Source organism: Schistosoma haematobium, chromosome ZW (genome assembly GCF_000699445.3).
Source record: "Schistosoma haematobium chromosome ZW, whole genome shotgun sequence".
Taxonomy (NCBI): Eukaryota; Metazoa; Platyhelminthes; class Trematoda; order Strigeidida; family Schistosomatidae; genus Schistosoma; species Schistosoma haematobium.
Genome location: NC_067195.1, coordinates 45,720,724 through 45,864,902, shown reverse-complemented (window position 1 = coordinate 45,864,902; position 144,179 = coordinate 45,720,724). Strand labels below are relative to the sequence as shown.

Genomic DNA, 144,179 nt, shown 5'->3' with positions numbered 1-144,179 from the left:
GCTTGTCGAGTGTTTGGCAGGTGAAAAATATCTGTTTCTGTCATCAATTTTATCTTTTTACTTGTGTTAAACAAAACTCTGTTTTTCTGTTTCACATATCAGAATCCACCTATATGAAAATAGCTGAAATGACTTTTTCTTACGACATTACATTCTTCTAGTTAGCTTAGTTTCAAAGCTTAAAATGTTACATTCAAAAATTACATTTTTCATTGCGTCAGACGAAAGCCTTCAGTTACAGGTGGTTACAGTGAAAATTATCAAAAACGATATTTATAGTCTACGTCAAGTATAATTACTATCGAACTTGACTAAAACTATCACAGTGGTCGGTACATTGCTGTTATGGGATGTCGTTAAGAAAAACAAGACGCGATTCCAAATTCTGTAAATGAAGATGAACGCTACTGGATAACGTTCTACGCACATGCTTTGAATTGTAAGACGTTAAACTGAAATTACTTGTGAAGTTGTTACTGCGTTGTATAGTGTCACTAAGAATCCTCCACTGTTATTCGGAATAAAAAGACTAAAATAAATTTTATTTATGATTTGTGAAATAGTTCTACAATACTCACTTCTGCATTTTAAGTAGGTGATAACATTTTTTCTGGTAGTAATTCATTATATCAATCACTTCGTAGTGTACAACATATGTAAAACATAGTGTATCATTTAATTTCTGCTTACTCAATTTATCAGTACTTCAATCCAAAGATTACCACATATCTCCTCAGCATACCATCTTGTTGAAGGATTCAATAAGAAAACCAAGAAAGATTGTATTCTTATCAGTACTTATGAAAAACAACGACACCATCAATGATAAATATTTCAATTATCTTAACATCAATATTGGGACAGATGTATCTTAAACTGACGAGTCTTAGATACGACGAAGCTTGAGTCCTGGATCCAATTGTTTCTATTCTACATAAAATATGTGAAATAGTTTTAATATCTTGAATGCTCGCATGTCAAGTAAGACTGATCAAAAGTCAGCCAAATCTCTACAACAGGATAATCTGAACCATCACAAGTTAATGTTTAAACATATATTTTATGTTTTATTCTACTTCTTATGATTTTTTATCCTAATTCAAACATTCATCTCAACCTTAATATCTAACGTACATTAAAACTGTACTTATATAAACTACATTACTCTTCACAAATAATTACGTCTACTAAATAGGTTTCGCCAACTATGATGCTTTATAGATTGTAGAATCTTCTTGTGGAATCTCAACTCCTGCCAAAGATCACTTAAAGCACACAAAAACTGGGAAATCTACTAATCAAATCGATACTAACAGTATGTCCTATATTTAATAACCGTTGAATTGATATTCAAAGTCAAAAAATTCAGAAGGGCTTTTCGAAATATAAGGTAAGGCAAATAACTTGAGTGTTTCATATAAGGCTAAAACTATCTGGACTCTGAAGAAAGAGTAAGCCTGATTATCCAACATACTTCTGTTGTTTGTTCAAATAACTGCATTTAATTCTATTCCGTTCTCACACTATTAATATAAAATCTTTGGCTCTAAGAGCTTTCGCTACTATTATAATGTTATCAGTTTAGAGGTTGTGGGGATTGTTAAGTTTTCTATTGAGATCATGAACCGATTGATGTTAGACCACCATTGAAAACCTGGAGGCACTGGACGGCCGCCTCGTCCTATTGTGGGACTCCTCAGCAGTGCGCATCCACGATCCCGCTCGCAGGATTCGAACCCAGGGCCTTCAGTCTCGCGCGCGAACGCCTAATCTACTGGACCACTGAGCCGGCATCCTATGGTGTTAATGTCTAACCTCAACCAATCCACGAAGTTGCGCGACCATCTTCCATTGTACTGACGTAGACACCTGTTTCTACCCGACACAGATTAGCTCTACTGGTCACGGCTTCTAGAATTTTTCATCTTGCACTGTGATATGATAGAAGAAGTCAAAATTCGATTGGTTTACTCATTGTGAGTTTTGTTCAAGATTACTTCCGTTTTGATTCAATGTGATGACTATTCAGTGTAGTATTTGATTTGTTTTCTTGTATGATATTTTATTCTGTATAATATACGATATTCTTGTGTTCCATTGATATGTACCATGCTCAGTATTTGATTTGTCATAACTCTAAGTACTTTTTATACATGTTATTTCATCCTAATTGTTAATCACTGTGTGTGTGCAATTAATATATACATGAGTGTATTTTCGACTAGGGTTGTCGTCGTCATAGTGTTTTGGAGTTAATAAATCATTACTTATACCAGTCTTGTGTTCTTACTTTCGCATGGTGGGAACTGCCAAGGTCCCTCGTTTCGAGTATAAGTGTTAAGCGTTTCTGACACAACAATCAGCGACGACCAGATATAACAAGTAAGTATTTAAATGATAAGACATATTACACTGTATTCATTTGAAATAATTTTTACCATCTTAATAACTTAACTCCGCCTGTAGCTCTTCTAGAGTTACTGCCGGTTCAAAGCCCGGGCAAATGAGGAGAGTTGTGCATGGGGTTAGCGTCCCCATCCCGCAGAAAGCTAACTCGCTAAAAAAAAACACTTACCAGAAAAAATAATTCAAACCATTTTAACTCTGCCCTGGGAGTTAGAAGGTCTTTATTTAGAAGAATTATGACGCTTCATGGTGAAAGCCAAGTTCCTTCGGAAGCCACGATGCCAATGCCACTTCTAATAACCAGAGCAACAATTTTTACAGGTACACGGAATGTCCGAACAATGTACATGGAAGACAGCTGACAGATGCATTCCAAGTAAGGACAGGAGACAGACAAAGCTATCTACTCTCTCCCTCCCTCCCTCTTTCTTCTGATGGTCGACTGGATGATGAAGACTTCCACATCTGAGGGAAAACGCAGAATACAATAGATAGCTCAGGATCAACAAGACGATTTGGACTTCGCAGATGACCTAGTCCTCCTATCCCATACACACAAACGGATGCAGATAAAGACAGCCAGTGTAGCAGCAATCTGTCTCTGCATCAGTAGGCCTCAACATACACAAGGGGAAAACCAAGGTCCTCAAATTCGAAGCGGAGAACAGCAATCCAATCACTCTTGATGGCGAAACTCTGTAAGATGTCGAATCCTTCACATACCTGGGAAGCATCATCGATGAACAAGGAGGTTCAGACGCAGATGTAAATGCGAGGATTGGCAAAGCAAGGGTCGCATTCGTACAATTGGAGAATATATGCAACTCAAAACAACTTTCAACCAATATCAAAGTCACAATCCTCAATAAGAACGTCGAGACAGTTTTACTGCCCGGAGCTGAAACTTGAAGAACTACTACAACCACTATCAAGAAGGTGCAAGTATTTATAAATAGTTGTTTACGCAAGATGCTCAACATTCATTGGCCGGATACCATCAGCAACAGCCTTCTGTAGGAGAGAACAAACCAGTTTGCAGCTGAAGAGGATATTAGGAAAAGACGATGGGTGTGGATAGGACATACATTACGCAAATCATCAAACTGCATCATGAGGCAAGTCCTAATGTGGAATCCTGAGGGAAAGTGGAAAAGTGGAAGGCCGAAGAACACATAACGTCGGGAAATAGAATCAGACGTGAAAAAGATGAATAACAACTGCAAAGAGCGCGAAAGGATTGCTCAGGAGAGGGTTGGAGTGAGAATGCTGGTGAGTGGCCTATGCTCCTTCACGAGGAGTAACAGGCGTAAGTAATAAGTAAGTATCCTAATAACTTGATTGAAATCTTTACTTGGTCAATAATGTGCAGACTTACTTTTACTCAACTACACTTTTATATGTTAACTTTCATAATGATTTCGATTTTTAAATACTTTAAGTTGTATACAGCTAATGAGAACCTTATGAAATACAATGAATTTATTTAATCTTGTTCAAACCTCTTTTCACTGTAGTAAATAGAACTATGTGTATGAATGAAACCAAAGAATTTTTTGTCAATTAATGAAGTTATTGATTTCATTTGGTTATGGAGACTTCGGACATTTTAATCCTTAATGAACGACAAGAAAATGTAAAAAAAGAAACAGAGAATCATACAATCATCTAATCTTTCTTAGTTTAGTGGTAAAGTGAATCACTTCAAGATATCATTTTCTAATAAAACATTCAGTTTCAAACTTTTGTTTACTTTCCTGGTGGTTAATACAATAAAGATGAATGGTAGCTAGCAGTGAAATCCAAGACATGCGTTTCGTCCTATTTGAAACTCGTCAGCTGGATATAACTGCAAATAATACAAACAATACAAAAAAATGGGTTAATAGAGCATATTACAACTGATTATCAAAAACGTTTACAAGAGAAATTGATATCAAACATTGGAAACAAAGAAGTATTAATTGACCGTTCAAATTACGTGAATATAACACTATTGATGTTTAAAAATTGAAACTTTTGGACATGATTATGACTACATGGTTCCGTATATACTGTTAGACTTAAAGTTTCACGATTATAATTACATGTATATAGTCATTTCAGTAGAAATGTATTTACTATATATTCCATATGTTAGTTACTCAAAATTGTAATTTCAATTAATTGAACTTAATAAGAAGTCACTACATTTCTTAGTCACATGACGAACAGTAAGAATAATGATACTGGTTATAAATCATTTAATACTTATTATACATGTTGCCTCATTAAACTTAACACAATCATCATTATTCATACATTCACAATTAATCAATCAACCTGTAGTTTATAGAATAATTGAAATTGAAATAATAATTTACTATATTTTATTAACAAACTAATTTTTTCTTGGTATGCCAAGTAATCAATCCCTCAAATCGAATTCAATGAAATGTTAGACATGTAATAAAAATACCATTTAGTCACTATGACTACTTCAGACTTTATTTCTCTATCTGTGGTCCCAATATGATACTTTAAAAAAAAACAATGATGACACTTCATAGTCGAGTTACGTAGAAAAAATAAGACCACATACATCATTCTTATCATAATGTTCTAAGTGAATATAGTTTCTTACTTTCTGGGTGGCCTAATATTCTATTTATAGGTACTTTAGAATTAAAACCAGCAACAACATAAAATATAATTACAGCCTTTGTCACATTTTTTCCACTTACTTGGATGTAACTGTCAATTAGAACTTATCAAAAAAAGACGGATGTCAATTTTTTTATAAAATTAATGAGTTATTATTTCCAAACAATAAAGGAAATATATATTTGCGATTTAAATGAAGTTGACTATAGTTATAGTTGTATTGCATTGAATATTCGTTTTACTCAACATAGAACACGTTTGAGATATGTTTCCCCTTAGAAATAAAGTATTGATTCAAGACAGATTTGTGTTAGTGCCTAAACGAATGAGAGAGGGCGACGTAATTAAAAACAGTCAACTTTTTCATTGATTTTCAAAGTTAAATCCGCCTTGTATAGTTGATATCTGAATAAACCTCAGTATGGATTCGGAAAATTGTTAGTATTAGCAAATTTGCACCATTCGTGACGTAGTCATTATGTTAGAAAAGAAAAGGCGTGTATACTAGAAGGAAATTCACTTAGTTCTACTTTATGGCTGTAAAGCACTGCCTATGAAAGTCAAAAACAAAGGTGGTTAGAAGGCTTTTCATAGCAAATGCCTCTGGAACATTCCTAGTGGTTCATCAAACGATTAAGTGAGCGATTTTGGCTGAGGTTTGACTCACAGTACCACGCAAAAGTGAGGAACCGGTTGATGAGATTGTAAATCGTCATCGGATGAGATGGTCAGGCTATATGTAACATGTGCCTAACCACTGCTTAACGCGCCGACTCACGCTTGCTGATGTAAATGTATGTTAGAAGAAAACTATAAGTGACCAAACCAAGATACAACATCAGTCTGTAATGTCTGGTACTATTTCAAGCAAATATGCGTTATTCTAGCCTCTGAACAGACCGACTTATTCATTCTTTTCGTGCCATATTTTGGTTGTGGAGCTTTCATCGTTCTTCTGAACGACATCATCGGCACAAACTTCAGGTAAAAGTGAAGTGTTCGAATTTCTCCACATGAGGTTCACAGCTTGCCCTGTACACTTCGATGTTCAACATTTCACTTCTATCTGAAGTTTGCGCTGATGATGTCGTTCAGAAGAACGGTGAAAGCTCAACAACCAAACCATCCAGCTCAGAGAACAAAACTCCATCAAAATCATCCACCTGAGCTACAAATCTTCTCTACCATCTCACTCACCTTCCTCACTTTGCTTCGTTTTTCATTTTCCTAAAGATATTCTGCATTTTGCTTTCTCCATTCGTTTCTTTAGTTACCTGCCCGAATCAACGAATGTACGAAATATACATATTAAAACTCCATTCTACTGTTTGACTTATTTTATTCTGTTATTCTCCAACGTGAATTAAGTCAGTAATTATGTACGAAGGTAACCGAGATATATATTTCGATAACATTGTTTTACAATCAAACCGGAGTCAGATGAAGGGCCACAAAAGTCCATGAATTGACTGACTGTCGGTGTAAGCACACTGGTTAGTGCATATTACTTGGTTGGGAGTTGTGTACTCTAATCCTAATTAGTGAATTATCCGAGACTTTAAGTGTGATGGTTTAGAATCGCTCACACTGATACAGACGCATTCAATCTTTATTTTCTTCTCGATCCTGTGTTCCTTCATACATACGTTTTCATAGTGTCTTCCCGAATTATAAATTAACTGTTGGTTTGCGGTTGTAATTGTATAACCAACAAATAAAAATCTACAAACTATAATTTTAGTATCAAACATTAGATCAGTTCAAAAATGTAAGAAATTCAAATTTCTCGTCAGTCTATAAACGTTTAATTAACATAAACCTGACTTATATTTCATTAGTAAACCCCATTTGTCTCATAAAAATTACTTAGTCAAAACAGTAACGTGAGACTGGAATGAAAATTAATCACCAGTAAGCATATGATCAATAGTAGTACACAAAGTTGTGGAAACTTAAATCCCTTTAATTTGAACACGTAAAATCAAGCGGCACTAGACAGCTATACTGTCAACATAAGGGATCTAACACAGGATCTTCAGACCATTGAGTTAACATACATTAGGATTTACATTTCCAACTTAAAACAGTTCGCAAATTCCACTACCATCAATGATAACTATCCCTTGTTCAATATAATTGAACTATTCCAACCAAGACTTATCTACAGAAGAACAGTGAATTCATCTCGTATTTACATTTTCGATAACTTTAACTTTAGCAGTCATAGAAAACAGTCAAAAATCAGCACTGTTATATCAATCAAATACTCTACTTAACTTATCTCAAATCCTTCATACTAAACTAACAATAAACATAAAAGAGTAACCGGTAGTAAAAACAAAGAATATCGAAAAAACATACTGTAGCGTGAGAATTGCTCATTAACTTGTATTAATCATGTAAATCTGATCATATTCATTCTTTTCATTTTATCACTAAAAACAAAGTTTAGTTGTTAGATAACTAAACAGTTAGCTATTGACATATTATGATTACTAATTGACTGATTGTTAGTGTGTTTAGCTTCATTGTTGTTTTTTTCCTTAATTCATTCATATAGAATCTTGTAAATATATCATTCTAATGAATAATTGCCTAGAGAATAGTTTTAAATATCTAGAAAAATTCTTTTGATCTTAAATTTTTTTCAAAAAAAACTTATTTCACAGTTATATATAGATATTGACGTATATATTATGAAGTTCAAAAGAATTGCGGCATTTTCAATAAAGTTTTCTAAGAAATGGGTCAAAAGTTATCACTAGAATTGATACTATTATTCCCACAAATACCACCGTCCTATGTTGTAGCTGACTGACAAATACCACCACTAATAATAATAATTCCTATGATTGTAGCTATATGTAATTGACTGTATATAGTATAAATTTTTAAAATAAAATTACTTTAAAACTTATTTACTGACCATTAACGACTTAAAGTACAATTAATCATGTAAATAGATTCATGAAAATTATTCGACTATTGTGAATCATAATTGAATGAATTCAATATTTCATTATGTAAATATATTAATTGAATGGTATAGTATTTGTATCAAACGTTTACATAACATCTTTAAAAATATCTACTTATATTAGTAGTATATAAGATGTATGAAATAAATAAATAGAATTCTAGTTATTTTCAGTTTGTATGTAAACAAGAATTGAGGATTTTCCTTGAAAAAGCTTGGACCAGATTGCCAGGCGAAACGTTGGATTTACTTCAGATTCTTCAGCTGAGATTTTACAAAAACATTCTTCCTCTTTATTGAGGATTTTAGTTTAAAATTTAAATACAACAGGTCTCATATAAAATTATTTTACCTGATATATAATTCCTTATTGTATGTACAAAAATAGCATACCTTGTTCCAAAAACGGTCTTGTATTTAGATATTATTATTAACTGACAATATTATGTTTTATATGTCTAATATTTTTCGAATATACTAATACATGCACGGTTTAGATAACTACCAAAATGTATGAGAACATTATAACGTCTGTATCACATCACTTCTTTTATACATTCGAGACAAATCTATTAACTACTTGTATTCACAAACGATATCATATTTATGATTCCTGAAAATATCAACCATTATGTGCATTTATACAACTTATTTTAAATAAGGGCCTTGTAGGAAGTTGATAAGAGTTTAATAAATTTATTCACAAACGGACATAATGTGGTGAACTACAAAAAAACAGAAGACGATCAGCTCCCAGTTTCTTGCACACGTAGGACCTCACTCAAATCTTCCAACGAACACAACAATTTTTATTAATTCAACTTTATTGATAACTAGGCTTTGATTGAAATGCACGGCAAATAGGAACTCAAATAACATGTTATCTCAAAAAAGTATACTTTATTCGAGAAAGGATTACAATATTAATCTAAACCCTATTAAGAATATATTTGATTTTCGATTAGAACTCATTTCAAACAATTTTATTGGTAACCCATAAACAGACAAATCTGAGATTAGTAAGACTTGTTCAAATTTCAATCTACATATAGTTTGTAGTTGTTACCATATATATATTAAATCGGAAATATCTAATATATGTACGTAAAGATTATCAGTGAATTAGCTATAATGTGTAACAATTAGATAAATAATTTGAGACCCATATAACTAATCAGATGTGTAGAAACATGTTGGATTATATTTTATGCTTCATTATGCAATATGTCTTTTAAATATATTTTCATTGGTTATTTCGTTTGACTGCTCGGCAAAAAGCAGTGAATTCAGTGAAAATTCAGCATATTTAAAAAACACTGAATATCATAGAGCTTGATAGCCTTTAAGAGTCAAACAATATGAAAAATTTGCGGTTGCTTTGAAATTTGATCAGCATACTTATGGTTTTATATGCTGTTCAAGTGTCAGAGTATGTTGTCTGTTTCAGAAAAAGTATAAACCATCCCAATATATGTTCAAGAAATCATACCACTATTTCAAATATACATCGCGATATACTAAATAATGCGTTACGATGAATGAATGTTGGGTCATAGACCAAGACAATAAAAGACTGATATTTCATCCACATCACTTAGTGGTTAGTAAAGGATTACCATTCTAATATTCATTAATATAAGGATTTCAGTTATACAGGAAGACAGATGAAACCCAAATTTCTAAATAGTGGCGTTTTTAATAAAGGATGACACACTCATGATATAACCTCCGTCGAGATGGTAAATACACTTTCCTGATGAGTGTCAACTATCGTGCAACAAAGATAAAAGGCTTCTCGTCGATTCCATTTCACAACTTAACACCACACCGATGGCGGTAGCTTATAAAGACAGATTACATGTTTTCGATCATAATAATAATAATAATAATCCAAAATGTGACATGTTTCAATGATACAATCGACTTATAGCAACAATATTCAGAACTAATACTATTAATTTACCTTTAAAGACAAAGTTCTATTTACTAAGCTGTATAACAAAACTTCAAAGTCAACATCAGAAGTAAACAAACTGATTATATTTTACAGAGTGTAAACAAGAATTATAACCTTTTTCATTAAAAAAGACCCAAAATTAAGCATAGAAGTAAATTGATCTCTGTTCACAAAATTTATTCAATGTATTCACGGTTTTTTCCCCATAAAAGAGATTACACTGTAATCTTTTTTTAGAAAACAAACAACAGAACGTTTATGATTAGTTGAAACAATAGTCACATATACACGTGAAAATCAATCACAGATTAGAATTACAGTTTATGCAAATTAAATTTTTAAAAAAGGAAAGTAAACAACAATAACCACATAAAAAGATAATCACCACGAAAAGGTGAATTGCTGGTATACTTTTGTGTATCTGTGTGATTTGGGGTGGGAATACACGAGAAAATCACCATTATCCTGTGACCATTGATTCTCGACGTGGTGATTGAAGTGTAGTTAAACCATTAATTAATAAACGCATTTTACTTCTTTCTTTTTCAAGCAATTTCGACAAATGTCTAACAAATGTGAAAACACAAGAGGAGACATGTTCAAAGTTAAGTAAATCATGACTACATGTAGATATCCTGACAGTAATAGACTATCAGTGAGAAATCGTAACAAACGGCATATATATAAATCGCTATCTAGCAAGATATGGAGTTACAAGACAAAGTATACTACAACTGCTTTGAAATAACTGCTTAATTTACAGGATAAAAGCTGATACTATACTGTTTTTCTTTTAAAATAATTAATGAATATTTTATTAAGCATCAATTCCGAAACTGTAAGTTTTATAACACAAATTCTAAAACGAATGGTGTGATTATCCTTAAAAGGCATTACAATTTTAGACTACATATCCTTCAAAATAAAGGTGATGCACATTAAAGTTGAATTTTGGAGTCATGCCTTAAGAAAGAATTGAGTTTCAATAGTTTTCATGTAATTGGTATCCTACACCACAAACGTTAATAAAAGACAAGCTAAGATAAACTCAAGAAATGATTAGAAGTATATGTTATCCTTTAATAAATGATACAAAGACATGATAGCATGTTACCATGTAATGTTACCCCTCTTCTACGAAAACGCCTTAAAAGTATTTTTGAGATGAATTTACCGTTTTTGAGTTATGCCCAGTCTATTAATTACAGTTTCTCACATTCACAGCCACTTTTGGTTAGGTCCTGTACAAATGTTGTTTTCTATTTTGTGGTGCAATGTGATCTGTTTGGTTTGTATATAAACCCAGTATATTTGAAATACGCGATTCATATCGCCGGAGTTTAGATTGGTGTTCTGGACTAACTGACAGGGTTTTGCAGGAAGAAGGATCGATAAGGACTCTAAACTATTCGTACAGGTTTGTACGTTATTGGTGCGGTCGATAAGTCAATGTTCTCTAATTCGCAGTATCATTACGTTATGCATTAATAGGGTACAAGGCCACAAGTTATAACAATTTTGCGCATGTGACTGTATCGAATTTAGCTAGTGAAATTATAGGGATATTAAATGCTTAATCAATGCTTTTAATGAGCATACCTATTAAAATAACCTCTTTAAGACAGTTTAAATTGTTAACTTAAAGAGCATCTATTGAAATCAGTAGATCGTCAAATAACTTATCACTTGTATAACGACAAACCTATCAAAGTAATTTTTGCAGCTTTAGTTTCGTACCCAATGTTTCGTTCTTTTATTCCTAGTTGTACATGACTAAGATTACTTTTTCATAGCTCTAGAGATGAGCTCGGATACACGTATCACACATCAATACGATGTCCTAGTCGTTCTGAAAAAATTAATGATTCCTACCTGATGCCTCACACTGTTGTAATCTTTTTGATAAATGTACTCCTCAAATGATTTTTGAACTACATTATTTCACACAGTCACACTTTACATCTATGTACTTCCGATGATATAACACAGCTTTCTGTGTCAACCTGATCATACCTATAAACTATTACATGGTTCGTTTCCAAGTTATTGTTGTTCTCTGTTAGCCGTATAATTTAACTATGAATGTGTCACAATCTCTTTCAACATAACAACAACATTATAAGTACATACTCTGAGAGAGAAAAAAATTCATTAAAAAAATATATAAATAAAATAATCAATTTACTGAGATTCTTCACTTCCTAAATAATTGAATACTGGAGATATTTTAATCTTATAACAAGAGCATATTGTGTTTAATAGTTTATTTGATTCATTTGTAAATAAATAATTCGGTAAAATTAATTTAATTGCATTCAAATCCAGAGTTAATTGTAATTGAGCTAATTGTGACCAATCCGATATATTACGTTCACTTAATAGATAAAAAAACAAACAAAACAAACGAGAAAAAACAATCATTATTAATAATAATAAGTAATTTGATAAGATTGTGATAAAATGAAACACACTTATACACAAATAATCGTTATATAATTTAAGTTATCCATAATTACATCAAGTTAACCTAATCGATAGGATTTGATCAGTACCAAAGTACAAGATAAAAAAAAGAATATTGATTACTGCTTAGCGATTGAGTTATTGTGAATATTTCGTTCCTACAATATAGATCAATCAGGGCAAAAATATCTCAATATTCAACATCCTGAACATTAGTTGTCCAAAGATTGCAAATATGCTTTGTTGATGAATGATGACTAGCGTGAAATCTGTTTAATGCTTCCTGTTGACTGCTTCCAACCATCTAACACCCCAACATAGTACGAGCGATACTTAATCATTCAGACTAGTGACTACATTGCAAACTGATTACTAGGATTCGATCAGCACTACAGAACTCGACAAATAAACATTGATACAAAGGGGCACTAAATACATATGCGCGATACAAATCATTCGAACAATGTGAGGGCTGGAATACTGCCAGAGTGGCCAAACCGAAGTAGGTGGTTTTCTTAAAGGGCCACTCCCCGAGCCTTTGACCTGAAGGTTTAATCCAGTGGAACAACGTCAGGAGATACAGTCCCATGGTAGCCGGTGACCAACAATAGGTTAATATACAATTTCTTCCTTCAGGATCCCAGAACTCATGTGCACCATTGGTTTGGAGTCATGGTTTTCCAACTTCCTAGTTGCATCATCCATATCCACCAACCCGGTTAAAGCATCGGACATTCTTTTTTCGTCCTCTCAATTTCGTAAGCAACACCCTTGCCTCGAGAATGTATTGAGTAGGACTTCGCTGACAGTGGCTGTATACACGTAGTCATGTAAGAGCATTTTGAGAGGATAAGCTGAATCTCCCCACCCTCGGCCGTACCAGGGCATTTTGGTGCCTCAAAATACTTATAAATTACTAATCATGGTGAGGTTTTTGCATATAGCAGCTTTAAGCCGTAACTATTTTGTCTGTCTACAAAAAGCATATACACAATATACTTATTTGTAAGACTACTTTATAATCAACTATACTACCAATTCAACTCATATTTCCATTTAATAGTTGAGTTCATGAGTCAAGTAAATTTAGAAAACCATGGAAAACCTGGAAGCAATGGGCGACTGTTTCGTCCTAGAATGTGACTCTATAGCAGTGCGCATCCGTGATCCCTCTCGCGGAATTCGAACCGAGTATCTATCTGTCTCGCATGCGAACACTTGACCTGTAAACCACTGGGCCGCCATCCAACAGCGTTAATGTTTAACTTTAACCAATCCACATATTCGCGCCAGCGTCCACCATTGTCTCCAGTGAGTTGTTATCTCACAACAGACCCGGTTGAACTCCACTGATCAAAGCTTCTCACTAGAACTTCAGGAAATACCTCTTGAAGTTAGTCATTAGTGAGCACATGATGATTGTTATCAGAAGTGGGTTTTGTGAATATCGTAGTATTTTCACAGTTGAACTTACGTATTGAATGCACATATTTGTTTATTTTATAATGTTAATCACTTTTGAATTTCATTACCTTTAAATGACCTCGTAATTATTACTTCCCCACATATAAATACCTGCCGATCTTGACCCTGTTTATTCATATACTTTGTATCCTCATTATGATTTTGGTTACGTTACGAACAATTATCAAAACTTCACGAATCAAAATATTGTAAACTTTTGCTAATAATTGTATTTATATTAGTGATTGTAATTTAAGGTTGTATATAGCTGATGAAAAACTATGAAATAGGATGAATTCATTTTATTCTGTAAACTTTGTTGTTATTGCTTTGTTTAAATCAAAAAAAAAACTATTTGACCTACACTAAGACTACACTAAGACAATTATTATTGCAACAATATAATAATGTTTCATAGTTTAATCCCTTTTGGAGTAGGTGTTCTTCCGTATTTGTTAACAAATGTTTCATAAATATTATAATGTGAACGAATCAAAAGTTAATTTCATTTAAATGTTTAAAAAAGAAACGCACCCACATATAGAGTCTTTATTTACCATTGTCAATAATACCGATATACTATGACGGATATATCAAAGTAGAAATGATAAACAAAATATTTATTCTCAAAAAACAAAAACAAAAAAAAAAGTTCAACCACACAAAATCAAAGTTTTTAATTTTTAATCCATAAACCAGATATGATAATAGAAAATGAATAAAATGTCAAATAGGAAAAGTTTACAAATAATATTCAGTATAATTTTCAACAAAAAAAAAAGAAACTATAAGTGGTAACAATTGTGAAATTAATCCTAAAATAGACAAATCTATGATAAAAGTAGGGTAGTTTAGTTACCTCTTCATTAAATAGTATTCCTAACAATCTTAATAAAACATTTTAAAATAATTATTAATCATGATTACTTTATTTGGTTGTTAATGTGATCAATAGAGCATTATCTTTCATTATAGAAACAAATAAGAACTAATAATTAATTGACTACACATTCAAAAATAAGTCATAAATTCTTTTCGATGACCAGTGATTTATTTTGAAGATAATTCATTCTATATTAAAAATATTCTAATGTTGATGATTTCCCTCAAAGTCTAATTGTAGTGAATTAAGACTTGATGTGAGGATAACTAATTTATTGTTTAATGCAAAATTATAGAGTGCTTTTGTAAAATATGAAAAGCATACATTAAATACATCATTTGAACATTTTCCTTCAGTTGTCCTGAATATACTTCATGATTCTTTGAATTTTGTTGTTAATACAATTACTCACTGTTAACATTCCTGTTCTCTTTAATTCAATCTTCTCAACCTTCTACTACAAAGCATTCCACTTCTGACTTGTGTTACATACTACTTATCTCTGCATACACTACATTATGACCTGAAAATTCTTGTGCATGATCAAAACAGAATTTACCGCAACTGATCAACGATATGTTTTGAGTTGCAATATTTAAACTTCATATTGAAGTCAGCTAATTAAAACTGTAGTAGTTATCAGTAAAAATTTTAAAACACTTTAATAAATATTTACTTGCTAATCAAATATCATCACTAATTATGTAATACTGTACAAGTATTCGATGTAACAAACCATAATTGTCAATTGGAGCTATGTTGATAAGAATTATGATGCCACTTGAATGAATAATTTTTTGAAAATTCAAAACAAGTTGTAATGTAAGTATTCAAAATCATCTAAAGTCTTCATTTACCTACACCTATTAGTTAAATGTACATGATAGCTATCTTAGTATAGTTTAACATAGTATTCAACGGTGAACAGGAATGATAAACTAAATGTAATAAATTGAAAACCTGAACTGGTAGAATTCTATGATTTACAGTGCCTTATATGTTCGTGGAAATCCATGTGATTGACGCCTTTAAGACCGAGTTATACAAAGAAAGCGAGCGAGAAATGTATAAATGAATATAGAACTGTAAACCAGCTAATGAAAAGGGGGTACTGATAACAACAAAGATACAGAAAATTCTAATATTGCATATCAAAATATATATCAATAACAAAGTACCTATTTATATTGTTTTTACCAAGCTTAAGATGAATAAAAGGTGTAAACTGAAATTATATTTATTATGTCATCTGAAAGTGATTCGGAGCTCAAATTTGGAAAGATAAATAATGAGCAGAAGTGTATCAGTGTAAACGATTGTAAACCACCTCCCTCAAAGTCTCCAATATCTCACTTATTGAGGTTACCGCACAGACCTTCCAACCAGGTAATAAGTTCATTAGTGTGTTCACACCAGCAGTCAGTCAATTCATGGATTGATGTTGTGTCCTAGTTTGGTCACTTGTAACTTTCTTCAAACGTGTATTTACACCAGCAAGCGTGGACCGTCGTGGTAGATAATGGTTAGGCATACGTAATATATGGCCTAACCACCACAGCCGATGAGGATTTACAATCTCATCAACCGGTTCCCCATATTTGCGTAGTACTATGAATCAAATATCAACACTCCTCATTTAGTCGCTCTACGAACCGAAAACCATTTGAATTATGTATTCAGAAGGACATCCACATATAAAGAAGTATGCATTAATAACAATAAGAATGTTTAAGTATAATTCTATACTTTCGATTCATTGATCTACTACTTCAAATTTCTACTACGTTACATTGTCTAAATTTCTAAAAGTGGATTAATTATTTCAAAAATAAGGCACACCATATTTATTATTAGTAAAATCAAAATTAAAACAAAACTTACATTAAACGATCATGAATATTTTGAATAAGATATTGAATAATTTGATGAAAAATCTCTTGTATACTAATAGAACAAATTGGTTTTTTATCATTAGTCTCATTGGAAGAATTAGTTCGATAGGGTGATGATGACTGAATGGATTTCAATCCAATGAGTAAAATTAATTCAGAATAAATATGCGATAAATTAGCTAAAACTTCTTGTAATGAACTTTGTATGCCTGAAATAGAATAGGATTTTTTGGGCAAATAAAAAAGTAAACAAATAAACTGAATTTAAATAAAGCAAGAACAAATATTGGTGCAGAATAGTATGAATTCATAATATTTCGAGGTTTCTCGTCAGCTGCTTACAAACCAAAAATGTGATATAATTTTTACATTGAGATACAGTGAAAACAATTGACATAGATGAGTGTAAATAACTGGGTTACAATAATAACTATATATATATATATATATATATATATATATATATATATATATATATATATATATATATATATATATATATGCTAGAACAGGTCAGAGGTCAAAAGGAATTAATTCGGGTTGGGTGGTGTAATAATGGAAATGAATAATCATAAGATAGGTTACGCAATAATAATTAAATAGAATTTGAAAAGTTGAGATAATTTAAGAGGATCAGGTGGTGGAAATGTGTGAATAATAATGTGGTTTAAGAATTATGTAATAGGGGAGGAGTATAAATATTTTAAAATGAATGAAAAAAAGGGTTACCAGGGTAGTGATAAGTTTATTAAAGTCTCTTTTTGAATGCATAAGTCCGGTTTGAGTTTTTTTTATCATAATGGCTTCAGTAAAACGGAGGGTGGTCGTACTTCTTTGTCTATTGATAATCTTGAAAGCATGTGGAATGTCGATGGTGTGTCCGGTGTCAAGTAGATGTCGAGCGATTGCGCTGTTGAAAGCCTTAGTTCCTCGCAGCCTCAAGTTTTTTGGAACATGCTCAGAAATGCGGACATGCACTCTTCTCTAAGTTCTTCCAATGTATGTGCTTTGGCACGTACATGTGAATTGGTAGATGCAATTGGAGCTACTAAGAAAAGAGGGCTTGCCGATTTTGGTTTGTTGAAGTGAGCAGTTCGTTTGCCATACTGTCATAAGTTTTGCTGCTGGGTAGGTCACTTTCAACGCAGAGTTTATTCTGTGGTTAACTATTCCAGCAATCTCATCACCTTTGAAACGTAAGTGTAAGAAGCAGGTTTTCTTTTCAACTCCATCGTATTTTGTACGAGGATTGGTTTTTGCATATTTCTGGATAAATTTCAATGGGTATTCATTATCACGTAAAACATTAGTAATCAGATTAATTTCATCATCAAGGTATTCTTTTGAACAGATTTTTTGAGCGCGGTCAAAAAGGGTTCGTACAATACCCTTTTTGTAACTTATTGGGCAGAAACTGTGGTAATTGAGATATAGACCATCCCAGGAATTTTTGTGGTGAATATGTCTATGTAATTTACCATCAGATGTTCGTCGGATCCCAACATCAATGAAATGGAATTTGTCTTCAGCTTCTTGCTCCATAGTAAACTCTATGTCCTCGTGTGCTTTATTAAATAGATCGAGTAGCTTAGTGGTGTGTTCGTGATTGTTGCAGACGAGAAACATTTGCATGACACTAACTTTACAAGCCAATAATTTCGACACTTAGAACTCATTTAAATAATCTGAAATATTAATTTATACAATAAATTTTAGAGTTACATACTGTGCGCACAATAGCTCATAATAGTGGTAAGATACAAGGAGAGAATCAGACTGGTTTTGAAGCCACAAACCGAATGATGAAAAAATAAGAACTAAGAACAATGATATACGTTCATTACTAAAACAGCTATAGCAAAAAATTAAAAGACCTTACTATGTTGAAAGATAAAAGAAAATTAAGTTAAATTAATCAAAACATACCATTTATTATATATATATCGTCCTGTTTCTTAATACTTGTGTATCTTTCCGACGGTAAAAGATTTGATAAATATGATTGAAGCGGTAAACATAACCATTCACTACGTAATTTCACATATCTTGAACAAATATCCTTTCGACCTTCGTCCCATGCTTCATCTAAAGTAGCTTGTAATCGATCAACTGAAACATAACCTAATGACTTGTATAAATTTAACAGACGATAATTTGCATGACACGCAACCCATTCAATATTATTTAAAACTAAAAGTAATCCTCTAGCCTATATATAAATTGAAACAGAAAATGATAATAAAAAGAAAATATCAATATATATATTCTTTTTCAATCAGAACGAAAGCATAAAACTGAAGTAGATGTATAAGAGAAACTATTTACACTAATAACTTGAGAAAAGTTAACCTTCATGACAATGTATATCGTCAAATACGTTAGTCCAGACATGTCCATTTGATAGATTGAAAATGGGGTGAAACGTACATTACGGATTCCACTACTAGCCACATATCATCTACTTCATTTCAATTTTTAAGAAATAAATTATAAACATAATTTTACTTTGTTTACACTGAACAGGAAATTGTATCAAACTGAGTGATGCATCAGGTATACAGTTTTACCATCATATGTCAGTACGTCATCAAAACAGCTTCAAGATAAACAATATTCATATATACACATACACCCAAACTTATTGATAATGAAGCAAATCATTTATGTCTAAATTCAAACAAACTTTCCAACATCCTAGTAGGAAGTCATGACCGGTAGAGTTAGTCACAGAATACAATTATAGATTTGAAACATATCATAATCTCATAATGAGATAAGGAGCTATCCTATGCTACCATAAAAGCACACCGGAAGGAATTCTAAACTAGAATAAAGCAGCTGTCCAATCCTCCAAGGTTTTTAACGGCTTTTTAAGTGACTTCTGTCCATGATGAAGAAGGCATATATTCCTGGATTTACATTAAAAGTATGTGAACTGGCCTTGAGAACAAAAAACCAGTGCTACACTTTCACAAAACGATGAACGACTTGTAAAAAAGTTATTCGATTTAGAACAATGATGTATTAATAACAACTTCATATAATCATACCTGTGAAATAATGTTTTGTCCAGAACTTCGTAGATTATTTACACCTGAATCTATCCAACTTTGTTGATATTCATTAGATGATTCATCTTGATTATGGGCCCTTTGCACAGTATGTCTTAGTTTCAGCAATGAAAATGAATCATAGGTGTTAGATTGAAAAAAGAGTAAACATGTAGGAATAACCAACAATGAACAGTATACTTCACTAATTTTGAAAGTTTGGTTATTGAATTACGCATTAAAATACTGAGGATGTTTGATACTACTAAAAAACAAATAAGTAGTTCGAGCATCTACTTGAAAAAATATTTGGATGATTTGTGAAAATTTCCTATGTGAATTTGAAGGCATATAAAATTAAAAGTTCTCACGAAACGTGACATGGTAAAAACAGAAATTTGGGTAATTAATAAAACCAAAACTAACCATAGAACATATCCTATCCAAAAATATTAACAACTATTAGAGAATGGCAAATATCTTTGACTAATAATAACGTGAAAATATGACGGCTTGTAGCAAATTAAATCTACTCTCACAACACATTAATAATAAAAATAGCCTTGATAAAGTTTCCGTATTATGTATAATTTTTGTGTGAATCGTAAATAACACGTAGAACAAAAGGATAATAGTTTTAGGTTATTATTGTTATTATTAATAGCGGTAATAATAATATTTAAATGGGATAGAATTCCGTGGATTCTCATCCATAAGCTTCACACATTACAAAAAGTGAAAAGTAATAATCTAAGTCGAGTGGAAAAAAACAGTATCAAGAAACTGGATATTAATAACAGAGACTAATTCTACACCAAAACTATTCATCAATTTCACAAAAAATTGACATAACCTAATGAAGTGAATGAAATAAGACAAATTAATTAATATTACAACAATTATGACAATTTATCATCAATCAGACATAAATAATTCGTAAAATGGAACAGCATTAATAAAAAGTAACTGGTAAAGACTAAATAAAGAATGTAAAATGACAGTAACCGGTGTTTTGTTTTATCGTAATGAGTATGCACACATATGTGAATGTTGTGTTTCACACAAACAGAAATTGGTGTGAAAGTGGATAAAATGAAGAAGATTCTTTGACAGCAATCAACTTAAGAGACGAAACAAACCACAATAACAAGAGAAATAAAAATTAGACAAGAAAATATAAGAAACAGATAAATGGTTGGATTGGAGAGTGTGTAATATTACAAAGAATTAATACATAGAATATAAATTATTCACTAACTGATTTATAGAAAAAAGAAAATGATTAGTATGTAGAGAAATTGCTCAATTCAAGATTTATCTCTCTAGGGAGGCATTTATTTTTACCGTTAACAGCCTTTTTTAATGACGATAATATAGAAAATAAAACGATTTCAGACAAACACTATAAATATTTCATTCTAGAAATGTCAGTTGTAAGCATTTGTACTCAACAGTAAGTCAGGTACTTTTTTCAACAAATAAGTCTTCTAAGTCAAGAGCTTTAATGCGACATAAGAAAAAAACGCTAATCAGTCGGATGTTGGTCCATTCGCTATAATTCTTTCGTTCTTATACGACTAATTCCCAATGGTTAAAATTTTAAACGGTTGTTTATCCTATATGTAGGTAAATATATACCTTATAACATATTTAATAATAATTTACGGTCTACTTCTGATACAAGAACTCCTTCAAGTGATAAAAATAACATTTTGTGAGAAGTATTCAATAAGCAATTATGTGGGTTACAAAATTGATAGGGTCTGTTGACAAGCATTTATGGATGCAGAAAAAACAGTTACTCGTCACTAAGGGGTTGTGGAGATTGTTGGGTTTCATTAAAATCGTGAATCGATCTAGGTTAGACCACCAGTGAAAACCTGGAAGCACTGGATGATCACCGCGTCTTACTATGCACTACGAGATTCCTAAGCAGGCACATCTATAACTCCATCAGGGTACGGACTCAAGACCTTCGATCTCGCGCGCGAACGCCTAACTTTTAGACCTTTAGAGATAGGAATTTGAACTTTCATCGGTTATCCTCTAAAAAATCAATATTAAGCACAGTTTGTGGTCGATCAGTTTTAACCTAATAGTAAATATCAGAAAATCAAATAACATCCTGAGACCAAGAGTGATGACCCCCTACGCTCATAACATTAACTTTCTGATTACACCGACATTTGTTTGGTGAAGTGGCCATTTACATTATAGGATAATTATCATCTGCAAAATAAGGTTGACTAAAAATCAGTAATTATTGCTAAACTCAATAAGTTTTAGTCTCATTCTCTAGTAACCATAAAAGATTTTTAATTATTCGAGGATTTACACGGTCTCATGAGTACCCATCGCTCGCCTACATCTTTTGATTGAGTACATTTATCGATAAACATTTTATTTCCTTTCATTTTAAACATTGGAAACTCGTTATTCGATTGATTTGAATTCTCCGTTGCATTTTTATTATAGCAGAAAATGGATGAAACCGAAACTGAATATGTTAACAGACTTTTAACAAATCGAACTGATGAATGGATTAAAACTGTATACTTAATTATATATGAGTGTTCTATCATCTTATTGTTAGTGATGCGAAATTAAACTATTTCATAATTCTTTAATGTATATAACAAGATGCAATGATATAGATTCAATCATATGATAAATTTCATACACTCATGATCAGTTATTCACAACCATTTCACTCTCAGAAAACCCATTAGGTTTAATTATCAGAAAAAGAGATAGAGAGACTGACTGCATAAAATCGGAAATTAAGTAACAAGTTATCAAAATTACGTTCCAAGTATGAAAAGAAAATCTTTGTACTGCGGAAAACAATCAATGATGGACACTGTTGAGTAAGTGTTGCAATTTCGTTTGATAATAATTATCTACTTAAATACAGATTGGTTAGTTTAAGAAATTAATGAAATTAAATCTGATATTTTGTTAGGTTTAGCCATGGTGGTCGTTATCAATTTATTTATTTGACTTAATCATTAATGATCACCAAATGTCCATCAATAGTGAATAAAGATTTGCTAGCCACTGATTTATCACTAACATCCACACTTCTAATGCTGTAATGAAAATGTTATAGAGAATTTAAATCAATCGACTAATTACTTTTCAATATTTAAAATGAAAGGAAATAAAATGTTGATCGGTAAATGAACTCAATGAAATGATGCAGGTGAGTTATGGGTGATCACGAGATCACGTTATTGACGTGAATCCTCGAAATCAAAAGTAAAAATCACTACCCAGGACAATTGATTTTCCATGTAATAAAGTGATGTACATGTATACAAAATATTATCACAAAATAAACATGACAGATGGTCATAGGAAATTGGGAGAAATCTATTTGTAAGTTATTCGTATCCTCTAGTCAATTAAGATTTGATTGTTAGGCCTAATTCGTGGGTATCACACTAAAAAAAGTAATGAATTAAATAACTGTTTATTAGTGAATGGGATCATGTTATTTTGCTTCTCTGAAAGTAATCATCCATTGAAATGTGATTTTGAAAGCTAATGGTAAGCTAAAGAAAGTCAATTGTTAATTTGATTCCGACCAACACTCATTTGTTTTCCTAACTTCTTGTATTGAGTAATTGCTTGTTCTCTACCAAAGTACACAGCGATGTCAGTTCTGTCTAAGTTTATCAGTAAACATCACCGGGAAATCCTAATCTCGAACAAACGATGAGCTACCTGAATGCTCCTGACCTTTCAGCGATCTTCAGTATGATGTCACTTCCTGAATTAGTCGTATCCTTCGATGGAATGTTACTTAAAGAAAAATCATTGCATAACGGGGATAAGCACTAGGTACAAATCAGAAGGAACAGTTCAACACTTCATTCTCAAAGATCACCATACTTAGAACATTTCAGATGATTTGGAAAGTACTCTTGTTTGTTGTTCTCTCACTTCATCCAATGTTTCTCTACGAAATAAAGTGATATACGAACGGTATAATCTGTTGAATTGCGAACAAAATTAGTAGTTAGTAACAATTGTATGACCAAATAAGCCTTCTACCTAGCTGCAAATGAATCCTTGTACATTACGTTCTTAGTGACGTTAACGGTTGGTTAGAATACGAATTCTATATTTCAATAGTTCAATTAAGCAAATTCTACAATCGACTTATCCTTCTTGCTTTGAAATTTGCGACCAACCTCAAAACTACTTAGTATGCGATTATGAACTATGTGAATGAGAACCTAGATGACACCCATGTTCATTAATAAGACGATCACTTCAGACAGTTGTAGATATGAAATAAACTACCAAACAGATTGTTGTTTATATCTTACCCAAAACCATACACCTATTTTCATAACAAAAACACGACCTGTATTCGCAATAAATATGAATGGTAAAAATATGATTTTTATGGTTTTATACTACAATCTAGCAATATAAATCTGCAAGTGGATTTTCACGTATAAACTATTGCATCGAATATGAACACCAACGAAATAAACGGCCCTCTTCATTGTAGAATAATCAGTAATAATGATAATAATAATAATAATAATAATAATAATAATAATAATAATAATAAGGGGATACAAATATATTACAAACTAAATGATAACTAGCTCTGCTATAACAACAATGAAATTCGGAAACAATCGAAAACCTGAGATAAACCGACTTGTTATATTGTCTAAGTTAGAAAGCTGTAAACCATAAGTTTCAATTATGTAGGCAGTGGAATTGATGTCAGCAAGGAATGAGAATGCTCATCATTATACAGAATCGTGAATTGACAACTGGTTGATGTAACAATTATATTAATGGACTTAATACAGTATATCCGGTAAAATTTATTATAGTTCTTCCAAATGTATAACAGATAAAACTACCTGTAAAGCATTATCAAGAGCTTTAGCCTTGGAGAAAACGGTTGAAGAAATTTCTGACGATCCAGAAAAACATATACTTAACCTATCTGACATGTAGTTGAATATGACTCAATGTGAAGCTTTGTCGCTTGGTATGTAACTCACACGTCTGCCGACATAATCCACAGAGATGCTCAAATAAAAAAATATACCACAACGATCCGGTGTGAAACATCTAAATGAAGGCAAATTTTGTTAGTCAATCAATAATGATTAACGTTGCTGACTAATTTCACAGAGCACCATCCCTTTGATCTAAAATCATAACAAGACACCCAAATGGAACAGAACGAATATCGTCGTTTGAGTACTATTTAAATTTGTGAAGAGAACCAACTGCCTGGAATTAACTGTAGTTCTAGAATGCTGGATTCCGATTTGCTATCAATAGCTGTCGTTTTACTTATGTACACTTTTAAAAACGAATTCGTAATGCACATGAGCATTTCACACCAAATGAGCAAACACCAAGCTTCTTATAAAGTTTAAATTAAGATTGTTTTGAGTTTTTCATAGTAATTTTAAAAATCAACAAATCAAACATTCAAAAATACAGAGAACTCTTAGACTAAAAATACAATACAGTTGGTAAAAAGTATAACTCCCTTTCATGTTAACTTACTCAATTTGATCAGCTAAACGTTGTGACACTGCGATGAAACTAATCATTCCTATTCCGGACCACTCTGGAAAACGTTCTTGAAGTTCATCAGAGTCAAAAAGCTAAATGAAACAAAATATTAGTTAACAAATAAACAGTTAATGAATTTAATAAATTAAGCAAAATTAGAAGAACTTAAGTCATATCATTCCAGTAATGATTTTAAAACACTATTCAGTGAATTCCTGTCCTGGATGAAATCATGAAAAATTTAACTAGTGAAGACAATCTATCACCATACTATTGAGAAAAATACATGACAAAAAGTAATCAGTCATGCTATCCTATACATCGATGTCAATACATTCAAACACAGAGTCATGTCTGATGAAGGAATCAACTAACCTGTGAATCCAAATAGAAGATATGAGTCTAACAAGTGCAAAAGAACCCTATATAGCAGTTCAATTTAAGCTAATCAACATGTGACTTTTTTTTTCATTGATACTTCAATATGATCAAAACACCATATTCAATCATATCATAATGAAAGATAAATAGATATTTGGATTCAGTCAAAATTATGACGAACTTGAAATAAAATCGAATCATTCAACTGATCAAATGGCAAACACGAAACATAATTGTTGTAATATATATCACTTACATATAATGCCTTTTTATTTACATACAAATTCAAGACAGCTTATTAATATATAATTAAAATTTTATTCTAATTACCATAGGTAAACCTAATAGATATAATCTACAGAGAGTTTAATATCAGTAATGAAAACTTATAAAAACTTTTGTGGTTTGATTAATTTAAATAGATGTGTTTGCTTGTGAAAACCCATAAATTCAATATTATGAAGAGTAAGTGTTTAGAGTTATCTAATTGTTAATAATCATGGCTGAATTTTGATCAGTTTTTATTGGTATATATGTGCATTATATGAGGATTGCTTTGATATATCCATTTTGTTATAAGTTATATAAAATAGATAGATTATAGCTAGAGTAGTGGAATCCAAGAGGCATGTTTTGTCCTATTTGTAAATTGTTAGTTGAATTAATTAAATGAATACAAAAGAATAAATTGGAATTCTTCCACTTGGATCTATGATAATCTTTATACAAATAAATCAGAAAATTGTAAGTTTGAATTCAAAAACAGAGAGCAACAAATTAACTAATTATAATCTAGATTTATGAAAAATATTACTATTCATAATGGAACAAATACTGTAGTTTAACGTTTAGTAGTTATTTGTACTTACTGGTTTTTCTATTGATGTTCTCGGAAATACTTGATCTTCACAAAGGATGAATGAGTCGGCAATAATATCTTCATACAATAAAGGCTTTAAAGAAAGAGAAAAATATTTTAGAATATATAGTGTAGAACATAGTCAATTAGCACTAGGTAATACAAAGCAGTCGGAAAGAAACTTTACAAGAAATCAGTCGCAGCTCAAATAGCTCTATTGTAACGTGTCACACTTCAAAGATGGGTGTCGTAGGTTCGAATTCCACGAGGAAGATTAATTCCTTCAAAGTTATAAGTATGAATTACTGACAATTATGGTTTCCTGCCTACTAACTACACCCAGTTATAATCAATACACAGTGAGTGTGACGGTAAGTCACATAGACTAATGAATACATCGCAACTTCATAGACACAATCACTAGCAAGGACTAGGCACACGCGACACTGATCATACTATTCATTAATCAATCAATATAATTGATCATGATTATTATTTTACTCTAGTTAAGAAATAATGCTACAAATAGAACCATAATTATTTGTAGGTCTACAAATATGAAGCTAATTTCACATCGTTTTTAAAATGTAATATCCAAATGGACGTAATACAGTTTACTTTGTTCAAATGGCCAACATTTAAATCAGTATGACAGACAGTGCACGACCTAACATAAAGTATCTTTATTGGTCTAAGTTATTATACCTTACGTTAGCACATTAAAGAAATTAACGAGATACGAAGCAGAACAGAGAAACCTAGTAATAAATCCGACAGAAAGTCAAACATAAGAAATATGATTTAAAATGAATGAAAGACGTTGAAGAAGGAAACTGAGACGATGCTTCACTTCAGATTTGAAATTAAAAAAATCAAGAACATTGTAGTACTAAGATTAGGTTTTGGATATTGTCATTCAGCTTCGCACGTTTTAGACTATGAAGATATCAGCAAACAAATCTCAACCTAACAATATAGCAGCATCTCAGTTAAACAGTCGATAACTTTATTGACTGACATTACATCTTTATTTTATCTAACCCTAGATATCATCTAGTCTAATATTAATCAAACTAAACACTACACATCAAGCTCAAGCCCACAAATAATTTTTTTAATGAATATATTTGCATCAATCTAACAGATAACTCAAAATGAAATTCACAACATTTTATAAACCAAAAGGCTAAAAGCAATCCACTATGTACTCGATTTTGAATAGTTGAAGGTAATCACCCGAGACAGGGTTGGATGGAGAATGCTGGTGAGCGGCCTATGCTCCTTCACAAGGAGTAACAGGAGTAAGTAGTAGGTAAGTAAGTGAAGGTAATCAGCAGGAAGACTTGCACTGAGCATTTTTGCTAGTTGGCACTCGTCAGTATTATTTACCAACAATCTTGCAAAAAATGATGTCTCCACCCCATCCATCTGTCATGAGATTTAAATTTACATTAGTAGCTAAGTTGTAATTTGATCGATAGAATTCAATTATATGTTAAAAACATGAGAGTATAATATTATTCACCACCGTTCCAATAATCATAATCAATGTTAACATATACTCAATTAAAATGCACTAATGGTTTAATTAATTTTTTATGACAAAATAAAATATAAAAACTAATACATACAAGTTTAGTAATTCCACCATCAGTATCAGTTAAATCCACATCCCATCTTTCTTTAATTTGTAATGTTTCAATAGCTAAAATTTACCATTTTTAAAGAATTAATAAATAATTGAGATCATGAAACGATCAATGTTAGACTATCATCGAAAACCTGGAAACACTGGACAGCCGTTTCGTCCCAGTATGGAACTCCTCAACGGTGTTCATTCAACGATTCCGTACTTGAGATTCGAATACCCAGGACCTTTGGTCTCACGCACGAACCCCTAAACCACTGAGTCAGGATCCGAAAGTTTTAATGTCCAACTTCAATCAACCCACGATATTGCACTACCAACTTAATAATCATAATAAATTATACAAAAAATGACAAACCAAGCAACAAAAAAAGATTAGTTTACGTTTTAAGTAACGACAAAAAAATCAATCCAATTAGCAGATTAGTTTCAATAAACTATTATTAGACAATTACTTAAATATTACAGAATAAATGTTAACTTATTTTTCTGATATAAACTAATAATGATCTGCTTAATGTACATTGATTTCTTTAATTCCATTCGGCTGACATAATAGATTTTTATCCCTTGAAAAAATATGATTTTAAATTATAACTGTTCTCCTATTATAAATGTTTATCGTGATTTGAACGGAATAAATACGTGCCAAGTAAGTAGAAAACAATGAGAGAAACTCATTGAGTCATTTAATTGGTGAAAAAGGTTTTTTTTCTATGATATCGTTTACTCAAACTATACAACCAAGTTTACTGTAAATTTATTTTATACATAATTGTAATAAAAATAGGAAATGAACTTTTGATACTAATGTTAGTAACATAACAACTTTCTATAGACTACTACTGAAGTGAATGAGAACTCAGGTGGTTGAAACTTATTGTTTCATGCAAAATTACAGTATCATGGTAAAATATGGAAACCATACATTAAATCCATTATTTGTACATCTTCGTTCAGTTGTCGTTTACATGCCTCATGATTGTTCCGATTCTGTTGTTATCTTGATTGCTCTGTTCTCTTCAATTCAATCTTCTGCTGCCATGCATTCCACATCCAATTGTGGCTACATACTACTTATATCTATCAGCATACAAGACACTACTTGTAAAATAATTATCAATATTAATGTTTACACTATTGAGAACGTTATTCTACTTAAATAAAAAGTTAAATGTTAGATTTTTTGTTATTTATTCAAATGACTAGTTTGTTTTTGACTAAGATAGTAATATATGATCACTAAATTAAAATATTCACAACTTACTAAGTTGAGCACGAAGAAATATTCCACGAACAGCAAGTTTACGTAGATCATAAGCAAGTTTAGCAAATATATCACAGATTTCAGATGACATCTCTGACAATGGCAGGGAACTACAACATTGTCTAATAATATGTAGAAGAAAAAAATGGGAGAAATAAGTGTATAAACTAAATAACTAACAAACCTAACCTTGGAATTAGTCACTAACAAGTACGTGATCATTACAAGTATAGAAAACTTGTGAAGTGTTCAGCTTCATAGTTCACAGCATGGATTGGTCTTAGCTAAACAATCATTAAAAACCACGAAGCAATGAACAACTGTCTCCTCCTATTATGCGACCCTTCAACAGCTCGCACCCTCAAATACACTAAGGATCGAATTTTTAGATTAGTAAATCGGTATCCAGTGGTTTATATTTTCGAGAAAGCTTGCATTAGGATAGAGAAATTATACAGTGCTTCTAGATTTTCAATAGTTGTCTAAGGCCAGATCACGATGTAGACTATAACATAAATCCTTGAAAAGAAACACACGATGGTTATTATCAGATAGCTCTAAAATATAAAGTGATAGTTCAAGAAATTTCTTGTGTCTGAACACAGATAACTCAGTAATAGCAAACATATGTAAAGTCAAAATGAAGTTCATTATTTTATTTTGTAGATGTAACAAAGGCGATTTCCCCTGTTAATATACACTAACAGAAATTACATTATAATAAAGGAATTAAAAGAACGATGATCCACAGGTGCTTGGTTCTGAGATTTTACTCTCTTAGAAGATTCAGCATTTTTACTTAATATTACACTACAATCGGATATTTTACCTATCATGCTAATAGAAGTATGGGCAATGATGACAAATAAGAGGTGATCTATATCTCGATGTTTCCGAGTACTTATAGTTTTAAGTAATTTAACGCCATACATATAACAATCAGCCAGGATTCAGTGCAAGTCTTTGTTTTGTTTTCAAACTAAATCGTGTATCAGCAACTATGAAATCACGAGGAAGTGGTAACGTACCACTACATAATGTGTGCATCCCCTATATTGGTGAGATGAGGTTATGTGAATAACAACATATAAGTCCGACACGACATTTTCAAAGACAAAGCAAACATTTAAGCTATGGGATCCCAGAGTTTTGATAAGTGAATCCCATTGTTTAATTACATGAAAAATCTGAACATTGAAAACTGAGACAAGGAGTTTGGAATTCGGTTTCAGAAGACCAAGGATGAAATATCGTCATCCCTAATTGTTAGCATTGATTTGATATATGGGAAAAGACTAAGCTGGAAAGTAAGGTGTTGAGAGCAGGGAACCAGGCAAAAATTTTAAAAATGAAGAATTGTTTGCAAAATAGAGTAGCCTAGGTAAGCTTCTCTATCTCTGCACTGTGGAGGAATGTTTCTTATTGAGGAATTTAAAGTTTTGCATTGTTATCAACGATCTCATCAACCTGCAAGTATGACTGAGAAGTTGAAGAGACAATGGACTGAGACCGGTTACGCAAGATTATTTACTGAGTGATTACGTTTGAGATCCGGGATCAGCACTTTTAAGCTGCATAAAAAAAACTAAATAGCTGTAAGATGAGAGGAGTTATAATTTTAAGAGTGACCTTTTCGAACTGTCTCCTTCCATCTGTGGGAAGGCGGAACAGTTATATGTTAGTTATCTGTAGTAAACGTGCTGCTACCATAGTATTAATTAAACCTGACATCTAACGTTTATCAGTTTTTATACTACATTCACCAACCCTCCCCTACATCTGGGATAATAAGATCATAAGAAACAAGTGCTCAAATCAATATCCTCCGTTTAGGTTATCAGCATAAGTGTGCGAAACCACAGTATCAAAATAGCAGCCACGTTAAGAAAGTTCACGATTAAACCCACGCACTGGGTTTCGAAACTGGAACCACATACAGAATAGCCTAAACTCAAGACTGTTGATTTTATGTCTGGGATATCATCGTTTTTATTAAAGAAGTAAAAGCTGAAGATCTCATATAAGATAGGTAGGGAAGGATAATGACTAAATATTGTCATTAAACAATATACAGGACCAATAATTCATGTAACCATTATATCTATTTCGATTTCCCACGGAAGAAAATAATGTCCATCGCTAAAGTCACACTGTGAGAATAAGCGGAGTTACGAAAAGAAACATGTGAGAAAATGGAACTACAGTTTGGTAATAAAATACAATACAAGGAATAATTAAAGTTCTTTGTTTAAATCAATTTTCTCACAGACACCTAAAATTACACACAAAAATATTGATCACAACGGATTATTATACAAAAAATTAAATTATAAAGCATAACAATATGAAACCAATCATTAAAGTCAGAACCAAGGTGGAACCTAGAACATGCGTGCATTGGTTTAAGTTGCCACACCATATCAGCACAATGAGAGGAAGTTATCCAGACAAATACCAGTATAGTTGAAATGACAGTATTAGTATAAGTAGTATGAAAAATTAGGAATACATTATGTGATTAGAGAAGGAAGAATGAATCGGTGGAATGAAAAGTATATGTATTTTAAAACAAAAGGTGAATGCATTGACGTCATTATGATCGATCCTGATTATTATCATTGAATATCTCCAATCATTGGTTAGGGTTAGTTGCGAGGACCCTCACCAATCATTTTACAATTTCACATCTTTGTCACACAAAGCACTTTATATACTGCTAAGGCGATTACAAGAATAGTCAAATTTCAAAAACGATAACCGCCCACGTACTTTTGTTAATTCAATTTTACGCATAACATATGACCTTCTGATTGGTCGTTATGGCTTTTAGTTCGCTAAATTCGTCTGCTTGAAGGTCATATTTTGTTACTATATATTTACGGAGTTATACCAGTTCGTTTTGAACTGTTTGTTTTACCTCAAATATCAAATTTCCTTACAATTCAACTACTCCTTATGCTAGTCGCCACGTACTGATGTGCTGTGTGTAAATTGCCATTGTCGATTACACGGAGAACCGATTATGCTAGAACAGCTCAATCATTTTCCTCAAATCCATAAATATTGTAAGCTCACACTAAACCCCAATAAAGGAATACAACGTGAGCATCCGATATATAAATCATAAATAACCTTCATATCACATATCTACTGTATTAATGTGGTCAACTTAGTACTAGTTTTAAAATTGTGTGGTCCAAAATCAGTTGCACTAATCTGAATATGATTACGACACTCATCGTACACTTATTCAGTCATGAATTGTAAACACAAGATAAATTAGAACAGCATTTATAAGTTTGCTCTAACCAGGTAATTCGAACTAAGATCAATATCAGTATTGTGAATAAAGTCTGTTTAAATGTGCTTAGACATAGCCAATCACGAAGTGTTGGGTGTAGGTAAGGTAAAGTACAATTTTTAACGTCAAAGGAACACACTATTAATAAAAGATTTAATGACTGATCATAATAAAATTCGAAATAAATATTGATTAGAACAGTTGTTTCAAATCCATGAAATGATCTAACAATTTGAAACTTTCCCATAGAATGATAAAGAAAATAGTAAAACGTTAAGAGAACAATTGACTGTTTTACTTGAATCCTCCCATTGATGTTTAGGACTGCAATAGATCAGTCTCTTATTGGCATATGTACATACAGTAAGGATTGCCTCGGTATTGCCTTAATTTACAAGCATTATAAGCAAAGATGGATAGTGGCTAGTAGTGGAACTCAGGATGCGCGTGTCGTCCTATTTGGGACTCGAACCCTGAATTCCACTGCTAGCCACTATCCATCTTTTCTTATAATGCTTGTTAAGAGAATAGTTGATTTTTGCATAGTTCCAAGACAGAAGTATAATAACAACCAAAATGTAAACAAAGATGGTGGTGGCTAACAGTGGAATTCACGACGCGCATTTCGTCCCGTTTGGGACTAAGTCAGCTGGTTGTAACCCACATACCAGAGTTGATGTCCGTTTCGGGGCTCAAACCCAGTACCGTTCGCTTCAAACGCCATCGCATTATCCATTTAACCACTAAGTCCAGAAAGCCACAAGCTTGTGCAGTGAGGTGAAGTTTAATTCATTTTTGTATTAGTATATATATATATATATATATATATATATATATATATATATATACATCCTGCTTATAATGCTTGTGACTTAAGGCAATATCGAGTCGATCCACACAGGATGCACATATTCCAATAAGAGATTGATCATTTGCAGCCCTAAAGATCAATGGGAAGATCCAAACAACCAATACAAAAATGATTTCAAAAAGCCTAGAGACAACACACCAGTTATGAGAACTGTTGTAGCTATACTTACATACAGTCAAGAGTTAAAGCCATTTTTTAAATTATCAGTTAGGGTTATAATTGATTCGTGGTATTCTGTTAAATAATGAGCTCATGTATGCTTCCATTCCGTTTTAAGATTATGTGTCCTTCTGTAACACCTACACAATCTGAACATTATAACAATAATTTTAACCAGTTATTAATGCCATAAGTAGAATAATTAAACACATTTATAGAAAACTGACTTACCTATATTCTTTTATACACTCTAATAAATGATCAGTTAATGAAGTTTCATTAGATGTAGTGCTGAAAGCTTCAAGAACAATATCACGCATGTGATTGGACACAGAGTGTACAAGTTCTAAATTAATTTGCTGAAATATTTAAAACAAAAACCAGTGGAAGATTTAAAAAGGAAAGATGATAAAATATTTAGGCATATATTTTACAAGTAGTTACGTTGGACCCAATCATGATGCATAAATAATAAAACGTGAGTATTTTCAACTGATCAACCACTTAGTCATTTGTAATCAACGTGAAGACTAAGAAAAACGTACATAAGTCCAAGTTCTCATGCAATAATACACTAAAACAAAATCAATTGCATTAAATAGCAAAAAAATAATAATCGAAGTAGTAATGATAATGAGAAAGAGTAAAAATTAAGCATATGATTCAAGAAGAAGAAATAAGAAGTTGTGTACGGAGAAATATTAAAACTTGCTATCTAAATTAACTGACCCTGTCCTAACCACTTCAGTATGAGCAGCTGGATAGTATTAATAGCTACCCCATATATAAAGTGTAGCTCTAAGTCATGTACATGAATCTGTAATTGTTAAATGAGCTATATTAAGGAAGTACATATTGAAGATATAGAGTACATATTCAATTAATCAAAACTGTATAAATAGTTGTGACAATTTATTGTTAGTTTTTGAGTAGTATAGACGTCTCAACCATCTAACTCCATATAAAAGATCAACTTTAAAATTACTAAGAAACTGACGAATAATATAATCATAAATCCATAAAAAGCGATAGATTCGATTTTCGGAAAAAAGACCCTCATTTTACATCAATACTATCAGAAATAATGATGATACGAGAGGTATTTCTCCTGTAATCCTCCAAAAGAGATACACAATATTACCAATATATATATATATATATATAATAAAATTCAATAAATTACCAGCCATGCCGCTTTAGGATCGTTTGTTGACGACGTCTGACCAAGTTTATCATAAAATTTCTGTGTATAGAAAAAGAAACAAACTGATAGATATTTGCCTCAATCTAATGCTATGATAATAATAATATAACTTACCAAATACATGTTTATGTATCAGTCTCCTGTGAGTCTTCTGAGGTTAATAATATTAATCCATCTACTCCCTACTCAAACTAAAATAGAATGAGTGGCTTTCAAATCTATGATGTAATGGTCAAAAATCCAGTGCTCTCTACTAATCACCACATTAACAGAATTATATGTACATATAATACTCATGATTTTAGTGAATGCATACTGTTTATTATATAGAAGAGGATCAATACTCATGGTAAAATATATTAAACAAATTTAATTTAATAGTATTCTAAATCCTAATCTTTTTGATTATGTTAAACAAATGAATAAATGGGGAATATGATGATTACATAAGAGATTTAACTCTAATAATTCATTTTTTACAAACATAAAACTTTCAAAAATTGGAACTAATTATAAATTACATTGGCTAATTATTAATAATAATAACAATGACTACTTTCTATGTTCATTTCACATTTTTTTATATATAACGGTTAAATAAAAGTATGAAACACTTTTAAATTAACACTTTCAAAACCAACTTGATTGTTATAATTTAACTGCCCCGAAATATAAGCTGTACCCAAACGCCAAAATTGAATAACATGTGTAGTAAGTAAACGACATACTGCTTTTACCATACCAACCATTGGTGGAACACCATAAAAATCTAAATTATAATCAAAAGTGAATTTGACGTTTATTCGTTTAATAATATTAGTGCTTATATATGGTTGATATCGTAGTAAAAAATTTTCAGTATAGAAATTATATGAATAATGAAATATAAATTACATAATAAGTGATAAATATGACAAATGGTTACCTTTTCATCTTAAAAGAAAACTCAACTATATTTGAATAACTGACATTGGTAAATAAAAATTTTAATAGTTGAATTCATGAGTCGAAGTGGCTTATATTAAGTCACGAAACATCAAAAACACAGTTTTTTACTTAATGAGATATCACAAATAGTAGATTTATTATTAACTTTCTACCCAATGCTCAATTTATTTGAAACTATCAAGCCTGACGTTGGCATTCATACTGACTAAATAGGTTAAGTAAGAGAACAAAATTCAATTTTTGATAGATTGCTATTACTGATATGCTACCACATAAATACATAATATATCTGTACATCACAGTTTATAAATTATTCGATAATTTGTTATCGTTATTTATTAATGTATTTTTTCTAATAACCATAAGGACTATCCATTAACATATAGAAAGTAAGCAATTTTTTAGTTTATGTACACAACAAAGTTATTCTGTTTCAAGTTACAAAAATTTCATACCCCCAAAACTTGATGAAGTAGTAATAACAACTACACATGGACCAATATTCACCAATGTTTTTAACTAAAATCTAAAATTTACTAACCTTAAAGGGTGAGATTGGTAAAAAAAAATGCTTCAACTGTACGAAATGATACAATCGACATCTGTCACAGATCTCATACTATGCCACAATTCTTCTCGAATATACCACAAGAATGAGTTGACATTGGAATGTGAAATGGATTAAACTTTGTCGATTTATGTAGTTAATTTGGAATTTAGAAGGTATTGTGGTGTGCATTATTTAGGAGGGCAGATATAATTAGTACGTAGTAAGAATAGGAAGCAAAATGCTTATCAGTAGAAAATTGAAGCAAACAGAATACGGAGGTAAACAGAAAGCAATCGCAATAACAACAATTGGAAGAATGATGAACAGTGTAAGGGACAACTCAAAGATGTGCACACAATGTACGGCCTTTATATTTTACAAAGGCACTGTGTGGTTTTTCATAGAACAATAAATTCGTTTACCACACCCAAGTCTTTGTTTATTATAGTATTAATGTCAAGATTACTTGTCAATAAATCGCGTGAAGATATTAATGTCTAAACATTAGGATTCCCTATTTATTTAATGAAAAAATATTCAAGACTAGTATTTGAACGAAGAATATTCTTTTCGATAAATTCTCATCAGGTTCTACAATTATATATCCAAATTAATAATCCGAAAAAATGACCAGGTTAAGGGCAAAGTACATCGTTTAGAGCATGTGAATTTAGGATTGTGATAAACAAAATACAATAAAATTGTTAATGTTAATATGACTTATATAGAATGTTAACTTGAATCTGCGTATATATTAAGTGAAATTTTAAGATCCATGATCAGAATAAATATGGGTCAAATAGGGTGAGAGAGAAATAATGGTGCAATTACAATTCGATCAAATAAGTAAGACGTAATACGGAGGGATGAATGCGAAGTGAATGAATCATGTATAGGGGAGATTAATGATGTTTAACCAATAATACGAATAATAATAATAATAATAATAATAATAATAATAATAATAATAATACAAGGATTTATGAATAAAGATAACAGGGACGATTACAATTGACTACGAAAGGTCATAGTCAAATTAGTTCATTCAATACTTAAGATTACGATTGATTAATTGGCCTTGATGTTGGCCAGGGGATCGTTAAAAAGGAATATAAAGAGAAAAAGTACATGGACTGGGCTGTATACGAATTTCCTGAGCTTTGTACCTCTTCAGTACAAACGAAATTTGATCAAAAACCTTAGTTACCGTATTCGCAATATATGTTCTGCTGATATAGTCGAACAACAGCTTACCACCTTGCATAATAATCTCAGGGAGAACGGCTACCCTAGAAAGTTTATAATTAAATATATGGTCACGAAGGCGAAAGTAGGCGAAATACAAACAGTGAAGAAGGAATCCCTGTTCATGCGTCTACAATCCAGAGGGGATGCGGCTAGCGAAATACTAACTCAGAGATTAAGTAGGACAATACAAAAGTCTTTTAACGCCAGAGAACTAAGATTAGTATTTTCTACGCGCCCAATGGTTACACCGAAGCCAAAAGATGAATTACCTAGAATGACCACCTCATTTTGTATTTATCAGTTCAACTGCTCCTGTGGAGCGAGTTATATTGGTCGAAGTTCTAGGAATTTACATTTTCGTGCTCGTGAACACCTTCCAGCGTGGCTAAATAAAGGTTTGATGAAGAAGGTGAACAGCTCAATATTGACCCATTTAGTACAAACCGGTCATAGTGCCAGTATAAACCAATCTTTTTCAATTATTTATAAGTAATTTTTTGCCGAAGTTGGTCAGACTGAAAGTCCTTCAAACGGCTGAAGCAATAGCCATCCGGATGAAGAAACCGGAGCTTTGCGTACAGAAGAAATATATTCAACCACTCCTCCTCCCCTGGCCAACATCAAGGCCAATTAATCAATCGTAATCTTAAGTATTGAATGAACTAATTTGACTATGACCTTTCGTAGTCAATTGTAATCGTCCCTGTTATCTTTATTCATAAATCCTTGTATTATTATTATTATTATTATTATTATTATTATTATTATTCGTATTATTGGTTAAACATCATTAATCTCCCCTATACATGATTCATTCACTTCGCATTCATCCCTCCGTATTACGTCTTACTTATTTGATCGAATTGTAATTGCACCATTATTTCTCTCTCACCCTATTTGACCCATATTTATTCTGATCATGGATCTTAAAATTTCACTTAATATATACGCAGATTCAAGTTAACATTCTATATAAGTCATATTAACATTAACAATTTTATTGTATTTTGTTTATCACAATCCTAAATTCACATGCTCTAAACGATGTACTTTGCCCTTAACCTGGTCATTTTTTCGGATTATTAATTTGGATATATAATTGTAGAACCTGATGAGAATTTATCGAAAAGAATATTCTTCGTTCAAATACTAGTCTTTTAACATGACGGGGATCTTTAAACGAAAAAATATTCGATGAAATCCCTTAACAGATAGCAAAGAAACTAAAATAATGTGAGAAATTTGAACTGGTACAGAAGCTGATTAAACACCATCTACATATTGAACGATATACTTCTTTATTTTGATAAACATCACGAACCGGTCAAAGTTAAACAACCAGTGAAAACCTGAAAGTACTTGACGCCCGTTCTGTCATCGTATGGGGCTTCTTAGCAGTCAGTGTGCACAACCGCGCACCGGAAATCGGAGCCAGGACCTCTGATCTCACATGAGGACGCTTAACCTCTAGAACACTGAACCTAACTTAGATCGGTTATCGATCTTCATAAGAGTTGAACTATCTCCACATCCCCGTACTGATACTTCATTCGTTATTGACAATTCTGTAAAACACAAACCCAGTGTATTCACAGTGTTAAAAGATGAGATTGTATAAATTATAATATTAGTAAAACGTCCACAAAAATAAAAGAGAATGTTGATATTCATAGTTATAATTAAATTATTCCGATTAACAACATGACGCGGTTAACAGCTTACTAACCTTCAGCAAATAAGATGAATGAATCAGGATTCATTATAGACGATTTATTATCCACGGAGAGAAGATTACCAATGATATTAGAACCATCAAACTGTTTATTTTTCATTGAATTACCATCGACCATATCTTGATGAGATATACGTTGGTAATTACGTAGTTGATCGATCAGCCAATCTTTGAAATATGTCAAACATAACCAACCAGGATCATAATCCACTTCTAATTGTGTTAGATACCTATAAAACGGTATTGACAATATACCCACAATATGTTTTTGAATAACATACTTTTACTAAAGTAGATGAATACTTTGTACGATTAGAAAGCAATTATCAATCCAAAATGAATTCGGTTGAAAGGCTATTGAAAATCAAGGAGCAATGTACAGCTATGTCGTTCTAGTTCGGCACTCCGTATTACAGTGTACTTCCAAACCTAACGGAGAACGAAGCAAAGACATTTACTCTTTCCGTAAAACATGATAACTTCAGAGCATCGAGTTAGAATTAAGTAGTCTATTTCTACAACTTATAATATAGTACAATGACTCACATCCAATGGCATCAGTAACTTAATACTTTAGACTTGTTTGACTCCACATGTAATTTTCCCAGCAGAACGAAGGGAAACCCATCTAGTCATCAATAAGCATATGATCATAGTTAGTAGTAAAATACGGACTGAATTTAGAATTAGCATTAAAAAAATCGTGTAGGTTAAAGATCCCAAGATGACTAGTTCGACCCAGTGTGTGTGATCCCCACTTCATCTTACTCAGAAGCTCCAAAACAGAACAAAACTATCTAGTGCTTCCTAACTTTCAACGTTTCTTTAATTTATATAAATTTCTTATTATGTAGGCCACTCCCAGAACTATAATAAAAATTATCAAACATTTTTTTCTCGAATATAATTTATCAAGACAGCAAATGCATTGACTGTATCACTCAGTAATCAAGACAATTAGAAATTGGTAGCTCTTAGTCAATATAAGGCATCAAAACAGCAGATTTTATACAAACACAATAATATCAGTAAAGTAGACAACTTAAGTTTTCGCCAATATTACTGATGAATAAACGACCTATAAGGATACCCGGCTATCAAATATCTTTTGCAATAATAAAACTTTCTCACTCTACCATCTTTTCTACATATTCTTACAATATTCCTTTAGATTACTGAAAATATGATTAGGACCTACTCTTTCGTTTTATCGCTCTTTCTTGTACATAGAATTTACACATATATACACAAACAGAATATGTAGTAGAGTAAGAATTATAACTAACGATAGGCATTGAATAAGAATGACAGTGATGTCTGTAACGCCTAAACTGACGCAAATATACCATACTTCATATACCAAACAGAGAATCAGATATATTCACTAAATCATAATCAGTACTAAACAGGAAAGAGTAGATCACTAGTAACAAGAAATTCAATAGATTTTCCCAATTAATGTTGTACAGTTTTGTAGATAAAAACGAAGTTTTTAAAGGACAGGTTTTATAAAGGAATGTAAACAATGAATAATCTTGACAACTGCAGCAATAGGAAGTTATGAATTATAGCCCTGTCTAATATTGCGTGAAAAAGCACTAATAACACTAAGCTCTTATTAGTCCTCGATTCGGTAGCTCCTCTCCTTGCCCTGCCCGTTAAGTCCAGAACACCGTAATCAGCCTCCACTATACGAATATTATATTTTTGAACAATACCTAGTTTACATACAAGCATACCAGACTGCATCACACCATAAAATGAAAAATAACAATTATACACGATCAAGCCAAAAGTGACTTTGAGTAGGGGAGACTATGAATAACAAACTGGAAACCGATTAATAGTATATCAAACAACAGTAGTCAATTGGTCGGACGAAAACTTATGATAAGAAGGATATAAACATATAATCTAGTTACATCATAATTACACAATAAGAATATACATATATTAATAGTACATAAATTAATCCTGAAAGTTACCATTCTTTTAGTCTTCGTCAGATATAACAGAAATAAAGTGTTAATGAGAGCGAAAACCTTTTAAACGGTAAAATGTGGCTTATAATCCATCAAGAATGTAAAAATCTGACTAGACATAAATCTATGAAGATCTTGAACTGTGAAAAACTAATATCAATGACTAATTCTCAATTTCGCCAGGCCTCAAACAACCCCATGATTTTAACAGGTGAAGTCATGAGTAGATCTAAGCCAGACCACCATTGAAAACCTGGAAGCACTCGATGGCCGCTTTGTCCCAGTATGGGACTCCTCAGCAATGTGCATCCACGATCCCGTACTCGAGATTCGAACGCCGATAACCTTCGGTCTTGTGCACAAATGCTTAACCTCTAAACAACTGAGTCGGGATCCAAAAGTATAAATGTCTAACTTCAATCGACCCATGAATTTGCGCAACTCTTCATCCATTGTCTGAGGTGGATAACTGTCTCAAACCCGACACGGATTGAACTCCACTGGTCACTCCTTCCCATGATCGTTTGTTCTAATCCATCACAAACTATGTGAAATAAAACTGAATCCATAACAACATATGTATCTACAGTCAATGCCAATAACTATAAATAAATGTGTTTTTAATTCAATTGATAGGGTGTAGGCTTATATTCCATGCCTCAAGTTCATGGCATGCTTTCACAAAATAGAAAATAGAGTGGAAATCAGGTATGATCAACTGACTATACAAAGGTTCAGTAGTGGCTAATGAGCCTCGAAAATGACTGAAACAGAACCACATCTTTGGAAGATGATATCTGTTTTGTGAAATGGATGCCTTTTTTGCGGTTAAGTCAGGAAGCACTAGCGTCAAAAATCAATCCAAGAAAATTTAGTGATTTTAAGAAAAACGAATGGTTCTCATAACAAAGTCAAAAATCGTAGCATATGCTCTCAAATACTATTTAAACTAAAATGTGATTTTTTTTGAAAAACTAATTTTAACCGGGAAATAAGCTGAGTGCACAACAGCACTTGGAATGTGATAAGATTGCTAAAGTAGTGTTTATTACGAAAGTTTTTGATGGAGCTTTGTTTTCTGAGCTCAGAGAACAAAACTCCATCAAAATCATTCACCTTAGCTACAACTCTTCTCTACCATTATGAAAGTTTAAAATTTTTACTGTTTTAAAGCCGCTTCTAATTCAAGGTAAGCATTGACAGACAAAAATAACCACTATATAGGATCAGAAGTAGATCGCCTGGATGTAGGAAAGAACAGTTGTTATAAGCGATACTAAAGTCAGTACATAAATCAGAGAGTAGGTAAGCAATGAATCACCTTCCTCCATAACTGTTAGGTTTGAAGCTTCACGAGTTCACTTAAACTGCGAACGAGAACAAGACTCAGTGACCAAAGACCAGTAATCTAGCTATTGATGCGTCCCAGCCCAGCTATCTAGAAGGAGAAGTCCGGGCTTGGTATGGAAAATATATTCTGCAAACAGCCAGAAAACGAACAAGCACTCAAACACAATTTAAAACGTATATATACAAATATATATAATCGATATTGTCATAGTAAAATGTTTTTAAACATGACTCATTAAGTTCATCAATCGACAGGCATTCAAATATTTAATCGATAAGTTCGTCAATTGACTTCCATTCAAATGTTTAAACATTTAATCGATATGACAAAATTACAAATATGAATTTTGGGGATATACCGTCCCCAACAGTAACTATGACAAGGACCACGACAGCTAATTAAGAAATGTGCTTTAGGCCCGCTTGTTTCAGGGGGTTTTGAAAGTTGTCAACAAATTTATGTAAAGAACTATCTTTTGTAGCGAAAATTAGCTTAGAACAATGAAGAACTGAAAAACTTCATAATTTGGGCTAATCAAGACTCAACTATTCTGATTTTTTTAAACAAAATGTCCTTTTTCTAATTTGCATGATCTTGCAGTAAAAAATACATAAAAATAAACCGTATGTTGGCGAAATAAAATAAAATTGACCAGGTAACTAAAGGGTTATTAACCATAAGGATACAAATTATTTTGCAAACTTTGTTACCAAAGTAGTAACTCTACTAATCATACTTTAAAAACCCTCTATGTGACAAATCAAATTAATTTGACCATGTTCTACTGTTTTATTTAATTATTTTATTCATTTGAAACACATAAATGCTGATGCTAATGGGTACAAAAATAAATAAGCGTTATTCAAATAAAAACATGAAATCTTGAAGGAGTATATGGAGAGGGAATATGATAGGAATAAATAGAAAGGTAAGTGAATGAGATTAGTTTATAGTAAGAGAAACAGTTCGTTTGAAAAAGTACAGAAAGGAAGAATCTTTCCAGTTAAGGGAATTGATTTCACGTTTGTTAACAATGTAAAAAACACTGGTATCTGTTTTGAGCTGTCTTTGATAACTTCTCAAGCGATTGAACTGCATAATCTATAGGACACCAACCAAGGAGTCATAATGAACTGATAGATGTTCTACATAGAAATATTTCTTTCATAAAGTAATCAAGTATATAATGATTATTATTAATAAAGACAACGTTCTCGATCCTATTTGTGAGTTATATCATAATTGTACTGAATTCCTCGAATAAATTTAATTTCATTAAAACAAAACACAACAATTCAACTTACCCAATTTTATGTCTTGCATCATCACAATCAATTGGCATAGAAATCAGTTGATTACGAAGCATAACAGAAAAATTAGCAACTACAGTTTCCACATCACTATAAACTAGAAAAATAAGAGGGAACTTTTTAGGGGCGAATTATAATATCCGTTTTTTCTGTGGAGAAAAAACACTTTAAACGTAGCTACAATAATTTAAGATCTCACCAAAAATGAAGACAATTGTTTAGCTACAACTTGATGAAATTGTGAGGAGTAAACAAATTGATGTTGTACAGGATTCCTCTTTTTATATAAATGGTACGCTTTGTTCCTCTATTTATTACCAGGTTTCCCATGGTGGTCTAGCTTCAATTGACTCATGATCTCAACTAATGAAATTACTACAATCTCCACAAAACCCCTTCGGACACGAATTAATATATGCTCACTAGTGACTGGCTTCAAGATGTATATCCTGGAGTTCTAGTGAGAAACAGTGACCAGTGGAGTTCAACCGGGTCAGTTGTGAGATAGTAACTCCTTGATGACAATGGTGGATGTGTCGCTCAATTTCGTGGATTATTTGACGTTAGACATTAACACCGTTGGATGCCGGCCAGATCAGTGGTCTAGTGGTTAAGCGCTCGCGCGCGAGACTGATAGGTCCTGAGTTCGAATCCCGCGAGGCGATGTCGTGGATGTGCACTGCTGAGGAGTCCCACAATAAGACGAGACGACCGTCCAGTGCCTCCAGGTTTTCCATGGTGGTCTAGCTTCAATTGACTCATGATCTCAACTACTGAAATTATTAGTTACAGTTAAAACAATGAATTTATATGCTTCAAAATAGGTAAGTAGTGTTTGGGGTGGTTACAACATACTTCTTTCAGTAAATCTAAATTTCAGTTTTTACAAGCTGAAGTGCAGCAGTAAGAAGACTATTTTTTGTTGTTGATTTGTTAACCTTTTAAATAAGCTAACGTGTTATACTACTCTTGAGAACAATGTGAAGTCACATATACGCGCAACAGATGCTCCTTAGCTCAAAATTTCTTGGTCCTTTCATTAAATCGCCTGAGAAAAACTATGTTTTGAATTAACTAGGACTAAAAGAGAGGATATGATAGTAGTACTGATTTACTATCCAGAGTGGTAATCACATTTGTTTTTGTGTACTTTAATATTTTTCCTTTGTTATGACTTACCCTTAACCTGTCTAGTTGACCTTTTAATTTTCATATATAAATGTTCTTAACAAGTATATGTGTGATCAGATTGTTCGAAATGTATTGCGCAAATATATCACATAATTCTGATAAACTACGTCTTCCCATTGCATTATCGAAATTTATCAAGGGGACTAATTGTTTTAAATTTATGAAAATTTTGTTTTTCATTTCAAAAAATCGAAGCTAGGAGTTTCTCACCATGTAGTCAGTGTTTAACGAACGAAACAATAGTTAAATTACATGTTATATTACTTAGTTTAAACATTGTTGTGAATCCAATTATCTCCATAGTTAAAAACAAAAACTGATATTAGACACTTATTGAACAAGTGCTTAACGTTTAGATCACTGAGTCAGTATCCAACAGTGTATATATGTTTAAATCCGATCAGTTTGAAAAAATTAACGACCAACTTCTATTACATCCGGTAGATAACTATTTCAATAATTACTAAATATACTACTTAATAGTATATTGAATAGTAACAATAAAATGATCACATATTTCAACTTTGTACATCCAATATGCCAACTGTAGAAAAAGTACAGTCAACAGAATGTTTAAGTAATTATATGCTGATATAAATAAAAAAACAATCTGTGATAAGCACTTAAAAACTAACTAGTCAACCCATAGTGAGGTAAACGTGTCATCATACTTCTATACAACAATACTGGAAAAATCTTGTACAAACCCACTGCAGAAAATTTCACATTGTAATCATTTCCTATATTTATATAAATATTACACTGAATTGAATGGTATTATTTTTAGGAAAGAAATTCGACCATAGATTCAAACTTACTACGACGTAGAACTTCAGTATCTGAACTGGAGAATAATGATTTTGCACGTAAGTAATCATTTAATACCAAATTGTAATCACCCTGCAATGACACAAACCACATGGAATGGAGGGAAAAAAGGAAAGAGATAATACGATAATCAAATTAAATTTTCAGCTAGGGGTTGTGGAGATTGTTGAATTTCATTGAAATCATGAATCGACTAATGTTAGACCACCATTGGAAACCTGGAAGCACTGGACAGCCGACTCGTCCTAGTATAAAACTCAACAATGCGTACTCACGATCCCGCGCGCGGGATTCGAACCCAAGACCTTCAATGTCACACGCGAATGCTTAAAATCTAGACGACTGAGTCGTCATCCAGCGGTGTTAATGTGGTCTAATATTGGTCGGTTCAAGATTTCAATGAAATTAAAATTTTTCCATCAAGAAGCTTTAAGGAAATTACTGTAAAGTTAAAAAAATTTAACATTGTGGAAATTGAGCTGATTAACTGCCAAAGCCCCTTCCATCCAAAAATTTCTTATGTAACTGTTTTAAAAAGAGTCAGTACATTTGACTTTGTGGATACTGTTCAATGAGGATTCTAGTGAAAATAGATGACCGAATGTTTAGTAATGATACTACTGTGATAGACTTTTTTGCTTTGGATGTTATTCTACATAAACTACTTTTTAAATACTTAGACCAAAACACTCCTTCGAATAAAGAGCAATCAATTATTAGTGAACAAAGTGCTTAACTTTCTATCACTAGACTCCAGGTTCAAAAACTACCTTACCCTACGTTAGTTTCAGCACCAAGTATCGTCATACTAAGTGTGGATCAAAAGCAATTGTGAATCAACGTCTTTCTAACCAATTATAATAGAGTACTAAGAACAGAATTTCTACGAAGATTACCATCATTTATTTGAGAAAATAATGTATATAATATCTTACTTTGGATATATTTGTTCGAATAGCATGTGGTAGATTGAACAGGAACTGATAACGTTGCAAAACAGATATAGCATTTTTAATTGAATCACCCCTATCTCTACGTTTTAAAATATCTTCAAATAAACGATGACCAAGTGTACGGGTATCTGAAAAAATTCAAGGATATAAAAGTTATGGTTAAAATCTGTCGAGTAATTGTTTTCATTCAATTTAGTCGTTTCATTATCAAAAGTAAAGCCAAAAAATTTTAGCGTAACAAAACAAAAACCACAGTATACTAAGATTTCCATTCTGCATTCCAGTAATATGTGAGATAATATTAATATCTTCCTAGTTTAGACTAAAATAAAGTTTGCGAGTAAGTGGTTGTGGAGGTTATTGAATTTCATTGAAATCATGAATCGATCTGACTTAGACCACCATTGAGAACTTGGAAGCACTGGACGGTCGACCCGTCCTAAAACGGTAGTCCTTATTAGTGTGGATCCACGCTACCCCACGCTGGTATCGAACTCAAGACCTTTGGTCTCGTGTGAGGACGCTTAACCTCTAGACCACTGAGTCGAGATTAAACGGTGTTAACGTCTAACTTCAACCAACCCACGACACTCATGACCATCCCATACTAGGATCAAACGGCTATCCAGTGCTTCCAGGTTTTCGATAGCGGTCTGACTTAGATCATTTCATGATCTCAATAAAATGAGAGTTAAATCTTCAACCAAATAACCAACGAATCGCTTAACTGAACGAGTTGTTAAAACCCACCTGCAACGATTAACAAATGCATTTTACAAATTAAATCAGTGATTTGGACACTGTACAATTGCTTTACTCACTGTTCAACGCCGATATGATGTATCTAAGCATGTGTAACTTTATTTAATCTAATAACTAACTGAGGGGAGAGGAGAGTAACCCTAAACTATCAAGCTAACAAAAAACATTTTATTCTAAATGTCGACATCTATCACAGGCAAATCAAGATTTATAAAAAAAAATTAAAGTTTGTTTCATATACATAGTTCCCTTTATTATTTTAAAGAGAGAAAGAACAAAGATTGGTGCAGAATAATATGAATTCATTTTATTTCGTCAGGTTCTCATCAGCTGCTTACAACCTAAAATATTTGAAAATCAGAACAGAAAGGAGAGCCTACGTTCGATTCAAAGAACATATTCCGAAGAGTTTAAGATCAAACGGACTAAAGGCATTCAGCAGTGCCATCGCAAGACATCTTGACACAGCACACGAAGTCGATACACTGAAGTCCTTCAAGGTGATTAACAATCAAACTCAAACCTTTTGAAATTTGCCGAAGCGATAGCAATCAAACGTCTAAAACCAGATCCATGTATACAAAAAGAAATAGTAATAAATCCTTATTTGCTCTGGCAACATTACCCCCCCCCCTTATTTATTTATTACGTCATTCACTATTCCAACTCTCTGAATTTTAAAATTACATCATTCATAACTAACTGATTTCAATTCATATCTTTCTTTATTACCATTATTCCATTTTCAGTTGCTTCATTACATAACCATCTAATGTATTTTCTTAATTCCATGAGTTCTAATCATTATTTCAATGTTCTGGAAACTTCCCTCCCAAAATTTATTTATTCGAAACAATAATTTATGACCTCATTAACTCTGTCGGAATCTTCGCTACATCATGATACATATATTCATCCTTAATCAACCTCTTATGTATAGAATAGTATTTCCCGTAAGTATCATCATTTCATTCTGTTTGTGTGTGGGCTGTGATACTGCCCAGGTGCCCAAACCGAAGCAGGTGAATTTCTTAGGGGGCCACACCCCGAGCCTTCAACCTAAAGGTCTGATCCACAAGACAGTGGAGCAACGTAAGGAGATGCAGTACCATGGTAGTCGGTAACCAACAATTGGTTCATACACTATTTGTTCCCTCAGGATACTGGATCCCACATGCACTACTGGTTTGGAATCCGGTTAAAGCGCTGGACAGTCGCCTTTCGTCCTCTCATTTTCGTAAACAACACCCCCACCACGAGAAACCAGTGAGTAGGACTTCCCTGGCAGAGGATGTATACGCGTGGCCGTGTGAGAGCATTTCGAGAGGGAGGGCGAACCCACCCCACTCTCGGCCATACCAGGGTATTTGGGGGCACCTTCGTGATGTTAGTCTGTTTGTAAAAGGTCAGATCTACAACGCGTCGGTGAGAGCAGTTTTGCTCTATGCTTGTGAAACCTGGCCTCTCCGAGTTGAGGATGTTAGACGACTCTCTGTGTTTGATCATCGTTGTCTCCGAAGGATTGCTAACATCCAGTGGCAACACCATATTAGTAATGCAGAGGTTCGACATCGTGTGTTCGGGCGCAGAGACGATAATCCAATTGGTGTCACCATCTTGAAACACCGACTTCTGTAGATTGGACATGTTCTACAAATGTCGTCCCAGAGAATTCCACGTCGTGCATTATTTGCCGACGCTGGGGCTGGTTGGAAAAAGTGGAGAGGTGGTCAGTGTATGACATGGTGTCGTGGTATGAAAGAAAGCTGTAAAGGACTGGCTTCCGTTGGCCCTTCACGACTCCCTGGCTGTGGTCCGAGAGATGGTGCAGAGACGTTATCAGATGTGGCTCACAATAGAAGCCAATGGCGATCCTGCTGTAACCTTCTTTTACTTTCTTCATAAAACGTGATTGTATCTTCCTTAACTGAAAGATTTCTTCTGGTTCTACCTTTCCGTTTACCCTATTATTATTACTATTACACTACCTTACACTAATCTGTAGTCGTTATTGTTCTTTTTTTTCTTACACGCTCCTTACCTTCTTTTTTCTCTTCACATTCTGATTGTTTTGTGTGGCGCATATATATTTGGTGCCCTCTTGTACCAATATTTGTGTTCAAATAAATAAATAAATTTTATGTATAAGTATGTCAATAACTGTAATAACTCTGATTTTCAAATATTTTAGGTTGTAAGCAGATTAAAGTTTGATAAAAATCATTGCACCATGTAAAAAACAACGAGAGATGTAAGTAGAAGATAACATAATTAAATCATTATATCTACTCATATCATGTTTAGGCTTTAACAACAATGTATAATATTACAGCAACCTATTCTAAGTTATTCATCATATGAATATTCTAGCAAATAATAATCGTTAATGAAAATGAATCCTTACAAATAACGAAAAAGAAAGCACTTCAAATGTACAGTTATCATAAAATACATGGATGCTTAATTGAGTTGTTATCATGTGTAAACACTGAGATATTTCTTACAAATTAACTCAACATATAACCACATTACTTTTAAATACTATTCTAATATAATTTTTATTAACGTAATACATACAGTAATAAAATAGTTTTAAGAAAAATGAATAATCTCTACCGTAAAGAATTGATTCCAAACGTAAATCATTGCTGTCATTTGTTTCAATTGATTTTTTCTCGTTGTCCAATCTACGACGTAAACCTGTATAACAAGTATAAAATGAACATAAAATGATAAATATATATTCCACGAAATATTTTTTAAAAAAAACACTTATTTTATCACAAATTTAGTGTTTTGATAATTAACAATGGTGTTACTGAGAGCTCATACATACAAACTAACCAAAGATGTTCACACTACAAAAATCTGCACATAAGAAAAAACTAAGTGTCCGTAACCGATGAGATTCATGAAACTGACAACCTGTCATGCCGATTTCGTATAGACAAAGAATAATATGATATATCAGGGTATAACTGACCTTCTTTACGAAAATACACAGACTTTCATACCATAGTTATATTCACTAATAATACATAGATGTTTTCAGCTTACCATCCATTCCATCCAGACACCGGAAAATTAAAACTAGATTTGTTCTAATAACATTGACAGGCTCGCCTGGACCTTCCTGACCCATACTTTGGCGAAAATTTTTCACCGTAACCAATAAATCATTAAAACTAAAATGAAGAAAATTGTTTACATTTCAGAACCACTTGAAAGAATATAATAAATTCATAAAATATATATTCCTGTTGAGTCAATTATTCACCTTCGAAAGAAATTTTCAAAATGAAAATTCCCTCACAAAAATTTTATCTTGAACTAGAAATAATCACAAGCAAAATCACTGCAGACTTTCACATCATTGTGAGAACGGATTTGAATTATCTTGTTCACAATCTTGTCTGAATTTTGATCATTCATCGTTGGTAGGTGTGCATACTGTATGAATTACAGATTGATTAAGCTACTTCTACAAGGAATCGAGCTGATGAGTCCTGAATGGGATCCCAGTGCTAGTTACAAATTCACCACTTCCATAAAAACATTACACGTGATACATATCTCTAATTATATCATCTCGGGTACTTTATTTCTATGAAATTTCTCATTCACAACACCTTGAAACACAGGTAGCATAGGTATTATTGCTATTAAGCATTTGATAAATACAAATGATATGAAATAGAAATCAGTGGAGATATAGATGGTACTATTTTATGTTGATAAATTTCACAAACTCCGGTAACAATGCTTTCATTATTACACTAGAAAGGTTACTCTTACGAAACACATAGGGTAATCAATGTTTCTAATCATATAATTTCATAAAATGTGTGGACTAAATTATTGAAACTTGTAACAAATAGCCTTATAAGTGTATAATGATCATAAAAGGTATAAACAAGCAGCAAAAACCGAATTTCAGTGTACGAAATTTACAAATCTTTCAAATTTTTCATTGAAATCATGAACCAATCTAAGTTCGACTGCCATTTGAAACCTGGAAGCACCGGACAGCCGTTTCACCCTAGTACGGGACTCTTCAGCAGTGCGCATCTACGACCCCGCATGCAGGACTTGAACCCAGGACCTCGGGTCTCGCGCGAAAACGCCTAACCTCCAGACCACTGAATCAGCATCCAAAGGTGTTTACTTCTAACTTCAACCAATCTACGACATTGCGCACACATTTTCCATTTTCTTCAGTGGATATCTAACTCCCACCCGACACGGTTTGGCTCCACTGGTCACGACTTCTCACCAAAACTCCAGAAATTCCCTGTTGAAGCTAGTCATTAGCAAGCAAATGACATTTGCCAGTAAAAAGCTGAAGAGGTTGTTGAGTATTATTGAAATCACGAACCGATTTAAGTTAAAACCACAATTGGAAACCCGAAAGCACTGGACAGACGTCTCGTGTTAGTATGGGACTCAGCAAAGTTCTAAATACCTCTATTAAACTGAAGAAAAAAGGCGAAATAATTACAACCCTACGGATTATCATCAGCTAAGATTTACTTGATATGAGCATCTAGATAAATAGTGAGTACGATTTATGAATCCATTTACTCATACCAAAACAGACGCTAATTTTAATCAACCAGAATCCTTTTAGTATAATTGTCAACAGTCTCTTTTGATGCAAATCATTTTCCCTCAAATGCCCTGGTACGGCCGAGAGTGGGGAGAGTCCGCTCTCCCTCCTGAAATGCTCTCACATGACCACGCGTATATAGCTACTGCCAGGGAAGTCCTATTCACTGCCTTCTCGTGGCGGGGGTGTTGTTTACGGAATTGAGAGGACGAAAAGCAAATGTCCGGCGTTTTAACCGGGCTGATGGACACGGAGAGTCCACCTAGATGAGTTGGAAAACTCTGATTCCAAACCAATGGTGCATATGGGCTCCAGTATCCTGAAGGAACAAATGGCGTATGAACCGATCGTTGGTCACCGGCTACCATGGTACTGCATCTCCTTACGATGCTCCACTGCCTTGTGGATCAGACCTGTAAGTCGAAAGCTCCGGGTGTGGCCCTCTAAGAAAATCACCTGCTTCGGTTTGGGCACCCGGGCAGTATCACAGCCCTCATACAAACCAAATGAGATTTGTATGGCGTATATGTGTTTGGTGCCCCCTTGTACCAGTATTTATGTGTTAAAATAAATAAATAAATCATTAACTAATAAGACTTTTATCGAAATATGCAGGAAGAGGGTAACATGTGAGTTTTGTACTAAACGAAATCTCTTAACTGGATATAATTTCGCTAGTGTTGTTGGAAGTAGTCAAAATATTAGCATTTAATATGCTTCGTGAAATATAAGAACATTACATTTTAGGCTACAGAATTAGAATAGTCAAAAATTGTATAACTGGCAATAGATTATCTAATACTTGGTCTATTTTGGTGATTCGTTAAACAATTGAGTATGAACTAATAAGTTTTACAAATCTTCTTTTTTGTTTTTGTAAGCTTACTTAGAATTTTTATAGAATTTCAGTAGAAACATAACTGGATTAAAATCTTTATCGGCCAAATGTACTGAACCTGACCCTATAATGTGTAAATGTAAAAATAAAATGTTAAATTAGTAGAACAAAGTAAATGAAAGCAACTGCAAGTTTCAAATTTAGAAAATATCAGCTAATGAAATGAGAAAAACCTATAAAACACTAAAATCTTCGTTTAGTCACTAATTCACTATTGACTCATCAAGGAGTAAATATAAAAGTATTGGGGATGCTAGATCCCCAGAATTCACTTGATAAATGTTTCACTTTTTAATTTTATTTTTTGAATTTGGATTTCTTGTTTTCGCGCCAAAAGCGCCCATTTTTACCTTCACAACGTATTTCCCACTTAAGAGGATCTTAAATGCCATTGGTTCGTTGTATCTTTTAATATGCTATTTTGTAACATTTCCCAAGGACATTTTTTATGCTGTATATATACGCTTAAGTTGTGCTCGCTGTTGTTCGTGCTTCTGTCTGCTTGTGGAGTACATTTTCTTCGTCTGAACCTAGACTTCTCTCTCTAGTTGGTGGGGCTGGGACGCTTCGGAATAGTTAGCTTATTTGGTCATTGTGTCGCTGAATCGTTCCTTTCGCAGATTTAGGTGAACTCGTAATATCTTCAAACATAGCAATAAGCAGAATACACTGAGAGCATGTTACTACTTTAATCCAGTCAGTCAGTAATGATCGAAAAAGAATGACATACCCTACATTCAACCACTTGATCGCAGGTTCGAACTCCATTTCACCTACCTTTATTTTTTTCAGCTGGGTAGTAAGCAATAGTTCTCAAATTAATAATACAATTCAATGTTTAGTACATGAATCCTCACTTCACAAATGAGTTACACCACTAGGTATTATTAAATCTTAAATCCATTAGAAAGTTAAACACAAAGATATGTATATTTATGGTAGGATTGTGTTGCGTAGGCTGCATGTACATAAACCCAGGTAACATTACACACTGATGGTAATGATTTTTCCTGAATTAAAAAGCTTTATGTCTGACATCATAAAAATCACTCTAGTGACATTTTCATTACACTTAAGATATACAACTAAAACACATGATAATCATTAAAAAGCATTACTCTAGACATGATTTGGGACACTAGTAGTGTTCATCAACTGTGAATTACTGGAATGATGAGTACATAAAATGCGTTGTTTCTTAAACAACTATTTTATTCATTTCATTTTAAAACACATCAGGAGTCGCAGGATTTCGTAAATGTACAACACAAATTATTTGAAATGACTTTTAGGACCGGAAAGTATAAAATGAATTCAAATTAATCAATCAAATTCAAGTTTGTGAATCTGGTACAATTTATGAATAAAATGGTAAGCAGATTCCCACTTATACTATAAGGCTAAACATGTGATTATATAAACTAACGAAGATAAAGCTTTGAACTGTCAATCACCTGCCAAAATGCAATAACAGAATATAAATTGAAGATAATGGATCTGATGGTGGAAGTGTACTGACATCAAACAAATAACTTAGTATAACAAATCTCGTTCGATATATCTTTTTATCTTGTTACAGTAATGTATAAACAGGTGCGCCGTAGTTATAAAAAGTATACTAATTGACCATCAGATGGTGATTACGAAATTTATCATACGTACTCTCTTCAACATATCATTCTGTTTATTCTATCTGAAATCATTCTTTCAACCGTAATTATGATACTGAACCATAAATCACTCTAATTTACATTTAGATATATATCTTTTCAGTCTAAATACGCAGCATATGATCATTGCTTAATCAGAAAAAAACCTGTTTAGTTATTTATTACTGCCCAGGAAATGTTATTTTACAACTGCAACCAGTGGTTGAAGAACTTGGATGGCATGACTTCGAATAAACCACAGTACAACAGTTACAGTCTTTATCGTCCTCTAGATTTTTAGCACCAGTACTGGTTTATAAACATCTTTTCTCTTTGTCTTTCCACACCATACTATCAATTCTTATTCTTTCTCATTGTCATCGATTCATTCACAACTTATCTTGTTAATTTCACCTTGTCGTGCTTATGTGGTATGACAACTTGGGCCAACGCATATTTCTCCCAGGCTTTAATTTGATTATGACTGAATCCTATTAAAGAAATTAAGGAACTAATTATGCGTATGTTACTAAGAAATTTCTTACGTGGGTATATTTCTCTCAAGGCAGAGTCTGACAGTGGCATACTAATTCGACTCAACTCTGACATTGGAAGGCCAGTGGAATGATCGAGCTCTGCTCCAGGAACACATCCAACAGCTACAGTAGATCCGGATGATCCTGCAGAAGTACTACCACTAGTAGGAGCAACACGTCTATCATCTTCTGGCCAATAAGTTACAACAGTTTGTGGACCTTAACAGTAAAGGTTGTGGAATTTTAAAAAAGAAAATAGGATAACAGGAGTTTCAAAAAGTGAGTAGATCAATTAACAAAATCAGCTCATAAGAATAGTGAAAATAGTATCTGACAAAAAATATCTATGACCAAGAATAGACACTATGGAGAATCCTAAACACGGTAAATACGAAAATTGATGAAGAGAAGAGTTACAGCTTTGAAAGAGGTGAAAAAAGCTCCTTATCTTTCGAAAATGTACTTTAATAAATGTAAGATAAACTAACGATATCTATGGCATTTAACTTACACAAAAAACTCCAAAGATATAAATGTATATATTATTGGTACGCTACGATCACTCACCAGTCTAGTGCGATATTAAATAAATCCTTAAAGAATACGATACGTATCTACTATCTATAGGTTTGCGTAGACAACAACTACTACAATTAATACGTAACATTTTTCAATTTACTTAATCTAAATAGTTAACTCAAATATACCATTGATTAAAGTTCTGATAATATATGCGGTATTTCAGTCTTCAACTTATTTCATCACAGATACTCCAAACCAGGCACAATAACATAACAGATCAATGTCACGATTTCACATAACACAGGGCATATTGACACAAATAATCCCCAAATGACTAATTTTGTGAATTGCATGTGATAATATGGAATTAATGATGACTTATCTCAAACCTCGTATTCGTAAGCACTAAATAATTTTAATTTTATTTCTGCTTTTCTTTTCTCATTTCTCAAGCCATTCATGAAATTTATGCTGATTTAATATTCTTATACGAGCACAGGTTTATGCACCCAGTTATAAGCCAAACGCTCTATGAGAATAATAGTAATAACACCTGATTGTTCACAACAAAATAAATGGAGTTGAAAGTTTCAACACTGGTTGAAAATCGAGGGGTCTAACTACTCAGCCGAGTGTAGAGGCACTATATTATTGTTGAGAACTCAAGTCTTACTTCTAATATTATGGAATAAAGAAACCACAACAATACAATAAATGGGAAAAATTGAGATTTGGGCTTAGGTGACAATGTTTAATGTCGAAAAGGGCTATAGCGCAAGCTGAATTAATATTACAGCCTCTAAAACTATTGTAAACAGTAAAGCACGATCATAACTAACTAAACCAACTTACTGACTACGCGGAGGATATTTTGGCGATAAATTACTGCAGCAGTTCCAAAACCCCCACTATCGGTAACCACAACGATTTCAAGTTCACCTTCTCCCAGTGGTGTAATGGCAGTAAGTTTCTTGGGTGAGAACCATTGAGCACTTCTTCCAACATCTATCCCACCAATGAATACATGTAGAAGATCACTTGCAGTGTTCCCCAAGTTTTCTCCTCTAATAGTCAGTTTTGTCCCAGGGGTTCCTTGGTTTGGAGAAATCCCATTAACTTGTGGAGCAGGACCACTAGGTTTCCCCATTACGGAAAATTAGGAATAGTTAAAAACGTCCTCCTGGGAAATAGTAATAGTGTAAAAACGAAGACTCATTCACTTGTGAAACAAATGTAAACTATGATATATTGCCATAATCTATTCGATTTACAATTGGTAATGAATAATAACAGCTTTAATGGAATACCTCAGCATTCACGCACAGCTTTATATAATGAACTATGAATTAAACCTCTTTCGTGGAGCCAAGTCTATTAATGAGAAGTCTAAACCTCAGTATGCAGCACATGCTAGCGCCGTTCACTAGAGTGTAGGAAGGATAGGAAACATCACACAATCAGTAACTAATGAATATACGAGGAAAGGGAACAGAGTACCGGCGCAACGAATTATATTCTTAAGATTGAATAACGTGGTCGGAAGGTAAAGGTTTTTACAAAATACAGTTTTATGGGCGCCTCGAAAGTTCAGTTTATTAAGAGTTTGATATCCTTTCTCCAACGCATTCACCCTTTGTCGCCCTGCAGGTAAAAGAACAAGTTCAATGTTAATAATATCATGTGCAATAGTTTTATTACTGTTACAAGTGTGTGAACTAGACTTTGCGTCTATGACCTACTGATTGACATTCGAGTGTTAAGATCGATGGATCGCAGTTCCAATGTTCAAAATGAATAGGCTAGCGATAACAAAGGCGATATCTAACAGACAAACTGTGACTGGAACTCAGGTAAGTAATTACAGAAGCTTGACACCAAAAACGCCATTACCAGTCAGTATTCAAATCAATAACAGCTTTCCCTAAAAACTGAAATATATGGGAACTGCCGTCGATGTAAGATGCCTTGTCTTTTTCAACCTTCTTAACTAAGCTGTTCAAGACCAGTGTGAGCTGGTAAACTTACCAGTAAATTGAACATAAGAGCTTCCTCAAGTGCTTCAAGGGATATTCAGAAGACCATTATAAAGCATTATCTATGGGTCGGTGTAAATTATTTGACAATTAAGATGTAATTTTCGATTGTATTGCACTATCTAGCATACAGTATCTAAAGTTAACACCTTCGAATTATAGAAATTTGTAACTGCATCAACTTTTTCGTGTCACTTACTGCTGATCTTTCCTGAAATCAGATAGCGTTTATAAATGTAAATGATGTTAGGTAAGACAAACTAACAGACAGTACATCGAAAATATGGAAGGATTCAATAACTTGGATCAAAAGCTAAACAAACGTAAATGACGTAAGTGTGGAACAGCAGTAGCGATGGGTGATGGTTGTGGAAAGTACTGACGATATATTCAGACGACTGCTGGGTCAGAAGTCTAAATTGATCTAGATTCTCTCTAATACCCCTTTGGGAGTTAATACAACATATTCGACCCCTAGATATGCTCTGCCTTATTACATCGACCAAGACCCTGGGTTAACTTCCAATGATGTTGTTACTAAAGATCAACAGCGAACGAACATTAGACATGTGACCGATTCGGACCAGTCTGAGGGATAATGTGATCTCAAATTTTATATACTTCATAATCAGTCAGTCAGTAACAACGGAGAACTTCGTACCAACGTACATCAGTTCGAGTTGCCTTACCACATTAACACAGCGATGCAGTTGTCGATTCAAATCCCGTAGTGGTAGAGGTAGTAAGAGTATAAGCAGTAATCGGAAACATTAGGGTTTGAAGATGTTAATCAAGGAGTACAATCTACTGAAATAAACTTGGGAAGAGAAAAGAAGAGACAAGGAGAATTCAGAAGATTAGAATTTGGGAGAACACAAAGAGTGGATGCACCTGCGTCATTGCAAACGATTTTGAGCCATGTCATTCAAGGTCTCTAACCATCGGTTGCTATCGTCTCGCGGACCCCAACTAGGTAGTCTACACCTACCAATATGGCTCAGTCCACTTGTCAGTGACTTCATAGATTTGTGTCACATTTTGGTTTGGCCGCTCCTAGCTTTCTTCCAACCTATTCCTATACCAGAAAAAATCGCACGTCGGGGCAGTCGGTGGTTGGGCACACGTAACACGTCTCCAAGTCATCTCAACTGATGAAGTTTCATTGCTTCATCAATTGATTTGCCATCCTTACCTAGTACCCGTTTCCTAACAACTACATTACTTACTCGATGGTCCCAGGATATACGAGCAATGTTTCGAAGACGCATAAGATCGATTACTAGTAACTTACAAATATCCTCTACTCTTACCGGCCATGTTTCACTTCCATAAAGTAGGACGGTACGAATTGCTGCGCAGTAAACACGTCCTTTGGTTGGTAGACGGATATCTCGCCTACGCCGAAAAATGACGCAAGTTGGCAAAATCTAGTCCAGCCTTCTGTATTCATGCTGAGATTTCGTCACACACCAGACCACAAGGGCTGATGAGACTCCCAAGATAAGTGAAGCGGTCGACACACTCAATTACTTCACTCCCTATCATTAGTCCGGGTGACGATGCAACCCAATCCTGAAGCAACATTCTACATTTCGAGGGGGAGAATCGCATCCCGAACATGCCTGCATTGTTGCCTAGAGTGGTCAGAAGACTGCATTTTGTCAGCGTCTTCACCAAATAGAACTGTCATCGGCATATTCTAAGTCAACAAGTGAATCTCCTGGTAGAAGTTCAACCCTTGGAAATTTAAATGAGGAAAGTGTTATCTCTAAAAGTACATCAATGGCAAAGTTAAACAAGAATAGAGTGAGTGGGCAGCCCTGACGAACACCACTCGAGGTAATCAATCCTGATGACAGTTCGCCATAAGCTCTCACTCGACCAGTTGTGTTTGAGTAGAGAGCCTTTACAAGGTTAATGTACTTCTTTGGTACTCCTTTCAGTAACAAACATTGCCATAGAACCTCACGATCAACAGAGTCGAATGCTGCCTTAAGGTCGAGAAGTACTACGATTGTGGGGTGCCTGAATGTGTGTCTGTGTTCTAGAATCTGACGTAGTGTGAATATCTGGTCTATACAACCACGTCCAGGTCGAAAACCAGCCTGGTTTTCTCTAGTCTGCTCTTCACGAGCTTTAGTTAGGCGTCGAAGTATTATTGAAGCTAATATTTTTGACACTATATTAGTCAAACTGATTCCTCTATGATTGTCACAAGAGGACTTTTATCCTTTCTTATAGACTGGCACAATCAGTGATTGAGACCAGTCAGATGAGATTACGTCCAGTTCACAAATTCTACCTAAGACCTCAGTCAATCTCATTGCTAATACTGGACCACCATCATTAAAAATCTCAGGAGTGAACCTGTCAGGGCCTGCTGCTCTCCCTCGCTTCAGATTTCCTATGGCTTTTTCAACTTCGTAAAGAGTTGGAGGACCTACAATAACTTGCCATTCAGGTTGACTGGAGATCGTTGGAAACCGAAGTGTGGCTGAAGACCAGTTGAACTGATCCCCAAAGTGTTCTGCCCATCGATCCAATCTCCTGGATTGAGAATGTATAATATGTCCATCTTTCTCTGAGATTGTTTCGCTAACAGTCGGTTTCCTAATACCGGTTTCCTTAACAAGTCTGAACAATTGTCTGCTATTACCTATTGCCGCTGCCTTTTCCATCTCTCTTGCTTTCGCTACCCACCACTGTTCGCGATCATTGCGTAGGCTTCTTGTCAGCTTGCGCTTAAGCTGACTCCGCTCTTCGTTATGTTCGGATTCAGATGGAATGAGTTTTCGAGCATCTATCAGTGCGATAGATGCTGCTGAGATCCAGTGTTGCTCCCTAACCTTATGGTTTACCGTACTAGCAGATATCACTGCTGTTTCCACAGCTTTTCGGATATCATTCCATGCTGCCTCAGGGTGGGCAACACCTACATGGTTGCCTAACTGTTTTCCTAGTTGTTCCTGAAATATACTCTTAGTTTGACTGTCGTTAAACAGGACCCCAAGAGGTTTCCTTGCAGCGTCTTTCCTACGTCCAGTAAGACGCAGACAAATACGCGCTCGCACTAGAGTATGATCTGAATCTAAGCATGTGCTCCAGAATGAGCGACAGTCTTCTATCGAGCCCCTCCATCGGTGGCTGATAGCGATGTGATCTATTTGGGTCCAACGTTGGGACGAATTAGGGGGTCTCCATGTTAAAAATGTTTTTCCTTATGCTTAACGTTAGTATTTGCAAGGAACAGGCGGTTATCTGAGCATAGCTGCAACAGACGGTCGCCATTATATGGGCCACGACTCCATAAGATCCACACAGGTGTCTTTCCTCTCGTTTACTTTACTTACTTGAGCATTGGAGTCACCAGACACTATTATTACATCAGAGCGTCTAACATTCTGGAGGAGGTTGGAAAGCTTTCTGTAAAATTCATCTTTTACTTCGTCTGAGCTGCAGTCAGTGGGAGAGTAGGCAGAGACGACGAAGAGGCAACGACGAGTGTCCCTAGCTTTTCGGATCCTTACTGTTCCGTTTAGTAGATTTATTTCTAGTCTCAAGTGTTCGGTATTTTTCACAATAAACCCTAGCAACATGTCACCCAGAGGGAAGACGAAAACCCTATAATCTACACCCAAGTCTCAGTGCATGGCACTTCGCCAAATCGTACCTATACATAACCATCAAAGCATTAAATGCAGTATGACGGGCTATAAAGGCAGATTTCATACTTACAAGACGATTAGACTATTCAGAAAACCAAAACATTCAAGGAACCGATGATGGAATTTATGAGAATATTGACGGATACCACCTCAATACTGTGGAGATACACTACAGCCGATATTAACGGTCGTACTACCAGTCCGTCATTCAGCTGTCTCTTAACAGCTGTCAAGGTGCAGTCAAACAACGACAGCTCAAATTTGCATAATATTTGCTTCACTCACATAAAGAATGGAAATCTGTAATTTACATTCCAACGTAGAATTAAGAAACCCACAGACTCATCCTTTTATTTATTATTTATTTAAACGTCAGCATTGGCACCAAATACATGTGCGCCACACAAATCATTCGATCAGTGTGAGAGCTGGAATACCGCCAGGGTGGCCAAACCAGCGCAGGTGATTTTCTTAGGGGCCACTCCCCGAGCCTTTGACCTGAAGGTCTGATCCACAAGGAAGTGGAGCGACGTTAGAAGATTCAGTCACATGGTACCCGGTGACTAACAATAGGCTCATACGCCTTTTGTTCCCCAAGGATCATGGAGCCCATATGAACCATTGGTTTGGAAACAGGTTTTTCCAACTCCCCTAGATGGATCCTCCATATCCACCAACCCGGTCAAAGCGCCGGACATTTGCTTTTCGTCTTCTCAATTTTTTGAACAACACCCTTGCCTCGAGAAGGCAGTAAGACTTTCCTGGCAGTAGCTATATACGCGTGGCCATGTGAAAGCATTTCGAGAGAGGGCGGACTCTTCCCAACCTCGGCTGTACCGAAATATTTAAAGGCTATTACTATTACAGTCAAAGTAGACGGTATAACAAATAAACCTAAGAGCAAGTAGCCATTAAACAAGGATGTTTGGAGTGTGCAACCCTAAATATAAATTGTGGGAAGGAGAATCAATATCGATTTACGGAGAACTCGTAAGGTCAACTTTCAACATATTTTCGTCACACTAATTTATTCAGTGGTATTCTGTTTATAAACTTTCGTTGCCTTCTTCATTATGTGTAACAACTACCCAGTTTATAGGATTCTGCATGCTTTATTCATTGCATTGGCACATGACTTATTACTGGGAATATAACTGAGCCCTTCTGACGTCTTCACTAGTCCACTTTCCATAAAAGACCTCTCTCTTACATCTCTCGGCAGCGCATCGCTTAAGCGTTGTGTACTAATTGCCCAGTCCAACTATTTTGCTCAGATCCCATTCAGTATTAGAATAATCTCCCATACAACTGTATGATTTCAATTCACAACAAATATATAACATTGTAAAATACAACACCACCTCAGGATGACCAGGAGAATCTAGAAAGCTAAAAGATAGGACTAAGAAGTATATTATGAATAGTGGTAAAATATCAAAGAAATAAAAATGTATAGGGTTGAGCCACACTATTGAACCTTAAACTGTAAATTAATGTTATATCACGGATATGGAGATCTGAACTCGACACGGCTGGTGATAATAGCCAGTTGATATATAAGATTCCATGAGGCTCTTGAGACCCTTTCGAAAGATTCGTTATTATCTGACTGATACTCTAAGCATAACACCCGTATTATTCATTATATAATTTCAAAACGAGAGAACATTGATTTCAAAGACAAATGTCTTCGAATGTAAAAAAAATGTGCTTCTTTTAGTTTTAAGATAAAAAATCACGTTCAACATTAGACACTAACGCTCCATTCGATTCAAGTAATAAACCTGAGTTACCATACTTGATGATCTTTTCATTTAAGTGTAAAGTTGATCGTAGTTCGCTGCTTCTCTCAGTTTTCCCAACTTTACGAAGATTTAAAAACTCAACTTCAATGAAAAAAACGTTGGATCGAACGTCTTTGGAAGCAGAACACATAATGAATACTATAGATGAATTCGGTAGAAAAAATGCACTGAATATGTAGGAAATACACAACTAGAATTACTGCTAAAGTAAACTAGAAGTGCTACAAGTGAAAATCCAGGCAGGAAGATAGATTAGATTAGCTCGTACCAGCTAAGTTGAGGAGTCCGCGGTACTGTTCAGATGGTTCAAATGGTTGTGGACGGAATAGAAGAAGCTTTCGCTTAACAGGCTTCCGTTTCTAGTAGCAGGGGATCACCAAATCCTCCGGGCAGGAACCTAGGTATGTTAACAATAAAACAGGAAAAGAAATTAATAAATCATAGTGCGATACTATCCTTAGTCCTTAAGAATAGATTAAGTTGCCTCTTAAAAGACTCCTGGGAAGTCGCTTGAACTAGCTCGGCCGGCAGCGAATTCCAGCGTTTGACAACTCTTAAGGAGTAGAAGTTGTGTCTACAGTCCGTTCTGCTGTGTTGTGTCTCCAGTTTTTGGGTGTTACCTCTTAGGTTAGTGTTGGAACTAAGCTTAAGTAGGTGTTTGAGAGGATGTCAAGAAGTGTTAAGGATACTATAAGCCATCATAAGGTCACCTCTAAGACGTCTATACTCTAATGGGTAAAGGTTAAGTGAATGGAGGCGCTCTTCGTAAGGTTTAAATTTGAGTCCTCGAACTGATTTCGTGGCTCGCCGTTGGATACGCTCCAGGGTGTCCTTATCCTTTTGGAGTGAGAGGGGAAATACTATGTTTCCGTACTCTAAATGGTGACGGATAAAACTATTGAAGATTATATGGAAATTTCTTCCGCCAAACTGGCCAAAAATGCGCTTCAATGTTACCAGTGCAAGGTTTGCTCGGAAGGCATTTTTGTCACAGTTAGCGTAAGACTTTAAATCGTAGGGCACCAAGACTCCTAAATCTTTTTCGACTTGGGATACTACTAGAGAGGAGTTACCTAAGTTATAACTGTAGTCTGCGACATATCGTAGATGGACTACTTTGCACTTTGAAGTGTTAAAGGTAAGTCCGTTATCGTCTGCCCAACTTTGAAGTCGAGTCAGATCCTCCTGAAGTGCCTGTATATCGTCTTGGTTGCGTATTTCTCTCCAAAGTTTCACGTCGTCGGCAAAAAGTACTAAGTCTGACGTTACCTGTTGAGGAAGATCATTTATATAAATCAAGAAGAGAAGAGGTCCTAGTACTGAGCTCTGTGGGACCTCACTAGGACATTCCATAGCCTGAGATAAAGTGAAATTAACCCTGACCTTAAAATGTCGATTTTTTAGGTATGAAGTGAGCCAATCGATTAGAGGTGGTCTGATACCCAATCGTTTGAGCTTATTGATAAGACATGTATGGTTAACCTCATCAAAGGCTATTGAGAAATCTAGGTAGATTATATCAATCTTCCCCTTGTGATCAAGGATGCTTGTCCATCTGTCCACCGCAGTCAGCAGGTTGTAGTTTTCCTCGACTTAGCGTGTGCGAGAATATCACGCTAAGCGGCGTTGTCAGGATAATCTCCGAGAGTTGAATAAGTTCACCGATTTATTTGCTTATAATACCATCTTCATGTTGGATAATGGTTAAAGTGTGTAATTTTCAACCTCTAAAACTACATCTAGTCATTTATAATGTTTTTGACCGCCTTCGACATTATTGAACTCAAGGCTCGACAACCATCTCTTCTTCTGAATACTACTTTCTATGTTATATTAGGAGCCCACATGTCTTCAGCGAGTGTCTCAGCACCTACATACCCTCATAGATAATCGCTGACACCATGTCATATCATCGATGAAGCTAAGTTGTTCCTGTGATAGACAGACAGCAGACGACTGGACGCTGCACAGTTTGTCGGACATCGTCAGTGCCACAATAATTCGATGCAGATTGATCAGAGATACACTATGAACTGGCCAACAGGACAGTGTCCTCTGTGTTCCTCCCTAATTAACTACAAATTTGGTAAGATTTTATTTGTTCACAAACCCAAGGTACTTGATTATCACAAGATTAGGTATTTGTGGTAACACTTTCTGGTCCATGAATTGATTCAGATACTGTGAATTCATCCAATGTTCCTGCACTTCTCTGATGGAAATATCTCCTACTTTAATACGTTTAAAGGTTGTGTTTTTTCTACAAGTTCGGATACTCATCTTTTCTGTGAAGAGAATCTACGTGTTTAGGCCCAATTTTCAGGTTGAAACGTGAGTTAAGTGCGAACCTCCATCATTTTTGCTTGCATATCGACCTGAAAAACTTAAGGGACAATGAGAACATCTTTCAGTGATATTTAGTCGCTTTACTTCATGAACTGCGGAATATGTCGGAAATAACGAGGCCTAACGAGTCAGAGTCATGGAAATTAGTCAACCTATGGGATAGTCTCCCTTGTGATCATTCCAAAATGGGTTAAATAATGTCCTTCTCCACATATGTGAGGTCGAATTCTGACCAAAGATTACTTATTACAGTGTACGTTAATTTTGAATATTTTCTTCATCGCCACCAAAATTTTTTAATCTTCTGCTTACAGTCTTCTAAACCTTCAAATTTCCGAACATAATTCGAATTCATTATCTCCAAGTGCAGACTCAGAAGACCGAAAACCTTCAACCTTCATTTTTTTGTGACAGTTGTTATAAGATCTATCATGATAAAAAAGCTCAAATCGGAAAATACTATCCAATGATTGATTTTACAGTACAATGTACCTACTCGCTACAGAATCGTTTTAAAACGCTGGAGCACCTCTGCCAACCGTACGACTAACGACTTATATTTGGTCTTAATTTACCGACACGATTTATTGACAATAGCAACGAAATATTCCTGAGTGGAATTAGCAGGTACATTCAAATGTCGAAAGCATGATAAATATGGCAATAAAATATGTTATTAAGATTAAAACCACCAGTATGTTTTTAAGTCTTAGAATGACCAGTTCTCTTGACAGAAAACACTTAGAGTTTACCCGGCAGCAACATTTTATTTTCAAGTGGATACTTCATCGTCAGTGTCTTTTTATATTCTGCTGACCCATAATGGGTGTTAACAAACTGTTTTCGATGTCCGTTCAGGTAAAAAGCTATTATTCTATGGATGGTGTTCGGAAAATAAAATCATCGATGACCAGTACATTAGCTCGTAGTGAATCCACCCCCTTCAAGTGCTTAGATGATTTCAAGTAAGAATATGGATATGTGACCGGTTTTCGACGCCAAGAGTAAGTTCATGGAAAATCTTGTTTAGTTCTTACTGATCAGTCTGTTCCCTCATGCTGTCTACTCAGAGTTAAATCAACAGTATGTGTGAGTTGCGACAATCAAGTAACCCTCGATTTATAGACGTAATAGACATGATGTCGTTTTATTAAGTCACCGATTCGACAGTGCAATAAAATATTTTTCAAACTCGACGAATGTATATGCAATCAAGACTAATCATCCATCACTGCGAGGTGTCTACTGAGAACATACATGATAAAATCGAGTACTGAAAATAGTAGAGATCCCAGTATCGGGAACACTTTGCACTGTTTTTGCAGTAATAGTCAATTAAACTAATTAGCAAATTGTCAAGATATTATACGTCATTTCGAAAGTCTGTTATATTTAAGTTGACGCAAGAGCTGCTGTGCTAATTTTACTTACTCGGACGTACCTTAGAGTATTATAAAGTTACCAGAGTATCATTGACTTGGTACACACCGACAGAAATAAATCGAAAGCAGTAATTTGACAACACGATACTATTTTTATCACCAAAAATTATGGAAGATACAAGACATGTAAAGTAACTGCGGTTTAGTGTAGTGGGTTACATAGAAACGTTACACCCCTAATGTCAGATACGACCAAATCATGGAGTATCCATCACGGAAAAACACGAAAAACACGAAACCGACTGTTCGTCACAGGTTAGAAACTTCCTTGCCAAGCACGGAACTCAATTCTACCTCAACCCATAACACAATTTATTCCACCCAAAGTTAATAATCAGAAGCACAAGATATTAAGTCAGCAAAATGCTAAAAGCCTATGAGACTATACGTGGATCAGCAATAACTGTCGCTTCCAACAAACAACAAATTTAGTTCTGTCTCCAAAAGATACATGAAGTCACAGAATTTGAACGCGTATGCTCAAATGATATTGACACAATACGACAGCTTTCAAAATGTAATGCTGATTAAAACGGAATGGCTATCATCAACTGAAAGCAATCAAACAGGAGTGATTCAAATAAATAAAAAATTACGGATGTGACTGATTAACTCGTTGTGGATAAAAAATTAAGCATCCCTTTTACTTGCTTAAACCTAAAGACGCCACAGGTATCCGAAGTGTGACAACGCCTTCGCACGTAACACCTTTTTATTCGAAGGATACCAACCGAGTTAAACCCAAAGCCGGAAATGAAACCGTTCGAATATATGTTTAAAAAGCTATGGATATGTCGAGAAGCGTTTGATCTAGGCTGGCAGCTGAAAGGGATGCGTATCATGGCGTACCCACTCGTGATCTGGTACGGATGCGTGACCAAGAGCCCTCAATTACGATTTGCACAGTAAAGGTCAACAAGAATATCAAAGATGTACAGGGCTATTTATTCTAAGGATTTATTTACGGGATATAATCAGCAACAGTCTACTGTGGGAGAGAACAAACCATTTTCCAGCTGAAGAGAAAACTAAGGAAAGAAATGTAAGTGGATAGAACATACATTACGAAAATCACCGAAATGCATCATGAGGCAAACGCCAACCTGCAATCCTGAATGGAAACGTAAAAAAAAAGACTAAAGAGCACATTGTGTTTGGAAACAGACATTCAAAGGATGAATAGCAACTGAAAACAACTGGAAAAGATTATCCAGAGCATAGTTAAATAGAGAATACTGGTTGACGACCTATGCTCCTCCACGAGGGGTAAGAGACATAACCATGATAATTTACTCTCAAATAATAGTCTGTCATGTGGGGCATGCTAGTTTACAGGTAAGATCAAATTGTTACAGAAGATACGGTCTTCACTGTGGTGGGTTATTCAGTTAGTTTGATACTTTATGAGGTATATTGATCATAAAAGTATGGGGCATAATACTTCCCACATATGGATGCAAATAATATTAGCAAGATCCGTATTGTCAATGTGACAGTTAGCACGCTTTATGAAGGTTGCGTTTGAACGTGTGACTGGTTGTCTGGAGTAAATCCATGTAGACTTGAGAGCTTCTATAAACCGTGACTTTATATCCCTCTAGAACATCTGAAGCGTTAATGATGACGCTGGATGAAGTCACCCGCTCCATATGTGTTATCGGTGGCATATCTTGAGAGACCTGTGATATGGTAGAAAGAAAAGTCAATTTTTGACCGATTTACTCATTATGAGTTTTGTTCAATATTACTTCCGTTTTGATTTAATGTAATGATTACTCAATGTAGTATTTGTTTTCTTTTCTCGTATGATATTTTATTCTGTATAATATGCGATATTCTTGTGTCCTATTGACGTGAACTATGCTCAGTATGCGATTTGTTATAACTCTAGGTACCTTTTATAAATTTGATTTCATCCTAATTGTGAATCAATGTGTGTGTACAATCAATATATACATGAGTGTATTTTCGACTAGGGTTGTCGTCGTCACAGTGTTTTGAGGTTGATAAAACTTCACTGATACCAGTCTTTGTGTTCTTACTTTCGCGTCGTGGGAATCGCGGAGGTCCCTCGTTCTGAGTATAAGCGTTAAGCGTTTCCGACACAACAATCAGCAAAGACCTGATATAACAGGCAGCATTCAACTGAAAAGTTATAACAGACTGAAAAAAGGGTAAGGAAAAGAGAGGATGAGAAGCAAAGCAGACAATTTTCGTGCTTATTGAAATTGAGTCATTTGCAGTGAAATAGTAAAGGTATGACTACTTAGTTTAATTCTTTATTACTTTCTATTATTACTACTTTTTAAGCAAGAGTATTCTAGTAGGTTAAAGAAGGTAAACGTAAATACAGTATGAAATGACAAAGAACTGCACAAATGGAGTTAGTTCAAAAAAAACTGAAGGTATAGGATTGTATGATGTTTTAAAATATAGTACTGAAAACGGTATTGCGATACACAAATGGCTATCTCCCATTTTGTCGAAGCCAATACAACTCATTTTTAATTTTATTAATTTTATATGGTCATGAGCAGGCTTCGTTCTTAACAAATTGTCTAGTTTTGCCTGTAGTTAGATTACTCGGTAGGAAGTGAAACCAATCCAAAGTTCTAAACACGATTTAAAAAGGGATTTTGCACAATAAATTGGCATTCATACCATTGGTTCGTGACGTCCCACGTGACCATAAGGAGCCGTAATTTAACAAAATGTTTTGCATCACAGACACAGGTGGACTGAAGTCATCTCCCCACCATCATGTTTGCTGGTCAGTAACGCCACTCTCCCTCCTTTTGTGATGTCGAGCTCTCTTACGTTTGGGATGTGCATGAATATTGCTTCAATCTGAGCTCCTTGTTGAAATACACTGTCTCTATTAGTTCCATGTCACAAGTAAATCAGATGGTTAAAGCTTCTGTATTGTAAGTTCGATATCCATTTAGTATATGACATTGGTATTAAGATAACATGATAAAAGTTAAAAACATATGTCAGATTATATGTAGTTTGGAGATGGTAGGGACAGATAGAAAATTAAGGAATACGGAAGAGTTTGGAATTGTAAAGTTTTCGGAGTGAGAACACATAACATTGAGCGACTCACAGGAATTTGGAAAGTCATGAGCTTCTTATGATCGGCCATAGTTGACCACCATCCATGAGATTAGTGGGTTATCTGCCTGCTTGTAATAGAAAAAAATGACATGGTACTTAGGAAGAATAATACAATTTTAATCATTAGAGAGACTCGGATTCTGAAAGTGAGGAGTAGGGACATAGGGGCATAATTAGTAATGAATGAATAATGAGAGAGGGTAAACCATGTGTTCTATCATTTGGTCATATTCATATAATTGATAATAGGGGTCTGGTATATTAATGATCGGTATGGATATTAGGCAGTTCATGATAGAGTGCCTTATTAGTGGGCGGAAGTTCAGGAAATAGTTGATGTAGCTTTGCAGTGTCAAGTAATGATGTTATTAGTCCTCTGAACTTAGTGATTGTGTCACAGTTATGGTTAAGTATTGAAAACCTATTTCAAAATAAACTACATCGTACTGTGGATAACCTGGAACACAATGGTTTTCGGTGTTTTACTGTAAGCAGTGTATATGCGTCGTTTCTGAGTATGTAGACTGGGTCATGGATCATGGTTGAGCATGAGGTTAGAAATGTGGGTTCATACATTGTTTTGTATGGAAGTAATAGGTTGTTCCCTAGACGACGATACCATAAAGGTTCTAAGTAGAGGTGCTTACATCTATCTGTGTGGTTTAAAGTGGAGTCACATCCTAGCAGTCGGCATGTGAAGCGTCTTCGGATATCTTCTACTCTTGCATTGTATGTGGTATTCATGTTTGAGGAGATAAAAGAGCAATATTCACCGGAAGGTTGTATAGATATTCTGTAAAGAGTAAGCTTAGCCTCCTTTGTGAAGGAATTTTTCATTATGAAACCAATTACCGTCTAGATTTAGAAATAATGAGACATTTTCTTCAAATTTTTGGCTTCCTGTGTAATTAATACCTAGATCATGCATTGATCTGAGTGGTTGAACTCCACTTAAATTTGGTAAGGTTGTAAATCACATAGATGTTTTCCAAAATTTATGATCAAACATTTGTTGAGGTTAAATGGTAATTGCCATTTTTCGCTCCATGTAGTTAGGTTATTAAGGTCACTTTGAATCTGGGATATACTTTCGCTTTGAGCTCCAGGCTTAAAGCTGTATACCAATTTGAGATCTTCAGCGTATAAGTATGATCTCTCAAATTTTATGGTGTTGCATATATCGTTTATATACATAAGTGGACCTAATACACTTCCCCAGATGACTCCATTAGTTATTGATCTAGGTGATGAGAGATAGTCATTGTATTTTACCACTTGTCTACGTTCGGTTAAGAACGAAGCAAACCATAAGTATTGTGGCCTGTTGATTCTGAAGGAATTTAGTTTGACGAGAAGCCTTTTGTGTGGGACCTTATCAGAGGCTTTCTTAAGGTCTAAGATTAGGACTGATACAAAGAGTCCGTTGTTCCGTTTTAGGGTTATATGATTCAGGCAGTCTAACAGGCATGTATCACATGATCTGAACCTAAGAAACCCATGCTGGGAGGTCGAGATGAGATTATCAGTAAGTAGATGTTGAACTACCGTCGCCTTAAATACTTTTTTATATTATTGGTTATGTATCAAAGGATGTCATCTCTTTTCCTACATCTATGTCTATCACTTCTTAAATAGTGGTATCCGAATAACTCTGGAGATATGTCGAAGTCGTGCACTAACTAAATTTCCATCACAGCTACAATGAGTGATCTTAATTTGTCCACCAATGCTCCGAGTTCACAGAATTTATTTCTTAGACTACGAACATTTGCATATAAAACTCTTAGGGCGAACGACCTATCCACACAGGTTTTGGTAGCATCCGTTTCCACGACCTGACTATTCGAAAACGCATCAGACGGAAAATATCCACAACATTTTGTCGACGGGTTTTTAGTTCAACTAGTGCCGTCTTGCTTTTCTTTCATCTTCTAGAGACATATCAGGTCTTACTCGAGTGTCAGTATTGTCGTGACTACGAATGCAACCTAACAAAAGATCAAGTTGCTTCTCCGACTCTAGGACTACTTTTAAATGTCTATATGGTCATGGTTCAACAGTGTCGTCGATCCCCTTACATGTTCTTATCAATCTTTGGCCTGAATCTCCTTAAAGTTATCTGGCAAGATGCTATGGATAAGTCCTCCGAGTTTTTCAAAATCATTCGTGCCTAATTTTGGGATCAGGGTCGTTTGATTCTGGAAAATTATTAACGACAATATTCAATGAGATTAAGTTTTTCCCGGTCATGCTAGGGTTGAGTTCTATCTTACTATCAGACTTTGGTAGTGTATTTTGTGACTCAGAGTGGGAGTTCACCAATGACTTGCCAACCAATTGCGTGCCGCTTATAGCTTTTTCGTCACATAGGACAGACACACCTGAACTAATAGGGAGGGTGACGTTTTTATTCAGGTCTTAAGTTTCTACCGCAGAAGCAATACTACCCATATCAATATCAAGTGGCACTTCGCTCGTTAGTTTCAACTGAGATTTTTTCCGTCAATCACAATCAGGTGTTTAACGCTTAACAGCACGTACTACACCGGCTGTTGGTACCCATGTTAGCAGTGCAACCACCATCATTCCTTTTACAGACCAAAGCTAGGAGATTTGTGGCCTCCTGGATCAGTAACGCCTTATTCTTACAGCTAAACATACAAAGCCAATGCGAGTAAGGTCTCGGGCATCTTTTGTATGCGGTAGAACTTAAACAGGTATACATCTTATGGAACCACTTTCTACACTCATCATACTGCATTCCTTCCTCCAAAAAGAATAAATAATTTGGCCGTTTACATTTATAAGTACCGCCAACCATTATAATGAGATTAAGAAGGCTTAAGACACAATATGATCGCAATATGAATACAAGTGTCAGAATCATCGAGAAAGAAATTACCATAAGACAAGTTTCAGCAAAATTTCAAACTTTAACCGAAATACTTCAAGTTAAAGTAGGCCAAGAATTCCTTTGATGTAGTAAGTACAAAAAGCAAAGATAATCACTGCCCATTATGAAGCACGCGCGGCTAGATTTATTGTTGTTTTTGCACACTAACATTCAGTTTCGGGTCAGAAAGAAAAGGAGAATAGGTGGCCTGTGTTAGTCCTCACAATAATGATTTCTCAGCTGGTCCAATTTTCTTCTGAAAGAGTCGACAGATGGAGCTTAAACCACTTGTTAAGGTAATTAGTTCCATTCGTTGATGACTCGATGGGAAAGTCGATAGTCCGTTGACAAGTAATTTGTTCCGGTCTTGCGAACACTTTTAGTATCCTCGTAAATTCTGTTTTAGAAGACAAGAAAAATGAGGGCATATCATGCGCAAATTTGTCACAAAGTAATTCGAAAGCTGCTATTATATCACTTTTGGATCCTTTATATGATGATAGCAATAGGTTTAGTTTAGCCTGTCGATTATCATACAATAGCATCGATATTCCGGAAATCAGCTCAGTTACTGTTCTCTGGACTTTTTCCAAAAGTTCACCGTCATTTTTAAGCAATGGCTAGCCGCTTATATGCAGTAGCCAAGTTTAGGACGCACAATTACTGTATACAAAGTCATAGAAGTTTTGGGTTTCGATATGGCTAAAGGCCCTACGTATTGACGATAGGATTCCAAAACCCTTGGCGGCTATTGCACTGCAGTGTGTGGCAGTTCTCAAGCCTTGGCTAACGATGACTCCTAAGTCATTGTGTGTCTGGAAAACAATGGTCCAATGTTATTCACTGTGTATGCACCTGTACCTTGACGACCAATGTGCATCATAATGCACTTGGAAGTATTCATCGGCAACTGCCAAGTTTGTAACCATTCAGATAATTTCTCCAGGTCATTTTAATGCTTTGAGCCATCACCTTTACTCTTAATTGCTCTCCATATACTGACATCGTCAGTGTATATCAAGGCCGATGGTGATAGGAGACGAGGAAGCTCATTTACGTACAAGAGGAATAACACTAATCCCTGAACTGTACTTTGAGGCAATCCGCTACGCACAATTTCCCAGCTAGACAACCAAGAGTTCACGAGTACTCTTTGTTGTCGCCCAACTGGGAAGTCCTTCATCCACATTAATAAACTGCTTCCAACCCCGCATTTATTAACTTATATAACAGTTGGTTGAGGGGAACTTTGTCAGAAGCCTTGCTGAAGTCAATATGGGCTATATTTACGGGTAAATTTTGGTCTTTAACAGCGCATCAGCCTACACGAGCCACTGATAAGTTAGTGAGACATGAATAACTTATTTCAAAGCCAAGTTACTTTTCCGAAAGGATCCGGTTTTTATCGACATAAGAAAACAGCTCCTTCTGAGTAATTTTTCCCAAAATTTTAACAAACGCGCTAATTAGGCTAATGGGCCGTTAGTTCTTAGGTTTATGTTTCGTATCTGTTTTGAAGACAGGACTTATTATGGCATTCTTCCAGTCTTTTGGTAGTCGACTCGGGGTTACGAATAAATTAAAACATGCTTAAGGGGGTCTCAACAAAATTTTCTAGTTTGTTTAGTAACCTAGGGTGAGTTTTATTGGGTTTCGTGTCTCATCAGTACCCAGCAACCTAAATGTTTATCAAATTCTCCTCTTGCGGAGAACGGTGTGAACCTCCCAACTGAACCACGGAGAGTTTCTCGGATCCCTTGGCGTAGTCTAAGGGGTGTGGGGTGTAGTAACGTTTTAGTACAAATTTCGAAATACATTCCGAGCTGTTTCAATTGGAGACTCTGGCTCTATTGCCGAATCCACTGACCGCATCAACTGGTACCTGCGCGAAAGAATATTCTGACAGTTCAGTTCTCAGGTTTTCCCACCTTGTGACCAAGCATTGAGACCGCCTAGCACAACCTCATTTATCTCACAGCTTGGATTGCTGCATAACGAACCAGTCAACAGCTCTTGTACCTTGCATTTCAAGCGGCAACTAAATAATTCACATGTCCCACTCTCATAGCATATTCCTAAAGAATAGAGCTACTCCCCCTCTTTTGCGCTTCTGGATTCTGTCGGCTCTTACTAACGTGAAACCTCTAAAATCAAGCTCCACACTGTCTATAGGTTGTGTCAACCAAGTTTCTGTGACTAGCATTACATCCGGCTTAGTAGACTCAATCTGTACACCTAGTTCTGATCGCCTATTGAGGAAGCTTCGGGCATTTGTGTAACATATCCGAAGCACATTCAAATGGCAATCATAGTGACTCCCGTACCATTCTCTATCGAAACTTTACAACTCGAAAATTTAAAATTTTTAGGTCATTTTCGCCAGCATCTGACCTAAGTTTTAGTTCTTTTTACACGGCCTGCGAGCGGCAAGTCCTTACGGACAAAAACTTCCGACCCCTTTAGTTAATGTCCATTCTGATGCGTTATCAAAATATAGAAGATAAACTGATCTAGACTGACTAGCGATTGCAGGGGATGTTGGGTACGGCGTTCCCTCTCGTAATCTGGTACGGACGCATGACCGAGCGCCTTCAGCTAGGTGAGTCCATTAAAACTAATGTGGTCAGCATCCAATGTCGAAAACTTACAGAGCTATTTATTTTTGGAATTTATTTACCGCTAAAGTAGTGTGCGCATGCTGTGGAAATAAGTATCATTCACAGAAGTCCTATTACCTTGTGTACTTCTTTCAAACAGGTCTCAAAATTGTCCCGACTGGTAAACGGTCGCGATAACATAATGTCATTGGAGATTAGACTTATATCATGCATCATTGCGATGGTATCACTTTCGTTACTTAAGGGGTGGAAGTTTTCAGACGTAGTGTAGCTGAACTCAAATCTTAAGATGTCTCGATCCGACCGCTTCTGCAAGACCTTACTCACTGTCGAGAAGACGCATCAACCATTTTACGACAGTCTGACCGCATCGACGACTTGGGATTGTACGAAAATGTGAGGTCGGCAACTCGTTGGAGAAACAGTCAGACACCATCGCGCTTAGACTGCGTATTCACAAACGAAGAATTTCTAGTTGACAACCTCTCAATCTTGGCTCCCCTGGGAAAAAGCGATCATGCCGTCATAGCCTTCAGTTTTGTCAGCAAAACTAAGCTAAGATACCCCACCAATAACTTGCGTTGGAATTTTAAACGGTTGAATGTGCCAGCTCTACGCGACTATCTACAACAGGTGGCTTGGGATGTTCACCCTCAACTCGATGTGGATGGTCATTGGGACTTCTTACTGCACACGCTCTTATGTGCTACAGACCATTCAGTTCCTCAAACGGTTCCCAAAAGCTGCAAGCCACCTACAGTAATCAAGAACCGTACCCTTCGCCTGCTAAGCCGCAAAAGGCACTGCTGGGCGGAATACAAACGAACTAATAACGATGGAGCGTATAGGCAATATAAACATATCAGGAACATATGCACGAAGGCTATAAGAGAATATAGGTTTCAGTACCAGACAAAGCTTATGGACAAACTTGCCTTCAATCCTAGAAGCTTATTACGTTATGCAGCTCCTCTTCATCAAGCCAAAACTGGAGTTTCCCAACTGGTAGGTCTTAACGGCCCGACAAACAACGAATGCGACGCCGCTAACCTTCTGGCTGAACATTACTCCCAGACATTTCAACCGACTGACATTAACTTTACTGATGACAGTTTCGTTCGCAATTCCACAGAACTTTCTGAAGTGAACCTAAGCGCTGACTTAGTGTTCCGGAAACTTCAGCACTTAAGATTAGACACTTCTCCTGGCCCGGACATGGTCCATTCCGCCATACTGCGGAAGCAGCCTCAACCTTGGCAACGCCGCTTAGCGTGATGTTCTCGCACTCGCTAAGTCGAGGAAAACTACCGGAAAATTGGAGGCTGGCTCACATCACACCAATTTTCAAAGGAGGTCGACGCAGAGAACCTTCAAGTTACCGACTGGTGGCTCTTCTCTTCATACCTTCAAAACTCATGGAGTCCCTGATATGCGATGGTATAAATGACTATTTACTGTCCTTAAATTTCTTCTCACCCCAACAGCGAGGTTTCAGGAAGGGTTACCCTTGTATTACCAACCTGCTGACTGCGGTGGACAGATGGACAAGCACCCTTGATCACAAGGGGAAGATTGATATAATCTACCTAGATTTCTCAATAGCCTTTGATGAGGTTAACCATACATGTCTTATCAATAAGCTCAAACGATTGGGTATCAGACCACCTCTAATCGATTGGCTCACTTCATACCTAAAAAATCGACATTTTAAGGTCAGGGTTAATTTCACTTTATCTCAGGCTATGGAATGTCCTAGTGAGGTCCCACAGAGCTCAGTACTAGGACCTCTTCTCTTCTTGATTTATATAAATGATCTTCCTCAACAGGTAACGTCAGACTTAGTACTTTTTGCCGACGACGTGAAACTTTGGAGAGAAATACGCAACCAAGACGATATACAGGCACTTCAGGAGGATCTGACTCGACTTCAAAGTTGGGCAGACGATAACGGACTTACCTTTAACACTTCAAAGTGCAAAGTAGTCCATCTACGATATGTCGCAGACTACAGTTATAACTTAGGTAACTCCTCTCTAGTAGTATCCCAAGTCGAAAAAGATTTAGGAGTCTTGGTGCCCTACGATTTAAAGTCTTACGCTAACTGTGACAAAAATGCCTTCCGAGCAAACCTTGCACTGGTAACATTGAAGCGCATTTTTGGCCAGTTTGGCGGAAGAAATTTCCATATAATCTTCAATAGTTTTATCCGTCACCATTTAGAGTACGGAAACATAGTATTTCCCCTCTCACTCCAAAAGGATAAGGACACCCTGGAGCGTATCCAACGGCGAGCCACGAAATCAGTTCGAGGACTCAAATTTAAACCTTACGAAGAGCGCCTCCATTCACTTAACCTTTACCCATTAGAGTATAGACGTCTTAGAGGTGACCTTATGATGGCTTATAGTATCCTTAACACTTCTTGGCATCCTCTCAAACACCTACTTAAGCTTAGTTCCAACACTAACCTAAGAGGTAACACCCAAAAACTGGAGACACAACACAGCAGAACGGACTGTAGACACAACTTCTACTCCTTAAGAGTTGTCAAATGCTGGAATTCGCTGCCGGCCGAGCTAGTTCAAGCGACTTCCCAGGAGTCTTTTAAGAGGCAACTTAATCTATTCTTAAGGACTAAGGATAGTATCGCACTATGATTTATTAATTTCTTTTCCTGTTTTATTGTTAACATACCTAGGTTCCTGCCCGGAGGATTTGGTGATCCCCTGCTACTAGAAACGGAAGCCTGTTAAGCGAAAGCTTCTTCTATTGCGTCCACAACCATTCCAACCATTTGAACCATTTCAAATGCTTAGTAACCTCCGTCAATGGACGATACGACTGAAGCGCTACCTTCCTTATTCGTTGGCGTTGACCTTGTACGCACTCATGATTTTTGCCTGCTTGATTTTTGCTTAATTTTTAGGAAAGCCCTCATGATTTATATAATTTCAGCTATGAAATTTGTGATATAGTGAAAATTATTTTTCAGGTCGAAACAATCGGTTGCTTAAGCAATCAATACAGGGGAAAAGAGATAAAGAGGGAATACTGAAGAAAAGCGCCAAAGGTCTCCTTTTTTATCTGCCTTGTTAAAATAACATGAAACTCCAACTCTTTGTCACTCTATTTTTGAAATGTCGCAGAATTGTACACTTCTCGCTTAATCGCACTCCAAATTGCCTACCTTCCTCCTAGCTCCAACTGTCTCCTATGTTCGCATTTATTCCCACTACAAAACACGACGACTACTACCGACTACATTCAAAAACGACATATAGGTAAAGACACTCGTCGGCAAGCAGTAACATTGGAAGTCAAGTTAAATACTTAAGTACACTTTAATAATAACGCCTTCACTACAATTGTAGTGTTAATATTCCTAATCAAAATAATCTTGTGAATTCTGAAATTTAATAAACGCAAAGATTCACAACAATGTCTAACAGTTATAGTTCGTTAAGCAACTCTCGATCTGAAGTATAAATTACGGTTACGTTCGTTAATACTGAACACTACCTGTAGAATAGTAGCGGAAAGTTATAACCATTGAGTAGTACATACATGTTCTTTTTTTTCTCTGAGATACTTTTACAGTTTGTCCCATGTCATGAAAACACCCTTGCGTCCCAATGTCATGCAGTTTAGCAATTTCTTTTTCGGTGACGGATGATGATAAGAACTGCAATGTTAGTGCGTCTAATGATTAGAAAAGGGGAAACATATAGTTCTTAAAGCTTATTCTTACCATGCGCTGACTTTTTGACTCTTATGTGATACGTCTGAACTAATGAAGCGCGTGTTGTGAAAGCCTGTTTGATTTCATATGCGATTATGAATTATGATACCTTCTTAATTAATAATCCATTACCTGTAACTTCTACAGATCTTCGTGAATGACAGTGGAAATTTGCACTTACGATGAAAATACGTAACGAGCATGTGTCTGTTATTAATCTTCTTGTAAACCATGATGTTATTGCTTGCCAATGAATGTCCCTAACCATATGTCGTTTTTGAATGTAGTCGGTAGTAGTCGTCGTGTTTTGTAGTGGGAATAAATGCGAACATAGGAGACAGTTGGAGCTAGGAGGAAGGTAGGCAATTTGGAGTGCGATTAAGCGAGAAGTGTACAATTCTGCGACATTTCAAAAATAGAGTGACAAAGAGTTGGAGTTTCATGTTATTTTAACAAGGCAGGTGAAAAAGGAGACTTTTGGGTTCGTTTCTCATTTTACTGACAGAATTTTCTTGTTTTCCCTTTTTGATTGCTTCGGTTAATATGGAAAATTAGTAGTTTTACCCATGAGCTGTTTTCCTCATTGTCATTATTCTCCTACAGCTACTTCAGTCATTTCAAAGTACGAAGTTTTGGCTTCGTTCGTATTTGTCTTATTGCTCGCACTCATCAAACAGGTAGTTTTTTTGTCTCTGAATCCATAGTTTAACTACATATTCCACTTGTTAAAAGTCTGTGGTTGTACGACTTTTGTTTCTTTGTTTTCATAAAAATTCTCATGTTTAGCATTCTCATATGGATGACACATGCAGTATTGTTATTGAGGATTTGGCAAATACACATAACGTGAAACCGGAATCAGTGGAAACATGGTTAGCACCATTTGGTGTTGTTAAATGTAAGTGTTAGAATGTGGCAGAATCTTAAACTTCTTTAGGTTTATTTCGAGTTCTAAATTTCAGTTCCTACTTATTTTAGATGATTTTCTATTTGACTCCACCCTTGTGGTGACCAAAGGGAATGTATTAAATATCAAACGGCCAAACACACGAATAATGGTAAAAATTATTTTTGAAATAAGACTTTCATTTACTGAAAGTATAGGCAAAACATTATGCAGTATTTCACTATTGATTATAAGTTGTTTCATGACTTCAGTGCTCGATTTATTCAAACACTTTAATCCTTTGTCACTCACTGAACTTGGTACGAAATAGAAGTGAAGTGACTTTAGCTACAGAAGCATTAAAACTAAGGGCGAATGGCCAACTTTTTAATAGTAGTTTAAAACTTCTTACTATCACGTAAAAATAATCATACACTTGGTATTTGTAGTAAATGATGATTGTATCCTCAATGGTGACTGGCTTCAAGGTAGACATTTTGTATTTTTAGTAAAATGTTGTAACCTATAGAATCAACCAAACAGGGATTATATATAGGTAACTGTTTTGAAACTTTTCTACTTCCATTTGTTTCCTTTTATAATCAGACCTGCCTTGTTCATTCTTGGATACAAGATTTTAACGTTTGTTATGCCATTAAACTAACTGGCTCCTTACACGAAGTACCTATTTGTACATTTCGCTTTTAAATAAGTTTTAAATTAACTGAAACTTTTAATGTAGGGAATTTTAAGAATACTAGTTTATTACTTTTCATCCCGATAGATAGGTACAGTAATTTACCTTACGTTTTCACTACCCATGTTTTTGCAGTTGTATGCTAGCTTCTTGCTACATTTTTCACGAAAGCAAAATAAACTAACACCAACTAAACTTTATCTCCTATTAACCTGTACTCTTGTTTGTTTGTCGATTGCGTGTGTAGCTTTTTTTCCTTTCACAATATTGTAATTGAACTTTGTATGACTCGTTTTTTGGTGTATCCTATTGTACTAGAATTTATATATACTACAAATTCTCGTTTCAAATGTCTACTTATCCAAGTAATACACGACTAGGATATTTTAAGAAAACTTCAGATTGAGCAAACTTAACTGTTGACGGATCTACTTTCGGTTAAAGAAAGTTCTCAAGAAATATTTACGTGGTAAATAATTATTTCCATGTTGAAATACCATTATTGGCTACTATTATAGTTATGAATAAATTGTAATTTTCTTGACATTTCTGTCTAACTTTCAACAACCTTGATTTTATAGTCTTTTAGGTAGGAGTGAATGTTTAAGTTTTCGGTATAACTATACCGTACCGACAAACGAATAAAATTTCGGTTCTTGTGTTTTGAGCGAAATTCGAAAAACGAAGAATAGCTTAGACTCCATTAACAGCTAACTAAAATCTGCCAAACTTTTTACAAAAATGCCTGAAAATGATAAACGTGAGAAGAAAAAAAGTAGGGAGACACTTGAGTGTCTTTATAAAAGTGGTTTATTTTGCTTGAAAAATAGTGAAAAACAAATGGAATTAAGATGTATGCAGCATTTTATGATTTATGAGCTTTTTGAGGTAAATCATAGGTTCTTGATGCTTGAAATCAAAGAACCAACTGCATAAGTATTCTTATGCAGATTGCTATAAAGCACTTCCGTCTTAACACTAACTCATAACCCCAAATATTTTTGGTTTTCTGAACCAAATTGTTCATTTATGCCATCTAAACTCTTATAGTCTAATGGTTTAATGAAAGTTTTCAAGATCATGTGTGGAGTTACTGAATGTTGGTGACAAGTATAATTATACACAGTTGCTTTGTGAGTATTCGGCATTGATCATTAGTAGGTAGAAATCTTGTCCTTCAGCCAGTGAGTTACAGGTCAAAACCTTGCACCACTTCATTTTGGATAAATGTTTATTATCAATGTGTGACTAAAAACCGGTCACAGATATATACTCGTTAAACGAGTTGCTATAAATTTAGTTTTCAGTGGGTGTATTTATATCTTTTTAGCTATATCTATTTACCGACGTGTGATCTTCGTGGAGTTCGAAAGTCCTTCAGCGGCGGAAAATGTCATAACTAGTGAAAATGGGAAGATGTTTCAGAATAGTTATGTGTCCATACGAAGTCCGCAACCATGGGACTTGATGGTTGCTGGAGATCTTGTTACTAAATACGAGGTGCCAACTTCATCTGAAGCCAATAAAGAAGCTGAAGTGGAAGTAAAAGACGAAAATGCATCTAATGGCAATGTTCATACGGAGGTTGAGGAGTGAGTTTATTTTCACTAGTCTATCGTTTATAAGCGTCTCTGTCATTTGGAGCGATAGTTCTCTTACTTATTATCCTTTGACGAGAAATTGCAATTCTGTATTCTGTTGGAGTTGTGACACCGTGCATTCAGCGCTTTTACTTGCAAAAATCAAGTTAAGTATCGATCACCAGGACGCAGCTTCATGTTGATTTTGTCAATGGGGCATTATTGCCCAAATACTTTATGTTGTGGTAGAAAGTCTATCTCATGGCTGTTTAGATAGGGAACCAGGGGCTTACTGGTTAGGGCATTCGACTTTAGGCTACTAAGTCCCTCACACTTAAGTTCTGGTTGATACCCAGGTGAATAAGATAACTGTCATAAAATGAATTGTCGCTGTTTTGGAGAAGTATTTGGATATATCTCCCAAAAAACATACCTAAAGTTTCTAAAGGTTTTCTGCTGATGACCTCCCCCTATAATTATTTCTGAGTAAGTTTGATTAGTGTTTTCTATCTTGAGCAGTAGTGTTGCTAATAAATCATACTTTCTTGATTGAAGCACTATTACTATGGATTGTGTTCATTACTGTAAGTCGACATCTCACTCTGTGATGTGTGGTAGTGGAAGTATAACTGATTGTTGAGTGTGGGCAAACAACCACAGCCTACAGACTTAAATATGTGCTTTTCCTTCTTATCATTAATTTCTACTCTGGGCTCACTGTGTGCGATTACTTATAGTTGTATTGAATTAAGTATTCTCTAGTGTTAATCTGATTCTCTATTTTGGGTCGCGAATCCTGGTTCTGATATAAAGTGATTAGTCTTATTAACGTATTATCGTAATATACATGTGAGAGGAAAAAAATTATTGTAAACCACCAGTTACATTACTCTGCCATCTTTATTGATACTCCCTTGTATGTTGTTGACATAAAACCTTGAGCTTAGGTTTTATGCTAATCAAATATCTCAATGGGTCTGATCGAAACGCGCAGTACAGTCTGTTAAGTCACCAAGTATTGATACCATTCGTAAAAGTTGTTAGATTTTCATAATAGCATCTTCACAGTGTTGTACATCAGTAATTGTAGACTGTTGGTAACACGGCACAGAATCAATCACAATAACTTGAGCGAATTCAACACATCTTTAAAATGTGGAACATTTTATTGCTCATAAATTTAAATGACTAGTTGTTCATATCTATACAATTTGACTTTCTTTCCTTTATTATTGTACTTATTCCATAATTGTGATAATGATGATATTTTAGGGTAAAAAAATTAATCACACATATAAAATATTTGGATAAAGATGAACTCTGGACGTTGTATAATGCATTACAAGATATGCGAAATGAAAGGGGAGCGAAGACTAAAGTTAAAACTCGTAAGTTTCATATTTCTGCAGAGTACAGCTGATCTTTTGAGCCATCTATCTCCCATAAAATTACTAGGAAGTTTAATTTTTAATTTACTTATTATTTATTTAACCATAATTGAATTTTGTTAATAAGTTGAGACTTGACTCAGTAGTACGAATAACTGAGTTGTAGTTGAAAGGAACACTAGGTGTTTTTAGTAGCCACTAATCAGTGCTTGTAATTCGGTCACCATTCCAGTGTGACTGAATTGTTATTTTAAGATAGGCATAGAACTTAAGTGTTATTCTTAGCTAAGAGACTAACTTCACAATCGATTAGGTGTTGAAAGAGAAAGCCAATGAGTATATATATAGGCTTCTAAATTTAACATTATTATTATTATTATTATTATTATTATTATTATTATTATTATTAGCAGCTTTACTCAATATTATATTTTTGGTGCAATATAGAATTCTCAGCGCAAAGTATTTCAACATGTTTCCGTTTCTTTCTTCTTTGTCGGTCCTGGCGATAAATATTGAGTGATCGCCAGTTAGATGTTAGCAGTCCAGTAAATGAACATCTGAATAATGTACATTCTTTTCGTTGTATATTGCCAGCAACCACATTGTCTCTTATTGAGTTTTTTGTAACTTTGACAACGAAAGGTTGTACACTTTTCAGAAACGCAATTGAATAGGTTATGCGATTAATAAACATAATGATATATTAAAACAAACAAAAATAGATAACTTGTTGAGATATCTAGATGGCAGGAACAGGTAGCCCAGATGCTCAAACAGGCCGCCCTTTATAGACAGAGCTGGAGTTATTAATTTTACCACACTGATTTGTGTTCTAATGGGGGGACTTCACAAGAGCACCTTATTTGGTTGACGCGATCTACCATAGCGAGTAATGTCATAATTTATACATCAATCACTATAATTATTTCTGATAGAAAGATAAAGCATAATTATTTTTTTGATTTTTCACCTATGAATCAAATAGACATTATGTCTAATATTTTTTAAAATACTTTTTTCTCACTAACAAACCCTTCAAGTTCCTACTGGTCGACCTTGGCTTGATTCAATAGGCAAAACTCTATTCACTGAAAGAACTGAAACATTGCACAAATTAGAATTAGAAGATAGTAAAATAAATCGTCGTCGTTTTATTCAATGTGACAAACTATACACTGAAGCCAGTAACGAATGTGAAAAAGCATGGTTCAATATAATTGACCAAGAAATTAATACGTGTAATGCTCCTATACTTCCGGAGGGTAAGTATGTTCTTTTTGTTGTAAACAATAACTTAAAATTTGAAAAACATTCGACCATTTTTTACTAGAAAATATTTTCTCACTCACTTCAAATTAAGTTATGTTAGCAAGCAATCAAATTTTTATGTTCTGCTACTGGTAAATATGATCCGGCTCGCGAACTCAACTCGTTACTCAAGTGAGAACATTCAGAGTGAAACGTAAGTATTTTTTGGCAAACAACAGAGAAAACACTACAAATTCATATATATATCGTAAATATTCAAGCCATACTATCCTACCAATATGTTGTCTCATTGCTTGGAAAAGGACACCGCGCTTTGCGCAATCATGTAGGCTTATCACCTGGCCGGTGTTTTACTGTGCCACTGTATTACAAATCATAAAAAAATAATTTTGTCTTATTCGAGATTTGTCAGCTAAACTTGTTTTTATAGACTTTTCTGTTTTTAGAATGGCTCTTGGTGTTTGCATAGCTACACTACAGATTGTCGAAATCCTGGTTAATGTGCACCAGTTGGAATTTAATTTAACGACTAACTGTCTTCTTTTAAGATATATGTTATGTTCCCTGTCTTCGCCAATAATTTGACTAGTGAAATTTCTGACTAGCTATACCCACTGACGATTAATAAATCCATAGAAAATTCATCCGTTCTCAAAACAACCAATCAGAAAGACTAATCAAGTGACTTGTGTACCTTGTATTATTCAAACTCAAAAACTCATATGATTTTATACATATAACACTCAAAACTGCAACACACGATAGATAAAAGTCTCAATACGCACATACATAGGAATTTGTGATACAAAGTTAAAGGACAGGTATATATATATATATATATATATATATATATATATATATATATATATATATATATATGGTTCACATGGAATCCTGAAGGCCAAAGGAGGAGAGGAAGACCAAAGAACACATTACGCCGAGAAATGGAGACAGACATGAGAAGAATGAACAACAATTGGATCGGATTAGAAAGGAAGGCCCAGGACAGAGTGGGATGGAGAATGCTGGTCAGCGGCCTATGCTCCGTTGGGAGTAACAGGCTTAACACAACACACAGGATATCGTATCGGCATACCCTTTTTCCATAACGGATTTTAATTAAAGTTCTTATTCATCAACGTTAATGAGGATAATAACACTAATTGTGCTGATGAGTATACAACCAACTAACAGACTCGTTCACACGAAGTAAAGATATAGAAACAATAATGAGAAATGACGATGCAGTTGAACGACCTAACTTCTGAAGGCTTTCAGAAATATTTCGAACAGTGAAAACGGAGTTGAGACACATGTATCACCACAAATAGAGGAGTTCCATAATATGGTTAAACGGCCGTCCACTGTTTCTAGGTTTCAATTGTAGTTTAGTTAAAATTAGTTCATGATTTAAACTATGAAATACATTTGTTGTAACCTCAGTTATTATTGAACAGAATAGTATGGAAAATTAATGAGTACGTTTTGACGTTAGTCAGAAATAATTTCATGTATAATTTCTGATAACCAGAAGTAGAGAGTTATCTGCCCGCTACCTACGCACAAAAAATGACGGGATTTTGATTCCTCGTCTATCACATTAATAGGTATTTAAAGAATTTTTATGACGCCAGATAAAATAACGTTCATCCAAAATAATGTACAGCATTTTTAAGTACATATTGAATAACTTGCTTTACGAAATGTGTCATTCTGCCAAGTTTGCGATTCATGATACAGAAAGCAAACATCTATAGACAACAAGAAAAAAACTTAGAACTACTGATTGTAACCCTTGATATGACTGTAAAGGCTATAATTTGGTAATCGAAACAGATTCTCACTGGTAATATACAAATAAGCTACACATATGATTTCTACTTCCAGAATCTTTCATCTCACTGAACCAGCGAAAATCAGAAAATAAAAGTCTAAACTGCGACTTCATAATTAGATAAAACATTACTCTTTATACATTTGTGAACAATATAAAAACCCAGTAAGTGTAACTGTGTGGTTCATGTAAATTGATTCAACAACAGTGTAAATTGGCCAATAAAGTTGTTCCGACCACATCAGCATAAATCAAAATCCGCAGTAGGTAAATATCTATTCAATCGATCAGTCATTTAAAATCTTGATTTCTATCTACTACAGCCGCTTCCTATTAACTACAAATAAACGTAACGTGATTTATGCTTACTTTACCATCTTCAAAACTGATTTTGATGTAAACGATAAACAGGAAATGTTAACATGAAGGACAGAAAAACATTACTTAATTACACCCGTTACTTTTCGTAGAGGAGCATAGGCCGCCCACCATCATTCTCTATCCAACTCTGCCCTGGGCTGTCCTTTTCAGTTCTTTCCACTTGATATTCATTCTCTTCATATCTGCTTCCAATTCTCAGCGCAATGTGTTCTTTGGCGTTCCTCTTTTTCGTTTCCCTTCAGGATTCCAAGTTAGCGCTTGCTTCGTGATGCAGTTTGATGATTTTCTCAATGTGTGTCCTATCCACTTCCGACATCGTTTCATAATTTCCTCCTCAGATGGAAGTTGGTTTGTTCTCTCCCACAGTAGACTGTTGCTGATGATATCCGGTCAACGGACATTCACCATCTTACGATATTTAGAATTACTCCTACCTTTTTGATAATGGTTGTGGTAATTCTCGAAGTTTCAGCTCCCTACAGTAGAACTGTATTGACGTTCGTATTGAAGATTCTGACTTTGATATTGGTTGACAGTTGTCTTGAGTACCATATGTTCTCCAACTGTAGGAATGCGGCCGTTGCTTTTCCAATCCTTGCCTTGACGCCTGCATCAAGTCCTCCTTGTTCGTCGATGATGCTGCCAAAGTACGTAAAACTTTCCACCTGTTCCAGAGTTTCTCCATCAGATATGATTTGGTTGGTGTTCTCTGTGCTGTATTCGAGGATATGAAGTGTGGCAATTTGGACCGATGTATGTATGTTCGTGGTCCTACGTTGTAACTGACTGACTGATTCGAGGATATTGCTTCTTCACTTGTGTATGTTGAGGCCTACTGATGCAGAGGCTGCTGCTACACTAGTTGTCTTCATCTGCATCTGTTCATGTGTATGGGATAGAAGGGCCAGGTCATCTTCGAAGTCCAAATCATCTGGTTGATTCCGAGCTCTTCATTGTATTTCATGCTTTCCCTCAGATGTGGAAGTCTTCATAATCCAGTCAACCACCAGGAGAAAGTGAAAGGAGGAAAATAATCAGTCTTGTCTGACTCCGGTCCTTAGCTGTCCTCCATGCACGACTTTGCACTGTAATCGATGGTGTGAATTCCGTATGATATTGACGATTTCCTCAGGTACACCATAGCGTCGAAGAAGTTTCCATGAAGCCCTCCTATCTACACCGTCAAGTGCATCCTCATAATCAGTGAAGTTGATGTATAGTGATGAATTCCATTCAGTTGACTGTTCAATGATGATCCCTAGTATCGCAGTTTCGTCTGTGCACGACCAATCATTACGGAATCCAGTCTGTTAGTCTCGAAGTTGGAAAACAAAAAAGAATAATAATAAATGCTCTTCGTAAAATTCATAAAATATTTTTTAAACAATTTCAAGAACTGTTCATCATTGCATTGAATACTTTGACACAAAAACTCGCTTTAACTGAATAAATTTAAGCCACTTCATTAACATAGAATCTATTCAGTTATAAAAGGCAAATGTGGAAATAAGTTATGGATAACAACCAATTAAAGTACACATCAGAGTTGACGATTTCGAACATTAGAATTTTCATAACTTACGAACAACAATTAACTAATTTTATGATATAAACGTAAAATAATTTAGTAAACAAGTGACACCTGGAAATTAAACCATAAAATTTTGACGAAAACGATTGTATGAGTTAATTAACTAAAAAAGAGATGAATTCTCATTGGAACGATACAAAATATTCACTGAAACCAAGATAAGCAGTTTTAAACTAATCATTTGATTAATTCCAAACTTCCAGAAAGAGAAACTTCCTGAAAGATCGCTTAATAGAACTGCTAAATTAATAGACTAAACGTTGATAAACACATTCTTTCTGTAATGCATAATAAACATGTTAATATCAATAATATGAATATTTATCAAAATACTGTTCTAAGTTATTGGAAAAGGATATGAATTATTTATGTAAATCTGTATTACTACTACCTTGGGTGAGGGTATTAGTTTTAGTGCTAGCAAATAAATCTCCTTAAGAATCATCTAAGGGATTTTAAATAATAATACTGAAACTTTGTTAGAAATGGCACTTACTATGAAATCACTATAAAAATATTCAAGCGGTTGATTAGTATGGAAATTTCCTAGAATAAAACTAACTTAAAACCCATGGAGATAATATCAAAAGTTACATGATAATAACTAGAAAACACAGTGAAATAAAATTTAAGAAACTAAAATAAAATAAGGATTTATCATTATCAGTAACATGAAATAAAATGTTACGCGGTTACATATCAGAAACTGAATCCGTCAGGGTCGCAAGGAACTGACAATTCTGTCTTTCTGAATAAATCAACTAGATTTCGATAATTTTAATCTAGGTAGATGGCTTCCACAGAATGTAATGAATTCGGAGCTGTTTGTTTACTTGTTGATTATTTTGGAAGATTTTAAAATTTTAATATTGTATCCACTACTAAAGCAAATAAAGGATAATCCCACTGTTGAAAACATATTGACTTTTTAGTCTCAATTTCTGTGGAATGTGGCGAGAGAGATACGAACTATAACCGTGCTTCCTAGTCCTTCAGAGTATGTATATGTATATATGTATGCACATATATACAAATTCACAAATACAGTTAAAGGTAAGATGAAGTTTGAATCTTCGAATTTTTGTCTTGAACAACAAGCAATTCGTATGGTACAGATAAACTAATTTAGCAGCTGAACGCATCATTTTCAATACAACACTCAGTCTAGAATTCTGTTGAAGATATTTATACTGGTTAATTAGTAGGCTTATAAAACTTCATTTTAAGAAAACTTTTCATCACAGGCTAACATAAGCCATACAGTTATTAAAAAACAAATACCAACCTCTGATTTATCCTCGTGTTAAATAAATACATTGTCAGCACCATACGAGATTGAACTCAAGGCCTTCAGGTCTTGGAGCGAGCACGATACAACACAAATGAGTCGATATCCAGCAATTCATTTTCGGATTTAATTTTATGTCTTATCCAGTGTTGTTAATGACTAGTGGCCTTATTTCTAACGCGTCTGGTTCAAATGTGTTCTCACTAGTATTTTTTAGTAAGTCTATTTTGGCAGTTATACAGCAGTTAGAACACGGTTATATCAACTTGATGTCGACGGTCAGTAGATCCAATAAATTACCAGGGATTTATTTAAGAGATTCATATGTGATTAACGCTATTTGTGCTTACTTTTAATTTTGTAGATATGAACAACATATCGTTCCCACCAGTAGTAGTAGCCGCTCAACCTCAGATAAATGGGCCTGTATATGATTCCACAGGATTTCTGATGCCATATCCCAATCATTTTCCTTCAGATACTTGCTATAATGAATATTCTGCTGTATAATATATGCTTAACCAAATATTTACATACTTTAAAAATAATTTTACTTGTTTTCACCTTATTTCGATTGGTTGAAAATAATATGGCAACTATCCTACAACCAATTTCGATTATGGTTAATTTAGGTTAAGCCCTTTTATTAACTTACTTAATAGACAATCTTATTTGAACAGTAACAATTCTCGTATTTCTTTATGCCGTTATGATCACTGGAGCACATGACAGACTAGCTAAAGTGTTGATAGCTTAGATATCACTCGATGATTCATCCTCCTCCCCATATATAATGTACTCAAATCCTATTATTAGTCCTTGCTGCGCCCTTATAGATTTGCCTCCGTATTTGCTCGCATATACTTATTCGCCTCTTCACTTCAGGTTCGCTCGATGTGCTTATAGCTTTGTGGTTTCCGTTATCTGCCAATGTACTGTAGTTGCCGCTTCTCATTGCCTTCTGGTTTTAATAATCATTGAGATTTATATTATAACGGTTATCGAGGTGATCGATTAGCGAAGCAAAGCCACTACAATCAATTAAAAAAAGTTATAAGCGTGGATTTTATAATTTCGTAACATTTATTGGTGGGATCAGCACTTAACTACAAAGTAATCGATACCTTCATGAACTGGAATTTTAAATATTACATGCTAGCGAATCCAAAAATAGTTCAAAACGTAGAGATTTATCAAAATGGACAGATCTTAAGTTTTACCTTTCCACAAAACATTAATGTATTGTTATTCATATGCATTTTGTATGGCAGTCTCAATAAATATATGCGATTCTACTAATTTAACTTTTCACATAATCGACGGGAAATACAAATTTCCAAACCTATTAGAACAGAAGGCCAGATGAGTGTTCACAAGCACTTTTTTACTGTATTTCCTGTTCTCACTGATGTCGCTAATTCAACATAGCACACTATAAATAACAGGTTACAGTTTGTATAAAATTAGGATCTTTTTGGTACTAAGTTTCGGTAATAGGCTTATTACTAGCTTTCACTAACTTATGGAAAAAAACATGATAGTTAATGAATTAAACTGAAGGTTAAAAGACTATAAATTAATCATGTAATGAATTCATAATAAATATATGTATGGCTTCCAAATCTACCCATTTTCATTTATTCCCCTATTTATAACACCTATTATTTCGATTCTTTTTTTTGGGTCTTAACAATTTTGAGTACTGATTATTAGCAAGCCAATTTCTCGGCAATAATTTAAAACCTTAAAATATTGATTCACAGATGTTAACACTACTGATGATATATCTGACAGATTTTCGTAAGTATATCAGTCGTTCGATCCGTGTTTTATCCTGCATGGTTGAACACAGACAGTAGTAGATGCCCAAGAACAGTCAGTCAGCTACAACGTTGGACCAGGCACATATATACATCGGTTCAAGTTGCCATACCGCATTAGCACAACAAGATGGACACCGGATTCATAAAAGTAGTTAATTCAGAGGTGGTAGTATATAAAAGAAGGATTGCAATAGGGATATAGTACAGGAGGAAAGAATTAGTACGTAGAAAGAAGGATATGAAGCGATTTTAATCTCACGGTTTAAAGGAAGACAGAGTGTATACACCTACGCCATTGTGATCGATTCTGAGTCATGTCACCAAGAGTCTCCAACCATTGGTTACGATAGTCACGCGGACCCCAACCAAGTAGTCTGCATCTACCAACATGGCTCAGACTAGAAGTTAGTGACTTCAAGCACTGATGCCACGTTTTGGTTTGGCCGCCTCTAACTTTCTTCCAACCATCTCCAACACCGGTTAGCATTGCACGTCGTGGTAATCAGTGTTCAAGCATACGTAACACGTGGCCCATCCCTCTCAGTCAATGAAGACTCACAACCTCATCAACTGATTTACCATCATTCCCTAATACCCTGCCGTCTAACCTCACTATTACTTACCCACTGATCTCAGCAGATGCGAGCAATATTTCTAAGGCATTTGTGACCAAATACTAGTAGTTAACGAGTATCTTCTACTCTTAATGACCAAGTTTCGCAGCCGTTAAGTGGAACAGAACGAACTGCTACGCAGTATACTCGTCCTTTTATTGATAGACGGATATCTCGCCTTCGCCATAGGTGACATAAGTTGACAAAAGCTAAGCGAGCTTTTCTAATCCGTGCTGAGATTTCGTCAGACACCAACCCATTGGAGTTAATCAGACGTCCAAGATAAGTGAAGTTGTCAACGCGTTCGACTACTTCACTCCCTATCCTTAGTTCAGGTGTTGACGCAGACCAGTCCTGAAGCAACAACTTGCATTTAGAGGGAGAGAAGCGCATTTCAAACATTCTGGCATTGTTGCTCAGTGCTACCAGAAGACTGCATTTTATCAGCGTCTTCACCAAACAGGACTATATCATCTGCGTATTCTAAGTCGATAAGTGGACCTCATGGAAGGAGATCAATACCCGAGAATTCAGTCGACGAGAATGTTATTTCCATCAGTTGGTCTATGATGAAGTTAAACAAAAATGGAGGATGTAGACAGCATTGACAAACACCACTTGAGGATGCAAAAACAGATGACAGTTCGCCATAAGCTCTGACTCGACTAGTAGTGTTCGAGTAAAGAGCCTTCACAAGGTTTATGTACTCCTGAGGTACACCTCTCAATGACAGACACTGTCATAGGATCTCGCGGTCTACGGAATCAAATGCTGCTTTTAAGTCAAGAAAGATCACCATTGTCGGATGCCGATAAGTATGCCTGTGTTCTAGAACCTGACGAATGGTGAATATGTGGTCGATGCAGCCACTACCAGGTCTGAAGTCAACTTGATTTTCTCGTGTTTGCAGTTCATGAGTCTTAGTTAGGCGTCCGATCATTATCGGGGCTAGTATTTTAGATACTATATTAGTTGAACTAATCCCTCTATGGTTGTCACAGGATGATTTTAACCCCCTCTTATATATTGGGACGATAAGTGATTGTGACCAGCCAGATGGGATTACGTCCAACTCTCAGATTTTAGCTAAAATATTAGTAAACCTAATCGCTAAAATTGGACCACCATCCTTAAAGACCTCTGGAGCCAATCCATATGGACCAGCTGCCCTTCCTCGTTTCAGATTAACTATAGCCTTTTGAACTTCTGCTAGAGTTGGAGGACCTACTTCAATGTTCCATTCACACTGTCTGGGAATGGTGGGTAGTTGTAGAGTAGCTGAAGGCCAACCGAATTGTCCTCTGAAATGTTCCGCCCATCGTTCTAAACGTCTGGACTGAGAGCAGATGAGGATCGTCTTTTTCCGAAATAGCCTGACTTACACTTGACTTATTAATTCCAGTTTCTTTTATTAGTCTGTGGAGCTGTCTTGTGTTCTCTATAGCCGCCGCCTTTTCCATCTGTTTTGCTTTCGTTGCCCACCACTGCTCACGGTCGTTCCTTAGACTTTTGCTTAACCTAGATCTGATTTGTTTTCGCTCTTCATCGTGTTCAGAGCCTGATGGGATGAGTTTACGAGAATCCATCAGTGCAATAGACCTTGAGGAAATCCATTGGTTCTTTGTAACCCTGTGGTTTAAATCATTGATAGATTTCACTGCTGTTTCCACAGCTGTTTGTATAGCTTCCCAAGCAACATCTGGGTCAACCTTGATTTCAGAACTACCTAAGTGTGACCTCAGTTGTTCCTGGAACCTACTTTCGGTTTTCTCGCTACTCAATTCAGTTCTAATGGGTCTTTTTAATGTGGCATTTTTGCGTCCAGTGAGGCGCAAGCAGATTCGTGCCCGTATTAGGGCATGGTCGGAGTCCAAGAAGGTACTCCAGAATGAGCGACAATCTTCTACCGACCCTCTCCAACGATGACTGATGGCAATATGGTCTATTTGAGTCTATCGTTGGTTTGGTGTAGGGGGGTCACCGTGTTAGACGATGTCTCTCCTTATGCTTAAAATTGGTGTTTGCTAAAAATAAACGATTGTCTGAACACAGTTGCAGCAGACGATCACCATTATCTGTTCGCTGAGCCGGAATACTAAAATACTTACCTAAATGTCCTTCTGTTTGGTTTAAGCTACCTATCTGGGCATTAAAGTCACCTGCTACGAGTACTATGTCTGAACGTTTAGGTTTCTGAAGTTCAGAGAACTTTCTGTAAAGTTCATCCGAGCTGCAGTCAGTGGGAGCGTAGGCAGGAACGACAAGAAGGCAATGACGTGTGTCCCTATCCTTCGGAGTTCTTACGGAGCCGTTTAGCTGAACAGCACATAAACGACTGTTAACGGGGATCCAACAACAGATTGTAAACAATGTCCACTCGAATTAAAATGACTTACTCCAGCCATCAACAAGTTAAAATGAAACTTATCAGACTACTTTTTCGCTTTACTATTGGTGAAACCATTGACATACGTACAAGAGGTTCAAGTCATATGCGCGGAAAATTCTATTTATCGTTTTCTCCTGCGATAGTTGTAGTTTCTTTATTTGCGAACCGTCACCGTTCTCTAGTGACCCTTTGTCGATTTCTCCAGTCCTGTCTGTTCACACTTCATCTTCAGATTTATCTTATTATATTATCCGACCTACCTTAATTATTGATCTGTAGTTTTTTAAACACCCCATAATCTCTCCATAGAATTAGCATCACTATTATGCAACATATATGTGTATTTGCGATTTTACAGCGTCAAGAATGAAATCAGTGGGAAAAACCACTGTTTTTGCCTTTCAGTGGTGCACTGACGCGATCCTAAGACACCATTTCCAAATGCAGCCACTCTATAGTGATAGTCATCTTAAACCAGTTCGTAAACGTACCGGAGAAGGCACTGGCGCACGCATCTAAAGTGCTGACCGGCAATTTAAATTGGAAAATAATGTAGGGTAGGCAACTTATATTACTAACAGATCACAAATCCTAACAGTCTTTGTTTCCAAATAAGGAGTATCCGGACTCTGCACTGGGAAGTAATGTTACTGGTTTCAGGTGTTGACGCACAGTACTGACGATGTGAAGATTTTGGACATTCTTATAATCATACAGCGGGCACCCGGACAAACTACAAACAAGGCTACGCTTGCTATAGTCCCGTCTTAAGTGGTTCTCCATCATTCTGGTAAATGGTCAGGCTAACAAAATAAAACGAATAACCAGGTACATTTAACAGGACTGACCATCATCTGTAAAGTTCAGACGGCTATACCGAAGATTTCTATGTATTGCAAATGCCTATGAAAAAGTTAACCCACTAACACTACGATGGATAGAACCATGTCAATCTATTGCAAGCACTCAGATACTGTTTATATTAAGTCTGTTGCTGGTAACTGCATTCTGATCGAAGATGGACCCTTTTAGTAAACAATTCGATGAGCCATGTGCAGTACTGACAAAAACCCGAGAAAGTTCCAGCAACGCGAATATGCACAGGTTTCTGGGGCCATATTTCTGGACTTTAATACTTATTGCTAGTAGATCATTCAGAATTAACCTGATAGTGTTCATTAATTGAAAAGCAAATAAACTATCCTTTGAAGTCCTCCTGGGGCTCATATAGACGTTACTGGATGATATCACTAACACCCGTTTGGCGTCTAAAAACCCTTAGTCAAATGAACACTATATTTTAAGAAGGAAGGAGTAATAGTGTTTAATATCTTATAGTTCCCACTAATTTATCGGAAGATCCCTTGTAATACAATAGCGAAACAGGTAGAATTCAGTGAATTCTCTGGACAATGAATGGTGCGATGAAGATGGTTGACAATCGAAAATAACCGACAGGACATATATAGTATAAGCTAAACCGTATTACAAAGAGGGTGACTTGAATTTGTTGTAACGATCGGACAAGGACATTCGAATACGACATATCACATCCAAAGATGATTGCCCACATGCACCCAAAATATTTTTAGAGATAAGAGGATGTGTACTAATCAGTAATAAAAATCGGACGAGTCATAGAATCGTTTAAATGGTTAGTGCCCAGCAGATGACAATTAAGGTGCGTTGTGAAGATAACCTTGAACTCTCTTATCTTATCAAGGACTGCCGATTCATATATACCAAAATGACTCACACTTTTGAAATTAAAATCCCAGATGTAAGACTAAGAAGAGGGTAATTGAGTTCGAATAAGTGAAAACAAATCATTACCCCTTTAAGAACAAAATAAGTCTTCTAAGTAATGAATGGAACTAAATAAAACTAATGATGAAAGAAACAATTCTTTTGGTTGATTATAAATTTTAAACATGATTATTCATGAAAACAAAGCAAAATTAAGATAGAATTTAATTAGACTCTTAGTCTCACAGACAAACACATATACACAATAGGCAAACGAGTATCAGAATAATGGGTGCTGAGAAAAAAAATATACACAGACGAATTAAAGCGTTGAACGAAAAATTCATTAGATAACAGCACTACTGCTGTGTAAAACAAAGAAAGACTATTAATAGCTAGTCGATAGAGCACACCTATTCAGTGGACGAATAAAGTATACACAAAAACAATGAAAAAAGGAAAACATGAAAGATAAGTCATTCATAAGAGAATGCGTAATGCAAACGAACATACAGAAATATGTTATATACAAAAAGATAGTGTTTTAATACAGGTCAGTGAGGATGATGAAACGTTTCCCACGCAAATTAAACCATTCATTGATAGATAAATTGTGAAAAGAAAAAAACAATACAATGAGATTTATAGAATAGGTGGTGCTAACAATTAATTATTATAAATCTTACGAAAATAATATACATATACATATATGTATATATAAATATGTACAAAATTGAAATTTCTACAACATACCACTATAGACAACGTTACAAACAAATTAGTGATTATGTAAAAAGAGAATAAAGGAAATCATGCCGTCGATGAAACTTTAATATGAAATATAAATGTACAGAAGTCAAAATTTAACAGTTATTGCGAAAAATAACACATAAATTATACTTTCGGATATAATATATCAAATGTTTCTCAAGTAGTAGGGAAAAATTGACCCCGAAAATAATGATGAATTATTATTTTAGGGAATGTGATTCTAGCGTACATCGACTGGACTTTCAACAAGAAGAATTCATTCATGATATAATCCGACGTAATTAATAAGATCTGAACAATTTCATTATTACAATTTAAAACAAAGTAGGTTTACGTAATTACATTAGAACAGTACGATAAAACTTCAGCCGGAAATCTAAGCATACATTGCTTCCATATAGACAATTAAATATAATCAGTAGATAAGCTGCCATAGGAGTGAAAAAGAAGAGTGGATGACTATTGAAGAAAAAATCTTTAGTACAAAAATTAGGCATGAGCTGACAAATAAGTCAGTAGATTATTCAACAAATACAGACTTGTTTAAGAAACCTGATGATATTGGTTTTTGTTCCATTCTTTAGGTAAGACATCAGTATTATAAACACATCATAATGCACATTTTGCGAATTTGGCGCAGTAACATCGATTTCTTTACAGCCAAGCGTTGTAAAAAATAGTAAGTCAGGGAACAGGTTAAGTAAGATCAGTAATCTGGATCAGATGGTTCAGATTCGTCTGCTGAATCACTTTCTTCACCACTAGAACTGGTCGCCATCTAGGTTTTTAAAAAAAACATTAGGAATATAAGTCGAGGACAAGAATTAAATTTATCAACTACTGAATAGTTTTAAGTTAAAATATCTGATCAAAACAATAAAGTCATAATACTTTGGTTTTTTTTCAAGTGTAGAACTCTTTGCTTAACAGATATTTATTGACTTTTTTCTTGAGAACACTGTATACTTAAGTTTCACAGTGTTTGTAGAAGAAAGAAAAAGGAGTCCTTACAAGGAATGGGATTAACTAGGTTAAATATTGCGTAAGTTGTTGCTATGATGCATACTATTCGTATATATCTACAGCACAGAAACACCTTATAAATTAAGGTGTAACTAAAAAGAAAATACAACTGGAGCTAGCAGACTGCGCAGAAGAATTTGGCGTGATTACAATAAGATCATTTATTGTATTTGGTTTAGCGTTTTCAAGCGCACATTTGTGTTTTTCTCTACCAACACAAGGCAGAGTTTGCAAAATTATGTGTCGTAAAAATACAGTTGTATAGAAGACACATTTTCAATAGAACATATGATACCCTGTTTACTGATTTAAACATTAAAATGAAAGGATTATTTGAAGAATAATTCCTTAGCAACTTTCATGAAAGAAAAATCAAAGTTTATTTTAAAAAAATCTCAATTACTATGCATCGTTTTCGACGTTTGCGCTTATTCTTTGCATTTCGACCTAACGGATTTTTCGAATTGCCACGTAGATTGAGAGCTGGTTTTCGTTTTTTTGTAGGAGCTGATTGTGCCAACATAAGTCGAGAAGCACCACCTGCCTAGAAATCAAAATGAAAGCAAACGCAGTTATTATACTTTCTTAATAATTTGTTTTAATGAAGTGAAATAAACACACACAATATATTTACCATACGTTAATACAACACATAACTAAATGTACATATTTTACCACAAATTAAGACAACTTAAATATGAGATGGGGCTCTTATTATATGAATGAGGATGAAAAACAAATGCATTGAAGGAAGAATATAAAAAATCACTAACATTTGAATCTTCTGAATCATTGTCATCTTCCGAAGATTTATTGTGCAATTGCGGTACTAGCGTTCTTATAGATCGACCTTTACTCAACTGCGTACTATCTGGAAGTACAAAAAGTGGTTAATAACTTGGTTTAAAGTATAAGTTGATGATATATTTAAATCAATAACAGTAAAAGTAACTTATTAATTAAGTACAGATATAAAAATTTGAATGAATATAAGTAAGCAGAATTATAAATGCTACCTGAAACTGTATTTAATCGATCATCAACAATAGGCCCACCGGACTGCACTGAAGTATTCAAGTCATCAGGTCCTAGTTCTTCTTCTCCTGGAGGATCAATCGTAAGAATTAACTTCCGGAAGTCTAAGTAATCTCGGATGAGAGATTGCATTTCACTTATCGTTTCTTCTTCACTATCTGCTTGCTTGACATTAGGATTGGACAACTCCACACTACTATGATCTGTTCTAACTGATGATTGCGAATTGCATAGGATATGAGAATCAGACTTATTGATCTCTATTCCGGAAGCTTTCAAACAAGGTATTGGATGAAAATGAACACCGACACGTCGTGTTAACGGCTTCTCCCATAATTTGGCTGAATCAGAAGGTGAGTAACGTTGGATTTTACTGAAATAGAAGGGAAGAAATGTGGAAATGAAACGTCAAGTTTATATATATAAACCATTATCCATCATAAATGTGAGGTAACAACGGAAATAAAGTCATATTTGACTATAACAACCCGTAAGCATGAGATCGTAATCCAACGAAACCGACACAACTCCTAATCAAAAGAGAACACATGTATGTCTGAAAAAGACGAAATGAGGGGATGAATTTGGATATGAAAAGTAGTATTTTGAATTCCAGATCATTTGCTTCTTAGATTATTTCTGGGTGATAAACATAAATCAACAAGTATCAACAATAAATTGAATGGTATTTTCAGCAGGAAAATATTGAAGACAGATTTTTATAGTACACCACACCACCTCAATAAGTAGGTTCGCAAACGTTAGATAAATTTAGAAATACTTTGTTCTTGACTTTGATCATAAAATTATTTCTATAACTGTGCACGTAGAGTCAGTCACAGATGACAAACCAGATCATTTCCTGCTTTTATTTAAGGGCGTAGTTTGACAATGGTAAAATTATGCGCATTGTGATTAACAGGCAGTCATAGTCATATCCCCAAATGCCCTGGTACAGCCGAGAGTGGGGAGAATCCACTCTCCCTCTCGAAATGCTCTCACATAGCCACGCGTATAAAACCACTGCCAGGGAATTCCTACTCACTGCCTTCTGACAGCAGGGGTGTTGTTTACAAAATTGAGGGGACGAAAAGAAAATGTCCGGGTTGGTGGATATGGAGGACCCACTTAGGTCGGTTGGAAACCCCTGATTCCAAACAAATGGTGCATATGGGCTACAGGGACCTGAGGGGAAAAAGGAGTATGAGCCGTTTGTTGGTCACCGGCTACCATGGGACTGAATCTTCTAACGTTGCTCCACTGCCTTGTGGATTAGATTTCTAGGTCAAGGACTCGGGGAGTGGTCCACTGAGAAAACCACCTGCTTCAGTTTGAGAACCGGGGCAGTATCGCAGCCCTCACATAAACCAACTAAATGTGGCGCAAATCTATTTTGTGCCTCCTTATACCAGTGTTTATGTGTTTAAATAAATGAACGTTAACTAGTTCAGCTGATAAAGAATTGAAATACAAGCTCCTTTACTGAGAGGATTCTACGTAAGACATTAGCATTCCTAATCTGTTCGATGCAACATTTTATACAGATTTACAACCAAACATATGTAACTACTTCTTAATTTCGATTGACTACAGTATTATTTCTTTGAGTTGACTTTTGAATAATAAAACTAGTTTTGCTAAAAGGTTTTTACAAGACTCTTTTGAGTAATCTGTATGTACTAAAAATTATGATTCTTAGCACATAAAAATGAAGCTGTGAGGAACCGACAATTGTATCATGATCAATATTGATGATTTCAAAATGGTAACGACTTAGGACATTTCATTGTGTAGAAATAATTTTATTTTCTCTACTCGATAATTTGTAATTCAATATTTACTTACATCATGTAAAATGATTCATTTTAGCTTTCTTTATGCAAGGTTTATTTGCTATTCAAGCAACTTTTTGTAGTAAAATGTTAATGCCATAGCTTTCATAAAATTGATTCTGAAAACAGAAACTAACGATTTCCGGTAAATATCATATATACAGAATATTAATCCTTTTTACACTCAAACATGAGATCATTGAACCTAAGATGACTTACCCGTCAGTGATCGAATAAGATTCTTTTAGAAATTGTTTGAGTGTCAACAATAAAACACAAGCGCGACTGGTACGGATTGCGTCGCGAACTATTGGTAAAGATGTTTGGCGAGTCTTAGACAATCTATCAAATAACGCAATCGGATCCTCTTCCTCTTCTATTTCGAAAGGACCCAAATCAACTCGAGAAACACCTATGAGAGGAATAGAAAATGGTTTGAAAATCAGAAAAAAATAAATAGTTTTCAAGTCACTTGAACCTTGTGACTCTATGTCCGGCTTTTTATCGTGACCTATCCACCAATCAAAATACAATCTTAGCACTGTGCCAAACCAATGACGTTCGACCGGTATGAGCAACCTAGCGTCCTCATTGGTCCTATGTCCGCCTAACCCGTCTACTTGAATCCAGAATACCAATACCAGCTTCCACTATGAGAATTGAATCATTTATTTCAGACATACTGGGTTTATATATCAGCCAAACAGACCGCAACGCACCATAAAATAGGAAATAACATTTGTACACAATAAAGCCAAAAAGTGGCTGTGAACGTGGGAGGCAGCAGTTAATAAACTGAACATAGCTTAAGAACAGTAAATCGTACAATAATAAATTATAGGTCAAAACAAAGCTTATAACAAGAGGAACATAGATATGCATAATCTAGTTACTGAATATTTATACCAGGAGAATATATAAATAATATTAGTCCATTAATAGGTCTCAGACGTTACTCGTAATGTAATTTTCACTAGGATATAACAAACCTAATTTATAATTTTGTCAATAGTAAACATTGGAGATGACAGCTGATAATTGGTAATTTAAAATAAATAAAAATACACTTACCCTCTGTTCCAATGAGAGCCCCAGAAGGGAATTCAGACAGAGATGCGTTACTGGACATAATAGAAGGATCGGAGGAATTTAAACTGTTTATTCTTTGAATAGTGTGTTGAATTTGATCGGCAATCAATCCAGCTGTTTCATGATCACCTCTACTAATTGCATCAGCTGAGGCAACTTGTTGGGCCTGAAGTTCAGCACTCAATTGCAGCTCCATTTGTGCACGGTTTTTCGCATCTGTCTCAAGTTGGGCAGCAACAACAGCCTCTAGAGCTGCTTTTAGTTCTGGAAAAAGTGCCTCACGAACATTTTTCAAAACTCCCGAACCAGCCATACTAACCATCAAGTCTATATGATGCACAACAAACAGAGGTTCCTCTTGCGATTGATAAGGAAAATGAGCCAGATTATCAGCAACATATACTAACTGACTGAGAGGAATCTTCTATAATGAAAAGGAAGTCAATTAGATTCTGAACGTATTGTTAAACATTCCTACAATGAAAATCAAAACAAATTGTCTACCACAATAAAACAGACTGAAATATAAATGCATTGGTAATATATATTTGTTTTAGCCAGGACCTTGATAACTGACAGTGCAGTTATAAGACAACGTAAGATCTAATTTTCCAGATGATAGATAATCATACTGCAAATGAATCTGATGAAAAACTGAGGAAATGTGGAACAAAGTCAGAGAAATTTATAAAATGAAGACCAATGGCGTATAGACGAACATAGTCTGTTATTCTCATAAACACAATGCAACTTTTCTACATGTACATGAGTTGAACTCAGGAAATGACTTCAAAATCCACATCCACCCAGGAAAGAAAATCGAGCAATAGTTTTACAACTCACTTTGAAAATTAATAAAATACAGTTCATGATTAGTGGATATCAAGAGATTTTTCGCAAAAGCTCTTTTAAACAACTAACATAATGTTTAAGAATCAGTTGCTTGAAGTGGATAGACTAATGTCAATTTTAAAAGTTACAAATGACGAAAGTAGTAAACAATTACATAAAATAAATAAGTACGAACCTGTGAGTCATCGAATAATGATATTAGGCCATTAAGTAGAGAACGGCGTTGACTTTTATTGTTTCTAAGCATCGAATATAGATGCGAATTCATAGCAGAAGGAACTTCACTGAAAGGATCTCTAGTACCGCGAATAGCACCAAAAGAATCTTCTGGAATATTGAGAAGTGACTGAGATTCGGAAACATTTGTAGATGGTGAACACTTAAGATTATCATCTGAGCCCAAACAATCAACCTCAGATCTATTACGGGTAGTTCGACGAGTAGCATTAATAGAATGAGTTGACTTGTGAAAATTTGAAGATTCAGGTGAACCTATTTGCTGAAGAGAAGGTCCCTCAGAAGTACCCTTCAGCTTTTCACGTAACTCATTATATAAAACAAGCTGAAGGCGATATGATAAGTTGACACCTTGTGCAGCTCGCATCTGTGAAAAAAAGTCAAGTAAAATTAGTATAGTTATAACAAGCATACGGGAAAAATAAGCAAATCAAGACATCGTACTTACTGTCAGAAAACCTGGAAATTTGGTGTCTATTTCCTGGAGTTGAGCATCAGCTTTAATACGAATATTTGGATCAATATCGGACTGCATAGCTATCAAGTAGGGTACAGTTTGGACTGGATGAACAAGACCTTGACGAAGAATTGTAGTTATGACAGAAAGGGCAGTAAGTCTCACCGTAAAAAATGGCGAAAAAAATGATTCTAGTATATCTTTGAGATACATTTGCGCAACTGAACTACCCATACCTGAAGCGATATCGCCCATTTCTTTTAATGATTCTTGATGTTGACTAGCCTTCCCTGCAACAGAGAAATCAATATAATTTTATCACAAAGATTCTGAATTATTGAGGCACAAAGTTAGGGGCAATATGACCGAATGGAGCATTCGCAGAATTAAAAAGATTACAACGTTACACAGATTGTGATGGACGAAAATAACCTCAAGAATACATGAGTGAAAAATAACTCGAAGAGTAGAATATTTCATAGTTGTCAAGTACACAAATCTAAATCTGATAAATGGAGTAAATCAAAAAAGTACTGATTTGTCTAAAACTTGGATGTAGTTTTGGCTTTAGCAATTTTGGCAAATCTAACTCCTCGTCCTAACCACCTTTAGTCATCCAGTAACACTAACTTGCTCTTAGTTCTATTGAAGTATTTAATTATCATATCTACGGAGATAGCAAGTACATTCATATATAAAAAATGTAGTTCAATTTCGTCTACTTTACTAAACTGATAACCATCTTGGTTGAAAATTTCTGACTTACTGAATAGAGAGGAATAGGAGGGTGACTGATAGATTTGATGTACCAGATAATATTAAGGACTAGATATAAAGTTGTCCGACAAAGTAATTACAAAGTCTTTCAAGTGTTGTTTGATTTCAATTCATGTTCACGGCTTATCTGCATAAAATTCACAGTATCATCTTAAATTTACTGAGGGTTGGCATAAGATATGAAGTAATTAAATTATCATTTAAATCAACAATAGGCATATCTATGTCTGTAGGTTATTCTCAATTAAAGATCAACAGTAAACAATACAATGGTCAGTTAACTTCTTTTATTCATGAAACTGTTACGACGGAAAATATCTCTGTTATAGCTTAGGATGAATGAAGAAACTGTCCAAGATGGTGAACTGCAGAGACAAATATTTTTCTTTATCAAATAATAGAAAAGTGGTTTATAAAACCAGATCATAAACATCCAAAAATAATACATGTTCACCACATTTTTACACGGCCGAAACAAGTTTTGAAATGACTACAAAAATGTCTAAATGGAGCGCAAAAAAATTATTACTTACATTTTGCATCCGCTTCTAGCATGCGTTTTTCTTCCTCAAGAAAAAAGTTTAACAAATTTTCCAGAACAATACACTTTAATTCTAAGTGATGGTCAGATGATTTAGGTTTTGCCTCATCACAAGGAGCTTGCAAAAGATCATGGTAAAATTTGCAAAGACGAGGACCGCAAAGTAGTTCGTGATGACGAGTACACAAAAAACCTAATCCTGATAAAGCTTTCTTACGCATTTCGATGTCTGATTTAACTTGTTCTGTGAAAAACATAAGTGTTTCAAATACTTGATCACGAATATTCGCCTACATAGAAAAAAAACAATTTTAAAGATATTATTCTACATTACTTAATCCATTTATAAATATGAAATTACAGATAAAAAATAAAGCATCAAAATCCCAAACTATAAAGTCAACCAAAATACTTCCGATGAAAAAACACTACATACACTATTTAATAACTCACGTTTTTGCTTGATCGAAATACATCCGCATCAAAGTGTTTGCAAAGTAAACCGACAGTAAATAGAGCTCTAAGAATAGAAGGGCGAATAGTTGGGGATATTTTGCGTTCAGAATCATTGGACAATTCACTACGAAATTTTTGAAGAGCATTGAAAAACCGAGTGAAACAATCTCTAGCTAGAGAATAGTTTTTCGAAACACGATTGACAACTGCACCTAAACACGCAACACATGACTCAAGTACCATTTTTCCATGTCGAAGAGTTAGACGAACCATATCCTCTTCAAGTTGTGCAACTAATGTCTCACTAGGATGTTCCATCAAAGGCAACGTGGCTTCTAGAATTCTAGCAACATAATGCAACACATGAGCATCTGATGCTTCATTACAACGAATGGACAGATAGGGTTGTAGTACCATTGTATACTGAACCATTAATTCTGGTCTGATTTTTGTTAATAAATGAAGTGTTGCCAAGCATGCTACTAATCTCTGATTGCTTTGACTTGAAATTTCTGAAATACCAAAAAGATACGCAGAAAATTATAAACAATGTCGTACTTTTTGAAAAGACTAGTAATTAATACGCTTTCTTCTATGAATATTATCTTAATTAGACTTTTAGTCAGATAACAGCTTATTCTTCAACAACATTTAGTGAGTAACTTTGAGTCAAATGAAATATTAGTGACTTGATTCATGGTTCTGAAATTCAGATTCGTTCCATCAAGTAAGAAAGTGAACGATAAATTTAACCTACTGTTAAAAAATGGATTATTAAGGAAAATAATAGAATTAGACACTGTTCCTGTATCGCTAAGTAAACTGCTATCCCGCACAAAAATACATAGCTGTGAAACACTTGTGAGTAATAACAAGCCGATAACAGTCACTGACCAAAGATATAATATCATAAATATATTTCTGAAGAACAAACAGTGAAAACCGACAAATAGTTAAGGAAACCCAATATTCAAATAAATATAAGACACTTTCGTAATTAGATTGGAGAGGATGCTAAGAAAATCTTACACTTGTTTCTAACAGGTGATCGAGAAAAAGATTGCCATTGTGGGTATTCATGGGTAATGACAAAATATAGTAAGAAGATAAACCGAGACGCAATTTAATAGGGGAAATAAATGGTGGGTGACAAAATGGTCAACAATTAGAATTCAAAGAGATTGTTTTCAATCACTGTAATAAATGTTGAGTAGTATCACCAATAATTTTTAACTACTGATTTAGAATATATCTAGGATTACAACCAGGCAATCCACAGTTAGAAGTTACAACACATTTTGAGAGGGTCCTTCATATCAGAATACATGAAGCCGAGGTTGACTATGCGAATTAATGGTTGAAACCCAAGAGATTTAGCCACTACCAATCTAGTGCTTTCCAACAATTCATAGATCATAAAACCCATGACGACATAAAATAGCGATATGTTTTGATTGGATCATTTCTAGACGTTTTCTAATATACTATTATCCTAGACAGCATTTAAAACGGGGAAAAACAATGGCTGAACATATACACAAACCTGTCGACTTACTGGACGATAGCCCGCAACATCACCGACTAACATGTCTAGCTTGCGTAAGATATGAGACAGCAAATTACTGTCCCAATAGGTTTAAAACATATTATCAATGCCACGAAGATATATTATGTACATAAGTCTCCCACCTTTATGTTATTACCTTCGTAGTGGTGAGAGAACTGTTTCGCAACATACTCACCCTCTGATAGAAAATATATCTCCAGTACTATACGTGAAGTAGAACAATCATTTAATAATAGTGGTAGAGCATTCGATTGCAGATCGAGAGGTCCCCGGTTCGAACCCCGGTGCGCCCTTCACTTTGCCCTGGTATGGCCGAGAGTGGGGTGGGCTCGCCCTCCCTCTAGAAATGCTCTCACACAGATACGCGTATACAGCCTCTGCCAGGGAAGTCCTACTCACTGCCTTCTCGTGGTGGGGATGTTGTTTACGAAAACGAGAGAATGAAAAGCGAATGTCCGGCGCTTTAACCGGATCTTAAACCAATGGTGCACATGGGCTCCAATATCCTGCGGGAACAAGTAGCGTATGAACCAACTTTTGGTCACCAGCTACCATGGGACTGCAACTCCTCACGATGCTCTATTGCCTTGTGGGTTAAACCTTTAGGTCAAAGGCTCGGGGAGTGGCCCCCAAGAAAACAACCTGCTTCGGCCTGGGCAGCCGGGAAGTATCACAGCCCACACACAAATATGACGAACTGTCGATAAATATGGAAAATACTTTTCTTGCTTCGATTAACAATCAACAATTCACATTATTATTATTGTTATTATTATTATTTACGACGTCATTTATTCACCTTCTTTTATTCCCACTCTGTCTATCCTTACTTTTCGACTTATACAGCAGCTTGCCTATGGTGGAAACTCGGTTCTATCTAAACGTTCTCGAGTCACTGCCTGGTTGAAAATTGTATGCTACCACCAAGTACGAGTACTAAAGCAGTTCTTCTGAAACCACGTGCACCATTCAAACTGGCTGCCTTCAACGTTCGCACACTCATGCAGGTCAGACAACAGACAGGGCTGGCTATGTCTTTGGAAAGTCTTAACATCGATGTTTGCTGTCTATCCGAGACCCGTATTCAAGACTCTGGTGAAGTACTACAAATTCGCTCTCCATCTGTTGCCTCAAAAAGCTTGTTTTACGTGCATTCATCAGGTGACCTGTGGCATCTTCATCTCGTCTTGCTGGCGTTGGTGTCTCCTGAAACCACGCACTAAACTACATGTAGGAGTTTTTAACGTCCGAACACTATGCCATATAAGACAACAGGCTTCCCTAGCTAGGAATTTAGAATCTCGCGCAATCGATGTGTGCTGCGTATACAGGATCGGAGTAGCATCATTCATTTGACCTCACCATGTCAATGTAACGAACCAACTCGATTTACGCATCGCGCATCTGAAAGCCCTGATGCTGCTTCCTGTGGCCTCGCTGGTATAGGCATCGCATTAAGTCCTAGGGCAGAACTAGCGCTCTTAGACTGGATCTCAGTAGACAGTCGTTTGTGCGCAGTCCGACTAAACGGAACAGTAAGGAATCGGAAGGATAAGGACACTCGTCGTCTCTGCCTACTCTCCCACTGACTGCAGCTCAGACGAAGTAAAAGATGAATTTTACAGAAACCTTTCCAACCTCCTCCAGAATGTTAGACGCTCTGATGTAATAATAGTGTCTGGTGACTCCAATGCTCAAGTAAGTAAAGTAAACGAGAGGAAAGACACCTGTGTGGATCTTATGGAGTCGTGGCCCATATAATGGCGACCATCTGATGCAGCTATCCTCAAATAACCGCCTCTTTCTTGTAAATACTAACTTTAAGCATAAGGAAAGACATCTTTTAACATGGAGACCCCCTAATTCGTCCCAACGTTGGACCCAAATAGATCACATCGCTGTCAGCCACCGATGGAGGGGCTCGATAGAAGACTATCACTCATTCTGGAGCACATGCTCCAGTGCAAGCACGTATTTGTCTGCGTCTTACTGGACGTAGGAAAGACGCTGCAAGGAAACCTCTTGGGGTCCTGTTTAACGACAGTCAAACTAAGAGTATATTTCAGGAACAACTAGGAAAACAGTTAGGCAACCATGTAGGTGTTGCCCACCCTGAGGCAGCATGGAATGATATCCGAAAAGCTGTGGAAACAGCAGTGATATCTGCTAGTACGGCAAACCATAGGGTTAGGGAGCAACACTGGATCTCAGCAGCATCTATCGCACTGATAGATGCTCGAAAACTCATTCCATCTGAATCCGAACATAACGAAGAGCGGAGTCAGCTTAAGCGCAAGCTGACAAGAAGCCTACGCAATGATCGCGAACAGTGGTGGGTAGCGAAAGCAAGAGAGATGGAAAAGGCAGCGGCAATAGGTAATAGCAGACATTTGTTCAGACTTGTTAAGGAAACCGGTATTAGGAAACCGACTGTTAGCGAAACAATCTCAGAGAAAGATGGACATATTATACATTCTCAATCCAGGAGATTGGATCGATGGGCAGAACACTTTGGGGATCAGTTCAACTGGTCTTCAGCCACACTTCGGTTTCCAACGATCTCCAGTCAACCTGAATGGCAAGTTATTGTAGGTCCTCCAACTCTTTACGAAGTTGAAAAAGCCATAGGAAATCTGAAGCGAGGGAGAGCAGCAGGCCCTGACAGGTTTACTCCTGAGATTTTTAATGATGGTGGTCCAGTATTAGCAATGAGATTGACTGAGGTCGTAGGTAGAATTTGTGAACTGGACGTAATCTCATCTGACTGGTCTCAATCACTGATTGTGCCAGTCTATAAGAAAGGATAAAAGTCCTCTTGTGACAATCATAGAGGAATCAGTTTGACTAATATAGTGTCAAAAATATTAGCTTCAATAATACTTCGACGCCTAACTAAAGCTCGTGAAGAGCAGACTAGAGAAAACCAGGCTGGTTTTCGACCTGGACGTGGTTGTATAGACCAGATATTCACACTACGTCAGATTCTAGAACACAGACACACATTCAGGCACCCCACAATCGTAGTACTTCTCGACCTTAAGGCAGCATTCGACTCTGTTGATCGTGAGGTTCTATGGCAATGTTTGTTACTGAAAGGAGTACCAAAGAAGTACATTAACCTTGTAAAGGCTCTCTACTCAAACACAACTGGTCGAGTGAGAGCTTATGGCGAACTGTCATCAGGATTGATTACCTCGAGTGGTGTTCGTCAGGGCTGCCCACTCACTCTATTCTTGTTTAACTTTGCCATTGATGTACTTTTAGAGATAACACTTTCCTCATTTAAATTTCCAAGGGTTGAACTTCTACCAGGAGATTCACTTGTTGACTTAGAATATGCCGATGACAGTTCTATTTGGTGAAGACGCTGAGAAAATGCAGAGTCTTCTGACAACTCTAAGCAACAATGCAGGCATGTTCGGGATGCGATTCTCCCCCTCGAAATGTAGAATGTTGCTTCAGGATTGGGTTGCATTGACACCCGAACTAATGATAGGGAATGAAGTAATCGAGCGTGTCGACCGCTTCACTTATCTTGGAAGTCTCATCAGCCCTTGTGGTCTGGTGTGTGACGAAATCTCAGCATGAATACAGAAGGCTGGACTAGCTTTTGCCAACTTGCGTCATTTTTCGGCGTAGGCGAGATATCCGTCTACCAACCAAAGGACGTGTTTACTGCGCAGCAATTCGTACCGTCCTACTTTATGGAAGTGAAACATGGCCGGTAAGAGTAGAGGATATTTGTAAGTTACTAGTAATCGATCTTATGCGTCTTCGAAACATTGCTCGTATATCCTGGGACCATCGAGTAAGTAATGTAGTTGTTAGGATACGGGTACTAGGTAAGGATGGCAAATCAATTGATGAAGCAATGAAACTTCATCAGTTGAGATGACTTGGAGACGTGTTACGTATGCCCAACCACCGACTGCCCCGACGTGCGATTTTTTCTGGTATAGGAATAGGTTGGAAGAAAGCTAGGAGCGGCCAAACCAAAATGTGACACAAATCTATGAAGTCACTGACAAGTGGACTGAGCCATATTAGTAGGTGTAGACCACCTAGTTGGGGTCCCCGAGACGATAGCAACTAATGGTTAGAGACCTTGAATGACATGGCTCAAAATCGTTTGCAAGGGTGCAGGTGCGTCTACGCCTTGTGTTCTCCCAAATTCTAATCTTCTGAATTCTCCTTGTCTCTTTCTTTTCTCTTCCCAAGTTTATTTCACTAGATTATACTCCTTGATTAACATCTTCAAACCCTAATCTTTCCGATTGATAGACGGATATCTCGCCTTCGCCATAGGTGACATAAGTTGACAAAAGCTAAGCGAGCTTTTCGAATCCGTGCTGAGATTTCGTCAGACACCAACCCATTGGAGTTAATCAGACGTCCAAGATAAGTGAAGTTGTCAACGCGTTCGACTACTTCACTCCCTATCCTTAGTTCAGGTGTTGACGCAGACCAGTCCTGAAGCAACAACTTGCATTTAGAGGGAGAGAAGCGCATTTCAAACATTCTGGCATTGTTGCTCAGTGCTACCAGAAGACTGCATTTTATCAGCGTCTTCACCAAACAGGACTATATCATCTGCGTATTCTAAGTCGATAAGTGGACCTCATGGAAGGAGATCAATACCCGAGAATTCAGTCGACGAGAATGTTATTTCCATCAGTTGGTCTATGATGAAGTTAAACAAAAATGGAGGATGTAGACAGCATTGACAAACACCACTTGAGGATGCAAAAACAGATGACAGTTCGCCATAAGCTCTGACTCGACTAGTAGTGTTCGAGTAAAGAGCCTTCACAAGGTTTATGTACTCCTGAGGTACACCTCTCAATGACAGACACTGTCATAGGATCTCGCGGTCTACGGAATCAAATGCTGCTTTTAAGTCAAGAAAGATCACCATTGTCGGATGCCGATAAGTATGCCTGTGTTCTAGAACCTGACGAATGGTGAATATGTGGTCGATGCAGCCACTACCAGGTCTGAAGTCAACTTGATTTTCTCGTGTTTGCAGTTCATGAGTCTTAGTTAGGCGTCCGATCATTATCGAGGCTAGTATTTTAGATACTATATTAGTTGAACTAATCCCTCTATGGTTGTCACAGGATGATTTTAACCCTCTCTTATATATTGGGACGATAAGTGATTGTGACCAGCCAGATGGGATTACGTCCAACTCTCAGATTTTAGCTAAAATATTAGTAAACCTAATCGCTAAAATTGGACCACCATCCTTAAAGACCTCTGGAGCCAATCCATATGGACCAGCTGCCCTTCCTCGTTTCAGATTAACTATAGCCTTTTGAACTTCTGCTAGAGTTGGAGGACCTACTTCAATGTTCCATTCACACTGTCTGGGAACGGTGGGTAGTTGTAGAGTAGCTGAAGGCCAACCGAATTGTCCTCTGAAATGTTCCGCCCATCGTTCTAAACGTCTGGACTGAGAGCAGATGAGGATCGTCTTTTTCCGAAATAGCCTGACTTACACTTGACTTATTAATTCCAGTTTCTTTTATTAGTCTGTGGAGCTGTCTTGTGTTCTCTATAGCCGCCGCCTTTTCCATCTGTTTTGCTTTCGTTGCCCACCACTGCTCACGGTCGTTCCTTAGACTTTTGCTTAACCTAGATCTGATTTGTTTTCGCTCTTCATCGTGTTCAGAGCCTGATGGGATGAGTTTACGAGAATCCATCAGTGCAATAGACCTTGAGGAAATCCATTGGTTCTTTGTAACCCTGTGGTTTAAATCATTGATAGATTTCACTGCTGTTTCCATAGCTGTTTGTATAGCTTCCCAAGCAACATCTGGGTCAACCTTGATTTCAGAACTACCTAAGTGTGACCTCAGTTGTTCCTGGAACCTACTTTCGGTTTTCTCGCTACTCAATTCAGTTCTAATGGGTCTTTTTAATGTGGCATTTTTGCGTCCAGTGAGGCGCAAGCAGATTCGTGCCCGTATGGTCGGAGTCCAAGAAGGTACTCCAGAATGAGCGACAATCTTCTACCGACCCTCTCCAACGATGACTGATGGCAATATGGTCTATTTGAGTCTATCGTTGGTTTGGTGTAGGGGGTCACCGTGTTAGACGATGTCTCTCCTTATGCTTAAAATTGGTGTTTGCTAAAAATAAACGATTGTCTGAACACAGTTGCAGCAGACGATCACCATTATCTGTTCGCTGAGCCGGAATACTAAAATACTTACCTAAATGTCCTTCTGTTTGGTTTAAGCTACCTATCTGGGCATTAAAGTCACCTGCTACGAGTACTATGTCTGAACGTTTAGGTTTCTGAAGTTCAGAGAGCTTTCTGTAAAGTTCATCCGAGCTGCAGTCAGTGGGAGCGTAGGCAGGAACGACAAAAAGGCAATGACGTGTGTCCCTATCCTTCGGAGTTCTTATGGATCCGTTTAGACGAACAACATATAGGTAACTGTTAACAGGGATCCATCCTAAAAGTGCCTGTTTGCACTCATACTTAATGGTATGCCGCACTTATTGGTACTTTATCGCCGGAGACGGATATCCGTGGGTAAGGCGAGTTGTGTGTTTTTATGGTCGACCTTTTCTAACCCCACCCTTCCTTATGAGATGGCAGCACCACTGTTATGCTGGTTGTCTGCAGGAAGCACCTTATTGCCGCCACACCCCCGTACAGTCAGTAGTAGGATTTCACTCTCGGATCCTGGGTTTATTGCTTCTAGTTTTAGCGCTGCTCAGTCGGTCTGCCTGGCATAGTACGACCTTGAGGGACGATTGTCCCAGTCAGCATAATTTGATTGGATCATCACGACAGGCAAGCCCAACCGCCACATCAATGTAGAAGCAACGGTCAGGTGATTGTTTATTTATGCGACATTTAAATACCGATGTTATTTAGATCTATATTTAAAACCATAATACAAGTGACTTTGTGTTAAGAATGGCATTTTCTAGTTTACGTCGTTCTCTTGAATTTAATTTGCTGAATGGAATGACCTGGACAAAAGACATAAGTAGATTTCATGTTCATGGTTCAAATGGTATGGCATTAAAGTAAAAATGAAATTTGAGAACAAGATGTGGATTTGTATTCCTTGAATAGAAAATTTATATGAAATAAATACTGAGTTCAAGTAGCATTACCTTCTAGTCGCATAATATTCTGAACCAAACAGTCAGCTATTTGTTTGCATGCTTTTTCAACTGGTTTGACTTTTTCAGTTTCTTCTTTCTTTAAAAGCTATAAATAATACAACATCGATGAATACATTATTCAAGAAGTTGAGTTAAATAAGTTGCATAATACATAATACACATCTCTTAGTATAAGTCAGACCTAAATTTAATGTCAATAATTTAGGATATCAGAATCAAGAAAATGAAAGATAAGTCACAAAACATTTCCTCCCTGTTAATCTAAATATCCCCGGCTCATTCACAGCAAAAGTAACGATTATGTAATTAATACATATCATAAAATTTAGATATGAGTTATTCAAAAAATTACTTACAGTTCGTAAAAATTGTTCAAACCATTCATAACCTGTGTCTTTGCAAGCGCCAACGACATCTGTGATATTCATGACCTTTCGAAGTAGCTTCACTGTTTCTCTTTCACGTACAGGAGTAAACCACATTGCTTGAAAGACCTCATGAACAAGTTTCTAAGAGTAAAACAGAAACGCTGTTATCAGAATATTCACGAACTGCAATGTCAGTACTTCAAAAACCAGTAATAAACATTTAACAAAATTAACGCTTTCAAAATGGAGTATTTATTCTTAAGCCATGAAACTATATCCAACAGGACGTAATATAAAGCAAGATCTAGAGGATTATGCGAAAATTTTATTTGGTATTAAAATTATATGGATTTCAAATCGACATTAACAATGATACACTAGGTACGTATGAACAAAGAATGGTGTTATAAAATGATACCACCATAGCTTGATTGGGTTAGATGTTCTCTATAACTCGTTATCACATACTAATCAGAAGTGCCACAGTTATGGAAATGATAAATCAAAAATGTACAAAGATATCAAGTAACAGAATCGAAGTATATTAAGCTTCTAATTAAATAGAGAACCGAGGTCAATGGTGGAGGAACCAAATTTTATTACAACCAATGCAGATTGTAATGGATTGGTGATAAATCAAAGAAGACTACTACACGAACAGTTACACAGGTATTGTATTCAAGCACATATGAGCACTCAATCCAGAAAACTATACGTAAGAAAAGATCCACCAAGATTTAAACATTATATAGTATTTTAAAATCTAACAGGCAAAATAAGAAAAAAAGCAATAAATCAATAGGATTGTAAATCACCTTGATTCCTTCTTCATCGTTAACACGTCTAATCATTTTTACACAAATTTCAGCAACTCTTGGAAAATCTGGCTGCTCAAGACAAATGTCACGAAGGATTCGAATGACACGTTTGCGGACACTTACTCCCTTATCTCGTATTCGTTCGGCCAACATTGGATAATACTGTGCAGTCAACTCTGGTCTGCAACTTAAAAATCGACCAAGTAGATCTACAGCAGCTTCACGAACTGAAGTCGATGTATCAAGAAGACGAGAATGTACAGCCCGCTCAATATCTACGCGAGCTAAAACATTTGGGTCGGCCTCCACCACTGCTGATAAACATCTTAACGCTTTAGTGCGCACGGCAACCGACGATTCACTCAATAACTGAAACGTACAGAACACTGAAATTTATGCTGAGAATTACAAATTAATCATTAATCTAAAAAGTGAAATATTATCCCTTCGGAGTAAAAAACTTGGTGTGACTTTGATGACTAAGTTAGATTAGGTTTCACAAAATAAGAATGAAACTGTTCTCACCTTTAACAGGCAGACTAACAATACGACGACCCCAAAGATGGACCGAATTGAGATTATCCAATGTTTCCACTATACATAGATTCATCTCATTTGTGAACTCATTAGCAGGACTTATGCAATGACTCCGTAACACGGATTTGCTTACCATTTTCAACGGTTTTACGTGGTTATAGATACAGGAGTTTTAGTATCATCAGATATAACCAAATAAAAGCTTCTACATGAACTCATCCTAGTTAGTGAATTCTAGTCTTCGATTTTTCTGAATTTTAGACTAATCAGAGAATTAATAATATTTTTTGTGATATCCCAATCAGTAGAAAATTGTATTTCTGAAGTTTAGTGACTTAATCTAAGTAATTTCTTTAGAGCAAATAAATAACCGAAATAAAATTAACACAAGTTTAAGAAACTTTTTATCCAATCCTCAAATCACTTGAAATTATCAAGTTCAATCTTGGTATTGGCACCTACAATCAGAGAATTATTTATCAAGGTTCATTTTTTTGATAAAGCGCATAGATTAATGGAAAAAGAAACTTAATCTTGTTCGAAACATTTAGAAATCCTATCATGTTTTATTAACGTCACTAACAAGTAGTACAAATAATCAGTTTAATGCTTAGCATATATTTTAGAAATATCCATGAACTTTATGGAATATTACATAGCAAAATCCGATGTAAAACCCATTTAAAGTAGTAAAACGTACTTTACATATTTGGGACAAATAAACATCAAAACTTTGAGAAAATGGTCGAAGACTAGCGAGATAACGACAAACTAAGCAGCAGTCTTCATAGTCCAAAGTACCCTGGAAAATGAGCGTCGTTTCCTGACTTGAATCAGAAATACAGGTATTTACAGACTGCTTTGTTTTCTCATTAGGTGGCAATGAATTGCTCCATAAACATCTACGTTGTCGCCAGGATTGTGGAGCTTCACGTACTTTTGACAGAATGTGTTGTCTTCTTCTTTCAGCTACCGCAAGGATTAGTGCCTGATCTGCTTCAGAAAAACCTTTGGAAGCACATACAGTTTCACCACTGCCATTTAAAACAGCATTCTGGTTTTTTTTCTGTACTGCACTTCGTTGAGCACGTTCTGTTTCCTTTGTACAATCATTAAGCCACTGAGCCAGGTAAAATTTACGAGCATACTGAAATATAAAATGGATGATTAAGAAGTAAGTTGCGATTCAAATAAAAATTGTGGATTGTATATATATGAGTACGTACACAATGTGATCAGTCTGACCGCAGCTGTCGGAATGAAATAGTAATCAGACTCAACTATTCTAATTACACAATGAAGTGTGCCGGCTGGGATGTTATTACTACTACAATAGACAGATTAGTTATGAACGATCCCCTCGTCTCTCACGAAAGTGTCAATCGCTAATTTGAGCTTACGAAATCAAATCTCCGGTCACTTAGAACCGTACTTTAAACTGTACGTTAGACAATAGACCTTATTATTCAAAGCTGGATTGTTGAGAGAATCCTTCCAGCATTTGAGAGGTTTTTTGAAAACGTTCTTTGAATATATACTGAATCGTTGTTCTCAATGTTTTCTGTTCCACTTTACTTATCTACATTAAAGAAGTGTGACAGGTGAATTAACAGTATTATGATATCCGAGTTAAAAGGAAGGTGAGTGTCTATGGTTTTGAATAGCTTGTTGAGAACATTAATTACGAATCAACTGGCGTCATTATTTCACAATCTGATATTCATTAATCCAGATAGAGTGGATTTTAAGTGTGATTTAAAATAACGATTGGAACTTCTGATTGCTTTGTCAATCTATGCCTTGAGATGACAATTTATCTTAGCGAAATTTGTCATATAAAACAAATTAGTGGCTATCGAAATCTCAACTTAATCATAGACATACAGGATCATGTGGAATGTAAGGTAAACTATGATGGATAAATCATATAATATAAAAACGACTTACAACTGCCGTAGGACTCGCCTCTTCTGCTGCAAGATAGTCTAAAATAGCGTCACGTAGTGCCTGGACTCGATCTAACTGGGAAATAGGATCTGTATATTTGTCTTTATTTCCTGATTTTTTATTTTTGATGACTTTGTCTTTAGAAATTTTGGTGTCAATTACTTTGACTACAGACTTAGTGTTTGTCGAACTATAGCCATTCTCATTATGGCGTATTGGTGTTTCAGTAGTGGAAGCAGAACCAACTGAATGAATATCAGACTCTGATTTATTTCTATCTACTTCTGAGCTAGATTCACGATCGCCATTTATTTCTTTTATGTCATCAGTTTTTGTATCTAACTCTTCTTCAGAATCTTCTTCATCTTCATCTGACTGGTTACCTTCCAAGAGATCACGGATGACAGCATCAATATCATGTTCCTTCAATTGGCTAGTTACTGCATCACGACGTAATGTGGATGCAACTGTTCCCAAGTAATCAACACTAGCAACCCGAACACTTTGATCAAGTGCTTTGTTATTGAACTGCTGTACTAACAAGCTACCAAGAAGACTAAGCATAACCTCTGATGCTGGCCACTCCGGTTTATTAACAGCTAAAAGAAGGTCATTTACGAAGTTTTCAAAAATAATTCGGTAATCATCTTCACCCTTCATTGTTGATCTAGATTTATTGAGAAAAAAAATAAAACTTTATAAAATGCATCAAACTGACAGTGAGCAGTAAATAATTACAGAAACTTATATTAGATAAAACAAGTTCTAAACCAGACGAAAAAACTAAGCATTACTTACTTGCGTAGGAAAACCAACAGAAAAGTATGGGCTGTACGAAGAGCATTATGATAAGAATTAATAATTGTCACTTCATCATCTGCTTTTTGAACTAATCCTCCATCAGTGGACACAGAGACATTTGAGCTCTGATAGAAAACAGTACTTTGTTCTGAGTTGAGAGGTGATGGGTCAGGAAGACTTATAACCGACTGAACCAACAAAAGTGCTAATGCTGTAAGCATTTGAATGCTATCTTCACTATTTAATCTACAAAAGGTTGAAATAATAAAAATCCCCAGCATTAACAAAATAAAGTATTTTTATGGAACACCGTAAACTAAGTTAAAATGGGCTTAATCGTAAGGCGTAACAGTTTATTAAGAACGGTACAGTGACACTTCGTCGATATTGTGATCCTGTGAGATAAACGTTATTGTTTAAACGGTCAAAATTAAGATAAAATGTCAAGTAGGAAAATGTTTTAATTTAAAAACCAGTTATCACTAAACACTAATTCATCAGAAAATATTTCTTTATTACGGTTTACTTAAACTATTGATTTGGTGAAAGATAACAGGTCAAAACAATGCATCCAATACAGATTGTACATAATGAAAAGCATAATTAGGTCAATGTTTGTAGCCAGAAAAAAAAACATGACAGTAAGGAAATACATGAATAGAAAATATGACGCTACTCTGTAAGCAGCTGACACTTATCCAATGTTTTTAATTAGACTACTTATCACTTCACTGTATTCTTTCCCTTACACTGCAATAGTTCATTAGAAGTTTGTCTACTTTTTATTAGTTAATGTTATTATTATTATTATTATTATTATTATTATTATTATTATTATTATTATTATTTGAACACATAGATATTGGTACAAGGAGGCAACAAATACATATGCGCCACACAAATCTCATTTGATTTGTGTGAGGGCTGTGATACTGCCCGGGTGTTATTTGAGTGACCATTTTCCTTCTTGTTCGTAAAAGGTGTTAGATATTTATTGATGTATATATCAACTAGGATACCAGTTCATAATCGGAGCTGACGTTTATTATATAGAATCACTTACATACAAACAAATAACACGAGAATCAAAACTTTTCGATTTTATTTGAAGCTAGAAACAAGTATCATGGCTGTTTTACCAACTTATAGTTGATAAATAAATTGATGACTGAAAATTAAGTGTCTAACTAATCAGAAGTAAGAAGTTCCACAACAAAACTGAACAATATTGATTACTTATAGCAAGCAACTCGTTATCATGAATTCTTACATTGATGCAATAGTTTAAGCACACGGAAGTGAGGAACTCGTCTTTGTATTCAACTAATATAGGTACTGCTAGATGACCACTTAATTAATAAAATCGAATTATGACTTTGAAACATAAATTGCTAATAAGCTGTCTCATGGAATTTTAAGAATGTTGAAGGTTTAATTCCCATACCACTTAAATGATCAGATATGTTTCACAATCCTAATTTTTGTTTCCGATACTCAATAGGATTGTAGAAATAACCTTGGTCGGATACATACCCATACAATTACAAAAGGTCGGTCTTCAGGCTTTTTTTTACCTCATATTAATTCATAATTTATGATACCCACGTGAGTTACTTATTTCTGCCTCAGTTTAAATACTTTGACACAACTACAACCTTCATACAAACCAAAACATTACAGTCTGAATATTAAGAACAATCTGCTTTATAAGAACGACATAAACCCCTACTACCTTATAATTAACAACACTACTTTGCATGACGGATTCTCTATTGTCTGATTGTACCGAGTTTTCCGTGTGGTGTTATTAAGAAAGCTCAAAAATGCAGCACCTTAAGGAGAAATGTCAAATGTTCAAGTAGAGAAAAACCCACCGATAAGAACGTAAGTTCTTCTTGCTTGATGGAAGACGGGATAAGCTAGCCAGTATTTCCTCCATTATTAGCTTCCTATGAGTTTCATATTGGGCGAATATAGCAGTGACGAGTTCCAAAGCAGCAAGTTGCAGCTCACTAACATTTTCAACAAAGAATACAGAGACACCAACACTAGATAAGGTAAGGACCAAGCTGTCTGTCAGCCTTTGGATTTTTACCAACTTAGATAAATTGGAAACAATTTCCACTAGCTTGTGGTACAGATGAATTATGGACTTTGGTTTTTGAGCATCGCGTTCACGAGCACGTCTAGATTTTATACTGCTTTGATTTTCTATTTTGTTTAAGAAAAACAGTAAAAAGCACTACAAAATACATTGCGTAAAACATGGTGCAAACTGTAAAATTGGGTATCCTATAAAATTATCACGATCGGTCGTACAGAAAGAATTAAGGTTAGCAATTACCTTTAAAAGTGGAAACAAATAATCTAATAACTGTCGTACCTTATTAGTTACTAGGTCACAAGTGACTGTAATGATGGCCTGACAGGACAGTTGTTGGTGTACGAAACCATGCTGTAGTAAAAATTAGTCAATTATTATAATGAAGGTGATAGAAACAGGATTTCGAAATGCCACCATATATGAAAGGGAATCGCGATCACCGTTGTTAGTAGTCAACAACCTACATTCGACATTCCACTTCCCCTTTTCGTCGGATTAACGCTCAGGCTGCGCTTCACTAGTATCTATAGAACTTAATCCTTTCTCAGAACAGCTGACCGTGGAACACTGAAAAACAGTACGACTGACCTGTAGCTACTTCTACAGCCGCCCACTACTCAACAATAGTGTAAATAAAATACTAATATCAAACCTTTAACTCATAAAAAGTAGAGGAATTCTTGACGCACAAATTCAAATCTTTAAGAATGTTGACCAAGTATATCAGTTTTGATGCACATAATCTTATCAGACTCGTTTTTATGGTGGATGATCTTACAGAACCGCAAAATAACCAACCTGATTATTACACATGTAACATATTGGTTTCCATAACACTCGACGGTAAACTGGAGTTTGAGCACAGTGGGACCACAAAATCCAAGTGGTTGTAGACAAATACAACAAATGATTACCCTGACTACGACCACATTAATTAGTTTGAAGATTACATTTAGTTAATGTCGTTGACAAGTTTTATGGCAGTATGTCGCTGAAAATAGAATCACAGCGATACATCAAACTAACATAACCGTTTGTTTAAGCATTACTGGATGGGTCTGAACCAGTGGGGAACTGTCATCAAAATTTGCTGTCTCAAGTGATATCCATGAAAGTTTTTCACTTCTCTTAATTTTATTTCAACTCATTTGTTTAGCGTCCCAAAAAATATGGGAACAGTAAGAGCGAATAGGATGATTGTAAGTTAAAATTCGACATCCAATATACCAGTAAGCCTAAGTATAATTTAGGTTTAAAAAAGAAACTGAAAATTACTGTACATATAAGAGATTACACATATAAGCGAAAAGCAGAGATTTGTAGGTGTGATGTTATTTTAATGAATTATTTAGTCCGTTATCATAAAATGAATTTAGGCCAGTGTGTTTTATTGATCTCACTTTGTTCAGATGTAGATCTATTGGTAAAAATAAACATTATAAATCCATGCTGTCGATGAATTCTTATTGTGAATGAAAATAATCAGAGAAAAAGACTAGGACAGTAAACTAACGCATTTCATAAGAATAAAGCAAGTAACCAACAATAATAGTGAAGGACAAAGAAAGTAGTTGAGCATATTGACCGCTTAACTTATCTTAAAAGTCTCATCAAGCTTGACAGGCTGGGGATCAAAAAGAGATATTCTAGGTTACTATTATTTGACCATAGGTGTCTTCGAAGTGTGGCTCGTGAATTGTGAGATCATAGAACAAGGAATGCCGAAGTTACGGAAAGGGTACTACTAGGTAAAGACGGCAAATTAATCCATGAAGCAGATTGTTATCAAGAGATGGTTACAGCATGTATTACGTATGCTTATCCACAAACTAATTCGACGCGCGATGATTGGTGTAGGAGTAAGTTAGAAGAAAGCTAAAGTCGACCAGAACTAAACCTGGCACCAGTTACTGGAGACGATGACAACTGGGCTGAGCCATTTAGTAGATGTCGACTGCTAGGTCCATGTGATTATCTTAGCCAACGGTGAGAAATTTTTAGTGAAATGTTTTAAAATCGTTAGCAATGTTGCATTACTTGTCTTCCTCCAAAAACTGCGTACCGAAATCTCGTTATACACTTTTTTATATTTGACTTTTCTGTTGCTACCGATACTGTCACTACTTCCAATTCTCTGAGATTTGTCTTAACCTTATCACATTGAATTATTGTGGTGTAGCAAATTGAACCGGTGAACGTGTCAGGTTCTACGTCGCACAGAAAATACAGACCAACAACGCCACATATTATGAATCAAGCTCCATACGTTAGCGATGTGTTTATTTTCCATATTCTTCTACCATTACTCAAAAAGTAGACATTGTTTTGCGATGCTACATGAATTAAGACTCACCAAATGAAATGAAAAGAAACATAATTGATGAAAGAGAGATTATTCTAAATCTTAAAGGACGTCTATACCTTTAGCTGTATTTTCAACACGATAAGCAGGATCGAATTCCGGGAAAATGCAATTGAATAATTGAAACCTGACACTATACACTGTACGCTCTATAACATCTTCAACATAAACTTCTCTGGGCATATCCTTCGAAGTCATTAATAATAGCGCAGTTAGACCGGAATTCATACTCCGCATTACTCGCTCCATTGCCACCTCTTTCCATAGTTTGCTTTCGTGTGAGTCAGCTTCTTCTTCCTATAAATTTGTTTGGAGAATATTTTGGAATAATTCATCATAATAAAGAAAGCCAGAACGATGTAAAGAAAAAAGTATCATGTATAGAATGGTGAAAAGACAAAACAAAAAAACACCTGTTAAATATTCGCACTTGCATAATGTTTAAAAAGAACTCATAATAATGTCAGAATTATGTAGTTAAGCTGTGAATGAGATAGCGGAAAATTTGGCCTGGGAACTTGCTAATAAAAATGAAGCACCAGCCCCATTATAATTGCCATATGAAACAACAACATGAAAGACCAGTAAATCATACTAATCTTTTTAGCCAAACTTGTATCATATGTAAAACTTTCATTCTGATAGTCACAATCCCAGGACTTGAAAGTTTAAACATCATCGCTTTTCCAGCATGAAATACCTTGACTAACAGAACATGCAGAATCAAGGTATATATCCAACCCCTTTCCTAGTGAAACCATGGGTTGAATATTCATGTTCGGTGATACAATACTATTAAATTATTGTATTAGGATATCACGTAAAAAAAGGGTATATATCAAACCATAAAATTCTCATGAGGTCAACACTTCTGAGCTTTAAGAAAGAATCTACTACTTACAGGTCTCAATACGGCAATCACATTCGCACCATCTCGTATGTTGAGCAACAACAATGTAAGGAAGTTAAGTAATTGACCAGTAGGAATTTGATTAGCAACACCTATTGAGTTTAACTTAGCAGCATCACGACAAAATTCTGCCAAGTCTTCAGCCGATATTATAGTCTCAGTTGATAAGCTCTCTTTATCAAGATAAGAAATCACATCGTCACAATTAGATTTTCGTAGTTGATCATCACTGTTCGGTACGCTACCAAGGCTTCTCAAAAAGTCTGTTTCCTCAATAGATTCTAGAACAGTTGACAACTTGTTGAGAAATCGTTTTACACTTCCTGTTTCACCCCCAACACTTTGCTCCCTAGAATTATTTCGTTGGATGGGTAAATTATTTGATGCCGTAATTCCGAAATTTACGCGCTCACGTCGTTTACGCGTGGACTCTCCTGCTTTACGTATATGCGGGAAACGTGCTTCAACGGGTTCCTTCAGCCGAACTATAATTGTAAATAAAAAACCAAACTGAAAGTCAGCACGAAAAAAAAAGATATTTAAGTTGCTTTATAAAGTGATAAGCCCATGTAAGTAAAGCAATAACATAATGTAGACTTTATCACTAAAAATATTAGCCAAGAGACAAAGTGAAGAACCCAGTAATTTTAAGCGAAAATACTTAAAGTATTCAACTTAATTTCGTAACACCAAGTCAACAAGGCTAAAAACGTAACGGAATTCAGGTTTCCCGAAATTCATTACAACTTCAGAAAAGTATGTCAACAATAATAAAATTGAAAACAGACGAACTGGAAACGTAGTGAAACATTTAGTCACACTCGATAGATAGAAATGAAAGTAACAATGCACAACTATGAATTTACCTTCAAAAGGTTCATCATCATCCAGTCTCTTTCGTCTTCTAGCACTTGAAGAGCCATTTGAGCATCCTGTTTGACTTGCCGAAGCTTCCTCGTCTTCCTCGTCCATACCAGCATACGAACGATTTGCAACCCCTGAACGCATTTCGCGTACATTGTAGGCAGTTTCGCTGGTTCCGGTGGAATCGTTTGTAAGGTCAATTGTACCGTTAGGTTCATTGCTACCACGATCACTATCTCCCTCACTTAAAAACAGGAGAAACGAAAAAATAGTTTTTGAATATAGAATATAGTTACAGTTAACTTGGAACGTAATCATTAAGTTCACACACAGTAGGTTTGAAAAAGATGAACGGCAATTCAGTATCCAGACGTGTTTAACTACGATTCCTCTTAATTGAAGGGTAGGTGAATAAAAAATGCTTATGGTTTCGACTTTTTACCTTTTTGGCTATTAAGGTCAGTATGGTGAGCAACAGGAACGCACACTTATCCCCAGTGTACATTTATCGTTTACATATCAAACAAACCGTAACAAACAACTTTTCGCCAAGAGTAAGGACTATGTACGGGATTCCTTTAATGGGTGAACTATCAAAAACAGTAGTAAAATGGAACAAGGCCTTTATTACGAATAATTTTTTAGTAAAACTATTTTAACATCTGGAGTATATTTTAAATGATCACGATTCAAATGGATAACAAATTTTTTCTCTAAACCTCTCTACTATACAATCAACAAAACAGATGATACCAACTGTAGATAATATGGTCACGCAATATTCAGATTACTGAGACGCAACAATACTTCGTGATAATGACTACTACGTTTTATTTAGAACATCCTGTTAACATGATTTGATGAACACTATTTACTATTAATCTCTTATTTGGGTGTTAAATGATACCAAAATACAACTACTGCCGGAACAATATAACTGAAAGAATATTATTAAAGTACGACAGACTTTTACGAAACACACTTACTTTGGATAGTCTTTATCATGCTCAAAGACAAAATCTGAATCTAAATTCCCTCCCTGTCTAACCATTCGTTTTCGTCTTTTAACACGTTCACCAAGAACTTGACTATAAGAACCGATTGCATCATCCCAAGTTCTTTCATCGGGACCTTTGTTGCGTTCAGAGGCAGATTTTGATAAGCCCGGTCCACTAACCGGATAATTGACTGTCCAAGACTGTAAATCTTCAAGTTCATTTTTCCGGCGTTTACCTATTTCAAAGAAAATAAACTGATTAAATAAAAAATAAAGACCTACAGAACGAATAATGCATAGTTTGTTTAAAAACAATAACAGAAATAGAAGTCACGTACCTCGTGACATTGAATCAAAAGACAAGTCGTGAAACGTTTGTCAAAAAACTCTAATATGGACATATAAAGCCTGAAGGATAACTTACGTCTTCTTAACACGGAATTGCTCTTTCGTTTCCACCACGGTTGAGGAGTACTTGTAATTGTTGATAACAAATTCGAATCAGCACGAGCAGGTTGATTCTGGGTACGATAGTCATTGAGAATTTGAGTGTTAGTAACTTGATTAGGAGCAGACAAATAACTAGCGAGCCCCATGGGGACATGGTGAGTACTGGAATCTGGAGGCAAGCCAGACATGTCGAAATTGGCAGCAAATGCAGCAGGACTAACGTCTGTAACAGATGCATAACCAGAAGAATTGAGTATACCGCCCAAAACATCAAACGTGGAGTCTGCAGCAGTAACAACAGATGAATGACTAGAATCAATCAAATGCGAAGCAACCAAAAAGGAAGAAGTAGTGTTACTAGATGGCTGTACAGGAAAGCCAGTCCTTTGGACAGTGGAGCTATCACAAGTAGCTAGAGAAGCAGTTCCAAGTGGAAAATTAATACAAGAGGAATTGGATGAAAGCATTTCGTTTTGAAGGAAGCTAGAAGCAAAGTCCATCATGTTGCATACAGAACCCAAGGTATTAGGGTTGGCTGTACAAACAGATGAATTAGATGTTACAAAATCACTAGGTAAACCGTCTGCAACATGTTTCAGGGTCATAGTAGGATCATTACTACGCAACAACTCATAGAACATATTTGATTTAGTTGTGAATACATTTGTTTGGTTAGTATCAAAACTATACGTACATGTAGGAGCACAATTACTTGAGGTCATTACCATTCCGTTACCAGACATAGAAGTTGGAGTACTGGGAAGACTGGATGTAGATACAGACTGGGGTTGTTGATACAAATTATTCATTGAATTCAAGTTTTCAAATAAACCCTCGCTCGCTATGAGCGAAAGGTCAAGTTGGGAAGGATCTTTCATGGACAACTGACAACTCTCAGCAAAAGTCGAAGGGATAAGTTCGGAGCTTTTACAGTTTTCGTTAGGCGTTACCGTACTCAAGGGGCTATTTGAAGTAGGAGTATTATGTGTTTGTACTGGTAGATCAATAGATAACTCATTATGTTGAACGTGAATTTCCGCTGGAGAAGAGTGAGAATCCAACTTTGATCGAACTTCGTGATGAGATCGATGCTCACGATCCTTTTCTCTATTCCGCTTCTTTTTTTTCTCTTTTTTAACTGGCTCAACACTACCTAGTTGCTCAACCATAAAAACAGGCTGAGAGCCATCGTTCGCAGGCCGTTTGAAAATTTTTAATGATAGTTTTTTAGTATCTGCATTGACTTTTACAATACCATATGTTGAAGTGGGAGACAATGGATTATCCTCAAGTTTATTTGGAGTTGTACCACCACAGGCTGCTGGAGTAGTGGCATTTGATTCGCCTCCTGTTCCACTCGTATCGCCATCATCACAGTACTTGTGTTTCTTCTTTTTCCGCTTTTTCTTCTTTTTACTGGGAGATTCGATTGGTTCTTCAAATGCTGAAAACAAAAATATTTTAATATAGCTCATAGGATAGGATGCTGTATGCACTCATATGATTGTGCAATATATTTTAGCCGTAGTGTATTAACTGAAAAACTTTGTAACAAACTACGTATATAAGTTAATTAAACCAAAAGAAATGTCATGAAGTCACCGACATATTTTGTATGGATACGGTCAACAGAAGTGATCTTATCTATATGCCCTCAAGATCCAATAAAGCTAGGTCGCTACCATAGAAATCTAAAGCTTTGGATCTAAACGGAGAAAACGAGCATAAACCATGAGGGTTTTGTTGGTTACTTTTATACAAAGGCATGTTAATGTATCAAACTAGATTATATATTCCGGGATCATAAGAACATGTTCTCAGAAGCGTATAATATCTGGGGATTCAAAAAAATAAAACCTAAAATCAACTGGTAAATTTTAGTCAGTCAGTCAGTCAGCTACAACGTTGGACCAGGCACATATATACATCGGTTTAAGTTGCTATACCTCACTAACACAACAAGATGGACACCGGATTCATAAAAGTAGTTAATTCAGAGGTGGTAGTATATAAAAGAAGGATTGCAATAGGGATATAGTACAGGAAGAAAGAATTAGTACGTAGAAAGAAGGATATGAAGCGATTTTAATCTCACGGTTTAAAGGAAGACAGAGTGTATACACCTACGCCATTGTGATCGATTCTGAGTCATGTCACCAAGAGTCTCCAACCATTGGTTACGATAGTCACGCGGACCCCAACCAAGTAGTCTGCATCTACCAACATGGCTCAGACTAGAAGTTAGTGACTTCAAGCACTGATGCCACGTTTTGGTTTGGCCGCCTCTAACTTTCTTCCAACCATCTCCAACACCGGTTAGCATTGCACGTCGTGGTAATCAGTGTTCAAGCATACGTAACACGTGGCCCATCCCTCTCAGTCAATGAAGACTCACAACCTCATCAACTGATTTACCATCATTCCCTAATACCCTGCCGTCTAACCTCACTATTACTTACCCACTGATCTCAGCAGATGCGAGCAATATTTCTAAGGCATTTGTGACCAAATACTAGTAGTTAACGAGTATCTTCTACTCTTAATGACCAAGTTTCGCAGCCGTTAAGTGGAACAGAACGAACTGCTACGCAGTATACTCGTCCTTTTATTGATAGACGGATATCTCGCCTTCGCCATAGGTGACATAAGTTGACAAAAGCCAAACGAGATTTTCGAAACCGTGCACAGATTTCGTCAGACAACAACCCATTGGAGTTAATCAGACGTCCACGATAAGTGAAGTTGTCAACGCGTTCGACTACTTCACTCCCTATCCTTAGTTCAGGTGTTGACGCAGACCAGTCCTGAAGCAACAACTTGCATTTAGAGGGAGAGAAGCGCATTTCAAACATTCTGGCATTGTTGCTCAGTGCTACCAGAAGACTGCATTTTATCAGCGTCTTCACCAAACAGGACTATATCATCTGCGTATTCTAAGTCGATAAGTGGACCTCATGGAAGGAGATCAATACCCGAGAATTCAGTCGACGAGAATGTTATTTCCATCAGTTGGTCTATGATGAAGTTAAACAAAAATGGAGGATGTAGACAGCATTGACAAACACCACTTGAGGATGCAAAAACAGATGACAGTTCGCCATAAGCTCTGACTCGACTAGTAGTGTTCGAGTAAAGAGCCTTCACAAGGTTTATGTACTCCTGAGGTACACCTCTCAATGACAGACACTGTCATAGGATCTCGCGGTCTACGGAATCAAATGCTGCTTTTAAGTCAAGAAAGATCACCATTGTCGGATGCCGATAAGTATGCCTGTGTTCTAGAACCTGACGAATGGTGAATATGTGGTCGATGCAGCCACTACCAGGTCTGAAGTCAACTTGATTTTCTCGTGTTTGCAGTTCATGAGTCTTAGTTAGGCGTCCGATCATTATCGAGGCTAGTATTTTAGATACTATATTAGTTGAACTAATCCCTCTATGGTTGTCACAGGATGATTTTAACCCTCTCTTATATATTGGGACGATAAGTGATTGTGACCAGCCAGATGGGATTACGTCCAACTCTCAGATTTTAGCTAAAATATTAGTAAACCTAATCGCTAAAATTGGACCACCATCCTTAAAGACCTCTGGAGCCAATCCATATGGACCAGCTGCCCTTCCTCGTTTCAGATTAACTATAGCCTTTTGAACTTCTGCTAGAGTTGGAGGACCTACTTCAATGTTCCATTCACACTGTCTGGGAATGGTGGGTAGTTGTAGAGTAGCTGAAGGCCAACCGAATTGTCCTCTGAAATGTTCCGCCCATCGTTCTAAACGTCTGGACTGAGAGCAGATGAGGATCGTCTTTTTCCGAAATAGCCTGACTTACACTTGACTTATTAATTCCAGTTTCTTTTATTAGTCTGTGGAGCTGTCTTGTGTTCTCTATAGCCGCCGCCTTTTCCATCTGTTTTGCTTTCGTTGCCCACCACTGCTCACGGTCGTTCCTTAGACTTTTGCTTAACCTAGATCTGATTTGTTTTCGCTCTTCATCGTGTTCAGAGCCTGATGGGATGAGTTTACGAGAATCCATCAGTGCAATAGACCTTGAGGAAATCCATTGGTTCTTTGTAACCCTGTGGTTTAAATCATTGATAGATTTCACTGCTGTTTCCATAGCTGTTTGTATAGCTTCCCAAGCAACATCTGGGTCAACCTTGATTTCAGAACTACCTAAGTGTGACCTCAGTTGTTCCTGGAACCTACTTTCGGTTTTCTCGCTACTCAATTCAGTTCTAATGGGTCTTTTTAATGTGGCATTTTTGCGTCCAGTGAGGCGCAAGCAGATTCGTGCCCGTATTAGGGCATGGTCGGAGTCCAAGAAGGTACTCCAGAATGAGCGACAATCTTCTACCGACCCTCTCCAACGATGACTGATGGCAATATGGTCTATTTGAGTCTATCGTTGGTTTGGTGTAGGGGGTCACCGTGTTAGACGATGTCTCTCCTTATGCTTAAAATTGGTGTTTGCTAAAAATAAACGATTGTCTGAACACAGTTGCAGCAGACGATCACCATTATCTGTTCGCTGAGCCGGAATACTAAAATACTTACCTAAATGTCCTTCTGTTTGGTTTAAGCTACCTATCTGGGCATTAAAGTCACCTGCTACGAGTACTATGTCTGAACGTTTAGGTTTCTGAAGTTCAGAGAGCTTTCTGTAAAGTTCATCCGAGCTGCAGTCAGTGGGAGCGTAGGCAGGAACGACAAAAAGGCAATGACGTGTGTCCCTATCCTTCGGAGTTCTTACGGAGCCGTTTAGCTGAACAGCACATAAACGACTGTTAATGGGGATCCACTCTAACAGTGGTTGTTCCACCCTCATGCTTAGTGCTATGCCTACTCCTGCCAGTCCACGAGAGCTGGCCGTCGAGTCACCAGAGACACGGAGGGTGTATCTCGTTGGCTCTCTGTTTTGCCGAGGTGAGGTCAAGTGAGTGATCACACTGGGATCCTGTATGCGTGTTTCAGAGACACAGCATACATCAATGGTACGAGATTCTAGGGTTCTATTCAGGGAAGCCTGTTGACCGATTTGACATAGGATGCGTACGCTGAAGGCTCCAATGTGTAGTTTGGAGCAAATTTCAGTAAACCTCTGTACAGTCAACATTACGACTTCGCCTTCGGACCTTAGGTTTGTTGTTTTTAGTTTTACCGCTCTTCAACCGACCTGTCTGACATGGTAGGACCTTGAGGAACGGTTGTTCCAGCCAATATAGCTCGGTTGCTTCGTCATGATAGGCAAGCCGGACCACCACGTCAAGGTAGCAACAACAGTAAATTCTAACAGATATTACGTTATACTATGATAATAAATATTTCGAATATACATTGAAGATATCTTCAGTCAAAGGTTTGGGGAATACCCTCCAGGAAAACCACTTTTTAGTCTGGTCACCTGGACAACAGCCCAGCCCACATACGCACAAATATGATAATTACTGTTGGAAATTTCGATTTACTTTGTTATTTATGCAAACGATATTCAAAATCTTGTTACACCCATTTTCTATCTACATTGTGTCACTTATCTATTTATTTTCGTTCTCATTTCGTGTGCTCTTTTAATTTTTAATTCACCCAGCAACACGACTATAATAGAAGTTCTTGTCAGTCTAGACGATCTCAAGTCGCTTACTGATTGAAACTTTGAATGCCTCCACCGAATACGATCCTTGATACAGCTTTAATGATTACTTGTCCTATTCAAACTGGCTTTCTTTAACGTTCGCACACTGATAAAGATCAGACAATAGATAGGTTAGGTTATATCTTTGAGAATTCTTGATACCAACGTCCACAGTGAATCAAAAACCTGTATTCAAGGTCCCACTTAAGTGCAACAAATTGTTCCTTTATCTATAGATTAGAAATACTTGTTTCATGTAGGTTAACCCGTGGACCTTGGAGCATCTTCGGTTTTGGCTGCTGTTGATGTTTCACTAAGCCCCAAACTAGAAGCAGCACCAACCGGTCAGATTTTAATTAATTCACATAATACAAGACCATTAGCCAGTTGAGTGGATTTTCATGTAATAAAATAACATGCCTATATCCAGAGTACGAACAAAAGATAGACGTAAAAAATATTACAGGGGAATAAATGAAATTAGCTTGTAGGTCACTCATTCTTCAATCGACTAAAACCTGACTGCTAGGCCTAATCTTAAGACATTATGTCAGCGCTATTGGATTAGAAAGCTCCACTAAGGTGGGGAGGAACTTGCGTGGGTAAAATCTTTTTATTGTTTTTGATTACGCTTTAAAAGACTTCAGCCCAGATAAAATCAAGGATGAGTTCTACCATCAACCAAATTATCCTAAGAGGGCATGTTCGATAGATGTTGCGGTGATAACCGGAGATTTGAATGCGCAACTCAAGTGTCTAGACATAAAGAATTTTCTTGGGTAACTAATGGAGCATCGTTGATCGTAGATCAGATAACGGTGAATTTTCCCTGTGCAGATAACAGCCTGTTTCTGGTCAGAATTATTTTCCAGCACAGTCATCGTAGATGTGATACCTGGCGTCCCCCCTCCGTAGCTGAAGCTCGGACTCAGACTGATCACATCGCGATCAGATACTCTGGCACGGTTGTATACACGATAGCTCCTTCTTTTGGAATGCATGTCAATACCTATTCGATCATAGTTTAGTCTGTGTCAAGCTGATTTTGAGTTTTGATAAGCAGAAAACGTCTGGTCCTAAATGGATTGGTGTAAGCAAATCGGCTGTAGCTTCCATTCCAACTAAATATCAAACAGAAATAGGTTTAAAGTTAGTAGTCAGTCCGCTGGAAAGTTCAGATGAGCATAAGATGAATTTGCTTGAGGGGTTACGTCTCTTGCGGTTTGCAAAATGTCCCGCTTTTGAGCACTGGAATGCCGCAGGCTCCTTACGACTACTAGGAACACCCCGGCAAATCGCAAGTTTGATGGTAAGAAGCACATGCTTACGTAAGAACCAAGAAACCTGGTGGTCAGTGTGCTATCGAGTTGGAAACAGGTACTACACCTGGGAGCTATCGGAAATTATTCAACTCATCCGAGATACAGAAAGAAGCGTGGTCTAAGTGAGACAACTTATGTAGATGGGATGCCAGTTAGTAAAACCTGGACGATGGGGAATTCTCCGAGGAGCAGTTTAGCTGACTTGTTGTCCCAGTGACATCAATAAGACTGTCGTGCTCTCACTAGCCGGTGACGAATGGTGTACCTAACGATGGAGAGGTCCTTAAGAAACTACAACTCCTAAGGAGCTACAAGTCATCAAAACTAAACGATATACGTTCGGCTTTTTATAGGGATATTGGCGAACTTCGAGAAAGGGAACTACCTGACCTCTATCAGTTGAAAATTTCAAACAACTCTATATGTTTAATTATCGCTGCTTCTCAAAGATTACTAATATCCAGTAGTAACACCATGTTAGTAATGCTGAGATTCAGCAGTGTGCTCGGGTGCAGTGACGATAACTCAATTGGTTTCCCCAAAATGAAACATAGATTCCAGTGGCTTGATCACATCTTACAAATTTCATCTCAGCAGCCTCCACAACGTACATCATTTGCCGATACTGGAAGTGGTTGAAAAAAGTGGTGGTTGGTTTATGACTTCCCACTATGATAATGATAAAGTAGTATAGGACCACAAATTCCTGATTGCAGTTTGAATGGTCGTGCAATTCAATGAATTGAAGCGTTATCAGATGTGGTTCAGAACAGAAACCAATGCATATCCTGCCATATTTTTCTCTTACATTTCCCATAAATGAAACTTCTGAATTTTAAATTGTCTCGTTTGCATTGTTAATGGAACTGTCTTTCCTATCATAAAATTTACTTTTTTTCTTTTCAAATGTGCCTCCTTTTCCTCACAGTATTGCCTATACATTTTGTGACGCACCCTATTTTTTGATCCCTTATTGTACAAGATTTTATATGCTGAAATAAATAAATAATGAAACTATAATACAAACAATGCGGAACAATAAACAGATGATTCGTGAAGGTTAAGGTTAATAACGTTATCTGTATAGACTAAACCAAAATTTGACGGCTGAATACCTGATTTACTGTTACAGTTGAACCGGCCTTCATGAGATTTAATAACTTAACGACAGGAGGTACCTGACGACTTAATAGCGCGTACAAAAAATGAGTGGTGTCCTTCGATCTTTCGGAAAACTGCACCCAACTACAAGTCTTGGTGTTAACTTGTATCCTAAGTCATTCTTTCTGATCTATATCAACCTTCATCGCGAACATCGCATAATCCCAAAATGATCAGTCAAAGAGAACATTAGTGCTAAAAGCTAACACAAAAGCCCAAGTGCGATTATCCAATAAATGTAGAGGCAATTTTTATACAACAAACGGCACTAAGTTTTCATTCTATTAACGAACATTTAGCATTATACAATGTTAGATGAATAAACTAAGTATCACAAAAATTTACTCTGACGTCATCTAAAAGTGGTAGACCATAAAACTAGAGACGAAATCCGAAAAATATTTAGCATAACTAGAGGTTTCGAAATTTATGTTAGATGCTACCTATGGATAATCAAGGAATCTGTGAAATTGGAATAGTCTGTGATGTTAATTCCCAGACTACACAAAGACCGGCTACAAAGAACAAAAACTTGTGATCTTTAAATGTATGGCATTTTCCCCATATTTTCATACTCGCACTTTATACTTTTCTCCTATATCAGAAAGTTTTGGTTTAAAACTAATTTAAAAAATGATAAAGTAAATTAAAACAAAAATCTGTGGACGTGACATATAGCTCGTTTTTAAAACTACAGTGATTTTGACCAAACATTTGCTGTCCACATGGAAGATTACATAACACAAGTCATCACGAGGCGGTATGAGTAAAATGACTTAAAAGTTATCGTAAACTCACAATTTGGATAATGAAGTTCAGAAGATAGTGGTTGATCCAGAGATGAACACCATGAACCAGGTTGTACTTTATACGCACTAGAAACACTATTAACTGGATTGAAAGATTCATAAGAAAGACCATAAAATCCTCGTTTTTGTTCGAAATTTGGTAGCTTTTTCAAAGAGCTGACAAGGGGTTCAGGTAGTAAATGGGGATCAATTGTGTCACTAGCAAACCCCTCCTTGAAATCGCTAAAGGTATATACAAATTATTGAGAAAACGCTTACATGTTATTGGTACATACACTCCCAAGGACTTCACTGAGGCAGCCCACGAGTCGGTCATGACCAAAACGAAGACACTGAAAGGCATCTATTGATATTCTAGAATCATGCAACAACGTTTCCACACTGGATCCAGCATGTAGTGGAGCAGGTAACGGGAGTTCAGGAATTATATCTGTTAGACTAACTACGGCACTCAGAGACTGAATGGGGATGCGAGAAATATCGCCGTTCATCCCACTGTACCCTGGAGCAAAATCAGGAGAACAGGAAATTAAATAAGTGAAATTATTGGAATATGATGCAGTCACCAGTAATTTTTAATAAATTAGTATACACATACTTCCTCCTAAAAAATGTATTCTAAGGGGCATTAGTGAAAGAATGATGTCAATCACAACAGAGATTATAATCACTGATACAATTCAATCGAAACCAAGGAATTAGGGTCTTAGGAAACTATCAAGAGCTTGATACACACTATTACAAGGGTAGTATCACGTTGGGAACATTCAAACTCCAATAACCTTGTAAAGGTACTATTTTATTTTCCTGATCTATTTTCTCATCCTGTTTCTAAGGGTGGGAATATATCTAAAAATTAATGTTAGACGTCAGAAGTACAGGTCAGCCAGTCAATTATGCACACCCTACACTCTATTAGTATAGCGAGATGAAACTGTTAAGGCAACTCCCAGAGTACTTCAAATAACAACGGCATTAGTGATGGTAGAAAGAATTAGGCATCGAAGATAAAATTAGGGAAGGAAATTTGGATTAGCGGAATAACAGAAATTCACAAAATAATTAGGGTCTAAGGAAAGACAACAACACCCGTGTTGCGAGAAGGCAGTGAGTAGGATTTCCCTGGCAGAGGCTGTATGCGCGTGGCCGTGTGAGAGCATTTCGAGAGGGCGAGCCCACCTCACTCTCGGCCATACCAGGGCATCTGGGGGCTTTTTTCAACAATAACGGGGCGGATTTGCATGCATATAGCATACAATTCTCTTTGAACCTAGCACACAACAATAGCATCATGCACTGTCCCATCGCCCTTGGTAGATCAGGCAACCCGAAAGTTACGAGAACACCATCAGGGCATACGACAGGCTAGGTACATAAAGTAAGATAGAGCGAACTGCTGAGCAGCGTACTCGTCCCTTAGTTCGCAGGCGAATACCTCGCCTACGCCATATGACGGTAATTTAAAAGAATAGATAGGACCAGAAACCAAAGTCGATAGTGGCTATATAACGCGGGTCGTTTTATTCTCTTAAGTTAACGTTATAGGAAAATTCTCCTGTTTTCATTAATTTTGTTTCTTCAGTGTTTTACAATTCTTATATTCTTTTCAGCTGTTACAACTTCCTCATATCATTTCATTAGAGCTGTATGAATTTATGTCATGTATACCCAGATGAGAAATGTTTCAAGACTGGTCCATGTTATCGCTGTTTCAAGAAAGAAAATGGCTGGGTCTGTCGATTAGATTCTTTGGGAGGCATATTAACCCTAGCAGGCTGATGGCAGACAAACATGAACTACTTTGCTTAGCTCAAATTAAACAATATGGCTAGGACAGTGTAGCCAAACACTTATTAAACGGTGAGTATCCTGCTCAACAAGTAGTTATTACTTACGATTGTGACACTACTGAAAGTAAAAGGCATGAAGATGCTAACAAGAAACTGAAGCATATACTTCAATTGAGTGAGCCACTGACCAAACAATCCTAATGTTCAGCAGATAGTATAAAGTGAACCTTAGTTGACTGATTTGATTGATACATGTTATAAATAGAGATCATATAGCTCGAAACCAGTCAACATGGTTCAAATACATCAACTTTTCCTGCTTACATACGTCACTGTGTCATTTTCCTTTTGTATACGTGTCTCCAACTCCTTAAGTATCTCAAGTAGTAATTCATTGCTTTTTCTTCTGCTGATCTCTGTCAAAGAAACAGTGATACTATTTGGGTCATAAACTGAAAGATGTACATTGATATGGTGCGAGTTTTTTGTCTATGACTGTGAGACTTGGTTATCCTGAGCCGAATTTTTTAGGTATTTAAACGATCAAACACACGAATGTGGCTGTTTAGGTAATAAACATGCTTAGAAAGTCGAAGATAATGATCCGAAGCATGACCATTTCAAAATACTAATCTCACTGGCTTCATCACATCAATTTTTGTTCTAACGCCTGCAACGCTCACTGTTTTAGAACCATGATACTGGATGCCGACAAATCCAAAAGTGGCTAGTTCATCACAATATTTTGAACAGACATGATGAACACTACAAGTTTTACGGCCAATACAACTCAACTGGATCATTACGACATCCGAATCCGATCACCACTACAAGATAACTACGACCAGGATAATGTTTTGTGATGAGGAATCTATTATATATGCCGCTATTGATCCTCCACATTTTGGGAGGAATTAAGGTCGTACATAGAAATCACTCGCGATGATACTCTAGTTCTTACTGCATTCCTCACGAAGTGAAGTAGTTCTTAGTGAAGAGCATGGTTGTGTTATAAAGCTAACCAAGTCCTAGAATAACTTAGTCACTTTCGGTAAATTCTCTTACTTCATAATGTTATCATTTACAAAGACGTTATTGATTTTTATAATTATTTTTTTCTGCGGACGTGCTTCGGGATACAAGCATTTCTCCCTTTGACTTCTTATAGACTGAAGTTTCATCTGAATTTGACTTGGTGATTAAAACACTCTACCCCCCAAACTTCGATCTAGGCACTTAGGTAGTAACACCAACCCCTACCTGAAGGGACTCCATATTTAGAAACAGAACTAGATTATTCATTATATGTGAAAATTATATTTGAAATATTCTCAGCGAATGAAATCTAACTAATTCCAACTAGATTATTATTACCAAGTCGCACAGCTATTACGACTTCCCAGAAAGCAGTAGGAAACCATAAGGGACTAACAAAACCAATATTCTTTACTCCACAACGCGATTTTATGAACTATTTGTATATCTTTTCATCCCAATTCACGGCTGGGGAACAATGAGCCTTACAGAAGCTCCAAGAACAAATATTGTGACGTGGTTAGGCCGATCTAGCTACTGCCAAAAAATACTAACTGAGACAGCCTCTAACCTGTTTTGATGCAAGCACTCAGGTATTACCAATACTTACACTGCGTCCTACTTGCAATCCCAACAGTTTGCTGAAACAAGTACAACTATAACTACTATAAGTAGAATGGGGTCTGAGCCCCTTACTCAGTGGTTAAAAACCGGACACATACAAAAGACGGTATACACGTAGTCCCACCAAGGGTTTCAAAGTTCGCGAAAACCATTGCATTCAATGTGATAGGCTATTTTGATTGAAAACATGAACATCAGTTTTGAAAACGTTTGTAATAGTTTTCGATTTACTAGTTCTAGTTAAAAACCCAGTTTAAAAGAATGCATCTTTTACTAACTTGCAGTTAGTGTTAAGGCCGCCATCAACAATGGAAGTTTGTATTATATCGGGAAAATATAAGGGGCCACTTTTTTCTTTATTGACGTTATTTGTAATCTATCCAACGAATTGACTGTCTTACAGTTTCTCAACGATAACACTCAAGTGCACCAATCACTTCAACAAGACTAGCGATTTATGTAAACCACACAGAAAAGTGTCTACATGCAAGCATCGACGTTAAAAACTGTATTTATGCTAAAATTAAGCAGTAAAACAAGGCTAAACAAAGCAAGTCCTTAGGAATAAAAACGACAACTAATACTTCTGAGGAATGTGTACATGATAGGCATACCATGAAAACACGTGGATTTGTCAAAATTTAACTAACAGCGTACAAATACACCAAGTGAAATAGGAGCGGAGCTGAAATGTTAGTAAAATATACGCGACATTAAGTACATAGTGAATGGTGGTTGAAATACTAGTAGTTAGTTCTCCTTTGTTAACCCCAGGGCACAAGGTTAGCACCTAAAACCAAAGGACTTCAGCAAGGTAGTAGTAACTAGGCAGTAAGAAGCGATATGGTAAACATGTTAGATGGACCTCAAACATGAGATCTTGATTTCGTAACCTGCTTCAGTCACTTTGAGAAATGGAGAGATCCAAGATCTGGATTTAGGTGGTTAATGGTGAATATATAGGGAGTTAATTAAGTCAATGACTAACTACTCAACAAATGAATATATATAGTAATTTGACAAGTTTGTTGAACCCGATATGACTAGCTCCTAGTGCAACTACTGGTTCGAAATATGTATGCAAATGAGAACTACGGCAACTGGAAAGTCAAAAACTACTCATCGACTTTACCTTTTTAAAAGCCATAGACTGTATTGGTTAGGAAAATACAGTATGAAACGACCTTTTCAACTGTGGAGACATATTAACTATGTTTGCAGCACTTAAACAAACAGAAAAGAACCGACCCTGAAACATAAAACCCATTCATAAAGACGTCATATTTTTTCATTAACTTGATTGGAAAACCAATGAGACGGTAAAGAATCTTATATTTAATGATTGTTCATAATCAAACACGATTTATTTCGAAAGAGTATTCATTTAATGTTTATCGCACGATGTCGAGCTGTGTAAATCTGTCATAAAAACTGCAATGTTCTATTATTTCTGTTACAAATACTAAAAGATGAAGGCTTTTCTGGGTTACGTCTGAGGATTATTTTGCTGAGGTTCATTCATTTAAAAGTTTCATACAGACCTGTGTGGTTCGAACTTCCTTAACCTTTACTACAATAATTCTTATTCATCATTCAGTTTGAAAGTATTCTGGAGGCCGTTTTCCCTCTAACAGCCCCTGGAGACGAAGTTGGCAACTATGGTCCTATGCTGCCTCATACTTTTTTTAACATTTCTCACCCTTTCCATAGAATCGCGTAGGAGTTACAATCAGACTAGAAGTGTATTAGAATGGGTTCTTCGGTGTCTACCTCTCATATCTCCGACATTGAGATGAAGACTAAAAATATCAGAGGCATCTCTGGTAGTATCTCATTTGTTAACCAGTTGACTTTCGATGCCTAACAAACGAAGAGTTAAGAGACTTTCACTCAATTACCGAAACTATGGAGAGATAGAGAGGTTAGTAATATGTACTGTGAAGAAGCTTCCAGAATTCATGCTCAACCGTAATCAGCTTAGTCTACATAAACTGACATTACCAAAACTGTCTGGAAATTCAAGTTACGTATGTTATCCAATGACAATAATTAAAATAATTCAACCCGGAAGTTTTAGATGAGACTGCTGACGGTGATTGATATAAACTAATGTTTGTATCATCAAGATTTTTTGAAATTACATAAAACAATTCATCCTGTCGTTATTGCTAAAGTAGGTCTGTTTCATTACTCAGCTGACACGCTTCAACAAACGTTAACAAGATCCGATCATCAGTTAACGGTTTACCTTTCTGTAATAATCGCTTTGACCTGAATGTCAATCTCCTAAATCCGATCACAGGGTCTTTACATCTGGCGTGTTGTTCCCAGCTCTCAGCAAACCAAACTAATCGCTCTCTTGGACGCCTGTGAATAAGGAATTACTCTTCTTTAGCTTGTATGAAAGTCTAGAACTCAACGTTTGTGCATATATTTGTTTTGCTGAGTAATGGCTCTAAACTAAAACTAATGTGCGTCCAGTTGTTGAATCAGCCGAGCATCAAAGCTTTGAGAGCGAATTCTCTCACTCACTCAGTAAGTCCGTCTATTATGTGCTTATTTGAAAAGGCGTCATTTAACAGTTAGTTACTAGTAGATAAAAGGACTATGAGAGTCGTGACTCCTTATACTCCCTGTCAACTAAAGTTAGAATGGCGTTACCACGTAATAAGGGCTTTAACCTAAATCAACCGATAATTGGGCGTCGTTCATTATTTAGCACTGAAAGATACCAATGTCAGTGGTGAATGACTTCTTTAAAATATCACATGAGAGTCAAAACGCAATTAGATGGTGGCTCCACAAAAGCCGCATATCGAAAAATATTCACTAATCAGACATCAAAAGTGCCATAATAGTCAAAATGTTGTCGGTACACGAATTTGTGAGAAAACAGAAATGTCGGTGAGTGGTCGACATCGTAAAATCTGCCCGCCAATCACAGACTCCTGAAAAATTCAAAATACTGGGTTGGATAAATGAAAAAAAGGTAAATTCAGGCCAAATTATTTTTGAATTCAACATGCTTCATTTTGTGTATGGTCTTGCACATGCAAGTGTTCTTGTTTGTGAAACGACGCTTTCACAAATACATTTTATTAAACAATAACTCGTTTCTTTTATTAACTTTAATTCAAAAGCACATACTCGTACTTTAGTATTCCCACGTTTACTACATTTTTTCGAATAAGACTGGTATTACAGAACAAGCTGGAAGTATTTTATTTTCTATGAACTATCATTGTGAAAATTCTCCTTTTTACTGAATTTCGGTATACATGTTATACTCAAAATTTGAACTTATATTATTAATCCTTTTGACCCTGAGCTTTTAATTTCACTATTCCTAGGATCTTCGCTTTGTTGTCAGAATCTCAGTTACCTTTACATTGAAGAATCGTATTGGGTTTTGTTTCCGTAATCATCGTTAAGAACAATTTCATTATAGATGTACAATTACAGTCATAAATTTCTTAGAATAATGATTTATCCTCAGATAACAATAGGCTGCATGAGACACTGCTTTGAATACAAAACCAAGCTACCATTAGTGTTATGGGCTTCGATTCAACAAGTTATACAGTTAGGCTGACAGTCATAATATATATCATTCATCAAATCAGGCGTATGGTTTATTCATTTGTTTCATTTGGTTACTTTCAGTGTCATATATTGGTGATCCTTGAGAAAGTAAGGAGAAAGTGTAAAAACAAGCAGTTAAGGAGACGACGGTATATAACTGATAAATTTCGAAAATTTACGATGGAAAAACTGTGTTATGATAACTTAAATTTAATCTCTTTTACCAGACACACCGTTGCGCAAGTGTTTTTGGATAAATTGAAGAAAACGAGCCTATAGTTTGGTAAAATTTGCTATGGGACTTGAGGATTAGGGAAAGTGTAAGATAAAAATAGATTACGCCTGCATGAATCTCTACACAGACTCCATTTTGTCTCTTCCAATGAGTGAGAAAATCGCCACGCAGGCTTTCCCTTGTGATTATTCCTGTTTTTTCCTTCATATGTATCTTTTCTATTAAAGTTCGTATTTACAAATATTTCATTTCGCTTTTGCTTTGCCTACAGTTATTATTATATTGCCTGCCACGTTTGAAACCTGGTCAATGCTATAATATCATTGGGATTTTTCGTCACTATCCCACTTTTTAATTTAATCTTTTGACCTCAGTGGCTACCACACTAACTGCATTCCTGATTGTTATCGCATGGTTGACTGAACCGAAGGACATAAGTCACTTTTCCTGTTTGTCAGGAACGTTTATTGTTGTCGGTAACTTCGATCATTCATCTTATGAATGAACTGACTACTAATCTTTCTTGTGTCATCCTTACATCTTTATATAATCGTTAACTTGTTGTTGATTGTTTACGTTTGAAGAGAAGTGGACTTATATATTCTTGTCTTTGCGTATCTACTGACTGTATGGATCTGGTTAAAAACTAGTCAGATATTTCATATTCGCATTGCCTATGTGTACCAATATTTTCATCGGAACCTCTTAGCCACCTAGTTACTGTGTTTGAATTATTTTGTCCTGTGGGTTACTGCTAAATCAACATCTGTAAGGAACATCAATCTAAAGTTCTAGGAGTTATAAACATTACATATTAAATATATAGCGAAGGGGTATGTAAAATTATTGTC

At 35.7% G+C, this 144,179-nt stretch overlaps 3 protein-coding genes across 6 annotated transcripts; 1 reads left to right on the top strand and 2 right to left on the bottom strand.

Annotated features, from left to right (window-relative positions):
- Positions 1-9,920: 9,920 nt before the first annotated feature.
- EXOC2_1 (Exocyst complex component 2) lies at positions 9,921-63,853 on the bottom strand. 2 transcript variants are annotated; one of them, XM_051211553.1, is made up of 22 exons: positions 63,819-63,853; positions 56,900-57,227; positions 55,535-55,744; positions 53,329-53,404; positions 50,894-51,021; positions 50,453-50,536; positions 47,057-47,202; positions 46,112-46,193; positions 44,097-44,199; positions 39,454-39,689; positions 35,623-35,750; positions 34,961-35,020; positions 34,009-34,136; positions 29,447-29,568; positions 28,163-28,236; positions 26,542-26,625; positions 25,283-25,383; positions 19,733-19,847; positions 18,609-18,891; positions 16,672-16,891; positions 12,166-12,354; positions 9,921-10,546 (listed from the first exon to the last, which is right to left on the bottom strand). In XM_051211553.1, exons 2-22 carry the CDS (start codon positions 57,192-57,194, stop codon positions 10,441-10,443), a joined length of 2,970 nt encoding a protein of 989 aa, XP_051071623.1. In that variant the 5' UTR covers positions 57,195-57,227; positions 63,819-63,853; the 3' UTR covers positions 9,921-10,440. The 2 variants fall into 2 exon arrangements, with proteins under 2 accessions (XP_051071623.1, XP_051071622.1); XM_051211554.1 differs by lacking the exons at positions 9,921-10,546; positions 12,166-12,354; positions 16,672-16,891; ... (14 more) ...; positions 50,894-51,021; positions 53,329-53,404 and adding an exon at positions 53,506-55,500 and having other exon boundaries at positions 56,900-63,853.
- Positions 63,854-78,763: 14,910 nt separating this feature from the next.
- Positions 78,764-91,170, top strand: MS3_00003693 (uncharacterized protein; the record flags this gene model as incomplete). 3 transcript variants are annotated; one of them, XM_051211552.1, is made up of 7 exons in its annotated part: positions 78,846-80,186; positions 80,309-80,382; positions 80,492-80,603; positions 82,619-82,880; positions 84,141-84,256; positions 85,300-85,521; positions 90,987-91,170. In XM_051211552.1, the coding sequence occupies exons 3-7, from the start codon at positions 80,501-80,503 to the stop codon at positions 91,130-91,132; spliced, it is 849 nt and encodes a 282-aa protein (XP_051071620.1). In that variant the 5' UTR covers positions 78,846-80,186; positions 80,309-80,382; positions 80,492-80,500. The 3 variants fall into 3 exon arrangements, with proteins under 3 accessions (XP_012793987.1, XP_051071621.1, XP_051071620.1); XM_012938533.2 differs by lacking the exons at positions 78,846-80,186; positions 80,309-80,382 and adding an exon at positions 78,764-78,845 and having other exon boundaries at positions 90,987-91,132; XM_051211551.1 differs by having other exon boundaries at positions 78,764-80,382; positions 90,987-91,132.
- A 4,877-nt stretch (positions 91,171-96,047) lies between these two features.
- MS3_00003691 (uncharacterized protein) lies at positions 96,048-140,731 on the bottom strand. The gene is made up of 25 exons (XM_012938530.3): positions 140,644-140,731; positions 136,321-136,564; positions 136,052-136,284; positions 127,110-128,579; positions 126,675-126,921; positions 125,691-125,932; positions 124,816-125,309; positions 123,974-124,211; positions 121,323-121,659; positions 119,446-119,694; positions 118,648-119,314; positions 117,401-117,847; positions 116,161-116,532; positions 115,334-115,486; positions 114,966-115,062; positions 106,262-106,776; positions 105,801-106,098; positions 104,482-104,780; positions 103,972-104,400; positions 102,927-103,368; positions 102,075-102,267; positions 100,005-100,396; positions 99,762-99,859; positions 99,392-99,532; positions 96,048-98,743 (listed from the first exon to the last, which is right to left on the bottom strand). The coding sequence occupies exons 2-25, from the start codon at positions 136,551-136,553 to the stop codon at positions 98,672-98,674; spliced, it is 8,358 nt and encodes a 2,785-aa protein (XP_012793984.1). The 5' UTR covers positions 136,554-136,564; positions 140,644-140,731; the 3' UTR covers positions 96,048-98,671.
- Between the last annotated feature and the right edge of the window lie 3,448 nt (positions 140,732-144,179).

Excerpts from the sequence above, each read along its gene's own strand:
- EXOC2_1 (XM_051211553.1), bottom strand. The coding sequence starts at position 57,194 with ATGGGGAAACCTAGTGGTCCTGCTCCACAAGTTAATGGGATTTCTCCA. Across the intron at positions 29,569-34,008 it reads GAGTGTATAAAAGAATATAG|ACAATGTTGTAGTTCCCTGC; the intron begins GTAAGTCAGTTT and ends ACATATTATTAG. Across the intron at positions 28,237-29,446 it reads ATTTCTTCGTGCTCAACTTA|CTATTGAAACATTACAAATT; the intron begins GTAAGTTGTGAA and ends GGTAAATTTTAG.
- MS3_00003691 (XM_012938530.3), bottom strand. The coding sequence starts at position 136,553 with ATGAACGGCGATATTTCTCGCATCCCCATTCAGTCTCTGAGTGCCGTA. Across the intron at positions 119,695-121,322 it reads AAGAACTTACGTTCTTATCG|ATTAAATAGTGAAGATAGCA; the intron begins GTGGGTTTTTCT and ends AACCTTTTGTAG. Across the intron at positions 98,744-99,391 it reads AACGTCGAAAACGATGCATA|ATGGCGACCAGTTCTAGTGG; the intron begins GTAATTGAGATT and ends TTAAAAACCTAG.